Genomic DNA, 112,179 nt, shown 5'->3' with positions numbered 1-112,179 from the left:
TTGCCTGAAGAAATTGATGAGATCGGTCGTGTATATAGTATATATCCCCCACAACCGATTGTTCAGATAAGGAACTTTTCGTAACTACTGCCCTATTTTAAGAGCTAGAGGCTTCAAATTTCAACGAATGCTTACGTATATAGCATATATTGTTGTCTGAAAAAATCATAGAGATCGGTTGTATATATAGTATATATCTCATACAACCGATTGTTCAGATAAGAAACTTTTCGCAATTTCTACCCCATTTTAACAGCTATAAGCTTCAAATTTCACCGATTTCTTACGTATATAGCATATATTGTTGTCTGAAAAAATCATAGAGATCGGTTGTATATATAGTATATATCTCATACAACCGATTGTTCAGATAAGAAACTTTTCGCAATTTCTACCCCATTTTAACAGCTATAAGCTTCAAATTTCACCGATTGCTTACGTATATAGCATATATTGTTGTCTGAAAAAATCAGAGAGATCGGTTGTATATATAGTATATATCTCATACAACCGATTGTTCAGATAAGAAACTTTTCGCAATTTCTACCCCATTTTAACAGCTATAAGCTTCAAATTTCACCGATTGCTTACGTATATAACATATATTGTTGTCTGAAAAAATCATAGAGATCGGTTGTATATAAAGTATATATCTCATACAACCGATTGTTCAGATAAGAAACTTTTCGCAATTTCTACCCCATTTTAACAGCTATAAGCTTCAAATTTCACCGATTGCTTACGTATATAGCATATATTGTTGTCTGAAAAAATCATAGAGATCGGTTGTATATATAGTATATATCTCATACAACCGATTGTTCAGATAAGAAACTTTTCGCAATTTCTACCCCATTTTAACAGCTATAAGCTTCAAATTTCACCGATTGCTTACGTATATAGCATATATTGTTGTCTGAAAAAATCAGAGAGATCGGTTGTATATATAGTATATATCTCATACAACCGATTGTTCAGATAAGAAACTTTTCGCAATTTCTACCCCATTTTAACAGCTATAAGCTTCAAATTTCACCGATTGCTTACGTATATAACATATATTGTTGTCTGAAAAAATCATAGAGATCGGTTGTATATAAAGTATATATCTCATACACCCGATTGTTCAGATAAGAAACTTTTCGCAATTTTAGCCCCATTTTAACAGCTAGAAGCTTCAAATTTCACCGAATACTTACGTATATAGCATATATTGTTGTCTGAAAAAATCATAGAGATCGGTTGTATATAAAGTATATATCTCATACAACCGATTGTTCAGATAAGAAACTTTTCGCAATTTCTACCCCATTTTAACAGCTATAAGCTTCAAATTTCACCGATTGCTTACGTATATAGCATATATTGTTGTCTGAAAAAATCATAGAGATCGGTTGTATATATAGTATATATCTCATACAACCGATTGTTCAGATAAGAAACTTTTCGCAATTTCTACCCCATTTTAACAGCTATAAGCTTCAAATTTCACCGATTGCTTACGTATATAGCATATATTGTTGTCTGAAAAAATCAGAGAGATCGGTTGTATATATAGTATATATCTCATACAACCGATTGTTCAGATAAGAAACTTTTCGCAATTTCTACCCCATTTTAACAGCTATAAGCTTCAAATTTCACCGATTGCTTACGTATATAACATATATTGTTGTCTGAAAAAATCATAGAGATCGGTTGTATATAAAGTATATATCTCATACACCCGATTGTTCAGATAAGAAACTTTTCGCAATTTTAGCCCCATTTTAACAGCTAGAAGCTTCAAATTTCACCGAATACTTACGTATATAGCATATATTGTTGTCTGAAAAAATCATAGAGATCGGTTGTATATAAAGTATATATCTCATACAACCGATTGTTCAGATAAGAAACTTTTCGCAATTTCTACCCCATTTTAACAGCTATAAGCTTCAAATTTCACCGATTGCTTACGTATATAGCATATATTGTTGTCTGAAAAAATCATAGAGATCGGTTGTATATATAGTATATATCTCATACAACCGATTGTTCAGATAAGAAACTTTGCGCAATTTCTGCCCCATTTTAACAGTTAGAAGCTTCAAATTTCACAAAATGCTTATGTATATAGCATATATTGTTGTCTGAAAAAATCATGGAGATCGGTGGTATATATATTATATACTTCATATAAGCTGTCATTTTTGCCCCTTTTTTACGGCTAGAAGCTTCAAAATTCATCAAATTTCATCAAATAGTTACGTTTACGTCATATATTGTTGAAATACGTGATTCGTAGTCATAGTTTTTATACGTAGACCACAAAAAACCGAAACTTTGCATCCTCACACAAAGTACCTACCTATTTTTATACTCAGTTGAGCAGAGCTCACAGAGTATATTAACTTTGATTGGATAACGGTTGGTTGTACAGGTATAAAGGAATCGATATAGATATAGACTTCCATATATTAAAATCATCAGTATCAAAAAAAAATTTCGATTGAGCCATGTCCGTCCGTCCGTCCGTCTCCCCGTTAACACGATAACTTGAGTAAATTTTGAGGTATCTTGATGAAATTTGGTATGTAGGTTCCTGGGCACTCATCTCAGATCGCTTTTTAAAATGAACGATATCGGACAATATCCACGCCCACTTTTTCGATATCGAAAATTTCGAAAAATCGAAAAAGTGCGACAAGTCATTACCAAATACGGATTAAGCGATGAAACTTTGTAGGTGAGTTGAACTTATGACGCATAATAGAAAACTGGTAAAATTTTGGACAATGGGCGTGGCACCGCCCTCTTTTAAAAGATGGTAATTTAGAAGTTTTGCAAGCTGTAATTTGGCAGTCGTTGAAGATATCATGATGAAATTTGGCAGAAGCGTTACTCTTATTACTATATGTCTGCTTAATAAAAATTAGCAAAATCGGAGAACGACCACGCCCCCTTTTTAAAAAATTTTTTTTTTAAATTCAAATTTTAAAAGAAAAGGTAATATCTTTACACTATATAAGTAAATAATGTCAACATTCAACTCCAGTAATGACATGCTGCAACAAAATACAAAAATAAAAGAAATTTTCAAAATGGGCGTGGCTCCGCCCTTTTTCATTTAATTTGTCTAGGATACTTTTAATGCCATAAGTCGAACAAAAATTTACCAATCCTGTGAAATTTTTTTAGAGGCTTAGATTCTAGGACGATAACTGTTTTCTGTGAAAAAGGGCGAAATCAGTTGAAGCCACGCCCAGTTTTTAAACACAGTCGACCGTCTGTCCTTCCGCTCGGCCGTTAACACGATAACTTGAGCAAAAATCGATATATCGTACTTATCTGAACTCACTTTGTATTGGTGTAAAAAATGGCCGAAATCCGACTATACCCACGCCCACTTTTTCGATATCGAAAATTACGAAAAATGAAAAAAATGCCATAATTATATACCAAATACGAAAAAAGGGATGAATCATGGCAATTGTATTGGTCTATTGACGCAAAATATAACTTTAGAAAAAAACTTGTAAAATAGGTGTGACACCTACCATATTAAGTAGAAGAAAATAAAAAAGTTTTGCAGGGCGAAATCAAAAATCACCCTGGTCCACATTTTGGTCGATATCTCGAAAACGCCTTCACATATACAACTAAGGGCCACTCCCTTTTAAAACCCTCATTAATACCTTTAATTTGATACCCATATCGTACAAACACATTCTAGAGTCACCCCTGGTCCACGTTTATGGCGATATCTCGAAAAGGCGTCCACATATAGAACTAAGGCCCACTCCTTTTTAAAATACTCATTAACACCTTTCATTTGATACCCATATCGTACAAAAAAATTCTAGAGTCACCCCTGGCCCACCTTTATGGCGATATCTCGAAAAGGTATCCACCTATAGAACTAAGGCCCACTCTCTTTTAAAATACTCATTAACACCTTTCATTTGATACCCATATCATACAAACAAATTCTAGAGTCACCCCTGGTCCACCTTTATGGCGATATCTTGAAAAGGCGTCCACCTATAGAACTAAGGCCCACGCCCTTTTAAAATACTCATTAACACCTTTAATTTGATACCCATATCGTACAAACAAATTCTAGAGTCACCCCTGGTCCACCTTTATGGATATATCTCGAAAAGGCGTCCACCTATAGAACTAAGGCCCACGCTCTTTTAAAATACTCATTAACACCTTTCATTTGATACCCATATTGTACAAACGCATTCTAGAGTCACCCCTGTTCCACGTTTATGGCGATATCCCGAAAAGGCGTCCACCCATAGAACTAAGGCCCACTCCCTTTTAAAACACTTATTAACACCTTTCGTTTGATACCCATATTGTACAAACGCATTCTAGAGTCAACCCTGGCCCACTTTTATAACGATATTCCGAAAAGGCGTCCACCTATAGAACCAAGGCCCACTCCGTTTTAAAATACTCATTAACACCTTTCATTTGATACCCATATAGTACAAACAAATTCTAGAGTCACCCCTGGTCCACCATTATGGCGATATCTCGAAAAGGCGTCCACATATAGAACTAAGGCCCACTCCTTTTTAAAATACTCATTAACACCTTTCATTTGATACCCATATCGTACAAAAAAATTCTAGAGTCATCCCTGGCCCACCTTTTTGGCGATATCTCGAAAAGGTATCCACCTATAGAACTAAGGCCCACTCCCTTTTAAAATACTCATTAACACCTTTCATTTGATACCCATATCGTACAAACAAATTCTAGAGTCACCCCTGGTCCACCTTTATGGCGATATCTTGAAAAGGCGTCCACCTATAGAACTAAGGCCCACGCCCTCTTAAAATACTCATTAACACCTTTCATTTGATACCCATATCGTACAAAATAAATTCTAGAGTCACCCCTCGTCCACCTTTATGACGATATCTCGAAAAGGCGTCCACCTATAGAACTTAGGCCCCCTCCCTTTTAAAATTATCATTAACAAACACATTCCAGGGTTACCCTAGGTTCTTTTTACAACATGGTGATTTTCCCTTACTTTGTCTCCACAGCTCTCAACTCAGTATGTAATGTTCGGTTACACCCGAACTTAGCCTTCCTTACTTGTTTATTTTATATTTATCTTAAAAATCGTTTAGGTATGTAGATCTGTTCACTAGATATTTCTTATCTTATACATCCGATTATTCGGAGATTACGAACGGGATAAGATTATTGTTCAGCCCCATTCATGAAAGGTATGAAGTCTTCGGCATAGCCGAAGACAGTCCCGTCCTTACTTGTTTTAAATAGCGATCTGAGATGAGTACTCAGGAACCTACATACCAAATTTCATCAAGATACCTCAAAATTTACTCAAGTTATCGTGTTAACGGACGGACGGACGGACATGGCTCAATCGAATTTTTTTTCGATACTGATGATTTTGAGCAGAGCTCACAGAGTGTAATAACTTTGTTCGCATAACGGTGCCCCGTAACGGCATAAACTAATCGAGATAGATATAGACTTCTATATATCAAAATGATCTGGGCGAAAAAATAAATTCATTTAGCCATGTCCGTCCGTCCGTCCGCCTGTCCGTAAACACGATAACTTGAGTGAATTTTGAGGTATCTTAATAAAATGTGGTATGTAAGTTCCTGGGCACTCATCTCAGATCGCTATTTAAAATGAACGAAATCGGCCTATAACCACGCCCACTTTTTCGATTTCGAAAATTTCGAAAAACCGAAAAAGTGCGATAATTCATTACCAAAGACGGATAAAGCGATGGGACTATGTAGGCGCGTTGACCTTATGACGCAGAATAGAAAATTAGTAAAATGTTGAACAATGGGCGTGGCACCGCCCACTTTTAAAAGAAGGTAATTTCAAAGTTTTGCAAGTTGTATTTTGGCAGTCGTTGAAGATTGATGAAATTTGGCTGGAACGTTACTCCTATTACATATGTGTGCTAAATAAAAATTAGCAAAATCGGAATACGAACACGCCCACTTTAAAAAAATTTTTTTTTAAAAGTCAAATTTTAATAAAAAATTTAATATCTTTACAGTATATAAGTAAATTATGTCAACATTCATCTCCAGTAACAAAATACAAAAATAAAAGAAGGGCATAGCTTCTATGACGATAACTGTTTTCTGTGAAAATGGGCGAAATCGGTTGACGCCACGCCCAGTTTTTATACACAGTCGACCGTCTGTCCTTCCGCTCGGCCGTTAGCACGATAACTTGAGCAAAAATCGGTATATCTTTACTAAACGTAGTTCACGTACTTATCTGAACTCACTTTATCTTGGTAATAAAAATGGGCGAAATCCAACAATGACCACGCCCACTTTTTCGATATCGAAAATTGCAAAAAATGAAAAAAATGCCTTAATTCTATACCAAATACGAAAAAAGGGATGAAAAATGGTGGTTGGATTGGTTTTTTGACCCAAAATATAACTTTAGAAAAAACTTTGTAAAATAGATGTTACACCTACCATATTAAGTAGAAGAAAATGAAAAGGTTCTGCAGGGCGAAATCAAAAGCCCTTGGAATCATGACAGGAATACTTATTACATATATAAATAAATTAGCGGTACCCGACAGATGATGTTCTGGGTCAACCTGGTCCACATTTTGGTCGATATCTCGTAACGCCCTCACAAATATAACTTAGGGCTACTCCCTTTTAAAAAACTCATTAACACCTTTCATTTGATACCCATGCCATACCAACACATTCCAGGGTTACCCTAGGTTCATTTTCCTAAATGGTGATTTTCCCTTATTTTGTCTCCAAAGCTCTCAGCTGAGTATGTAATGTTCGGTTACAGCTGAACTTAACCTTTCTTACTTGTTTTTGGTTCTTCTTGTAGTTGTAGCATCCTATAGGCGCGACCGATCACAAATTGTCATCAATATTCTCTAATGAGACTCCAAGGAATGTAGCGGTTTCAACATGGGTAGACCAGAGTGAGAGGGGTGTTAGAGGCGTTGCTTTTCCACATTGCTATTGAAAAGATGTGTTACACGTTACAAGCAAGACATAAATTATGTATGCGGGGTTTGATTTTGGATAGGTAAAAGTTTAACCACTTACATTATCCAGAACGAAGTTGAGCTAGAGCGGCGCGTGTCTCCCTAGGCAGAGTGCATTCCTCTTCTACGAGTTCAGGGTATTTTTCTTTAAGAACTGGGTTCGTCGACCAATTCCTGGCATAGAGGTCCGACGCCTTTTCGTGGACATCACTGAGGACCTGTTTGTGTTTTTTTTCTGCATACGGCTGTGTTCTCAGGTGCTGTATTTCCTCATAACGCATGCGGAGATGTCTTCTCTTAAGCCCCTGGGTGTGTGTGTCCTCTTCAATCAGATGTCTGTTGGAATGCCCGGGATTCCGGGTATTCAACAGAAACTGTTTGTTCAGCATTTCATTTAATTTTCCCTAATGCGGAGTACTCTCACCTCATTGTGCAATCGGTGTTCTGGTGACAAAATAAGACAGCCCGTAGCGGTTCTGAAAGCGGTGTTTTAGCGGACCTGTTTTTTCTTCCAGTGAGTAACCTTAGGCTTGGCGACCATATCAGGGACGCGTAGCATGCAATCGGCCGGCCAATTGCTTTATAAGTGGTAATGTGCGTTTCCTTATCTTTACGCTAAGTGCTGCCGTACGCCCACAAATTGGCTGAATTTGCGAAAGTCTGGGCGTATTCACTAGAAAACATTTTTAACAAATTTCCCCAACCTGAGACCCAAAATGGTTTCAATGGTTTTCAATAAAACTATGTATTTATATATATGTATCATTAACATCAATTACTGTTCCCTTAGAATACCTTAAACATACTTTGATCGGTTAATGTTCTTATGATATGCCACATAATCACATCCAACGAGAAGATGGTAAACTTTCGTAGTAAACTCGGTTTCGGCTAAAAGCGAAACGTGGAATAGGTATAAAGTTAACACTTCTTAATTTAAAATTAAGCAGGCAACTTAACTTACCTCTCATTTCATTTTTCTTTTCAGACCATTTTTCAACGTTCACGCACATTGACACAGTTTAATGACCTATTGCTAGATCACGAAATCAAAAAATACAACAACTGCAATTCAATAAAATGCACTAAATTTTACTAAAATAGAACAAATATATCTGAAAGATTTAAGTAGCTTCAAAAGCTGTAGAATAAGGTAAAAAGTATGAAAAGTACATACAGTTACTCACAAAAGTAAGTACATACTTGGTTTATGCTGAAAAAACTCAAATGCAGCGGCTCACTTGGCTTGATAATTTTCATCTAAAATATCGCAAATTCCCTAACAGAAACCACATTCAAAAAAATGTCAAAGGTTATTCAAACGTAAGGAGGAGAATTAATCAAAATTTACAAATTTTTTTTCAGAATTTCTAGAAAGCAATTTCCCACATACAAAATGCATTTTTGTCCATGCGATGTATGTGGGAAATTGCTCAATACCTTCGCCGAAAAAAATCTGAAAATTCAGGAAAAATTTTGAGCTATTTCTAACATGCACATTATTATACTATAATTTATTGGGCTACAAAATTGCATACTGAAAATTTTTCTAGAAAGTCTGAAAAAAATTCGTAAATTTTGATGGTCATTTTTGAAATTTTGATTAATTCTCCTTACCTTGGAATAACCTTTGACATTTTTTTGAGTGTGTTTTCTGTTAGGGAATTTGCGATATTTTAGATGAAAATTATCAATTAAGCTGTGAGTCACTGCATTTGAGTTTTTTTCAGCATAAACATAGTGTGCACTTACTTTTGTGAGTAACCGTATATGTAGATATATATATCATGTGCAAGATCTGGTGCACTGTCTGCAGAAAATATATCTCCGAAATTAGAAATTAAGTTAATTTGGACGCTAAGTAAGCGTTTAGTTAAAAAGATTTGGATGGGATGGACACTGCCTCAAGGCGAATCCATACAAGGTGATGAATGCAGAAGTGAGGTGCAGAAGAATGTCAAGCCAAAAGAAAATTTTCATTGATTTCGATTAACTGACATATTGGTGTACAAGGCGTTGCACGGTGGCGTATTTGATCAATCTAGCTGGTCACAAGTCGATTTTTCAAAATATTCCAATTTTTTTAAATATACTCCCTGGCGTTCGTAGATGTCCACTGAATATTATAAATAAAATAAATGTAAGGCGCGATAACCTCCGAAGAGATCTAAGGCCGAGCTCCTCTTCCAATTTGCGTCGTGCTCCTCTTGATTTTTCCCTACAAATTGGCCGGACGGGACCTACATGTTTTATGCCGACTCCGAACGGCATCTGCAAGGCAGATGAGTTTTCACTGAGAGCTTTTCATGGCAGAAATACAATCGGAGCGCTTGCCAGACACTGCCGAGGGGCGACCCCGCTTAGAAAAATTTTCTTCTAATTGAAAAATCTTATTTCTAAAATTTTGATGTTGCTTTGCCCGGGAGTTGAACCCAGGGCATACGGTGTGATAGGCGGAGCACGCTACCATCACACCACGGTGGCCGCCACTGAATATTATACATAACCTAAAACCCATCTGCAACGTCAACGAAGCTAACCGCGCACATCTAAAGTTTTATAAAAATTGTCTGCAGTTCGATGTATTTTTGGATTAAAAAGCAATATACACTTCTAACCTAAATAATTTTTCACTTGTTTAGCCTTAATCAAATCTAGTTACATTTTCTTTTATGACAGGTAAATGAGTTTTTAATTCATATGTTAGATATTTTACACCGCATGTTTTAACTGATTTATTCTACTTGTAATACTACTACTTTTCAATATTAAATTTTTTAAAAACCCTGCAAACGAAAAGATATATGAAGGGCTCAGAACCAAAAGGATCTAAGTCACATTTTTTCTAAAATTGAGTTATACCCATATTTGTATATTTAATATAGTGTCTATTTGTTGATAATGCGATCCAAGCCATTTTGGACATTTTAGTGGCATATATTTGCCAAGCCAAAAACGTACTAAATTTTATTGCATTAATGATTGGAGCCAAAAGGATCTAAGTGCGCTCCTCTAAGCAATAAACTTTAATTGCTCGCCCAAAAGAACATGCAGAATTTTTTCAAGTAAGCAGTTTTGTAGCCCGTTTAATTTTAGTATAATAAAGTGCTAAACTTAAGTTCGGAGGAAGTCTCGCTGATTTTTGGCAATTTTTTTCTGGATCCAAGCGCACTTAGACCCTTTTGGCTCCAAAAACTGTTGCAATAAAATTTAGAACGTTGATTGCTCGGCCAAAATAACATTTAAAATTATTCATTTAGACAGGAATCATTTCAAACGCATTTACCAGAATTTACAATAAGTAATTTACATTAACCTTAATTATCTCAATTCAACGTCGATGTTACTTAGATCCTTTTGGTTCTAAGCCCTTTATATCTTTTTTCATGGCATATCATGTCAGTAATTTTTTGGCAATACATAAGCTTGTGTTTGTTTTAAAGTATGATAACAAAAACGTCTGCGCATACGTGCGATTTTTTGAGTGGTGATCAATTTTGTAAGAGATTGATACCCCTATTGGCAAAAGGTGGCAACTTTGTGAAAACATCTGATTCAAATCGGTTAAGCCGTTTCCGAGATGGTAGTGGATATACAAAGAAATATAAAAAAGAAGGTGAGGTGGCAACCCTAAGTGGCAACCCTACTTAAAAGTATCAATAGAAATGCGTAGTAAAATACTTTTCGTTTGATACCCATATTGACATACATATCACATGTAATGCCAAAAAATGACATATATGTATAATTATACCCAGCTGCACTTGTACACAGGGTATTATTATAACTTTGATTGGATAACGGTTGGTTGTACAGGTATAAAGGAATCAAAATCATCAGTATCGAAAAAAATTTGATTAAGCCATGTCCGTTCGTCCGTTGACACGATAAATTGAGCAAATATTGAGATATCTTCACCAAATTCGGTATACGGGTTTATCTGCACCCAGAATAGATTGGTATTGAAAATAACCACGATAACCACGCCCACTTCTTCGATATGGATAATTTAGAAAAATGGAAAAAATGAGATAGTTCAAACCCGAATACCGCTCAGCTAATGAAATTTGATACATAGGTGGGTAAAACATAAATTCAAAAAAAGTTTGGAATATGGGCGTGGCATCACCCAAATTTAGAAGAAGACAATTGGGAAGTTTAACAAGCTGTAAAATAAAAGCCGTTTAAGATATTATATTGAAATTTAGCAACGACAATATATGTTAAAAACCACGCCCTCTTTTCCTAAAGGTCTAACCTAAATAACTATGTATATGGTATTTAATTACGTTTGACTGAGATTGTTGTTGTTGTTATAGCGAAATGGGCACTCCCCGAAGACCCAGGGGAATTTTATCGATGTTGAAGGTCCTTTGCCAGATTCAGAGTCGGTACGTTCCGGTAACAAGCACCATTAAGGTACTAGCCGGACCATCTCGGAAACGATTTGCTATGACCGCATGAAACCCTCTAGACCATAATGCCCCCCCACCCCCTTAACAAGCTGTATAATAAAAGCCGTTTAAGATATTACATTGAAATTTAGCAGCGACAATATATGTTAAAGACACGTCCTCTTTTCCTAAAGGTCTGACCTTAACGAAGTTTTCAATAACTATGTATATGGTATTTAATTACATTTGACTGATATTGTTGTTGTTGTTATAGCGAAATGGACACTCCCCGAAGACCCAGGGGAGTTTTAGCGATGTTGAAGGTCCTTTGCCGGATTCAGATCCGGTACGTTCCGGTAACAACCGCCATTAAGGTACTAGCCCGGCCATCTCGGAAATGATTTGCTTTGACCGCATGAAACCCTCTAGACCATAACGCCCTCCCACCCCCTACATCCATGAGAAACTTGGGGTCGCCAGAGCCTCGACTGTTAAAGAAAGTATTCGCCACGGGTAGAGGGCTTAAAAATTGGGTTGGAGAAGCTATATATTGCGCTGGCAATCCCTTGAAAGGGCCGCGCTACAAAACCCTTTCAATTTGGTCTTTTAATCGCCTCTTTCGACAGGCATACCTGTCGCGGGTATATTCTAAGCCCCCTAACCCGCTAGGGGTATTTAGCTGATATTCTACCTACCACAGTAGTGGTATATACTCAGCTGAGAGCTTTGGAGACAAAATAAGGGAAAATCACCATGTAGGAAAATGAACCTAGGGTAACCCTGGAATCTGTTTGTATGACATGGGTTTTAAAGAGTATTTTAAAAGGGAGTGGGGCATAGTTCTATAGGTGGACGCCATTTCGGGATATCGCCATAAAGGTGGACCAGGGGTGACTCTGTTTTTGTTGTTGTTGTAGCGATAAGGTTGCTCCCCGAAGGCTTTGGGGAGTGTTATCGATGTGATGGTCCTTTCCCGGATACAAATCCGGTACGCTCGGGTACCATAGCACCATTAAGGTGCTAGCCCGACCATCTCGGGAACGATTTATGTGGCCACATTAAACCTTCAGGCCATTCCCTCCCTCCCTACCCCCAAGTTCCATGAGGAGCTTGGGGTCGCCAGAGCCTCGTCTGTTAGTGAAACAGGATTCGCCGCGGATAGGTGAGGTTGACAATTGGGTTTGGAGAAGCTATATATTGTGCTGGCAACCTGAAAGTTTGCGCTACACAGCCCCTTGAATCTGGTATTTTAGTCGCCTCTTACGACAGGCATACCTACCGCGGGTATATTCTGATCCCCTAACCCGCTGGGGTGACTCTAGAATGTGTTTGTGCGATATGGGTATCAAATTAAAGGTGTTAATGATTATTTAAAAGGGAGTGAGCCTTAATTCTATAGGTGGACGCCTTTTGGAGATAACGCCATAAAAGTGAACCAGGGATGACTCTGTAACGTGTTTGTACGATATGGGTATCAAATTAAAGGTATTAATGAGGGTTTTAAAAGCGAGTGGCTCTTAGTTGTATATGTGAAGGTATTTTCGAGATATCGAACAAAATGTGGACCAGGGTGACCCAGAACATCATCTTTTGGCTACCGCTAATTTATTTATATCTGTAATACCACGAACAGTATTCCTGCCAAGATTCCAAGGGCTTTTGATTCCGCCCTGCAGAACTTTTTATTTTGTTCTACTTAATATAGTAGGTGTCACTCCCATTTTACAAAGTTTTTTCTAAAGTTATATTTTGGGGCAAAAAACCAATCCAATCACCATTTTTCATCCCTTTTTTCGCATTTGGTATAGAATTATGGTATTTTTTTTCATTTTTCGTAATTTTCGATATCGAAAAGGTGGGCGTGGTCATAGTAGGATTTCGCCCATTTTTAACACCAAGATAAAGCGAGTGCAGATAAGTACGTGAACTAAGTTTAGTAAAGATATATCGATTTTTGCTCAAGTTATCGTGTTAAGGGCCGATCGGAAGGACATACGGTCGACTGTGTATAAAAACTGGGCGTGGCTTCAACCGATTTCCCCATTTTCACAGAAAATAAAAATAAAAACGTCGTCATAGATTCCACAAGGATTGGTGAATTTTTGTTCGACTTATGGCATTAAAAGTATTCTAGACAAATTAAATAAAAAAGGGCGGAGCCACGCCCATTTTGAAATTTTCTTTTATTTTTGTATTTTGTTGCACCATATCATCACTGGAGTTGAATGTTGATATAATTTGCTTATATACTGTAAAGATATTAAATTTTTTGTTAAAATTTGACTTAAAATCTTTTTTTTTGTAAAAAGTGGGCGTGCTCTTCATCTGATTTTGCTAATTTTTATTTTGCACATATATAGTAATAGTAGTAAGTTCATGCCAAATGTCATCATGATATCTTCAACGACTGCCAAATTACAGCTTGCAAAACTTTTAAATTACCTTCTTTTGAAAGTGGGCGGTGCCACGCCAATTGTCCAAAATTTCACTAATTTTCTATTCTGCGTCATAAGGTCAACCCACCTACCAAGTTTGATCGCTTTATCCGTCTTTGGTAATAAATTATCGCATTTTTTCGGTTTGTCGAAATTTTCGATATAGAAAAAGTGGGCGTGGTTATAGTCCGATATGGTTCATTTTAAATAGCGATCTGATATGAGTGACCAGGAACCAACGTAGCAAATTTCATCAAGATATCTCAAAACTTACTCAAGTTATCGTGTTAACGGGTAGACGGACAGACGAACGGTCATGGTTCAATCAATTTTTTTTTCGACAATGATGATTTTGATATATGGAAGTCTATATCTGTCTAGATTCCTTCATACCTGTACAACCAACCGTTATCCCGTCAAAGTTAATATACTCTGTGTGCAAAGCACGCTGAGTATAAAAAGGGGATTTACCGGAGTATTTGAGCAATAATATTGTATACCAAAAAGATATTCACAATATTAATACTAGAAATAAGAATAGTTTTAGGCGTCCGCTCTTTTCCAAGGAAAGGGGACAGCTCAACTTATTTTACAAAGAATTAAAAAGATTTAACGAACTTCCTTTAGATATAAGAAACTGTGAAGAGCTGAATGTATTTAAAAAGAAATTACTGTCATATTGTGGTACAACTGCAATGAGATAGATAGATAGAAGAGATATCATGTAATATGTGATATGAATTTACTAAGCTAGACTGTAATAAATAAATAAATAAATAAGAATTGTTTTCATAGCTACAACTGTTAAACTGCATTCCTACGCGCTCATGTTCATTGGTGGTAACCTCGGTATCCGTTTTAGCTTCTTTTGAACGAAAATGAGTTCAGAATAGAACCATATACATATGTGTGTATTATTTCGTAGCCTTATAATATTATTAACCACACAAAGCAAACGACAACAGCATTTCAAGTGCACAGCTGGGTATGTAATGTTCGGTTTCACGCGAACTTAGACTTTCTTACTTGTTTTATTTTATCTTGTTTTATATATTTCATTGTAGTGCCAAAAATGTCAATGTACGACGAGCAGCAAACATTAAATCAACAATACAAGAACAGTAACAAAAACCATTAAAAATCAATATTAAAGGGAAATATGGAGAAAAACGAACCGGCTAGTGGACTATTTTTGTTTAAAAATATAACCCAAAATATCGCTAGAGAAGCAAAGCGTACATCTACCCTGCATGTGTTTTTTTTTTTATATAAAACAAAAAAAAAATTTAACAATTTTAAAAATTACGAAATTTTGAGAAACGTGCAAAAAAATCAAATATCCGTTGACGCACACGAGAATTGTATGATATAATAAAAATTACTAAATAAAAGAAATATGAACTGTACTTACTGAATACATATATAAATTTTTAGCTGTAGTGCTTAAATATTTAGTTTTTTTAGTATTGATTAATTTAAAGTTTTATTAAATTATTTGACCAATTGCTACGTATGTACATTTCATATGTATATGATATATGATATATGTATATGATATATACTAAATTTTTTTAAATTACTTAGAATTCTTTGAAACGCCAGATGTTCAATCTATTTTTTGTAATCCATCTAAATCATTGAGATTTAGTTATAGTAAAAAAAAAAATATACAAATTTTCTAGTGATTTCGATTATTTTTGCTAAAATGCATATTCTTATGTACAGTATTGAACAGAAAATTAGCAGTGTCAATTTCTATCAAATTTTTTAAATTAAAACTTTTAATATTTTAACAAAAAAACTTCTAAGAATTTTATAACTGAAACTATGCAAACCAATTTAAAAAATTATTCGAAACTTCGAACTTTTATATGAAGTTCTGTGATTTTTTTACTTCCTTTATATTAGGTCGGTTGAATGTTTGTCCGCTTTTCATACAAATCTTGTAATCGATTTTTAAGTAACTTATCATTGAGCTACAAACGTGAAACTTTACACATAGGTTAGAACACCGTGACAATGCAACAACAGGAAAATCCGTTAGGTGGCGCAAGGATCGTAATAATTAGATAAGAATTTGAAAATTTTCAAACCAGCTTTTAAGTAACTTCTCGATGAGCTAGAGACTTGAAATTTCCAACTCAATTCAGAGGTCGATGACAGCCGATGACAAGATACAAAAAGATTCGCTAGGGGCCGCACGGGATGAGATATTCAGAAAAATCGTACGAAGCGGAGGGAATTTTGGGATTGATATTTATGTAAGTTCTCATTGAGCTACAACTCTAAAACTTCACAGATAGGATAAGACGCCGAGAAAATTTAAGAAAAGGAGAAAAAAATCCGTTAGTTGGCGCACGGATGGAAATATTTAGATAAGAATTTGGAAATTTGGTGTTTTGAGATCGATTTTAAAGTAACTTCTCATCGAGCTACAAACATGAAACCTCAGAGACAGGTTAAGACACCGTGACAAAGGAACAAAAGGAGAAAAAAATTCCGTTAGGTGGCGCACGCATCGAAAAAATTAGATAATAATTTGGTAATTTGAAACTGGGTTTCAAGTAACTTCTCGATGAGCTAGAGGCTAAAAATTTAGAGCTTAATTCAGAGGTCGATGACAGCCGATGACACGATACAAAAAGATTCGCTAGGGGGCGCACGGGATGAGATATTTAGCAAAATCAAACGGAACGGAAGGAATTTTGTGATGGATTTTTATGTAAGTTGTAATTGAGCTGCAAGGGTAAAATTTAACAGATATGTTAAGACACCGAGAAAATTTAAGAAAAGGAGAAAATAAAAATAAAATAAAAAAATTTTAATTTTTTGTATATAAATTGACAAAAATCAGCGAAAAATGTCTCCTGATATAAACACATATTCTTGCTAAACTTTGATTTTTAAATTTTGACATAGAAACCGCAAAAATATTTATGAGAAATAAAAATATAAAGGTGGAGCGCAATTGATTGACTAATAAGATCTCCTTTCCTACCAATTTTCCAATGCAAGTAATGTGCGCTCCACTTTTATATTTTTACTTCTCATAAATATTTTTGCAATTTCTATGTCAAAATTTAAAAATTTGAGTATGTAGTTTTGTAGTATAGGTCTCTCAAAATTCGTTTTGATTTTTGGGAATTCTTTTCTTCCAAAGGTAAAACACTCTCATCGCAACAGCAGCGTATTTTGATGGTTTTCTGAACCCTGATTGATTGGGCTACAAAACAGCATCTCAAAAAAATTTAGAGAACCCCAAACACGTTTTCGAGGTAGGTTTGCATAGCTTTAGTTACAAGGTTTATAGAATTTTTTTTTTTAATATCAAGAATACAAGAAAGAGAATTTAATTGACGAAATTCGAAAAAAAATGCCGCTGCTATTGTTATGTTCGTTGCTGTATGTATGTATGTAAATACATATGTTTATATTTAAAGCTCGCGTTTAATTAATCAACCTCAATTGGCTTCCTATGATGAATTGGCGTCAGTTTGAAGCGTTGGGCTAGTATTTTAGTGCGATATGAATGAAAACGAACGGCCAATGAACTCAGAGGCGAAAATCGTATACAAATATCTACAGGTATGATATACATAGTTATACAGTCTATATACTAAAATTAAGAATGCTTAATTCATTGTTTTGAAAACCGAAAGTAATAAATCTATCAGTCAATAATTATTTTCAATTTAATTTGTTCCGTGTCTTATTTTTCATTCATATACAAAATTTTGCTCGCATGATATATTTACGTTCGTATTACTGTATAGACATATATATATATACTATTTGTGTTAAGTATTAAAATCACTGTTGTTTCAAATGAAAGTAAGCTACAAAGTACAAAGCTTATTATAACAGTAAAATGCAAATAAAAGCTATAATAAATTCGTGCATCCGAATGTACATACATATGTATATTAGGGTGGGAGCATAGGCTGGCAGTCACCTTCACTAACCGCAGGCTACTTATCGGTAAAATCCGCCCATTTTTTAGAATGTATACGAAAACAATCTTTATGCATATTCCTGTATATAACCATATAAACCCATTTTTACCCTCACCACGCTAAAGAACGTCCTCCATTTACCGCCGTAGAGTTACAAGTTGCAGTAAGTTAAACCCCCATGGCCAGGCGTAGTACCAACCGCTTAAGTCATTAAGTAAATTTGCAAAAAAAGCACTTAGAGACCGTGAAGACTTTGCGAATGGCTCTGAAAATTACATACATACATACATTGTAGCAAACAGGAGGACCCTCACCTAGGCAGGATAGCTTTGATTCTGAAAATTGCCATATAGCCACAATCGAAAGTGTTTTTACTTAGCGTAGAAGTAGCACCAAAAGCTAACATCAAATCCAGACGAGTTTGGTACCTTGAAACCTTAAAATCCTGCGAATGTGAGTAGGCATGTTGGACGCCTTAGATCAACGGTTCCAAGTTCTTTGCTATGAATGACGCGTCATCAGAAGCTGTTTTAGGTGCCACGTAAAATATATACCAAAACTCAGCGGGCTCGCGGACCATGAAAGGCACATTCGAAGCAGCACAACGAACAATTATCCACCTAACCCATTCATTCTTGAGAATGTAGAAAAGAGGGTATGACTGCCTCTGCCGGTCTCTAGCCTTATTCATTCTCTGCACAGATACTAAATGCTGGTAGACATAATTATATTGAGTTTAATAATGATATCTTAAATAATTTTTAGAGTTATGACTCCTACAGTTGGCGAAACATAATTCAGTAAGCTCTTAACGATAACACAATAATTCAGTTTCATTTTTCTGCATCTAGAGACCAGGTTATTCCTGAAGCTGTGTATACTTTAGCAATAACTTTTATAAGCTGTGATCTCTGCCACGGAGCGTTCCACCCTAATGTATACGTATAACATATTAAATTTTTACTTTTTATACTAATTGTTTCATTTTATCACTCATTATGTCGATTTAATATTTATCTGTCATGCATATAATAGATATGGACATATAATTGTGTCTGCGCAATCATTTCTCTTACATGTTTAATTGTGTCAGGTGACTCATGTGTACTAAAATATTATTTTTAAGCTCTTCATGTACCCGTGGAATATTTATTTAGACATTAAAAAATTTTTAAAATATTTACATAAAACTTGTATTGATACAAATTTTATTATGTAAACATAAGATATACATACATAGTCGTTAAAAATTCGCAACATAAATATGTACAGAAAAGGAAAATTAGGTTATGTTTAATATGTGTTGTTTTGTAATATAGGTCGAATTTACACATATAAGAATTTGTCTCAACAAAAAGCAAGCGTCTATTGTTGAGTATTGAGTATATTGTTATTAAGATATCTTTCGTGGTAGCTTGTTTGATGTGTTTTGTGATTGAAATTATTTGATATGATATTTTATGATCATCCCTATCTTTTTTTTTTTTTTTGTAAAATTTTACACTGAAATATTATTTGTTGGAATAAATACCCTACGATATGACGGAGTGCAATATGAATCGTCGTGGCTACATATAATTCCTGTTATGATGATAGGAGTACAGTTTTTCGCTCTTTAAGCTCCTCCTTTTTAATATGCTATTATTATTAGAATATAATTTAAAATTAGAATTTGGTATGATGTGATATGTAGTTAACTTATGGTATGGAGCGATTATTTGAATTTGGCATGATGTGATATGCTATGATGCATAATCAAAGAGCATAAATCAACAAGAGACATCACTTAACATGTTTGCTTCGAACCCAAACTACTCGCTGATTTAGATTGGGGTTACTGACATTTCCTTTTATGGCTGTTCGCAAACACAGGTTGCCACTCCGGACTCTGTTTAGTGCGCTGGTACCTTTTTGTAACTTTTGGTGCTTTTTAAGCAAGCAGCCACGATTTAGATATTTTTGTCTATTTCACTACTGCACAGATTCAAAAATCGTTCAATCATTTATTTGTAGCAGAACAAAGGCAATTCCGGCACATAAAGGAGTAATGTCGGATTTTCCAAAAAACAAATATTGTAGATAGTTGATGAAGCAACGGACTTATCAGAACGAGAGGTCTAATTTTGGTGGTTAGATATTTCGATCGATTAACAAACAAATTTCGTCATAGATTTTAGTCACTAGTTGAACCTAATAAAAGTGATACAACACTGAATTAAAAATTTATTTCAAAATCACGTTTGCCTCTTGGTAATTTTATAAAGCTTGCCATTGATGGAGCCAATTAGATGGCCAGCGAAAAAATTAACTGAAAACAAAATTTTACATTTAGTGCATTCAGGCGAATCGACTTGGAACTAGATAACCTGTCACTCTGCGAAATGGCTGAGTTTGTACCCCTTTTCTTATTCAGTACGAAATATTGCCACGATTTGTATGCTGCCACGACTTTGAAGAATAAATATAAGAAATAATCACATTAATTCTCATACATGATGCATAGCACTGTGATATTGAGGCTTATTTATCTATATGGGCAAGTCTGGGTTCCTGACGCAACATTTTCATACATTTTAGCTTGCATAAAATGGAGCATGAGTAGTGGACTGAATTGATATTATATTGTTTAGATAGTACTACCAGAAAGCTTCTTTCCAACGTAATTTTGGCGACCTTGAACTTTTAAGTAATTATAATGGACCACAGAAGTATTTTTATTGCTGGTGAAAGTATGAGAATCTTCGCGAAGCTTAGGCGAAAATTCACATTCCTTAAATGAGAGGCTAAAGCCCGTAGATTAACCGACGCGACAATGTTAACTCAATTAACAACACTATATAACATTGAAAATATATCCTTTTCGAGACATACCTCAAGTTTTAGTTCTAGTCTAGTATACAAAATCTGTATACTTGGATTTTGAAATACGCCCTCAAAATCCGGAGTTGTGCTTCAAAAGCCCCTTTTAATAAACGGAAACATCTACTTTCCATCTGTTTATTCTTCCATGTATTTTCAATTCATTGAAATCAGTAAATTTTTGTGCTTGCAACGATGCACAAATGTAGGTTTAATTGACAGAAATATAGGAGAAACGGTATAAAATAAACCCAATGTTTGAATTTTTGCATTTTGAGTAACCGTAAAATGTTTGAAAAGTCGCCTTTAACTTTTAGCTTTTATTCTTAGCTTAAAAAATTTTGATCATATGTATTTAATTAGCGAGCTTTGCTCATATTGCTTTATACAATGGTTTTTGTAATTGATATTAGAGAAAAATTGTAAGTTTACAAACGGCGATGGTTACTAGGACATGTTTCTGAATTTCACTTCTTCATCAGCTAGCTTTTCGGGAGCTGAGCGTTGAACTCGAGTCTCCAACATTCATATCAGTGCAAGCCTTTTTAGTTGCTACGCCATATGAATGTTCCGTTGTTCGCTGTACAATTGGTCTCTAAGAGTTGCCTTTTTTGTTTATATTCCTTTTGATCACCATGTAGGCACATACACTCTGTATGTAGTTTATTCCTAATGGTGTGGATATGATTTTTAGGCGTGCTTTTGAAAGCTTAGTAACATTTGTTCGGATATTTACAGTATTTGTTTTTAATACTTCCGCTGTTACTATTATATCAATATGATCATATGTATTTAATTAGCGAGCTTTGCTCATATTGCTTTATACAATGGTTTTTGTAATTGATATTAGAGAAAAATTGTAAGTTTACAAACGGCGATGGTTACTAGGACATGTTTCTGAATTTCACTTCTTCATCAGCTAGCTTTTCGGGAGCTGAGCGTTGAACTCGAGTCTCCAACATTCATATCAGTGCAAGCCTTTTTAGCTGCTACGCCATATGAATGTTCCGTTGTTCGCTGTACAATTGGTCTCTAAGAGTTGCCTTTTTTGTTTATATTCCTTTTGATCACCATGTAGGCACATACACTCTGTATGTAGTTTATTCCTAATGGTGTGGATATGATTTTTAGGCGTGCTTTTGAAAGCTTAGTAACATTTGTTCGGATATTTACAGTATTTGTTTTTAATACTTCCGCTGTTACTATTATATCAATATGATCATATGTATTTAATTAGCGAGCTTTGCTCATATTGCTTTATACAATGGTTTTTGTAATTGATATTAGAGAAAAATTGTAAGTTTACAAACGGCGATGGTTACTAGGACATGTTTCTGAATTTCACTTCTTCATCAGCTAGCTTTTCGGGAGCTGAGCGTTGAACTCGAGTCTCCAACATTCATATCAGTGCAAGCCTTTTTAGCTGCTACGCCATATGAATGTTCCGTTGTTCGCTGTACAATTGGTCTCTAAGAGTTGCCTTTTTTGTTTATATTCCTTTTGATCACCATGTAGGCACATACACTCTGTATGTAGTTTATTCCTAATGGTGTGGATATGATTTTTAGGCGTGCTTTTGAAAGCTTAGTAACATTTGTTCGGATATTTACAGTATTTGTTTGTAATACTTCCGCTGTTACTATTATATCAATATGATCATATGTATTTAATTAGCGAGCTTTGCTCATATTGGTTTATACAATGGTTTTTGTAATTGATATTAGAGAAAAATTGTAAGTTTACAAACGGCGATGGTTACTAGGACATGTTTCTGAATTTCACTTCTTCATCAGCTAGCTTTTCGGGAGCTGAGCGTTGAACTCGAGTCTCCAACATTCATATCAGTGCAAGCCTTTTTAGCTGCTACGCCATATGAATGTTCCGTTGTTCGCTGTACAATTGGTCTCTAAGAGTTGCCTTTTTTGTTTATATTCCTTTTGATCACCATGTAGGCACATACACTCTGTATGTAGTTTATTCCTAATGGTGTGGATATGATTTTTAGGCGTGCTTTTGAAAGCTTAGTAACATTTGTTCGGATATTTACAGTATTTGTTTTTAATACTTCCGCTGTTACTATTATATCAATATGTATTTAATTAGCGAGCTTTGCTCATAAATTTTGTTTCTTTTAGCCTTTAATTTTTGTCCATATAGCCTTTTTTCTGTAGAAAATGTGTGGCAACACTGCTCTAGTGTTTTGACATGCCGCGAACATTAAAATGAAAAGTGGGAAGCAACTGTCAGAAACCCCAATCTCTTGTAGCGAGTGTTTGATATCAAACATACGAACTGGCGTTTCTTGTTATGTATGCTCTTGCAAATACTACGAGCCGTTTATATTAATTATTAGCACTGTGATATTACTGACATTTCTTTTTAAGGCTGTCCGCAAAAACACGGCGAAAACCACAGTTGCCACTTCGGACTCTGTTTGGTGCGCTGGTACCTTTTTGTCAATTTTTGTGCTTTTTAAGCAAGTAGCCACGATTTTGATATTTTTGTCTTTTTCACTACTGCACAGATTCAAAAATCGTTCAATCATTTAATTGTAGCAGAACAAAGGCTATTCCGGCACATAAAGACGTAATGTCGGATTTTCCAAAAAACAAATTTTGTATATATGTACATATGTAGCTGATGAAACAACGGACTTATCAGAACGAGAGGTTTAGTTTTGGTGGTTATATGTTTCGAACGATTAACAAACAAATTTCGTTATAGATTTTAGTCACAAGTTGAGCCTAATAAAAGTGATACAACACTGAATTAAAAATTTATTTCAAAATCATGTTTGCTTCTTGGTAATTTTATAAAGCTTGCATTGATGGAGTCAATAAGATGGCCAGCGAAAAAATTTATTGAAAACAAAATTTTATATTTAGTGCATTCAGGCGAATCGACTTGAACTATGTAACCTGGCTGCCACGACTTTGTTATAAGAAATGATCTCATTAATTCTCATACATCAGATGATGAATAGAACTGTGATATTGAAATATTTTGAGACTTATTTATGTATATGGGCAAGTTGCCTTTAACTTTTAGTTTTTATTCTTAGTGGCGGCCACCGTGGTGTGATGGTAGCGTGCTCCGCCTATCACACCGAATATCCTGGGTTCACGCCCCGGACAAAGCAACATCAAAATTCTAGAAATAATGTTTTTCAATTAGAAGAGAATTTTTCTAAGCAGGGTCGCGCCTCGGCAGTGTTTGGCAAGCACTCTGCGTGTATTTCTGTCATGAAAAGCTCTCAGTGAAAACTCGTATGCCTTGCAGATGCCGTTCGGAGTCGGCACAAAACAAGTAGGTCGCGTCCCGCAAATTTGTAAGAAAAATTAAAAAGGAGCACGCCGTAAAATGGAAGAGAAGCTCGGCCTAAAATATCTTCACAGGTTATCGCGCCTTACATTTATTTATATTTATTCTTAGCTTTAAAAATTTTTATTTCGTTTCTTTTAGCCTTTAATTTTTGTCTATATAGCCTTTTTCCTGCAAAGAAGTTCTGGCAACACTGCTTTAGTGTTTTGACATGCGGCGAAAATTAAAATGAAAAGTGGGAAGCAACTGTCAGTAACCCCAATCTTTTGTAGCGACTGTTTTATATCAAACATACGAACTGACGTCTCTTGTTATGTATGCTCTTTGTATTAGGTATGATGTATATTATGAATTTAGCATGCGCTATGATTATTTGAAATTGGTATGATCAGATATGTTATGACGCATAACATGATCTGTTTATTTGAATTCGGCATGATGTGATCTCAATTTTCGGTAGGTATCTGATTTACTAAACTTGTTGATGTGATAGTGAGAAAAAAATGTTTAAACAGTTAATTGATAATATTAGTGATATGAATACACCTTATGTGAAATATTTGGCCCATTCTTGCATGCGGGCTTCTCAGGTTATTTGCCTGTGTGCATATATTTTTTTACCTCTATTACAAAACCAAAATACCCTAAACAAAAATAATTTTTAAACTGATAAGCTGAAAATCAAAGCGCTGTGAATAGATTGATTTAAATAGTTATTAAATGATTTGATATGATAAGATGACGTTTTTACGAGCTGCTTGCCTATATATAAAATTGTGACACTGATTTGATTAGAAAGAGATGTAATAAGGTGTCGTGTAGTAAAAAATGAAGGTGATATATCTTATGAGAGTTGATACAAAATTATGTGATTTGCAGTGTCATGCTCTACGATAATGGCAAATGTGATGTGCCGATATTACACTATGGAAAATGATATGACCTAATTTGCTTCAAAAAAGGGAGACACATTTTTTCTTTCTATTGTTACGCGCAATAACATCATATGATCACTTCAGTCATATGTTCAAAAAACAGAAACCACTGTCATAACATTTGCAATTGAATTAGAAATATGTTTAATTTGTTGTGTGTTATCAATACCGAAACATCCAAATGACCATACTCATACATGATAAGTCCGAAAATCATTCGGAAGTTTTTTTTTCGTCGCCTATATGTGCTACGCATAAAATTACTCACCTTAAAACTTTTCTTGTCATTTTATATCAGTATTTGGGGGGTTAAGATACTTGGCTTGGATATCATACGTGGTTCCAGGCTCTGGATCAGGGACTGGTATCAGTCTTAGACCGGCCATAGTGACGAATTGTCACACGTGATTGGTTGTCACGTCCTGCACGAGGTGCCCCTGCTTCTACTGATAATGGCGGATCTAGAGAGGACAACTCGATAAAACCCGCACCCCTGAGTCATTGTGCCGAGCTCAGGGGAGGGAGGACCCTGTTAAGGGTCAAGATCGGTACTCAACGGTGACGAACCGGATTGTTAGGGACTTGATTTTGACTATGGATAGGAATTGATGACTTTGGGCTGGTAGGTGCAGTATTCTGCCACCTTAGTAGGTCGGGGTGAAACCCTATCGAAATGGCTGGTAGGCTAATGCTGCACCTGCCCACGTCCCGTTAAAACCGTGGCGGGCCTCAAGGTACGTTCCGGCTCCGTCGCCGTTAAGTTGGTGGTGTAGGTGCGGTTGAAGATTTTCCCGCTTTGCGTCCGGTCTGGCTCTGAACGCATTACTCATAAGGTAATGCGTCAACCCTCGCGTGGCCTCCCTGCGCAGCATAGATAACCACGGGACCGTTGAAGGGCGACTACACAATCGGCTCCGGATAGCGGCCTTGAGGGGGGACTTCTTAGAATGGACACGAAGACGAATAAAAAGGAGGGTAGGAGTGACGGCGAAAGTCGTCATGGTGCGAGGGACGCGACAGGTGCGGAGAGTGCTCCGAAGCAGGTCGCCGCCAGCCGGGAAAGCTCCCGGCGGGTCAAAAGGGCTGATCAGACGGATCAGCGCAGGGGTTTGGTTTCAAACCCCGTAGGTACGGGTAGTTCGGGTAGTGGAGGGGTGTCGAAACCGACACCCAATGCAGGCCCATATGGGGCTGTGACAGGGAAAGGCAGAGGTCCGGCGAATGCGACGGACCAGCCCAGTACTAGTAAGGAAGCCCTGTCGCGAGGAGCTTTCCCAAAGGGGGCCCTGGGGTCGAAGCCTGCCGGGAAAGGTAGGCGATCGACGCCGCGTAGGAAAGCTCTGGGTGATCGGCGCCTAGCTGAGAAGATCTTGGAGCGCTACGGCGGAAGGGATGCAGCTCAGATGTCTGAGAAGCATTCCCGGACGCTGGAGTGGGCCAGGAGCGTCGTAGCTTGCGACGACCACACACCGGTGTCGAACGATGCGGGTGAGCAGCAGGGTTTGGGGGCTATGAAGCGGCAAAGGTCGGATGAGCGGAATGCCTCAACGACAAAAAGGGCCCGAGGAGGTGGGGACGCAATTTCGTTTAGCGAAATCGCTAAACGTGCAGGCTCCATCACCCTCGGGGTCCTGGATAGGAGTAGGGAGGATGGTGCCATCTCCCGAGAGGAGTGGCCGTGGGTCGCCAGCGCCATATCAGCGGCCTATATGACCGCTGTTATGGAGATCCCAGGTACGCGGCCATGCTTCGAATACTCGGGGTGGTATCATGGTTTTAGACTGATTACTTGTGCTGACGAGCGGTCGGCCTGTATCTTTAAGAAAATAATTTCTTTGGTAGGGGAGGTCTGGAGGGGGGCCAGACTCGAGGAACGGAGGGATCTCCCCCTTCGACCGAGGGCTCGGGTGTGGTTGCCTGCCGGGCCATCTCAGTCGGAGAAAATACTCGAATTAATGCGTTACTGCAACCCGAACCTTCCGACGCATAACTGGAGGCTCCTCAGAGTAGAGGAGGCTGTTGGGCCACGTCGGCAAGTGCTGATTCTGCTAAACGCAGAGTCCACCGGTCCTCTCTCTGACACGAGGGGGGTTATCTCCTATGGCCTCGAGCGTGTGGTTCTCAAAATCTACCACGCCGATTCCAGGGGAGATGGTTCCTCTCCCACAGAGACTGTTCGGGAGGTGGAGGCGTCCGCAGGGGAGCCAGTACCCATGGTTGTGGATGCTGACTCCGCTAATTTGGACAGCGAAAGCACTGTTGACGTCCCGTCAATAGCGGGATCTGTCATCAGTGCTAGTCGTCTGGCTGATAGGGCCGAGGAGGAGCTCCTGGCCTCCGAGGGCGAATCATCGATGGCGGGATCCGTCATCAGTGTAAGTCGTCTGTTGGGGGAGGAGGAGGATCTCCTAGTCTCCGAGGGCGAAGCCGCCAAGGATGGGGTGCAGAAGAAGAAGAGTGGTGTTGATGGAAATCCGTCAAATCAATCTTCAGCATTCTAAGGCGGCTTCCGCAAACTTGTTGCTCTGTCTTGAGAAAGGCGGAGTGGATATTGTCCTTGTCCAGGAGCCGTGGCTGAGTAGTAACGGCGGAAAAATTTCTGGATTAAGGACGGGAAAATTCAACACCTTGGTACATGGGGAGGCAGGTAGGCCTAGATCCTGTGTGCTTATTAAAAAGGAATTTAAAGCTTTTATTCTCTCTAATTTCAGCAATGCTGACGTAACCACGGTCTGCCTCGAGCGAGGCAGTAACGAATTGTGGGTGGTCTCAGCGTATATGCCCCATGGGGACGTAACGGGACCACCGCCTGTGATACTGGGCGAAATCACCGCTGAAGCAAGGCGGAGAGGTGTTGGCGTAATCATAGGTGCCGATGCTAATGCACACCATAGCATATGGGGGAGCTCGGATACGAACACCAGAGGTGAGTCTTTATTTACTTTTATTGTAGATGAGGGACTTTGTATATGTAATAGGGGGAATGACCCGACTTTTATTACTGCGGTAAGGGAGGAGGTCCTGGACCTCACCCTGGTTAGCAGAGAACTGAAAGATCGGATATCTGGATGGAGGGTTCTCAACGAGCACTCTTTCTCTGATCACCGATATATTCAGTTCTCGGTGAATGAAGAACGTCCCGGTAAAATATCTTTTAGGAACCCTAAAAGTACCAACTGGGACTTGTATTGTAGGAAGTTGGGAGAGCTATTGCCTGAGGCGCCTATCGTTGGTTCGGACCTGTCCGAATCTGAAATAGACGGTCTGGTGGAAAACTTCACCTTGGCAAGCAATAGCGCCTTTCAACAGTCCTGCCCACTGAAAACTTACAGGGGGAGGGCAAGCCGCCCTTGTGGTCTGATTCCTTTGACGACCTAAGAGCGTCCAGTAGGCGGCTCTTTAATAGAGCCAGGAGGAGTAAACTACCCTCGGACTGGGAGCTCTATAAGGTGAGTTTGGGGATTTATAAATATGAAATAAGGTTAGCCAAGCGAGATTCATGGCGAAGCTTCTGCGAAAACGTAGAGGGCTGCAATGAATCCGCGAGGCTTAGAAAAATACTCTCTAGGAATCCCGCCCCTCGGGGGTATCTGAGAGATGATGGTGGGGACTGGTCGATGAGTAGCGAGGAGTCCCTGAGACTTTTACTGGACAATCATTTTCCCGATGTCCCAGTTGCGCAGGGATCTTCGCTTGCGTGGTCGGCGGTTGCTGGCCATGCAGAAATGCCTGCCATCCCACTACGGGAAAGTCAAATATCCTGGGCTATAAATTCGTTCAAGCCCTATAAGTCACCCGGTCCGGATGGCATCATTCCTGCGCAACTTCAAAGGTCTTTAGGGATTTCCTGCCGCTGGTTGGCCATCATCTACACTAACTGCCTCAGACTTAACTATATCCCTAAGTCGTGGCACACGGTTAGGGTCATCTTCATTCCGAAGGCCGGCAGGGGCTCTCATGTGTCACCTAAGGATTTCAGGCCAATCAGTCTCTCGTCGTTTCTTCTTAAGACGTTTGAGCGGCTGATTTACCTGTACCTACGAGAAAGGATACCTGGGGGGTTACTGTCGGCTTCACAGCATGCGTACTGCAAAGGCAGATCGACGGAAACGGCTCTCCATTCGATTGTAAAGCAAATAGAGGGGTCTCTAGAACATAAAGAGTATGCTCTGGGTGCCTTTCTAGACATCGAGGGGGCTTTTAACAATGTTCTACCGGGGGCAATCGAAAGAGCTCTGGTGGGTTTAGGAGTCGAAGCGGCTCTGGTTAAATTTATTAGCAAACTTCTATGCGGCAGAATTGTCGCAGCGGAGTGGGGAGGAGCCATAATAAGGAGGAAGGTGTGCAGGGGCACGCCACAGGGAGGTGTCCTATCTCCTCTGCTCTGGGTTGTGGTAGTCAACGAGCTTCTTGTGGAGCTGGAAGCCAATGGCTCTCGGGTGGTTGCCTATGCAGATGACCTCGCTATCCTAGTCAGGGGCAAATTTCTGGGCACCCTGCGCGATGTTCTGCAGGGATACCTGGATACTGTGGCTAGGTGGGCTGAATCATGTGGAGTGGCGGTCAACCCGGGAAAAACAGAATTGGTTCTTTTTACAAGGAGATATAAGATACCGGACTTCAGAACTCCTTCGATTGGAGGGGTACCGTTGGTACTTACTGACAGGGTTAAATATTTGGGAATTGTTCTGGACAAGAAGCTGTCCTGGAGGCCCAATGTGGAAGATAGGGCCAGGAGGGAAAGGTTGCCTTGTACTGCTGCAGGGGGGCTATCGGAAAGAGATGGGGGCTCTCGCCAGGAGTAGTACACTGGCTTTATGAGATGGTGGTCAAACCGATTCTGCTATATGGGGTGCTGGTCTGGTGGAAAGCACTGGACACGGCGAGCACCTCCAAAATGCTAGTGTCAGTGCAACGGACGGCGCTTATCGGTATCAGTGGCGCTATGAGAACAACACCTACCTTGGCACTGAATGTCATGCTGAATATACATCCAGTAGATATTGCGGGAAAGGCAGCCGCGGCCCGGTCGTTGGTCAGGCTTCGTGATATGGGTTATATGCTTTCTGATTTCGGACACTCTAGCCTTCTTTCTAGTTTCGACTTTATCCCGGACAGGACGGACTATTGCATGCCGGTGGCCGCTCCCTATACAACCTTCACCCCAGTCATTCCCCCGAGGGAGGAGTGGAGGAGAGGAATTATCTGGGGCATGGGACCGGTTAACTTGTTCACGGATGGGTCGAAGTTGGACGGAAAGGTTGGTGGGGGGTCTTTTGTCAAGAGCTAAATGTAAGCCGCAAGTTTAAGTTGGCTGATCACTGCAGTGTATTCCAAGCGGAAGTTGCTGCGATTAAGGATGCGGTGGATGAAATGCTATCCAGCGCTACTACGGTTAGGGAATTTAACATCTACTCTGATAGCCAAGCGGCTATAAAGGCCTTGAGCTCAACTACAGTGCGATCGAGGGTGGTCTGGGAGTGCCTGACCACACTTGCGATTGCATCGAATTATTTTACAATTAAGATTATCTGGGTCCCGGGCCATAGTGATATTCCGGGTAACTGTCAAGCGGATCTCTTAGCCCGAATCGGTACAACTGAACCAGATGAAGATGGCTGTAGGGATTTCGGGATTCCGCTAGCCACCTGTGGATTGCTCTTCCATAGCTGGGCCTCGAGTCAGCTCAGCAAACGTTGGGCGGACACTACGTCTTGTAGGATATCAAGATCTTTCTGGCCGAAAGTGGATGGCAGGAGGTCTGTTGAAATAATTGGGTTCACTAAGGCTCACCTATCAATGGTCATTGGGGTTTGGCAGGGCACTGTCCCATGGGTATCCATGCGGTACGTCTCAATATATTGGAAACTCCATCCTGCTGCAGCTGTATGGAGGATGATGAGGTGGAATCACCAAATCACTTTATGCTTGACTGCCCAGCTTTTGCCAGAACTAGGCGAAAGTATTTCGGTCGTGACTCACTTGGATCTCCCGAGGAGCTATCCAAGGTTGAGATCGGGATCATTCGGAACTTTATCGTTGCTACCCAACGATTCTCTAAGTAGTTATATCTACGTCACCGTTAGTTTAGTTTATTATATGTCGTATCACAACGGACCGTCATGTTGTCCAAGTGAGCTTCCTCTATCAGGGAAGCTACCACCCAACCTAACCTAACATATCAGTATTTCAACCAAAATTCACAAACTTATTCATAAAAATTTGAGTACGCCTAAAAGTATGCAATATATTTGTACAAAATCATATAAAGCCAGTCATTTTGAACACTGCTTTACCCACTTGATCGCCAAATTTCTAACGGGTGATCATTTTATACCCTGCTTTATCGACACTGATCGTTAACTTACAAAAAAATCACAGTCAGTTCACAGAAATTTATTCATTTGCCTTCTTCAATTTCTACGTACATAATACTTAAGTAATATTGGAGTATTAATTTATCGAAATGCTATTTATCACGGTTTTGCTTTTTATAATGCAAAAGTTGCAATATACTTAATGGCACTACTTGATATTCTTATAAATCCAAGGCAGTAATGATGTGACTCTTGTATAAACTCCAGGATATTCGCCTTTGCCACAACCAATACCCCACGAAACAATACCAACTTGAGTGTAGCGTCCATTCTCGTTAACGATCAGAGGACCGCCAGAGTCGCCCTGGAAAGCAGAATGAAAAGAAGCAATTTTGATATGGATAATCAGCTGGACCTAATATAAAAAGCTTGAAGCCAAATTTATTTAATGAGAAAAAGATACCAAGATTCTAGATACTCTACTCAAATTAAAAAAATAAAATAAAAGAAGAAACGAATCTCATTAAAATAATGCGCCAGTTCCGAAACATTGTGAGATATTCGTCTTGAGTACGTTCTGCATTATTATTTCAGATTCGGTTTTAGCGAAGTGTTGACATCGGGTTTAGTTAGTAAATTATTTCGTATCCAGTTCGGTTTGGTTCCGTGCTTCATAGCAGTTGCAACTGTCTTTGTGTTGTTGTTGTTGTAGCAGTACTTCAACTGTCTTTATAATTCAAAGCAGTAGCAAAACTAACGAGGGAATGATAGAGGACTTTCCTGACAAACTTAAAGCGCATTATATTTGACTAACAAATTTGCCACACATTGCTGCAAAGGTTGGATATGCCTAGCGGGTATCATTGGCATACGAGTTATCAAAAAGGTTTATCCTACACTTTATAAATAGATAGTAAAGTCGAATATCGCATATGAAGCAATAACATTCGCAAAGGAATCCGCCCTAGAGCCGTTTCGAAGAACAATAGAGTAAGTGCACATTCACACCTTAATTCATGGGCACCTGGTTCGCTGATATCTACCAGTTTTAGATCGTAGTTGATCTCGCAAGATTAACCCCGTTTTATTACTGCCTTTAAGCGAATTCAACGTGCTCCGAATTGAGTATCCAAAACTCCGGTAACACATTTCAATTCTTGGAATTCTGGCAACCAATGTCAATTCTTGGGTGGATACGCCTCAGGTCAACTAAGCATGCACTGAGCTGATACCAAATCTTGTACTATTTTTGTGACTAACTTGATTTTTTTTAAATATTCACAAAAATGTTAAAAACGGGTTCTTCTATTTTAAAAAACCCGTTTAGGGTTTCAATAGTGATTGTGATTTTGTAAAATGCAACGCTGTTGAACGGTTTTACTGTCGGTTTTTGTAGGAAAACTCTCATGACTACGACTTTCAAGTACGACTTCGGATTTGCAAAATGAATCGGGTTAAAATATTACGGTTACGGTTTTGGTTGTGAAGTGCGAAACGGTCTACGTTTTGTTAAATGAACCTGTTATATATTTGGTGGCTTAGTTCGTTACGATGCGATTTCGTTTTTTTTTTAAGAGCGGGTTTTAACGGGTCTGATTTTAGTTAATCTGTGATGATGCGTTTTATGGCTTTGAAAAACGAATCAGGTTTAAAAGATTCTAATACGGCTCCGACTTTGAAAAGTGGAAAAGTTTTGATTTGGAAAAAGTTACCAGCTTTAGATTATGAAGAAATGGAAACCTAGACTTTGAGAAATGTAATGGTTAAATTGGTTTTAATTCATATAAATTTAATTAATAATAATATTTCATAAACATTTAAACGTCAAAATCGGGTATAATTAGTTTTCGGTTTTGATATAGAAAACGGGTTAAACGTCTACAGTCAGCTAAAGTGCGGCTTCAGCTTTCACAAATGAAACGGTTTAAACGTGTCTAATCGGTTATAATGTGGTTTTAGGTTAAAAAAACGAAATAGTTTGAACGGGTATAATACGGTTTTTATTTGGAGGATTGAAACGGTTAAATCGGTTGTTACTAGTATGCGGTTTTTAAAAAGGAAATGGTTTGAACGGGTTTTAATGTGATTTCTGTTTAAAAAAATGAAACAGTCTGAACGGCTTTAATCGGTTAGTGTTCGACTTCGCTTTTGAAAAATGAAACGGTCAAATCGGTTATAATTAAGTTGCTGTTTTGGGAAAGGAAACAGTTTAAACGCTTTTAACCAATTGTTGTGCTGTTTGGATCTTCAGAATTGAAACGGTTTAAACGGTTTTAATGTTTTTAATCGTGTATAATGCGATTTCGGGTTTGTGAAATTAAACTGTGTAAGAGGGCTTATACGAAATGCAACGATTTGAGCGGTTGTGATTTTAATTATCAAAATTAAGAGGTTTTAACCGGTTACCGGCAAAGCTTCCTGAAAATCCTCAAGAAGGTTCAGAAAAATTTAGAAACGTAAAGCAAAATGCAAAACTAGCTAAAAAAAGATAAAATAGTGGTTTCAGCAAAAGGATAATACAATTCTTTAAGTTTCCTTACACTACACGAATCCTTGGACGCCTGTCCGGCGCATACCATCGACTCGATTATACCACCGGGCGCTGCACGTCCATATTTGCGCGCACAATCATGATTCGCCCAAATAGGGATTTGCACTTTCTGCAAAATAGATGGCTGTGGACCATTCTCGCGTAAACTACCCCAACCCGCTACAACGGCCACTTTGCCGCTGTAACTTCGAGTTTCTTGGCTACTAGCACTGGGCAAGCAAATCGGTTGAATTTCATAACTGAATTTTATAGCTTCGTTTAAAGTCAAGATGGCTATATCGTTGTGCTAAAAAATTAGAAGAGAAAGGTAGAGAGACAATTTTGAAAACTTAAATTAACGACTTCTACACTACAATTTCTTTACTCACTAGTGTGCTAAAGTTGAAACCTTTATGACGCACCAAACGCTTAATACGCCTTGTAACATGCTGCACTTCGTAGTTGGTACGTATGTCGTAGTCGCCGAGATGCGCTGTCATTGCTGCAACATCCCATGATGTCATTCTAAAAAAGGTGATAGACAAATAACGGTTGGTATTAGCGGGTTAATTAAGTCTCAGGGAGTTAAAAAATGTGTCTGTTTTTACTTACCTTGACACACAATGTGCCGCCGTTAAAATATGATTTTTCGTTATCACACTACCACCACAGAATTGTTTGCCCGACTTGAATAGCACAGCGATCCATGGGAACTCATTTGGACTCGCATTCGTGCCGCCAACAATACGCTCCTGATCGGGCGCTGCAGGATTCTTTATACCACATTGTGTAGGCAAGCCATGATTAGAGGAATCGCTTGAAATGGCGGTTATCGGTCGCCGTGTTGTTGTGGTTGCTGCAGTTGGACGATTAGCTGGATAACTTGGATACCCAGGATATGAAGGATACGCTGGATAACTTGTACGTCGTGTAGTAGTTGTTGTAACAGCAGTCGGCTGCTTGGTTGTGTTTATTGTTGCTGATGATGTTGGTTTTGTCGTAGCCGATGGATGTGTGGGGTAGTGATGACTGGGTGGATGCGTGGGTAAAGGTGGTGGCCAGACAGCATTCGATGGCGGATGTGTCGGCAATGGTGGGGGCCATTGACTTATGCCAGGAAATTGCACACCAAACTGGCCCTGCCATTGATAAGCCAACTCATTGTAGGTGGTCGCAGTGCTGTTGGCGCTAATTTTTGTTTTATCTTCTTCATCTTCCTTTATAGGATCGTATATAACATTTTCGTCGGTTTGTGTCTCTGGTTTTGCACTAGATGACAAGGGTGGGTGTAATGGTTCTTCGAAAGGATCAATTTCGGTAGGATGATCTAACTCCATAATATCTTTCTCATCTTTTTCTTCCTCCACTTCTCCTCTATCGTGTTCGTGATATGACTGTGTTGGCACATTCCATTCGTTCGGTGGCTTGGGTATTCGATTCACGCCGCCAGGATATATGAAAGATGTAAATGTGCCAGTTAGTCCTAAATCATTGTCTGCATAAGTGCGCGTACAACAAATTCCACTATTTGGACGCCCAAACTGATCATAAAAATTGCATACTTCTCGTCCCATTCCCTGAGGCATCTTTGGCCACTGCCTAAACGTTAGAAAATGGAATTGCCGACTCGATCGATAAAGCTGTTGACAGCTGGTGAAACGCAAGCAAATGCCAGGCTGGCCGTGTGTTGTAATGCATTTACTGCCCTCGGCGCCAAAATTTGTGAGCAGCAAGACGGAAGGATCATTAAATAATTGGCGTCGATGGCGCGCTTGTTGCGATGACAATGGTGTTGACTGAGCTTTTGCTAGTGTTACCTCTTCAGGGGCTGTAATGAAAATCGTTACATGGTTAAAGCCCAGATTTAAAAAAAAATAAAAACTATTATTAAAAAGCTAAAGTAAAATTATTCAAAACCTAACACATATTTAATGACTTTTTTATGTTTATTGGGGTGCTCCGGCATCACCCGTTCATATGGTAATACCTAAAGTCAAAAAGCCAATATACATTTTTGTCTCTCTTGAAGACGGTTAAATGGTACCTCACTGGCCACTGAAATTTCTTATTCCGCCGCTAGGCAAAGCGATCTGTCAGTTCGGTTTTATCAATGCCCCCAGCTACGTGCTATATTTTATGGGCGCCTAGGTCACAAGCAAAGCGACTGGTCAGGCGGTTTTGGCAGTGCCACCAGCTACGTGCTATATTCTATGGGCGCCTTGGTCTCAAGCAGAGCGACCGGTCAATTCGGTTTTGGCAATGCCCCCAGCTACGTGCTATATTTTATGGGTGCCTAGTCTAAAAGTGACGCTCTGTATTTTGTGGGCGCCTAGTCCAAATGCGAAATCGGACGGTCAGTATGGTTTTTAGCAATGCTCCCAGCGACGCGCTGTATTTTTTGGGCGTCCAGTCCAAAAGCGAAATCGGGCAGTCAGAATGGGTTTTAACAATGCTCCCAGCGACGCGCTGTATTTTGTGGGCGTCCAGTCCAAAAGCGCTATCGGAGGGTAAGTATGGTTTATATAAATGCTCCCAGCGACGCATTGTATTTTATGGCACACTATATTTCATGGGCGGCCACCGTGGTGTGATGGTAGCGTGCTCCGCCTACCACACCGGATGCCCTGGGTTCAAACCCCCGGCAAAGCAACATCAAAATATTTAGAAATAAGGTTTTTCAATTAGAAGAAAATTTTTCTAAGCGGAGTGGCCCCTCGACAGTGTTTGGCAAGCGCTCCGGGTGTATTTCTGTCATGAAAAGCTCTCAGTGAAAATTCATCTACCTTGCAGATGCCTTTCGGAGTCGGCATAAAATCATGTAGGTCCCATCCGGCCAATTTGTAGGGAAAATCAAGAGGAGCACGACGCAAATTGGAAAAGAGGCTCGGCCTTAGATCTCTTCGGAGGTTATCGCGCGTTACATTTATTTTTATTTTTTATATTTCATAGGCACCTAGTCCAAAAGCGCAATCGGAGGGTGAGTATGGTTTTTATAAATGCTCCCAGTGACACGCTATATTTTGTGGGCACCTAGTCCAAAAACGAAATTGGACGGTCAGTATGGTTTTTATAAATGCTCCCAGTGCCGCGCTATATTTCATGGGCGCCTAGTCCAAAAGCGCAATCGGAGGGTGAGTATGGTTTTTATAAATGCTCCCAGTGATGCGCTATATTTCATGGGCGCCTAGTCCAAAAGCGCAATCGGAGGGTGAGTATGGTTTCTATAAATGCTCCCAGTGACGCGCTATATTTTGGGGGCGCCTAGTCCAAAAACGCAATTGGACGGTCAGTATGGTTTTTATAAATGCTCCCAGTGACGCGCCATATTTCACGGGCGCCTAGTACAAAAGCGCAATCGGAGGGTGAGTATGGTTTTTGTAAATGCTCCCAGTGACGCGCTATATTTCATGGGCGCCTAGTCCAAAAGAGCAATCGGAGGGTGAGTATGGTTTTTATAAATGCTCCCAGTGACGCGCTATATTTTGTGGGCACCTAGTCCAAAAACGAAATTGGACGGTCAGTATGGTTTTTATAAATGCTCCCAGTGCCGCGCTATATTTCATGGGCGCCTAGTCCAAAAGCGCAATCGGAGGGTGAGTATGGTTTTTGTAAATGCTCCCAGTGACGCGCTATATTTCATGGGCGCCTAGTCCAAAAGAGCAATCGGAGGGTGAGTTTGGTTTTTATAAATGCTCCCAGTGACGCGCTATATTTTGTGGGCACCTAGTCCAAAAACGAAATTGGACGGTCAGTATGGTTTTTATAAATGCTCCCAGTGCCGCGCTATATTTCATGGGGCCTAGTCCAAAAGCGCAATCGGAGGGTGAGTATGGTTTTTATAAATGCTCCCAGTGACGCGCTATATTTTGTGGGTACCTAGACCAAAAACGCAATCGGAGGGTGAGTATGGCTTTTATAAATGCTCCCAGTGATGCGCTATATTTCATGGGCGCCTAGTCCAAAAGCGCAATCGGAGGGTGAGTATGGTTTCTATAAATGCTCCCAGTGACGCGCTCTATTTTGTGGGCGCCTAGTCCAAAAACGCAATTGGACGGTCAGTTTGGTTTTTATAAATGCTCCCAGTGACGCGCTATATTTCATGGGCGCCTTGTCCGAAAGCTCAATCGGTGGGTGAGTATGGTTTTTAGAAATGCTCTGAGTGACGCGCTCTATTTTGTGGGCGCCTAGTCCAAAAACGCAATTGGACGGTCAGTATGGTTTTTATAAATGCTCCCAGTGACGCGCTATATTTCATGGGCGCCTAGTCCAAAAGCGCAATCGGAGGGTCAGTATGGTTTTTATAAATGCGGTATATTTTATGGGCGCCTAGTCCAAAAGAGCAATCGGAGGGTCAGTATGGTTTTCATAATTGCTCCCAGTGACGCGCTATATTTCATGGGCGCCTAGTCCAAAAGCACAATCGGGGGGTGAGTATGGTTTTTAGAAATGCTCCGAGTGACGCGCTCTATTTTGTGGGCGCCTAGTCCAAAAACGCAATTGGACGGTCAGTATGGTTTTTATAAATGCTCCCAGTGACGCGCTATATTTCATGGGCGCCTAGTCCAAAAGCGCAATCGGAGGGTCAGTATGGTTTTTATAAATGCTCCGAGTGACGCGCTCTATTTTGTGGGCGCCTAGTCCAAAAACGCAATTGGACGGTCCGTATGGTTTTTATAAATGCTCCCAGTAACGCTCTTTATTTCATGTGCGCCTAGTCCAAAGGCGGGATTGAACGGTCAGTATAGTTTTTATAAATGCTCCCAGTGACGAGCTGTATTTTATGGGCGCCTAGTCCAGAAGCGCAATGAGGGTCAGTATATTTTCTATAAATGCTCCCAGTGACGCGCTATATTTTATGGGCGCCTAGTCCAGAAGCGAAATCGGACGGTGAGTGTGGTTTTTATAAATGCCCCCAGTGACGCACTATATTTTATGGGCGCCTTGTCCAAAAGCGGAATTGGACGGTAGTATGGGTTTGAACAATTCTCCCAGCGACGTACTGAATTTTATTGGCGCCTAGTGCCGAAGCGAAATCGGAGGGTGAGTATGGTTTCTATAAATGCTCTCATTGACGCGCTATATTTTATGGGCTCCTAGTCCAAAAGCGCAATCGGAGGGTCAGTATGGTTTTTATAAATGCTCCCAGTGACGCGGTATATTTTATGGGCGCCTAGTCCTAAAGCGCAATCGGAGTATCAGTATGGTTTTCATAAATGCTCCCGGTTACGCACTGTATTTCATGGGCGCCTAGTCCAAAAGCGCAATCGGAGGGTCAGTATGGTTTTTATAAATGCTGCCAATGAGGGGGTGTATTTTATGGGCGCCTAGTCCAGAAGCGCAATGGGGGTCAGTATCGTATTTATAAATCCCCCAGTGACGCGCTATATTTTATGGGCGCCTAGTCCAAAAGCGCAATCGCGTGATCAGTATGGTTTTTATAAATGCTGCCAATGAGGGGCTGTATTTTATGGGCGCCTAGTCCAGAAGCGCAATGGGGGTCAGTATCGTTTTTATAAATCCCCCCATTGACGCGCTATATTTCATGGGCGCCTAGTCCAAAAGCGCAATCGGAGGGTGAGAATTGTTTCTATAAATGCTCCCAGTGACGAGCTGTACTTTATGTGCGCCTAGTCCAAAAGCGCAATGAGGGTCAGTATGGTTTTTATAAATGCTCCCAGCGTAGATTCCGCTGTTGGACTAGACGCCCATTAAATAAAGCGCGCTATATTTTATATGCATCCAGTATAAAAACACAATTGGACGGTCAGTAGGGTTTTATAAATGCCCCCAGTGACGCGCTGTATTTTATGGTCACTTAGTCCAAAAGCGAAATCGGACTGTCAGTATGAGTTTTAGCAACACCCATGCTGACCGTCCGATTTCGCTTTTGGACTAGACGCCCATAAATACAGCGCGTCGCTGGGAGTATTGCTAACACCCATGCTGACCGTCCGATTTCGCTTTTGGACTAGACGCCCATAAATACAGCGCGTCGCTGGGAGTATTGATAAAACCCGTACTGACCGTCCGATTGCGCTTTTGTACTGGACGCCCATAAAATATAGCGCGTCGCTGGCAGTATTGCTAAAACCCATACTGACCATCCGATTTCGCTTTTGGACTAGACACCCATAAAATATAGCGCGTCGCTGGGAGTATTGCTAAAACCAGTACTGACCATCCGATTGCATTTTTGTACTGGACGCCCATAAAATACAGCGCGTCGCTGGGAGTAATGCTAAAACCCATACTGACTGTCCGATTTCCCTTTTGGACTAGGCGCTCATAAAATACAGCGCTTCGCTGGGAGTATTGCTAAAACCCATACCGACCATCCGATTTCGTTTTTGGACTAGGCGTCCATAAAATATAGCGCGTCGCTGGGAGTAATACTAAACCCCATACTGATCGTACGCTTTTGGACTAGGCGCCCATAAAATATAGCGCGTTGCTGGAGCATTGCTAAAACCCCTACTACCGAACAATTCCGCTTTTGGTCTAGGCGCCCATAAAATATAGCGCGTCGCCGGGAGTATTGCTAAAACCCATACTGACCGTCCGATTGCCCTTTTGCCCATAAAATTTAACGCGTCACTGGGGGCATTTATAAAAACCATACTCACCCTCCGATTGGGCTTTTGGACTAGGCGCCAATAAAATATAGCGCGTCTCTCGGAGCATTGCTAAAACCCATACTACCGGACAATTCCGCGTTTGGACTAGGCGCCCATAAAATAGAGCGCGTCGCTGAGAGTATTGCTAAAACCCATACTGACCGTCCGATTGCGCTTTTGTACTGGACGCCCATAAAATATAACGCGTCACTGGGAGCATTTATAAAAACCATACTCACCCTCCTATTACGCTTTTGGACTAGGCACCCGTAAAATATAGCGCGTTGCTGGGAGCATTGCTAAAACCCATACTACTGGACAATTCCGCTTTTGGACTAGGCGCCCATAAAATATAGCGCGTCGCTGGCAGTATTGCTAAAACCCATACTGACCATCCGATTTCGCTTTTGGACTAGGCGGCCATAAAATATAGCCAGTCGCTCGGAGCATTGCTAAACTGAAACTGACCGACCGGAATCATTGCTAAGAACACACTGACCGTCCGGTTTTGCTTGTGGACTAGGCCCCAATAAAATATAGCACTTTGCTGGAAGCATTTCTCTCCTTTTCTGTTTCCCTATGACTTGCCACCTGACCTTCACCCTTTTCTCCGACTTCTAGCGCTTGCCTCTGCATTTGCCCTTTCCTATGGTTTTTTCCCCCTCTACTTTTTCTAACCTTCACCTTTTTTTCGCACATCTCGCTATCTATTGACGTCAGTTAGACCATGGAAGAAGGGACTGACCGAACATGTTGGAAGTCTAATCGATTCCTCATCTAACTTGTTCTCCTGGCATTCTTTTATGCTACGCTACTGCAAAAAAAAACAAGTAAGGACGGGACTGTCTTCGGCTATGCCGAAGACTTCATACCTTTCATGAATGGGGCTGAACAATAATCTTATCCCGTTCGTAATCTCCTAATAATCGCATGTATAAGATAAGAAATATCTAGTGAGCAGATCTACATACCTAAACGATTTTTAAGATAAATATGAAATAAGCAAGTAAGGACGGGACTGTCTTCGGCTATGCCGAAGACTTCATACCTTTCATGAATGGGGCTGAACAATAATCTTATCCCGTTCGTAATCTCCGAATAATCGGATATATAAGATAAGATATATCTAGTGAACAGATCTACATACCTAAACGATTTTTAAGATAAATATAAAATTAAAAATAGGTAGGTACTTTGTGTGAGGATGCACAGTTTCAGGTTTTTTGTGGTCTGCGTGTAAAAACTATGACTACGAATCACATATTTCAACAACATATGACGTAAGCGTAACTATTTAATGAAATGTTATGAATTTTGAAGCTTCTAGCCGTAAAAAAGGGGCAAAAAAATACAGTTTATATGGGGTATATAATATATATACCACCGATCTCTATGATTTTTTCAGACAACAATATATGCTATATACGTAAGCATTTGGTGAAATTTGAAGCTTCTAGCTGTTAAAACGGGGCAGAAATTGCGCAAAGTTTCTTATCTGAACAATTGGTTGTATGAGATATATACTATATATACCACCGATCTCAATGATTTTTTCAGACAAAAATATATACTATACACGTAAGCATTTGGTGAAATTTGAAGCTTCTAGCTGTTAAAATGGGGAAGAAATTGCGCAAAGTTTCTTATCTGAACAATCGGTTGTATGAGATATATACTATATATACCACCGATCTCAATGATTTTTTCAGACAACAATATATACTATACACGTAAGCATTTGGTGAAATTTGAAGCTTCTAGCTGTTAAAATGGGGAAGAAATTGCGCAAAGTTTCTTATCTGAACAATCGGTTGTATGAGATATATACTATATATACCACCGATCTCAATGAGTTTTTCAGACAACAATATATACTATACACGTAAGCATTTGGTGAAATTTGAAGCTTCTAGCTGTTAAAATGGGGAAGAAATTGCGCAAAGTTTCTTATCTGAACAATCGGTTGTATGAGATATATACTATATATACCACCGATCTCAATGATTTTTACAGACACCAATATATACTATACACGTAAGCATTTGGTGAAATTTGAAGCTTCTAGCTGTTAAAATGGGGAAGAAATTGCACAAAGTTTCTTATCTGAACAATCGGTTGTATGAGATATATACTATGTATAACACCGATCTCAATGATTTTTTCAGACAACAATATATGCTATATACGTAAGCATTTGGTGAAATTTGAAGCTTCTAGCTGTTATAATGGAACCGAAATCGCAAAAAAAATATATATTTCTATTAAATCTTATAAAATAAAGTCGCTAAATGCCATGTACGCACATAACTTCACACATAATGCTCCGATTTTAAAACGGTTTTTTGCATTTGAAAGCTTAGCTACGTGAGATGGTACAGTTAATATAATTTGAAGGTATATATTATAGGGGCGCGGCAAATTGCCAAAATGTAGTAAAAAATCATACAATTTTTGTTTACACAGCTATAACTCATAAACGGATGGATGGATTTAAAAAATTCTACTTTTCGGTAAAACTTTGAAATATTTACCTTCGATCTACATGAAAAAAAATACTTGATTCCTTTCTTATATCAGCCAAATTGTTTAAACAAAAGTAACATTTTTATCAAAAAATGCGTATGTGTGTTTGTTCGCTGTGAACTGTCCGCGCTAATTGCTTTTGAGTGAGCATTGATGCGACACATACATACGTACATATATAGCATTCGCTTCGTTATTTAACTTCGGGCGTAGGTTTAAAGGTATGTATGGATGTATATGTATAATGTATATATATGTATATATGTTTATTAAGTCTATGATCGAAAAGAATCTTACAGACTAGATACAAACGAATAGAAAGATATAAAAAGATATAATAGTCAAACTTATATATTAATTACCGTGTAAATAATAAAAAAGAAAAAAGATAACAATGAGATGAATAAATAAGAAAAATAAATTACAGCCACAGATCCAGAGAAGACTTGAACGTACTTCTCGACAAAGAGAAATCAAGAAGGAAACTCCCTGAGAGTCTATTAAATACAGTAAGTGCGCGGAAAATCGGGTCAAACATGCAATAGTTAGCTCTACCGACACGCAAGTAAAAGGGCAAGAAAGTACGAACACACCTATTAGGTACATTAAAATTAACTTTAGCTAGAAGAGCTGAACAATCCAAAGAGCCAGTGATGAGATCATAAACAAACATTAGTAGATGCGCAGCTCTCCGGATTTCAAGAGACTGGAGATTGATAAGCATGCATCGCGAGTAATAGGATGGGGTTGGATCGTCAAAGTTAATAGAAATTAAGCAAAATCTAATGAATTTCTTTGAACCCTCTCTATTCTGGCAGAGTGGCCACTATAGATGGGATTCCAGACAACTGAGGCATATTCTAATTTTGAGCGAACTAAAGAGATAAAAAGTGCCTTCCTGGTATAGGGATCCTTGAAGTGAAAAAGAGGATGTACATCACTACATAGTATAAAACAAAGTCGCTTTTTCTGTCCCTATGTCCCTTTGAATGCTTAAGCCTTTAAAAATGCGCAACGGATTTTGATGCGCTTTTTAAATAGATAAAGAGTGATTGAAGAGGAAGTAACGGATGAACATATTTGGCTGAAAATTGGTGGAGGGGTAGCTTAGAACCAGGAGACAGGCACTGGCTAATTTTTATCCCGTTCTGGATAGGGTCTTGAGATCAAAACGTGGACGTGGGTAATCCTGGGATATGTTTGTACAATATGGGTATCGAATGAGTACTTTGATACGGGGTATTTTTCGTACCCGCGGGTAACTAGGGTCTCGAGATATAAGCGAAAACGTGGACGCGGGTACCCCTAGAATGTGTTTATAGAATATGGATAACAAATGAGACCTGTTGATGAGTGCTTTAGTACAGGGTAGTTTTCATACCTATTGGTGACTAGGGTCTCGAGATTGAGGCCAAAACGTGGACCCGGGTACCCCTAGAAAGTGTTTATACAATATGGATAACAAATGAAAGCTGTTGATGAGTGCTTTAGTACAGGGTAGTTTTCATACCTATTTGTGAAGGGTCTCGAGATATAGGCCAAAACGTGCATCAGGGTAACACTAGGATGTGTTTTTACATTATGGGTATCAAATTGAAGCTGTTGATGAGTGCTTTAGTACAGAGTAATTTTTATACCGCTGGGTGACTGGGGTCTCAAGATATGGGCAAAACCTGGACCCGGATACCCCTAGAATGTGTGTGTAATATGGATATCAAATGAAAGTTGTTGCTGAGAGCTTTAAAGTAATTTTCATTGTGGTATTCGATTTAGTTGCATTAACCTGGCAAAACTGATAAATGTGCATGCGTAGCCGAAATACAGACATGAATTAATAATACCCACATAACTATTTACATACGTCCTATTCGATTTGCCTGGCAATAAGGGATGAACAAGAATGGGAAAAACTTTAGAGAAGAGAAAAGAGAGAAGGAGACTGAGAAAGAGATAGAGTGAGACGAAAATAGAAATAGATGAAGCGAAAATATGGAGGGAGGAGTGAATAAAAGGATTAAGAAAAAGTGAGGAGGGGAGGGAGCGGCAGAGCTAGACGGAAAAAGCTTATTAAAATGTATGGAGATAGACCAAATTTAGGGCATAACAATGTCTGACGGGTCTGCTAGTATACTATATATATATATACTATATATACCATCATATATATATTATATATATCACCGATCTCTATGATTTTTTGACACAACAATATATGCTATATACGTAAGCAATCGGTGAAATTTGAAGCTTCTAGCTGTTAAAATGGGGCTAAAATTGAGAATATATATATATATACTATATATACCACCATATATATACTACATATACAACCGATCTTTATGATTTTTTCAGACAACAATATATGCTATATACGTAAGCATTCGTTGAAATTTGAAGCCTCTAGCTCTTAAAATAGGGCAGTAATTACGAAAAGTTTCTTATCTGAACAATCGGTTGTGGGGGATATATACTATATATACGACCGATCTCATCAATTTTTTCAGGTAACAATATGTGCAATATACGAAAGTATATGGTGAAGTGCGGCCACCGTGGTGTGATGGTAGCGTGCTCCGCCTATCACACCGTATGCCCTGGGTTCAACTCCCGGGCAAAGCAACATCAAAATTTTAGAAATAAGATTTTTCAATTAGAAGAAAATTTTTCTAAGCGGGGTCGCCCCTCGGCAGTGTCTGGCAAGCGCTCCGATTGTATTTCTGCCATGAAAAGCTCTCAGTGAAAACTCATCTGCCTTGCAGATGCCGTTCGGAGTCGGCATAAAACATGTAGGTCCCGTCCGGCCAATTTGTAGGGAAAAATCAAGAGGAGCACGACGCAAATTGGAAGAGAAGCTCGGCCTTAGATCTCTTCGGAGGTTATCGCGCCTTACATTTATTTTTTATTTATTTATATGGTGAAGTTTGAAGCTTCAATCTGTTAAATTGAGTAAGATATTACAAAAATCCTCTTTTTCTGAAAAATCGGTTGTATGGAGGATATATGCTATAGTGGTCCGATCCGGCCGGTTCCGACAAATGTCTATTCGGACACCCAAATACACCAGCTCACCAAATTTTATCAAGATATCTCAAAAATTGAGGAACTAGTTTCCATACAAACAGACAGACGGAGATGGCTAAATCAACTCAGCTCTTCAACCTGATTATTTCGGTATACTTAATGGTGGGGCTATCTATTTTCCTTTAACGACTTACAATTTTGGGTTTCGTGACGAAAATAATATACCATTTCATTTTCATGAAAGGTATAAAAATGAAGCTATTAATATACATTTCGTTGAGTAGTTTTCACCTTATGATACGTATAATTGTGCTAATGTTTTATGTTTTCTCAAAACTATGCTTTTGGGATTAGACCATTTTCGCACTGGTACTTTCATGTATGAAACCAAAAGATTCTTTAAGATACCATGAATTTCACTTTTTTCTAAAACGGGCGTGGCACTGCCCACTTTAACAAACCTGCATAGCATATTTGAGATACATTTATCGAATTTTGACCAAATACTTTAAAAGATTTTCCCTTTCCTTTTCATACTTTTTATTTTGTTGCATTATTTGCTCCCTTCTGCTCTCCTTCTTTTCCGTCGGTTTTAATTTATTTGTCCGTTTACTTCTTCCATTCGTCTCTTAACATCATCGGCTTCAATAAAGGCTGACTGAATTTATTGGAAAAATTAAAAAAAAAACAGCAAGTATAAAATACTGGACCTATAGTTTTTTTCCACCACACAAGAGTTTCACCAACCATTCTTCAAGATCACATTTTGCTGCTACCCCAGCTGGGAAAGGGATTTTTAATATAAACGCGGCAGGTATGCCTGTCGTAAGTGGTGACTTAAATACCCAAATGATTGATGGGGTTGTGTAGCGCAACCCTCTCAAGGTGTTATCAAGGCAATCGATAGCTTCTCCAACCCAATTACCAACGCTCGAGCACGTTTTGTGTTTGTGCCCTGCGCTTGCCAAGCTTAGACTCCTGCTATAAGGATAATACAGCTGTCAGATCTAGAAATAGCAAGTGGCATAAGTCCTAGAAAGCTTCTAGTATTTGCAGAGAGGATGTAGTTATTTTATAACATAGGCCCTGGTTTTTGATAGAGTTTTTCAGTTTGGTCATTAAGCAAACTTTTAGTAACACTACAGACTTATTCAGTCTATGTGAGGTCCTCATGGAACGGCCAGTTCAACCTAAACTATCATCACATTCAAGGAGACATCTTTGCTACTCCAAATTGGACCTTTTATGAATTTCTATTTATGAGAATTTAAAATTGAAAATATGAATAATAAAAATTAGCCACCAAATTATGTATTCAGTGCACGTTTACTTAAAATTCCTTTTACCACAAAAATATCATGAAAATATATAAAACTTATTAACTCCATGCACGTATGCCAAAAATAAATATGAAAGATGATTGAGTTCAACGATCTTATCGTGCTCTAGTACAAAAAAATTGTTATGAACAAGTAAAAACACGTAAGTATTGTTCTTTAAAGTATGGGCAAAAAAACATATCCCGAAAAATGTTTAATATGAAAAGCTCATCAAACGCGAAAGTTATGTATTCATACGAAGTAGTGAAATGACAAAATATGCTCCCAATTACCGCAGTCTACAACTTCCTAATTGTTTAACTGCCAAACATGACAGCAAAACTGAAACTTGAAACTAATAATGACATAAGATGATAAATTATGTAGCTGTCAAATTATTATTTAAATATAATTATCAATGCTTAGTCAACTGAATACAAATTCTCAAGACCTAGCAAAAACTAAAAGCCCTATAAAAAAGGTAATAAAAAAAATAAATAAAAGTGTCGCGTGCTTATTATATGATTAGTTATGATATCAACACCCTGCTTAGCGGCTTCAATAGCTTGAGTGGCAGAGCTGAAACATTTGTATTTTTTTATTTACAATCAACGATTGCCCGCGCTTATTTGATTGTAATCAAATTCATATTTCATATATTTTTATTCAGTCAAATGGCCCGAATGAGTTAAGCCCCCAACACATTCAACTTTTGTATCGTTTTAGCGCTGGAGTCACTTTGGAAGAACGTATGTCAAGGCGAATCTATACCAGGTGGTGGCAAAGCAAAATCAACCAATTCGCCGTGCAGAAGAATGTGAACTCAAAAGAAAATTTTAATTAATTTCGATTAATTGACACATTAAAGTACACGGCGCTGTATGGAAAATAATCAAGAAGAATCAATCAGCTATTGGGATAACAACACCTGTAGTGGAATTCACTAACTTATAACAGTCCGATTTGTCGAGATTTTAATTAACGATTTTGTCGCTTGCCTTATCGATTCTACTATTCACTAAGTTTTAACGACTCGATATAAATGACATTTAAATTTCGTTTTAATAGTAAAAAGGTGGCAGCACAGCTTAACGAAACCTAAAAAAGCACAAAAGGAATGCCAAAAATGAATAAATTCCATATACTAAATGCGGTACTAATTTCTTTTTTCCTCTGTTGATATCGCAGTTATTCTTGTACCCCTTAATTGACCATCAAGTTGAGAAATAATATCATGAGCCAAGTCTGGGGTTAGTCGGCACAGCTTTCGAAACTCCGTTGCATTCAAGTGGAATAGGTTATCTACTTCTCTAAGAATGTGTCTGTCCACTGACGATGGACTTAATAATTCTTCATCGTGTGATAAAACGTACACCAAGTACTCAAATGCGGCCACCGTGGTGTGATGGTAGCGTGCTCCGCCTACCACACCGTATGCTCTGGGTTCGCACCCCGGGTAAAGCAACATCAAAATTTTAGAAATAAGGTTTTTAAATTAGAAGAAAATTTTTCTAAGCGGGGTCGCCCCTCGGCAGTGTTTGGCAAGCGCTCCGGGTGTATTTCTGCCATGAAAAGCTCTCAGTGAAAACTCATCTGCCTTGCAGATGCCATTCGGAGTCGGCATAAAACATGTAGGTCCCGTCCGGCCAATTTGTAGGGAAAATGAAGAGGAGCACGACGCAAATTGGAAGAGAAGCTCGGCCTTAGATCTCTTCGGAGGTTATCGCGCCTTACATTTATTTTATTTTAAGTACTCAAATGCCATTTGATTTATATATAAATAAAGCAAGTTTTCGTGTTTGAAAGTATTTAATTAAAGTTACTATTTTCTTTTTTAACTAAAATTACCAGAAATGTTAATTTCGTGATTTTTAACGCAGCCAATTTAATTGCCGTTTGTATGATTTAATAGGGGATTGCCCGTATTGCTTTTTTTTTTTTTTAAATGTATGAAAACATTTATTTGAGGCAATTTTTAATTTTATAATTCATTTAATAATTTGGGAAACAACACAGCTGTTTAACAACACAGCTGATCGTCGATAGTTACTGAATAACGAAATCATTATAGTTATCGATTCGCAAATAAAGCGATGGCGAATGTCGTTAAAAAGATTAGTGAATTCCACTACTGGTACTGAATTCGCCTTGACTTATGTTGAAATTTTTCCTGCTACAATGAACGCAAAAGGAAAAATCAAATTTTGATGTTGTGTCATTAAAAACATGCAAAAAAATAAATAATTTTTCAATTCAAAAAAGGAAATATTTTTACATATTGAATAAATTTAATTGAAAATACATAAAAATTTTAAAAGCTGCAAAGCGCTGTTTACCATATAGTTTGGCAGCTTAAATGGAGGTTATGATGCGAATAGTGTGGAAGGCAGTAAAAGAAGCAATCGAATGGAGTGGAATGAAGAACAGCAGGAAGAGCAGAGTTGCATTGCATCAAATACCATCAACCTTTGTATCAATATTAGAGAGAAATGTAGAAAAAATAACTAAAAAGATCAAGCCTTCCAAATTAAAAGGCCCGGACGAAGTAGCCATGCCAATGCTAAAACACCATGGCGCTGAGTGAGTAAGCCACCCGAGCAATGAAAAATAGCAATGATAATTCCACTACTAAAGCCTGGGAAACCGGCTAACGAAGGCGAGTCATAACGACCAATATAATTCCTTTCGCCAGTAGAGAAGACATTTTCAGTGCTGCTCCTTCATTTTACTGCGAATCTTCACCTAGCTACCCGTCAATATGGCTTCCGCAAAATTAATGGCACTACCACCGCGCTAATCACCATAAACACCCAGATAAATAACGGACTGTACCAGGAAAACCCCTATCAAAGGACACACTAAACCATGGCACGCTACTCCAAAACATACATGGTTCACCCTTTCCCCTCGCTTCTGTATCCTCAAAATCTGGAAGAATTAAACAGGGGGTACCACAGGGTGGTGTCCTATCCTCACTTCAGTTGAATTTCTACATACCAAGCTCCCTTCCCCACCAGAAGGAATGACTCATTTCCTACGCCGACGACTGCATGATAATGGCAAACGGGACCTGGGGCTCCAATAAACGAATTGTTTTCTAGAATAAACAGCTATCTCTCCAGTCTTTCTAGTTTCTTCACCTCGCGTGACCTGGTACTACAACCGACTAACTCTGTGGCCACTCTGTTTACGGCATAGAAAGTACAGATGATGCAAATATTGGACGTTCACGTCGATGGTGCTACGTTACCATAAGGTTCGATAGCACTCTGACCTTCGAGGCATATGCCACTGATATTGTAACTAAAGTATTGTATCTAGCCACAACAAAATCCTCAAGTCGCTTGCCTGCAGCACTTAGGGAAAAATGGGATTAAAGGTGTTGTGTAGCGCAACCCTCTCAAGGGGTTGCCTGCGCAATATATAGCTTCTCCAACCCAATTGTCAACCTCACCTACCCGCTGCGAATCCTGTTTCATTAAGAGATGAGGCTCTGCAGACCCCAAGCTCCTCATGGAACTAGGGGTAGGGAGAGGGATGGCCTTGAAGGTTTAATGTGGTCATATAAATCGTTCCTGAGATGGTCGGGTTAGTACCTTAATGGTGCTTTGTTACCGGAACGTACCGGATCTATATCCGGCAAAGGATCATCAACATCGATAATACTCCCCAAAGCCTTCGGGGAGTGTCTTTATCGTTAATACAACAACAACAACAACTTAGGCAAAAATTAAGTAACGTTGGTAACTACGAACAAAACAAATGGCAGGCCGATGGTATGCTACGCCTAACCAGTTTGGTCGCCTGGTCTTAAAAACACACACTGTACTCAGAACTGCCACGTGATGTCTTCTTATGACCCTGAACACCATCTACATAGTGAGGCAAAAGACCCAATATTAAAGAGCATAACGAAATGCTGAACAGACAGTTTTTGCTTAATTGTAACAAACCTGTACACCCTAGCAAACAACTGCTTGATCTATCCCAGCCTCCAATAAGGTTAAGGAGACATTTCCGTAAGCACTATGATGAGATCAATCACCTGCCAACACAGCTGTTTGATCTAAATAAGCATAAGGAGATCCTAGGCAAAATCCACACAGAATCGGTAAACGCCTTTGCCAGGATGCGTCCGGTGAACCCTGTTATTAATATGCAATATCCTACCCTTGCAATATCCTACCCTTGCAGACACGTGATACCCTGGGCCAACTTGGGTCTGGATATTGTAACAGGTTAAATTCTTACTTTTCAAGAATCGACCCCGACATACGTAATGTTGCTATATGCTATGAGACACCACACGAAAGAAACCATATTTTCAATTGTAGTGTAGAACCTACGCCTCTAACACCAACTTCCCTATGGTACACCACGGTTGAAACTGCTAATTTCCTTGAACTTCCGTTAGAGGACAGTGATGACAATTTGTGATTAGTTGCACTAAATGAATGGGACAAAGCACTGTTAACATAACAGCACTGAAATATTCTACGGTAGATACGAAAACTGGCCAGAATTAAGGGATATGTTAACGGCACTCTATGGCAATCATCCTCGTTGCAAAATAGTTCACAATAAGAGTGGAAGGGTACCCGGAAAAAGTCAGTCAAACAACTGTATAAGTGGTGAAGTGGCACTTTAAGCTCTTCTTATTGAGAATTCGTAAGCCGCCCTGCAGGGAGTTGTTGTTGTTTTTGTATTAACGATAAGACACTCCCCGAAGATATTGGGGCGTGTTATCCATGTCGATGGTCCTTTGCCGAATACAGATCCGGTACGTTCCGGTAACAAAGCACCATAAAGGTACTATTCCGACCATCTCGGGAACGGTTAAGTATGACCACATTAAACCTTCTAGGCCATTCCGCCCCACCCCCTAGCACCAGAGCCTCACCTGCTAAACATGTTTATGATACATTCATGTTTGTAACAGGATTCCCCTCGCGTAGGTGAGGTTGACAATTGTGTTGCGGAAGCTTTGAAGTTATAAAGCCTTGTATTGCGCTTATCAACCCCTTGAATGCCCCTGCAGTAACCAAAGATGGAAATTTATGATACAGAACTAGACCTAAGCACCAAATATGAACAAATTCAAAAGTAGTTACATTTTCAATAGTTCTTAACTATTGAAAAGGTAATGCATTGGATGATAAGCTCCGCACCATATGACATCGCGGTCTTAACTTCGCCAGTTGAAAGCTTATAAAAGAGATTGCATGCATTTTTTTGAACTAGACATTTTTCCTGTAGGGTATTTTGGAAATATTAGTTTTTCAAATATTTGGAGCCTGCGCCGTAGGTATTAACTTTACGATGTTACTACTCATTATACACTACTACAGCACCAGACAATTTTATTATCTACTCAATATTTAAAGTAGCAGATACTCGCGTCATATTAAATGTTTTATGAACACAACAACTCAATAAGAGTTAACTCAAAGTCGTAAACTTGATCATTAAAATGTTGTCACGCTTCTGTTTTAAACAAAAAAAGGCTACCCACTCACGCTTACTTGAAAGCTTTCTTTTATTTGCTAACTTTTGTGAAGAACATTCGTATGCCCATATGTACATATGTATATAGAGACGAACGCCTTGGAATGTAAGAGCATTTATATTCATTCTTAAGGTTAGCTCTTTAAACTGTTAACTGCCGAGTTTGTTTCCTTTATGACCCAGAAAAGCAGAATTATTACGCATGTACCCGGCTCACGTAGAATACTATGATCGATTTACGATTTGTTGTGATACGGTAGTTTAGCATTACAATATTCATAAATTGCTTATTTTTTGCAAAAGCAGTGCGGGGTAGGAGAAAATAAGTATTCAAGGTAATAAATAATTTACTGTGCCTGATTTTCAGACAAATTTCCGAAGTGTAAACTTGTTTGCTGCCGTTAAGGGTGAACCAAAAAGCGTTATCGATCTGATATCGAAATTCTATCGATTTATTATCGGACATTTCTCGACTTACCATCGCATACTTATTAATTATTTATCAAAAAAATTTTATTAAAAAGTTGTCGATTTGTTATCGACAATTTATCGATTTTTTGTTGAAAAGTTTTCAATCTGCTAACGAACAATTATCAATTTGCCTTCGAGAAGTTGTCGATTAGTAATCGGAGTGTTACATTGTGTTATCGATTACTTATCGAAGTGTGGCAAATTTGTTATAGGCGTGTTATCTACTTGTTTTCGATCACTCACGAGGTTGCTATGCAACAGATACCGATAAAACTTCAATATAAGATCGATCACACAACTGTTACCTGTCGATTGCAAGAAGATAAGAAAGCGATAAAAAGCCGATGACTCGGCGATTATAAGCTAATCACAAACAGTTAACTCTGTGATAAAAACTTTCTCTCAATAATAAGCCGATAATAAAACAATAATATTTCGGTATCGGTTGTTAACTATAAGAAGCCCATGAAGCTCTCCCAAGGAGCCGAAATTATACGTTTCTGGTTAAGATACGCCTATTGTGGTTTCACTCCAACCCCAAATCATACGCCTCGTATGTGTTACGAGTACTTGATATTCACGCATTTTTTTCGAAAGGCGGCCGTCGTGGTGTGACCGAATGCCCTGGGTTCACACCCCGCGCAAAGCAACATCAAGTGTGTATTTCTGCCATGAAAAGCTCTCAGTGAAAACTCATCTGCTTTCACAAAACAAGTAGGTCCCGTTCCGCCAATTTTTAGGCAGAACTAGAAGCAGCACGAGGCAAATTGGAAGAGAAGCAAGGCCATAAATCTCTTCAGAGGTTATTGCGCCTTACGTTTATTTTTTTTTTTAGCTAACCGTTATGGTAAGTCAAATGATATATTCGACTAGTTGTACTTACCACAACTGCCAAACCTCTAATTCGCGTTGATATGCAGACCGTGTTCCATTAAATTATTTTCAAGCCACAGGATAGATTCGGTGGTATTATTTAAACGGACCCTTTCTGTTACCCGTCCAACTCTGGGAGTTACGGAGGCCTAACCACTGCAAAAGGTGTTGCTTTGGCGGACGGTTCTACTTTTCCATATTTATAAGGTGAATGAATAAGTAAAGTATATAACGGGGATAAGGATTCGCATGTTTTTTGCAGATCACCGATCCCGCCTATACCGCCGACGACTACCTCCACAGGAACAACCAGCCGCTGCAAAGGTAAAACCCGTCACCAGTATTCATCCCCTTCCGCCGTCACCCTGGTACGCACTCCGAAGCCCACTGCTGCTGCTGTCACATTACGGCCCATCTGTTGCCGCCACTACTAACACACTGCAGTGCCGCTCTCTCCGCTGCTAAGAGACCGTTGACCGCTCACTACTCTACCGCCGTTCAGTCGCCGTGCTGATCCTTCCGCTGCTACGATGACCGTTGATCGTCCACTATCTTGCCGCCTTGCCTATCCCGCCACTGCTACGACGACCTTTGGCCATCCGCTACTCTACCGCCGTTCAGCAGCCGTGCTGATCCGACCACTGCTACGACAATCGCTGCGCGTCCGCTACCCTTCCACCGTTCAACCGCCCTTCCGATTCCTCCTCTGCTACGATGACCTTTAGCCGCTGCACTCTTTCCTTCCCCACCATCTTATCACGGAAAGCTGCTGTCCTCCTAACATCTCCAGCCGTGTGTGCGTGTGTTCGTAACACATAAATACTATGTTTTTTGGGACCTCTACTTGACTCTGGATTGACTGAGCGTTACTTCAGCCTTAGACAAAACCCACCTCATACTATTAAGCGTCAATTAAGTTACTAAGTAACTTCTTTTGGTGGACTTTTAGACGATTTCCAAACGCAGTTACAATCGTGCGGTATAAAAAAATTAATACAGCTCGCAAATCCACATGCTCACAAATATCGATGTATCCATGTATCCATGTGTGTCGACGTACGATGGCGAATGCACTGCTCCTTCTACTTCATCAGAGCCCTGATATATCACCGTAGAATTAGAATATACTTCGCTTTTTTCTTCAATTTTTCCTTTTTTCTTTTCACATCTTCCTCTTCTCCTTATTTTACAGAACACTTTATCCATCTACTTTTCTTTCTTCATCCCCTCCATTGCCACCTTGGCTTTTCTTTTCCCCTCTTCACCGACTCCTCCGTCCACTATGCCACCTCCCTCTCTCCTTTGCTAAAAAAAATTTGCAACCAGATTATATGGAAAGATATCAATCGAATTCTGTTTCGGGTTTCAAATTTCGGTCCAGTTGAACCTCACTGTAATTGCGAAAAGACTGTGTTCCCTTTTTGATATAAGAATATGAATTAAAAAACAAACAACATGAGCCAGAAATTTGATTTTCAGGTTCAAGGTATTTTATACGCAATCGAGCCCCAGTTAAAGCGATTGCATACCTAAGGCATAAGAATGTTGACATGATTTACGATTATCACACTTTGTCTGTAAAGAGTGGATCTACCACAGTTTGGAGCGTCTTGATTACGTTGCAAGTCGGAGCTTACATCGGCTTCTTACTGCACTGATGTTACTCACACTTCTACTTAGGCTAACAAACGATTTCCGTTAATGCTGTTCCAGTTCAACACGTCGGCGCGTTCCAGACTGGCTTAATTTAAATACTTTTATTTTTTATTTAAATAATAACAGACAATATAAAAAGATTGTCAATAGTTACTTTTTTTTAACTGCATACGATGAGTGCCGCAGCTTGAGTAAGACAAATCAAGTTTTTACTATTCATTCATGAAAGCTTTAATCCGCTCATTTATAAATCATTTAGCCATTTATGGTGCCGTAAACGGTACATTAATGAAGCATTCCACGGGTGGTGTAGTACAAATCGTAGGCAATACAAAACAAGAGCTTATCTTTTACAGTGGGGCTCAAGCAACTCAAACTGAATCATTTGAATCAGTACAGTATTAGTATATCTTGGCGTCCGATTAGACACTTGCCGGAACGGGCCAGATCGGTCCACTATGGAATTTATCTCCCTGTTGTTGTTGTTGTAGTAGTGATAAGGTTACTCCTCGAAGGTTTGGGGAGTGTTATCGATGTGATGGTCCTTTGCCGGATACAGATCCGGTACGCTCCGGTAACACAGCACCATGAAGGTACTGGCCCGACCATCTCGGGAACGATTTATATGGCCACTTTAAACTTTCAGGCCATCCCTCCCTCCCCACCACCAAGTTCCATGAGGAGCCTGGGGTCACCAGAGCCTCGTCCGTTAGTGAAACGGGCTTTGCCGCTCCAAGGGGAGGTTGTCAATTGGGTTGGAGAAGCTATATATTGCGCTACACAACCCCTTGAATCCTAATTTATCGCCCTCACAACCGACTGTTAAAAAAAGAGTTTTATCTTCATAGATATACATATATAACATATTGTAAAGAATTCTGGGAAATTCCTGATAATTTTACACCTTCTGCTAACGTTCGAATCGCTGAACTGTCGAATAAATAACTCCAAAATGCAAAATGGTCTTTATTAGCCTAATTTGGGAGGAGTACTTCACAATATCAATTATACTTCACTACTGGCGTGTTTAAAACAAACTGATTGACTATCGCTTGCATCGCACTGCTTTTATACTCTCACTCAGACTCGTTCACCTATTTCTCCTAAGTTCTAGACTTTTCATGAACATCTGGAATAGTTGTATCTCATATTAAGCTATATGCGTGTGTATGTGTGAGTAACAACTTCTGCTCTAAGCTGCTGACTACACCTGTGTATGTGAGATAATCTCTGTACTTCGAGCTGTTGGTTATGTGTGTGGAATATTCTTCGTTGCGTTGTACATAAGTGTGGCTGCTTGCTTTTTTTGTTGTTATGATTATTTACTAATAGCATAGTGATGATAACATTCGCCACAATATATTATACAGCCGATTCTTTCGATATAATGAATCGTACAATATTATTGCTCAGCTCCATTAGAGAAAGGCATGAGTTCTTCGGCACAACCGAAAACAGCTCCTTGCTTGCTTGCAGATTCTGCAAATAATTTTTTTTATTAACTTTTGCCTAAGTAAAGAAAAATATCACATCAAGCGTAAATCAATTTCTTCAATATTAATATCTTTTTTTTATCAGTATGAAGAACTTATGCCCGGTCTCTATGTCATTCACATTGCCGTCATAGTTATTTTAGTGCTTTTCAAGCAAAAGTCCTTGCTATTTGACTAGCCTGCCTATCATTTGAGGCTCGGAACATAACTGGCAAGGTATGTATCTCTCTGACAACCAAGCAGCTCTAAAAGCCGCCAGTTGCGACATACACTAGCTCAAAGCTAGTAAGACATGCAAGTGACTGAGTTCCGGCTTATAGTGAAAGAGAAGCTAATGATATGACCGATGAGTTGGCATGGAAGAGATCAGCCGCAGGAAATGAGACTTAATTACCCATATATTATTTAAAAGTGGCCGCCATGGTGTGGTGGTACTCCGCCTACCACACCGAAGATACTGAGTTTAAGCCCCGTGGAAACCAACCTAAAATTTAGAAAAAGTCCTTTCAGTCAGAAAAAAGTTTTTCTAAGTGGAGTCGCCGCTCGCCAGTTATTTGAAAAAGAATCCAAGTGTATTTCTGACATGAAAAGCTTCTCAGTGAAAATTTATCTGTTGCTCCTGTCTCGTCAATTTGTAGGAAAAATTTAAAAGCAGCACGACCTAAATTGGGAGAGAAGCTTGGACTAAAATCTCTTCGGAGGTTATCGCACCTTGAAATTATTTTTTTTTGTATTATTTTAATGCATTAGAATAACAGACCTCCTGTGAGGAAATTACTACGTTTTAGTCAACGAAACTGAAAGCTGAATCTTTAGAGTATTACATTGTCCACGGCTAAAGAATAAGGCACATAATGTGGCCGTCAATGAGATAACAGAAGATTTGACATAATATCATGAAGATACGGATGGGATGGCTTTCCGGAAGTTTTGTATTAAGAATATTCGGGATTGGTGATATATGGTCCCAAAACCCAATATTTACATATGTAAACAAAGCGTCAAGAGTTAGGTTAATTAGGAGGCAAATATGTATACGAAAGAAGTAATTCTTTAAAAAAATTAGAGCTTACATATTTATCATAGCAAAAAAGACGTACTTTGGCTATAAGATCTTAATTTTAAATTTCATGATATGCTTACAGCCTTATTATCACCCGTCTATCCTCTGTCTCATAATCTTTTTCTGCTCTTTTCTCTATCTTCTTCCTCTCCCCTCTGCGTCCTTCAAGTTTAGCTTAATTGACAAAATCACATTCCTTATATCTTATATTCATTTATTTTAATGTTATTCTTACTCTTCATTTTAGCCTCTTATTCTTACTTAATCTGGAACCATTACCCTTATTCGCTTGGTTACTCTCCCTCTCCCTCCTGTTCCCCCTTTCCATTACTTTCCAACTTCCTTAGCTTTTCCTTCCCGCTTTTCACTTTCTCTTTTTATCCGATTTCCTATTTTTCAAAGTGAAGATATAGTTTTCCCTCTCTTGTACCTTCGAATTCATGGCTGGATTATGAAAACCTTAAACTTTTTGTTATTGTACTACTGATTTCACCTTTTTTTGCATCGTGCCTATGAGTTAGAAGTCCAATCGAGTTGGATATATAATATGCATCACATAGCAAATGCTTCATTAAAAATGTTATCTCAAAACTCATTGGGAAGCATTTAAATATGCCAGAATGAATCGCACTTTATATTTAAACAGTTCAAAGACCTTTCGCAGTGCGCATATTTGTAAAATCCCTTTGTTTATATAGACAAGGTAGGCACAAACTGCTTGCCCAATCAATCATTCGGTCGGTTCTCCAAAACTCATGAAAGCTTTTAATGCGATTACTTTGACATGGCTGAGTGACAATTTTGCAAAGTTTTGAAGAGATGAATCGAAAAGAACAACTAAGCTGCAGTGAAAACGGGAGACAGTAACGCAAAGCATCAGTTTTGTACTACAGGTTTAATGATTACCTCGGAACTGGTGCTATTCGTATGCGGAGCGTGACAGTTGGTAGCCACACTTGCACCAACAGCGCTTAAGTCTGAACTATATGAGCTTAAATCAAAGGCAGATACTATTTCAGAACCACCTACGACGGATTCAATTGCGAATGCGTTCAAAAGGTCTACAAGTAAGTGAAAAGTATGTAAAAGAGATGTCTAAATTATTCGTTGTTAAATATGTTAATGTTTGTTTTGTTTTATGTTTATATTTTTATGTTAGAATATACAGCCTCCCTGAGGATGATGAAAAATATCCATCGAAACGCGTAAGAGAAAAAGAAAAACTTGTGTTTTCTCTTGAAGTCATCAGCCGAAAAGGTCCAACAACCACAAAGGGACAATTGTCATTTCGTAGGACATCTCAATGTTTAAAGTGAAATTTGAAAGCACTCCGAGGGGATAGAATTTATTTATTTACTTATTTATTTAAGTCAATGGTTTACACATTTGTTTTAATTCATTACGGTTAGCAAATATATCTAAATTTATTTCTCTAGATAGCAAGTTAAATTCAGTTAATAGTCTGATAATAGGTTCATTCTTAGCATACTTTGTTTTGCAAAGGTCAACTGCAAACAAGTCATTATGACGCAGACATCGTGTTGGAACATTAAGTTTTATGCAATGTGATAAATAAGGACAGTCGACTACTAAACCGGAAATCAATCTTTTACTGGCAAGAGTATGCAAACAATTTGTAACGAGAAACATAAGATGGAATAGGTAAATCGAACCTAATACCGGACAAGGCGAATTTTAAAAACTTTTTTTGAACCCTTTCAATTCTATTAGTATGTACTTCATAGAATGGATTCCATATTATAGAAGCATATTCCAATTTAGATCTTACAAAAGTATTATAAAGCAATTTTTTTGTGTATGGATCCTTAAATTTAGAGCTTTTGCGCCGAATAAACCCTAACGAGGAATACGCCTTAGGTATGACATAATTCAAATGTTCAGTAAATGTAAAATTGAATCAAATACAACACCAAGGTCTTTGATTTTATTACTGGATCTAAGGACAGTATCAGAAATAGAATACGAAGACTGAAGTGGTGACCTAATTTTACAGAAGGTAATTGAGCAACATTTATCAATATTAATAGATAGTATATTACGAAGGCACCATTCTTGAAATTTTTTTACTTCAAACTGTAATGTTTCAAAATCAGAGAGTTTTTATCTTTTTTAATATCTTTAAGTCGTCGGCATAAAGTAGATGTTCACAAGCTGTAAAGCACTTTGAGCAATCATTGGTGAAAATAACAAAAAATAGAGGGCCAAGAATACTTCCTTGAGGAACCCCAGAAGTTGCTCTATATGAAAATGATTTTACAATATTAGTTATTTAAATGATCCAAAGACATTCACACTGAGGCTATGACAAGACTGTTAATAGAAATGTACGCCCACTTAAGTAAGCACGTCGCCATATGACAAAAAGAAGTCAATGGACTCTGAAATAAATCGCGCCGTTTTCTGTTGATATTTTATATTTCTATATTCCGTGATATAGGGGTAACATATCAAACTTCCTGCATTGAAGACTTTGAACAAGTAATATGAAGGGACTTAGGCTGTCGGTCATCCCTGCCTCGCCATAACTTACGCTGAAATCGTTCGCACAAGAGGCTAGTGGCGTAGTAAGAGGGACAAGGGGGCATCTTGTCCCGGGCGCTACTCATAGGGGGACCAAATGGTCCGCAAAGCAGAACTCCCTGGATAATTTGTATTTTTATTATAACCGATTTCTGCAAAAAAATTTCTATACCAAAAAATGCATGCATATGTATATCCGGAACACCTTGGAGAGGTTGAGGGATAATTTAAAGCACGTTCACCGTTACAATGGGAATTATTAAAAAATGCTTTAACAAAAACTGTCAAACGTGAATCTGAAACACAATGGAGCGCCAGAATACAAGAGGTTATCGTTATCGTCGATGGTCTAGAGAATGTAGTAGAACACTCAGAACAATTAGCTGAGGACACTAACACCACAAGTAACACCAGAAGCGAATATACGGTTCTGTTGCAAAATATACTCAGTTTTAGCTTCATAACATTAGTTTATGTCTGGTATGAAATCTTAAGGAGGATTGATCGTGTGCAGCTCAGATTACAAGATCCGGGGATGATTTTTAGAGAAGCGTATCATGATCTTAAATCATTAGACTGGACTATCCGAAATTCGAGATAGTACAAACTGTGTAGAAGCAATAGAAAAGCGAAGTCTCTTTATGAAAAATGGTATATTGATATAGTAAAACGTGCAAGAATGCGCCGTAAATTGCCCCGAAAAAAGTTTACCCCGGGTGCAAGAAAACCTCACTACGCCATTTCAGGATGCTAGATAGAAATGATATTGGACAATGAACACTTATTGAGTTGAAGCATGCTCTGCATCAATTTTTCGTCACTGAATTTTATTAGCGCGGTGACTAATCCGTCGTTTCCCGGAATACAGAGTGAGTGTAGTTACTACACTACTCTAAAATCAGAGCGAAAATAAATCTCGCAATGCCAAACGACATTTAGATACGAAAGCGACACAGCATTTAGAAACTATTTCGATAGGATTAGAAGTAACTAAGCGAGTAAGTGGCGAGGAAGATAGAAAGTAAAGAAAGTTCGATAGGATATTTTGGGAAGTTGAAATCGGCAAAAAAAACTGATAATGATGTGAGAAAATCTTTTGACAAAAGTGTGCTGGTTGACATTTCTGAGGCAAAGAGAGAAATCGTCGCCAATGTTTTGCCAAAGCTGGGTTAACAGCAACCACCACTGGGAAGTCAGGTAATCCAAAAATGCGAATGAATTTGTACCCCATAAACAAGACTTCGATGTATGTTCTTGCAAGATAATACATGCGAGAAAACTAATCGGATTTTGTCAACTTTTTAATTTTTATGTTAAAAATTTTTTTATTTGGGCGATGCACCAAAACAAGGTCTTCAGAAAATGAAAAATATTAAATTGAAAAACAAAAATAAATAAATCTTCAGAAATATTGAAATAAAGCGAAATTCAAAACCCACTTCTATTCTGGTTGTCGCCAATTGATATTCACAACACTGCGACATCTGTTGCAGAATGACTGTGAAAATTGAACTTGTTTGATATAACAACAGAAAATGTTAATACATCCCAGAGCACGGGGAAAAAGTGTCAATAAAATATGACACTATGGCAGCATTGCCATCAAACATGTCCAATTTTCACATTCATTCTGCAACAGATGTCGCAGTGTAGTGAATATCAATTGGCAAGAACCAGAATAGAAGTAGGATTAAAGAAGACAAACAAAAAACCGCTGTGATGGCTGAATGGTTGTAGCAGCGGCGCCTAAACGTTGCCGATGAAGGAATTTAGCAGTTCCCGAAATGAATCTATACAACGAGCTTTGGCAGTTGTCTAAATTTTTTCTTTCTTCTATTCTAATTTAATAATTTTTTCAATTAAGAAAAAATTTATCATAACAATAATAATGATAAAATAATTATTGTTAGGCCTTGAGCTCGATTCGAACCCGCGATCTTACAAATCAGTAGGCCGATATAACAACAAAAATTGTTAAAGCGAAACTCAAAACTTTACAGTTATTTATCGTCTTAATATATGCTTCAAGGAAATTCCTATAAAATATTTTTTTGTTTATGTCTGAACTTACATTGCCTTAGTAATCACAAAACGTATCGAAACAAATTTTGAAATAGGGCGTTATTCAAACGTTTTCTGAGATATAGCGTTCTCGAAACAGCAGCCGAGATAGGGTGATATTCCACTCAGCAGTCGATGTATATTCTGAATAGATTATAGTATATTATTATATTTGTGAATCTGGGTACGAGGGTTGCATTTTATATTTTGCGCCTTGACAACACTACATGTGATTAGCTGTAATTAAATATTTTTATCGCAAAGTTCGGCATTTTTTGGCATAAACTTGCATATAACATTTTCACTTACGCGTTTTGTGTTTATTTGTAGGGAGTTTAAAAATTCATATCGCCTAAAAATGGAATTAACCCCTGAACATTTTCATGCGATTATTTACTACGATTTTCGAGGTGGATTATCGAGACAGGAGGGCATCAACCAACTTACTTCTACTTTTGGTGTTGAATCACCATACTTAGCCACTGTGAAACGATAGTACAACAAGGTCCCACGTGGTCGCCAATCTTTGCAGGACGAATTACGTAAAGGTTATCCAAAAATGTTGGTTGTGCCAAAAACAGTCGATGCTGTGCGTCAATTGATAATACAAGATCGTTATGTGACATATCGCGAGATAGAGACATCCTTGACCATTAGTGGGACCAGCATACATTCAATATTGCATGAACATTTGGTCGTAAAGAAGATTTGTTCTCGTTGAATAGCGCATAATTTGACAATTGCCCAAGAAAGGGCTCTTGCCGATTGGTGTAAAGAAATGTTGAAGAAATTTAGCCGTGGTGGATCAAAGCACGTATGTGACAACGTAACAGGTGACGAATCTTCTATCTATGCATATGAGCCGGAAACAAAGCAGCAATCGACTGTATGGGTTTTCCAATACGAGCCTAATCCAACAAAAGTTGTTCGCGTAAGAAGCATTTGTTTGCCAAAAGTTTTTGTAGAATTAAGGAAAACCAACCGCCGAAGAAAAATTATTATTCACCAAGACAATGCGAGCTCTCACGTATCGATTCACACAAGAGAGTTTTTGAGGACTCGAAAGGTCGAATTGATGGGTCATCCGCCTTACAGCCCTGATTTGGCACCTAATGATTTCTTTTTATTACCGCACATCAAAATAATGCGAGGTCAACGTTTTTCAACGCCTGAAGGAGCTGTAGAAGCCTTCAAACAGCTCGTTTTAGGGGTGGTCTCTTCTGAGTGGCAAAAGTGCTTTGAAAATTGGTTCGAGCGAATGCAGAAGTGTATTGACTTGGATTGAGAATATTTTGAAAAACAATAAAACTATTTTCCTTAATGTTTGTTTGTGTTTAATGATGGTTTAATATTTGACCGTTTTTTTCATTATTAAGCGCAAAATATAAAAGGCAACCCTCATATATGTGAATTCCTACACGTCTCCTAGAATCGAAATTATGCTGTAAGTTGCACCAATAGATACTGAAAACACAGTAGCATTATATTAAACTCACCCTCAATGATTTCCGCATCATACTCCTCATTTGCAGCTAAGCTAATTGACTGCGTTAAATTCACATTTCCCTGTGGTTGAACAGCTGCCATATCGGCTGGTAATAATTTAACTTGCGCAATTTTGGTATTAAATTCAATGCAAAAAATCACATGCCACAATGAACAAAATAAAAGTAAAATTTTACACATTTTTCTACAATTACAATAGTTTGCGTACTTTAAAGATTGCCAGAGTAAATGGCATAAAATCAAAGTAAAATCGTATTGAAATCGATGATTGTTAGCAATTTTGCGTATTTTTTTTTTTTTTTTGAAATGGAAAAACTTTTTAAAAATTTTACTTGCACGAGAGTAATCTTTAAATTCAATTTTTCACAAAACTCTTTGTTTTAACTTACAATTCTGCAATCAAGAATGCTTTCACTTACTTTTTCAACTTTACCGATTTCTCGAATTTCGTATTGCTTTTGACAACCGTTTGTGTTGAACGCACTTTTTGGTCTGAACCGAAAATACTGTGCGGTACATTTGTCAACAGTTAAGTGCGCTGCGCGCATACTTAAGAACAACATGAATTCAATGCGAGTGTTAACAACAACAATGCCAGCAGCTATAAGCGCTATAGAACTTGAAAATGCCGGCAATACAAGCTTTGGTAATGCATACACACACGCTTGCTGATATGAAATGCCACACATATTCAACTGATTAGTAACGAACATTTAACAAATTGCCTTAGGAGCATTAGCTTTATATATTGACAGCAGCATTTTATTTCACGCTTAACAAGATAGAAACATTACAGCTCTAAGGGTGACACACAAAATGAATAATGGCAGAATCATGATCACAAGAGAATGAAAGAAGAGTGAAGAAAGCTAAGTTGTGTAGGATTTTCTGCACTTTGTTTGTTTGGTTTGGTTTGTTTTTTTTTTTTTTTGCGATTTGTCGACATTTGACTAGAAAAACTTTCTTCTTTTGTTTGCTTTTTAATTCTTATTTTATTTATTAGTTTAATTTTAGTGGAATGTGGCACACATTTTTTTATAAATCCAAAACTTCAAATTTTAATTAACATTCTTGCATTAAACGAATTTAAATTTTTCACCCCTTCATTTCTAGCGCTTTTTTTTAGCTCTCACATTCATGCGTTTACTCTTCTTCTATTAAAAATAATATTTTCACTTCTAAGTATCACAAAACACTCAATGCCGGTCTTCATTTTGTTTCCATTTGCGCGTGCATTCCGATACGCTTCAACTAGCCAACTGAATTCTTTATTTTGTCATTCTAATCGTACTCCAAAATTTCAACTTAATCGTTCGGCTTCCAACTGGCTAAGTCAAATACTCTTTCTTTTTAACAACATACCATCAAATTTAACAACAACAAAAACAATGGCATAGCACTGTGATCATAACCAGTGACCATCGCGCTTTGGTGAGTGCGTGACTAGTAAACGTCTCCTAATATTTTTCAACGCATGCACTGCCTCGTTCTTTCAATTTCTATTTCAATTAATTTTATTACTACTTTTTTTTTTGTATTCATGAATTTATTTTATTTATTTATGCTCGCTATTAACTATATGCTAAAAAATGCATTAGCTGGCGCCTCTTTTACAATACTTTTACTACTTCAACTTCACTTTTTCTGTAAAATAACTATGTGCGTACACAAGTGTATATGTATGTTTGTGTGTGGGTATATATGTTTACTTAAAAGTATAGTTGATAAAGCCAATTTTTTACTTATTTTTTGTAAAAACTCAATGCCTCTGCTTTGTTTCCGTACCTCCCTTTCGCAGTGTTGCTGAAAAATTCAACTGTACAAAAGACTTAGGAAACGAACTTGATTGCAAGTATTCAGATTATCAGCAACTTCTTTTTCTTAATTTGTGATTAAACATTTAAATGTACATGGCCATTGAACAAACCAAAGCAGTAGCTCAACCATTTAGCTTTTGCAACGATATTCAACCGATAAGAGCACCCTCTGTGCCACGGTGTCCGGAGAAACTCCCACGTAGGGGCTAACCGCTATCGACGCTGGCTTTTCAGTTTCCGAAGTAAGGCAATGTCTTCGTAAAGCTCATACAGCTCAGCTTTTAATATATAATCTCCGTACTCGCCATCGCCGGTGCCCTCTCCGGAACACTCTCAGGCCCATCTGATGCTTTATTTGCCAAATTGCCGCTTAGCCATTTAAACGGCTATGGATGTGCAACAATGCGTGCCAGTCGCTGTGCTATCTGGTTCCAATTGGTAACACCAAGGGAATTTAGATCGTATTCCTACTGGCCCTTTCACTGTAGTGGGGGCCGCCCTCTCTCTCTGCTTCTGTAGGCGGGTTCCAATAAAAAATACTTTTCATGCAACATATCTAGTTCGCTGGTCTTGATATTAAATCTTCTTCGGTACTCGCCGTAGCCAACGCATAGAGGTTCGTAAGTATTTTCTCCTGAACATTCCCAGAGCCGCTTCATCTGATGTCAGGGGCGTGGCGAGGGGGGAAGGGGGGGGGGGGGGGGGGGGGGGGGGTGTTAAACCCCCTTGCCTCAGGATCATTTGATTTTTTAGGTCGTTACAATTCAAATATTTGATGTTTTTATGTCTATGTTAATAAATTTTTTTATAATTCTGCACGTATTTACTTTGTTGGTGATATTATATTTTTAATATGCAAGCATATGTATGCACGAAGTGAACACTTATATATTTTAATCATATTCTGTTTCATAATAATTCTGCAATTTATTAAATATACAAATGTACGTGTTAACTTTTGCTATAATTTCATAAAGAAGTTTCCCTGTAAATTTGCCTAACGACCATCTACATACATATCAGAGAACAGCAAAAATCGAACACAATAACGTTCGATTACATACATGATCTTGTTCAATGATCCAATTTGCTGTAATGACCATAATCGACATTGATTTAAAATCAACCAACTTATTGCATGCATGAATCAATCAATTCAGGCGTTTGCTCGTTTGCCTCAACAGCGATTACATTCATCGGAATGAAAAGGCAAATATGAAAACTCCATGCATCTGAATATTTGCATGATTCTTCTGCCCTTACGTCACGGCGACAAGCTACATATAAAAGAATATGTACCAGATAGTTGAAGCAGTATGCTCTGCTAATGAAATCCCTATTATTTTGCCTAGAAAAAGTGCTCAAACAAACGCGGAGGATCACTACCGTATACAAATTTTTATCCCATTTCTAGACTCAGCAATTCAGAACTTGGAATTATGATTCAATATTTTAAAATGTAAAAAACACATTAGTGTTTTTTCCGTGTAGATATGACTTTTTTAAATAAAATTTTTTTCTATTCGATCAGTTTCTTTCTTTTGAATTTTATATACGTATACTTTAGATCTCATGCAGAATTCTACTTATTCCTGAAGGAGGTACTTCGGTTTTTTTTTTTCAATTTATCTATGATTAATATTGCAGGAACGCGATTCTGTGGATTTTCCTAATGTTCACATGTTGCATGTGAAAATCGATTAAATGGCTGTGCATCACTAAGCCTCCACCGTGATCAAATTGTTACCGTTGATGAAGCTTTAGATGAAATGGTAAAGAAAAGCCTACGCATGCGCTTGAGTTTTTAATGTAACCTTTTTCATATCATATTCTAAATACACGTACTTTAATGTTAAAGCTAAAGACAACATTTTTATTTATTTATTTAACGGAAAAAAAAATTTTTTGTAACCCCCCTCCCCCCACCGAGGCAATTTTCTGACTACGCGCCTGTCTGATGTTATCATGGCCCATGCTTCTGCACTAGATCGCAGGAAGGATAAGTAACTTGTAGATGATTTTCGTTTGCTAAGAGAGGACTTTAATTTCATCATCATCGATTGCGGGGATGAGTTTACAATCAGTTAATAGTTGCCTTCTTGTAGTCAAATCAAAGTCAGTTATTTTCCAGAATCGCGTAAAATAGTCAATTAAAAGCCAGCTTTTTTTAGAATTTAATATTTTTTCTTGTGGGCTACTTATTGCTCCATGTAATAGAAATTTTGAAAATAAATTCAGCAGCATAAATGATTTTACAAATTTTTCAGAAATTCTTGGAAACCCGTAACTTGTCTTGCCCTTTTCTTTATTAAACAATCAATCAATTGAAATTGATAACTCGCAATTGCGCTGCCCTCAATCGCCGCTTAATGTGTAATTGCAAAAATATTTGTGGTATGTTCAACAATGGTCAAATTTTATACCGTTAAAATAAGTAATCCCCAATTCCTTTTTTCACTGTCAATCGAAGAATGGCAACATATTTGTGTTCACAAATAGTAAGTAAGTATGAATATATCATTCTGAGGAAACTTTGATAAAACAATAAGCTTGTGAAAAATATCATTGCATTAAAAATGACATTCAATACTTCACTAATCGTTGACATTTAAAGCTAATTGTCAATTGTTTACTGTGCCAAATTTTCTTGTGCAAAATTTGCTGAATAATATTCTTGTCATATCTTTTATGTATGTACTTTCATGAGCATCATGTCGAATAATAATCATAATTAATGATAAACCAAAGTCAATAAAATTGCACCAGTCACTCAAGGAGATCAAGTTTATTTTGGGTTTCAGTGTATTTTTGAAAATTTTGTTTTTTATTTATCTTATATTGTTCTTCGGACACATTTCTGGGTAATTCAATTGATTTCTTGTTAATACCCTCGTTTAAAGTGCTCTCGTATAACATTTTGTAGAAATAAATAATGTGGCGAATATTAGCATTGCTATGATGCTAGTAAATAATCACAACAACAAAAAGGCGAGCAGCCACACTTATGTACAAGGCAACGAATAATATTCCCACATAACCAGCAGCTCGAAGCAGACAAATTATTTCACATACACATATGTAGTCAGCAGATAAAAGGGAAGAAGAAGGAGAAACAATCACACATCACGTTATCATCAGCTAAGAGCAGAAGTTGTTATACACACGCATATTGCTAAATAACCAAGTATGAGATACAACTGTTCCAGAAGGCATGTTCGTGAAAAGTCTAGACCTTAGGATAAATATGCGAACGAGGCATCAGAGAGTATAAAAGCAGCGCAAGGTGAGGAATAATGAATCAGCTTTAGCAAAGTACGCGAGTATTGTACTACACCCAAAGTAGTCTTAAGAAAGGAAATATTGCCATACTGAATAGCAGAGTTATTTATTCAACAGCTGAGCGATTCAGACGTTAACAGAAGGTGCATAATTATCAGGAATTTCCCAAAATTCGTTACAATAAGTACTTCATTAAGTTTTTTGAACTTATCTGTTTTCATTAGCACTTCTTAGAATAAGGCCCGGGTTTTCAGTAGTTTGTTAAGCTAAGCTTAAACTAAGTTTGCTTAAACTCTAGTCAAATCTAAACTCCAGTTAAACTACTCAGCAGGTTTTCAGTCACAGTTTAAGGCCGCCTTTGGGGTTGACTTTTTTGTGCGGAAACATTGGTTTTTTTATTATCTAGATAATTTGTAGATACGGCAACAACTGGATTTTGTTTACCCAACAAACATGAAAAAAAATCTCCAGCGAAATATATATCTAGTTCCGGAGGTGATATCCAACATCATTATTTATTTTTAAACCAGATAGTTTTCGAGTTGATATCCAACTTCATTCTCGAATCACTACCAACCTTTGAGAAGTTTTGTAAAATTAAGAGTTTTCGAAATGATCTCCAACGTCATTAATATTTTCCAATTATTATCCAATTTTCGAGAGATTTTGAGAAATGTATAATTCTCAAATGAATATTCAACACATTTCTCCAGTTGATATCCTACAGTGGATATCGAGTTGAGGTGGAGTACCACCAAAACCAACAGCTGTTTATTCTGAGAAATAAACAACTAGTTGATAGCAGTAATGAAGCGTAATTAATCAAAAATAAATTATATATATTTTATTTTATTTTCGTGAAAATACTGTAGTTTGGAGTTTTACATTTGAGTCCAGTTAGGGAACCACAAGTTTTTAATTACATTTTTTTCAAATTAAATAATAGCATTTTTCGCTTTATAAAAAATTCCATCTTTTGCTGAGTACGAGTTGAGCTGAGCCACTGTTTCGAAACAACTCTTGAGATCTTAGAAGTATGCCTAGTTATCAACATGCGCTCTAATGGTACTCAAGTCCAAATGCTTGTTGGGTATATTCTACGCCATTTCGAACGAACGCAACTATCTGATGGGTTAACTAGATTAACCCTGCCATATCGGCCGCTTAAGCTCAACTTAAACTTCAGTTAAAGTAGACTGAAAAACTGCAGAATAAGTTTAAGCGTAGCTTAACTGACAAACTGAGTTCAACTTGTACTGAAAAACCGGGCCTAAGTCTTATTCATGCAAATCGGTCAGGTGGTCCTTGACTATATTTATATCATAAGAAGTTAATTTACATCATAGGGGGTAACTTCGGGTATTGTGATATGGGAGGGTAATGTGATATACCCGCTTATTTTCTGAACTATGCATGCTTCAACAAGAACTTGCTGTTTAAAGTATGCATAATGGAAGAAAACTGCTGCAGCAGAATTATATATGCTGACGAATGCTTCGTTTGTTCTCATTGCGAAAAAGTCCATTGAGTGGTGGGGTCGTAATTATTTAAGTGCCTACTTTGCAAATCGATTTCTTTGAATTTAACACACATTTTTTTAAAATAATATTTAGTTTCCATTAACGCGAGCCTATTTAGTTGTAGATCAAGTAAGTTTTCAATAAAGTGAAGTGGAATTTTTAAAAACAAATTAAATTTAAAAAAAGTTAAATTCGGCTAATGTGATATAGCCTTAGTCGTCTAATGTGATATGGTATATCACATTAAACTCCTAACCTGTTAACAACAAACAAGTGTTGTATTTTCTGTATTTCGTTAGATCATGCCCAAGAAAGGTAATATTCGAAAGTGGGATGCCTAGAGTATGAGGAAAGCCATTTTAGCTGTGAGAGGAGAAAATATGGGTATACTCTTGGCTTCAAAACCACTAGGACGCAAACCTGTATTCAACCAAGATTTGGAAATGGAACTGGAACAGTATTGACAACTCATTTTCTTTGATAAAGGAATGTGCGGGTAAGGATTGGTTGTACGTCTTTCTAAAAAGGCACAAGTCCGAAATAAGCCTTCGAAGCACGACAGGAACTTCAATGGCTAGGAATATGGGCTTTAATGAGGAAAGTGTGATTGATCATTTCCTACGGTTCACCAACCCTTCAAAAGAAAACCCAATGCTGCTCATTTTAGACGGTCATTATAGTCATACCAGAAATATTGAGGTTCTTGACAAAGCTCGTCAAAATGGTGTTGTTATTATATTTTTATCACCACATTGCACAAACAAGATGCAACCTCTCGATAAATCGTTTATGGGGCCCCTTAAAACGCATTATAATGACGAGAACAAGGCCAAAAGATAACCCAATTCGACGTTGTTCAGTTGTTCTCAAAAGCATATCTTAAGGTTCAAACAGCTCAGGTCGCAATAAATGGGTTTAAGTGTACTGAAATGTCTCCTTTTGATAAACATATATTTCAAGAAATCGACCCTATCGCTGAAAGACAAGATCATTTTCAAGAAGAAGCTTCTATGCAAGCAAACTTAGAAGAACCAGTCGCCAGCACTAGTTGTGCAACTATTAGCAAATTTGTAACACCTTGGGAGATCTCACCACAACCGAAAATAAAACAGTCTACAAGCTCCAGAAGTAAACGATCAGTCGCGACGGTATTAACAACAGCACCATACAAATCATCTTTGGAGGAGATCATAAGAAATGCCGAGAAGCAAAAGAAGAAGCCACCAAAATCCCGTAGTGGTAAAAAGCCTCGCAAAAAGCCTAATAGGGAAAGTTCTGCCAGCGAATCTGAAGAAAGTTTGCAGATGAAAACCTTTGGATAGAGGCTCCGCCTAGTAACGATACGGTGTGTGCTTTTTGTAATAAGGTATTTGAGATTGACGAAGGCAACCCAACATGGTTATCGTGTTTACAATGCGATTTAATTTGGGCACACAGTAAATGCCTCCCTAAACGGCAAGCTATTTTTGTATGCGAGTATTGTGAGTCATCTTAAGAAATTGAGACTCAAGATCTCTTCAATATCTAATTATCTATCAATGTATTTTATTTGAACTTTTTTTTAAATTTAGTTTAAGAATTTTTAGAGATATACATATGTACCCATGAATAAAATGTTTGGTTTTGTTTGAAGTTCTGAATAATAAATGAAAATATATAAAATTTCCATAAAATAAAAAATAAATGTAAGGCGCGATAACCTACGAAGAGATCTAAGGCAGAGCTTCTCTTCCAATTTGCGTCGTGCTCCTCTTGATTTTCCCTACAAATTGGCCGGGCGGGACCTACATGTTTTATGCCAACTCCGAACGGCATCTGCAAGGCAGATGAATTTTCACTGAGAGCTTTTCATGGCAGAAATACACCCAGAGCGCTTGCCAAACACTGCCGAGGGGCGACCCCGCTGAGAAAAATTTTCTTCTAATTGAAAACATTATTTCTAAAATTTTGATGATGCTTTGCCCGGGGTGCGAACCCAGGGCATACGGTGTGGTAGGCGGAGCACGCTACCATCACACTACGGTGGCCGCCAAATTTCCATGGGTCTTGCTTTTATACATGTTTATCTGGAGCTAAACTCTTCCGGGAGTATGGGCGTATAATGTGATATATATATATCACATTACCCGCCAAATTTTACAAAGCCCTCTTTTCGACTATTTTTGATTTCAGTGGAAAATCTTCCGATTGGCTGAAAATAGAATACTCATAACTCAAAATTAACTACGCAATATATCAATACCCTATATTAAGCAATAATATTTGAATAAAAGTGTGAAATTATGGAGTAATAGAAGAGCAAGGATTACCTATATCACAATACCCGAAGTTACTTTTAAGTACATACATATGTATGTATGTATGTACTTGAAATTTGATCAAGTCCTTAGGTCAACATGTGACATTCCTTCATTGGCCTTCTCGTCATAATAAAAACTGTTAAGAGAGAGCATTTTTGTATCTGCTCTATTGCCGCCTTTAACTTTCGTACGTACGTACATTGTTCGTACGTATGTATGTGTGTATGCAAGCTCCAGTTTCTAACATACGACGACAGCCTGAAAGTATGCTATCCGTTTAAGCGAATACTTGGGTTTGTTTTTTGTACCACAGCGATATCAAAACTATGTGATAATTTCGTTCAAAATAAATACATACTTAAGGTTCATTACACTGTGCGAAAAGGTGTACCTTGTTCATTCGGTAAACCCTACTTGTGTAGTTTTCCCAAAGGCGGTGAGGATCAGTATCAATAATGTGATACATGACTTCAAGCCTTTTAGCTTAACATTATTTATACTCAAAACTTTTCAGAAGCTGATGGATGTGTATATAAAGTTCGTCATGGACGAAAAAATATTCTCTACAGCAAAACATGCGTACACCAAAAGCAAGTCGGTAGACATGGCACTGCATAGTATATATGAAAACATAAAGAAAGCCTTGAAATATAAGGAGTACGCCTTGGAGATCTTCTTAGGCATTGTTGGGCCTAGCAACTGTGTCATCCACACATAACCAGGTCGGGTGCATTCTAAACTGCAGGAAGATTACTGTATGACGTCACAAAATCAATGAACAGGGGTAACCTACAAGGCGGGGTATAATGATATCTGCTGTAGACGCTAGCTATATGCAAACTGTTCAGGGGGCTCAACGAGGGACCCGCCAAACTTACGCCGTACGCAGATGGCTTTGCAGTTGCAACAATTAGCCCTTTAATAGATCGGTCACTTCGGGATATATATAACTGGCAATCAAATTTCGGGTTGAACGTCAACGCGGAGAAGACGAACATGTTATTTTTACTAAGGTTTGTGAGGTTCCGAATTTGGCAAAGAATAAACTAGGGTCGGCGATCCTGTAGGACAAACCTTGTACAAAAAGGAATCATTTTAGACAGTACGTTATCGTGGAAGCTCAACGTGTGAAAGGGAGTGAAATAGGCATCAAAGGGCGTATGGGAATATATAAGAATGAAAAAGCAGATACACTAGCTCAAAAGGGCGCATCCCTTGAAGCTTGCTCCGTAGACGTCCTTATTAGATTGGGCGAGATTGAGAGGAGTCGAGAGGGCCACATATTTGACCAAGCGGGAAAGAGCGGACTGTAGACTTATGATGGGTATTCTGACTGGACACTGCCTTCTAGCGTCACATGCCTTTAAATTAGGCTTGGTCACTGTTAGCAGATTTACTATCGTGCACATTTTGTACGCGTGTCCTGCGCTTGCCAAGCTAAGACTCCAGTTAATATGAGTGATACGGCTGTCAGATCTAGGAGCAGCAAGTGGCGTTAGTCTTACAAAACTTCTAAGAGGACGGAAAAATTTTATAACATAGCTCCTGATTTTTGAAAGGAGTTTTCAGTTTAGTCGTTAAAAAAACTTCTAGTAACACTACTGACTCATTCAGTCTATGTGAGGTCCTCACGCACCGGCCAGTTTAACCTAACCTAGCCTTACATCCATCAGAGCTATTCGTATTGCATTTGTTTGTTTACTTCAGAAAATCATAATTAAAAATGCTCTATTCTATTTTCGAATTTCTCGTTCGTAGTGTTCCTAAGATGACTGAAAAGCAAGATGCTCTGCTGACTCGTGAGGGGCGATTGGCAGCCTACTTGAGTGGACCTGATATGTGTGCTAGCTCATTTACCTGCATGTTCATTATGAATCTCTCGAATTCGTTAGCGTGGGACAAAAATATTGGTTTTACAAAGTCAAGTTTTGGGTATCTTTGAGGTTATATTCGGCTTCACGGCACGCCTTAAGTTGTCTTCAGGCTTCTAATATGTTATGACTCTTGTTCTTTTACCATTTAGCTTTCACAAAATTTATACCATCATCCCAAAAAGTCTTCTTTGTTATGCATTTGATAATGTGATGTAAGTATCTATATAATATTTTTCCAAGCGCGACCAAAGGTCTTGAGTTCAATTCACGAGCAAAGCAACATACAATGTGTTTTTAATAAGAAAAAACTTTTTCCAGGCAGTGATTTGTCAAACATTCCTTGTGTATTTCTACCATCAAAAGCTTCTCATCTTCTCTTTTTAGAATGAAAAACAAAAATAATAAAATAAAATGACAGAAAATAAAATAAAATTAAATTAAATTAAATAAAGTAAAATAAAATTAAATAATATGGAGGCGAAGAAAATAAAATTAAAAAATAAAACTAAAATAAAATAATATAAAATAAAACAAAACAAAATAAAATGTAATGAAATTAAATAAAATAAGATAGAGTAAAATAAAATAAAATAAACAAATATTTTAGTAAAATAAGATAAAATAAAATAAAGTAATATAAAATAAAATAAAGTAAAATAAAATAAAATAAAATTAGAATTATGAGTAGTCTTAAGAAAAAATTAAAAAAGGGGGGAGCAATTACATGAAATAAAATAAAACAAGTAAGGAAGACTAAGTTCGGGTGTAACCGAACATTACATACTCAGCTGAGAGCTTTGGAGACAAAATAAGGGAAAATCACCATTTAGCAAAATGAACCTAGGGTAACCCTGGAATGTGTTTGTATGACATGGGTTTCAAATGGAAGGTATTAAAGAGTATTTTAAAAGGGAGTGGGCCTTAGTTCTATAGGTGGACGCCTTTTCGAGATATCGCCATAAAGGTGGACCAAAGGTGACACTAGAAGGTGTTTGTACGATATGGGTATCAAGTTAAAGGTATTAATGAGGGTTTTAAAAGGGAGTAGCCCTTAGTTGTATATGTGAAGGCGTTTTCGAGATATAGACCAAAATGTGGACCAGGGTGACCCAGAACATAATATGTTGGGTACCGCTAATTTATTTATATATGTAATACCAGGAAAAGTATTCCTGCCAAGATTCCAAGGGCGTTTGACTACGCCCTGCAGAACTTTTGTCATTTTCTTCTACTTAATATCGTAGGTGTCACACCCATTTTACAAAGTTTTTTCTAAAGTTATATTTTGCGTCAATAAACCAATCCAATTACCATGTTTCATCTCTTTTTTCATATTTGGTATAGAATTATGGCATCTTTTTCATTTTTCGTAATTTTCGATATCGAAAAAGTGGGCGTGGTCATAGTCGGATTTCGGCCATTTTTTATACCAAGATAAAGTGAGTTCAGATAAGTACGCGAATTAATTTTAGTAAAGATATATCGATTTTTGTTCAAGTTATCGTGTTAACGGCCGAGCGGAAGGACAGACGGTCGACTGTGTATTAAAACTGGGCGTGGCTTCAACCGATTTCACCCATTTTCACAGAAAATAGTTAACGTTATAAAATCTATGGCCCTACCAAATTTCAAAAGGATTGGTAAATTTTTGTTCGATTTATGGCATTAAAAGTATTCTAGACGAATTAAATGAAAAAGGGCGGAGCCACGCCCATTTTGAAATTTTATTTTAGTTTTGTATTTTGTTGCACCATATCATTATTGGAGTTGAATGTTGACATAATTTACTCAAGTTATCGTGTTTACGGGCGGACGGACGGACGGACATGGCTAAATGAATTTCTTTTTTCGCCCAGATCATTTTGATATATAGAAGTCTATATCTATCTATTTTAGTTTATGCCGTTACGGATTACCGTTATGCGAACAAACTTAACATATTCTGTGAGCTCTGCTCAGCTGGGTATAATAAGATAAAATAAAATAAATTAAAATAAAATAAAATAAAATAAAATAAAACAAAATTAAATTAAATAAAACACAATAAAATAAAATAAAATAAGATAATATAAAATAAAATAAAATAAAACAAAACAAAATAAAATGTAATGAAATTAAATAAAATAAGAAAATAAAATAAAACAAAATGAAATAAATTAAAATCAAATAAGAATCATGAGTAGTCTTAAGTAAAAATTAAAAAAAAAGGTGGAGCAATTACATGAAATAAAATAAAATAAAACAAAATAAAATAAATAAAATAAAATCAAACAAAATAAAATAAAAAATTACTATTAAATAAAATAAGAAAATAAATAAAATTAAATTATAATTATGAGTAGTTTTAAGTAAAAAATTAAAAAAAAAGATGGAGCAACGAAGCAATTACCTTCAATTAAAGTAAAATACAATAAAAAAATTTTATAAAAAAACATATACACTCCTATTCATAAAAAATACAAAAGGTTTAGAGTAATTCTTAAAATCACATTTCCATACTAATTTTTTCTTATAAGAACTTGCGGCCGCCGTGGACCACACCAAAGGTCCTGGGTTCAAGTTCCGGGCAAAGCAACATCAAAAAGTTAGACAAGTTTTTCAATTAGAAAAAAGTTTTTCTAAACGAAGGCGCCCCTCGACAATGATTTGTCAACACTCCGATTGTATTTCTGTCTGCCTTGCCTTCGGAGTCGGCATAAAACATTTAGGTTCCATCCCACCAATTTGTAGGAAAAATTAAAAGGAGCACGACGCAAATTGGAAGAGAATCTCGACCTAAATCTCCTCGGAGATAAACCGCGCGAAGCGTTTTTTTTTTTTTAGTTTATAGTTTTAACGCAATTTTTTATTTAAATTAAATATTAAACATATAAAATTTCAACTTAAGTACTATAGATATTCTAATATACGAAGGTACGTTAGTGCATTATTTGCAACACAAAAATAATTTAATAAATACGAGTATGCATTGATTTAGAAAAATTAGCGCCTTGAGAAGAAAATACTAGCAATTTTGTGTTGTATATTTTTTTTGTTATGAAATGTGTTTACTTTTCTTTTACTATAATACCAGGCTCGTTAAATATTATTTTTTATTCTAGCAAAAGCTTATCAATAGGAACATTCGCGAAGAATTGATTGATATGCGCAACAAAGATGGGCGCCCATTGTTCACGCGTGGCGGGTATGCCCACACGCACGATCTCAGGCAGATTCTCATTTACCAAATTCAAAATCATTGTATCTAAGAGATAAAGAATGAAAGTAGCGTTAAAATTGTGTATTTAAATTTCAAATGTTAAGTTCGACTCACTCAAATTACGATCACTGAAAATGCCATTTGCAAGCACGCGTGCATCACCCACTGCTACATTGGCATTCAAACGGTGCAACTTCAAGCGACGACCCCCTTCAGTGGTTTCCATTACACCATCAGTCAATATGGTAGCGCGTATATTGTCTGAAATAAATTTTCTCTAATATCAATAACAAAAATAATTGTATAAAGCAATATGAGCATGTCTCTTTTAAAAAAGGAAAGTGGGAAGAATATAAATCCTTTACAGACAACCTCTTTGCTGCCCTCCCTATCCCGACTGATGCCCGCCAAGGGGAGCGTGCCTTCCGCAAGGTCATTGAATCCGCCTCGGCACGTTTCATTCCCGCCGGGAGAATTCCCCAAATTCGGCCCCACTTCCCGGCGGAGGCCGCAAACTTAGCGAGAGAACGTGACCTTATAAGGCAGCTTGATCCAGGCGACCCCCAAATAAGGGATATAAACCAACGCATCAGATTGCTTGTGGATGAACACAAGCGGGCGAAATGGGAGGAGCACCTAAGAGGTTGTAACCTCTCTACCGGTGTGGGTAAACTTTGGTCCACCGTAAAGTCCCTATCGAATCCGACTAAGCACAAAGACAAAGTTTCCATCGCCTTTGGCGACAAAGTGCTGTCGGATGCGAAAAAATGCGCGAGCAGAACAGTACTCGTAGCGCTAGACCTATCAAAAGCTTTCGATACGATCAACCATGGCTCGTTACTGCAGGACCTGGAAGGGTCTACCCTTCCCCCATGTCTTAAAAGGTGGACCGCAAATTATCTGGGTGGTCGGCAGGCATCGGTGCTATTTAGAAACGAAACATCAAAGCCAAGGAGAATTAAACAAGGGGTGCCACAGGGTGGTGTCCTATCCCCACTTTTGTTTAATTTCTACATATCTAAGCTACCTTCACCACCGGAAGGAGTCACAATCGTTTCCTACGCCGATGACTGCACAGTAATGGCCACAGGCCCAGGCCCACAGATCGATGAACTATGCAATAAAATAAACGGCTACCTCCCTGATCTCTCCAGTTTTTTCGCCTCGCGAAACCTGGCATTATCACCGACTAAATCTTCCGCGACCTTATTTACAACATGGACGTCCAAATGTCGACCATTTTGAACATCCACGTCGATGGCTCTACGCTACCGACTGTCCTACACCCCAAAATCTTGGGTGTGACGTTTGATCAGGATCTACATTTTGGTGAGCACGCAGCCGCAATTGTTCCGAGTATTCAGAGCCGTAACAAAATCCTCAAATCCCTTGCTGGCAGTACCTGGGGAAAAGATAAAGAAACGCTCATGACTACATACAAAGCAATTAGCCAGCCGATTACGTGCTACGCGTCACCCATATGGTCGCCAAGCCTAAAAATTACCCACTGGAAGAAGCTACAGGCCTGCCAAAATACTGCTCTCAGAATTGCCACGGGCTGTCTTCTTATGTCCCCAGAACACCATCTACATAATGAGGCGAGAATACTCCCCATCAGGGAAAGAAACGAGATGTTGACCAAACAGTTCCTGTTGAATACCCAGAAACCTGGGCATCCCAACAGACATCTGATTGACGAGCCAGCACCGCCTAGGGGCTTAAGGAGTCATCTCCGTAAGCATTTTGAGGAAATACGGCATCTGAGAACACAGCCGTATGAAGCGAAAAAACACAAGCAGGTCCTTGGTGAACTCCACAAACAGGCGTCGGACCGTTATGCCGGGAATTGCCCGGTGAACCCAGTACTCAAAGTAAAGTATCCAAAACTTGCGGAAGAGGAACGCATACTCCCCAGGGAAACGCGTGTCACTCTGGCTCAACTTCGTTCTGGATACTGTAACAGGTTAAACTCTTACCTATCCAGAATCAACCCCGACATACAAAATGTATGCCCCGCTTGCAATGTGTCCCCACATGACACCAACCATCTCTTTAATTGTAATGTGGAACCAACGCCTCTAACACCCCTTTCCCTATGGTCCACCCCTGTTGAAACAGCAAGTTTCCTTGGACTCCCGTTAGAGGATATTGATGACAGTTTGTGATCGGTCGCGTCTGTTAGGTGGGGCGAAGCACTGCTACAACAACAACAGCATGTCTCGCTAACTAAAAACAGATAATAATATTGATCTAATAGTGAACAACGGAAGTACTGTTTATAAAAGCATTGCTATAAACCCAATGTTACTAAGCTCTTGGATCGCGCCTATAATTATACCACACAATTAGGATTAAAAAGCATATCGAATAAGTATGCACCTATATGGTGAATAAAGGAATAGCAACAAGAAGGCAACCATTGCAAAGGACCATTGCAAAGGCATTCATATGGCTGAGTGGATAAAGGCTGCCTTTATACTATTATATAATATGAATTTTGGAGATTTCGAGTTCAATACTCAGCTTCCGTAAAGCTAGCTGATGAAGAAGTGAAATTCAGAAACATGTCCTAGTAACCCTCGCCGTTTGTTAACTTTATAATTTTTCTCTAATATCAGTAATAAAAACAATTGTATAAGGCAATATGAGCATGTCTCGCTAACTAAAAACAGATAATAATATTGATCTAATAGTGAACAACGGAAGTACTGCTTATAAAAGCAATGCTATAAACCCAATGTTACTAAGCTCTTGGAGCGCGCTTATAATTATTCCACACAATTTGGATTAAAAAGCATATTGAATAAGTATGTACCTAAACGGTGAATAAGGGAATAGTAAATTAAATGTGGACAATTCAGGAACCAATAAAAATACATAATTGATTTTAATTTCATTCATGACACTAACCGATTGTAATGTTGAAAGGTCCCTTTGGCACCAAACGTAAGCCACCCAATTTGACATCGGCCTTAAATTGTCCATTCGCTTTTATTCTCGGTATTTCAATGCCCAACTTAACAATCAAAACTTTTTCAGTGAAATTTGACAAGAACGTATTTGCCTTGAGGTCACTTATACCATTTATGAACATATTTTTGATGAGTAGGCCACCTTGAACGCCATCGTTGTTGTAGCGGAAAATGCCACGACGATAGTAATATGGATCAATTGATGGCATGCCATATTGAGGTAAGGCGTTCTGTGAAAAGGAGTATTAGTTTTGGAAATATTAAGAATATTTGTAAAACGCAAAGGAAATGACAATAGCTCAATACTTACCTTGAGTTGTGGAACGATTTGTGTAAATAAATTCCGTATGCATTCATTTTTGTTAGCATCATTTAGGTCACAGGGTGCAACTTCAAACTCAGTGTTTGCAGTGGAGGCAGAACTATCATCGGATGGAGCTGTAAAAATTACAAAAACAAAAAAGATGTTTGAAGTTAGCTTATCGTGTGGAGTAATTGTAAGTGGTAGAATTTTAATTATGCTACTATTACGGAATATCGATTGAGGTGACATAAGGTCAACAGCCCAAAGGTTAATTGACGTTATGACCACTTCAAATGGCCATAAGATTAATCACTTGAAATGGCCATAAGGTCAACTGACTTTATGACCGTTCTCCATTTGACTTTATGGCCTCTAAGGAAATCCATTTGACTTCGGGAAAACCCATAATCATATACAGCAATTTAAGATCACCACGAGAGTAGAAAACTTCCGAAGGATTAGTAAGACGCTTAGTTGATGTTTTTTTTTTTTTTTTTTTTGAAAGAATCCACCTAGGCTCAGCCAGATCAGAGGAGGAAAAGTAGAACCAGTTTTTGATTCAAAATTCAACAGTTGTTAATATATAAAAATGTAGAGGTGCTAATTTACGGTATGGGCACTTCAGAAAAAACAATTGACCTTATGTCCATTTTGGAAAAGCAGTATGGTCTAATGATAATATTGTTGACATTGTAGCCATTCGAAATTTTATGTTGTGCACATATTTGTGGTCTATACAATAGCCACTAGCCATTTTAATTGTCGTAATGGTCGTTGACCTTATGTCTTTCCAAGCATATCGGAGAGAAAATCTCCAAGTGGATATCTCTTAGCTCTTACTCATGCAATTCGGAACCAGCACTAAATTGTGGCCGATTTCTTCAGGAGATGGTCCAGCAAAACGGGACACAGGTATATTGAAGGAAACTCTTTTGTAAACGAGCATGATAGGGAGGGCACGCTAAAGCATATTCTTCCTGACAACAAAGAACGCTTAAGCATGACCTTTGCCAAATGCATGCTAATGCTCAAAATTATATCTACCGTCGAGCAAACGCTAGATGACCACAAACGCCAGGGTCTCGGATATCTATGCAAAACTAGTCATAATGTAATCTGTAGAGATCCCTTCACGTTTACATTCTTAGTAGGAATACAATTACCACACTTGAAGGAGTAATAACTGGATGCTGCATTTTTTGGTATGCATGAGAAAAGGCTGAGAGTTTCCTATCGTCATTGCTGTGGGAGTTATAAAGATGCCTAGACGAGACGAGACTGTAAATCACCTTAAGTGCATCTGCCCGGCGTTAAGTGGTGACAAACAGCGCTGCCTGCAAGCTCAGTCTCTGGCTAATCTACGTCACCTCGTGGAGTACGACATCAGTTGACTTTATCAGGTCCTCGAAATAGTTTGAAGCAGAGGGGAAGTGGTGTCCTTTCGTGGTAGATCCTCCCCGTCTCCTAGAACTTTTTTAAGTATCTCGTTCGGTGTTGCACTTAAATCTGGACAATAACTAAACAGCTGGAGCCCAATGCCAACTAGTGACGTATTTGGTTTCGGTTAGGTCATGATCTGAAGGCCAATTCAGATCTTAAATATGAGTTTAGTAAATATCGCGAGACTAGCGCCACCTAGTTTCTCTATCAAGTTGAAAAAAATGTTGTATATGACGGCACTCCAAAAAATATGTACCCTTATATTTGGGTCTGGAGCTTTCAAAGAATATGGGAAACAAAATTTTAATTCTGTGAACTGAAGTGCAGTGAAGATACACTTAATATTAATGGTTAATTACAATTATAATTTTAAAAGAATTTTGAACCGGTCTAATGTACATGGCATGCTGACTCATCGACGGTGAACTAATACTCATGGCTGCTGCAATTGAAGTACTTCAATTGCAAACAAGCGCTGTGCACTGACAACCGATCAAAAACCCAACCAATCGTTTTAATTGTTGCAAAATACTTTGTTTCGTAATATCTTAAAACTTGAATTATTTTGGTAAACCGACAATTGTACATTAACAAAATTTGAAGTAGTTTTATGAACGAGGAACATGGCGGTTAAAAGAACAAAATAAGTTGGTTGTGAACGGTTGCGAAACTTTCATAAATTGATATTTATTTATATAGTTATCTATTTAACTTTTTTCTTTAATTTTTTTTAAATTATTTTATTTATTTTATTTTTTTCGTTGTAACTTTCGTTTAAAAAAATGTTTCATTTAGGTTAATTCTACTTAATTTTTTAATTTAGTTTGGGTTTGGTGTATATTTTTTTTATTTAGTTCAATTTTGTTGTTTTTATAGTTAATCGCCATTATTCATAACAAACATAGTCTGTGAAAGTCGCGTTCTCCGCCTACCACACCGAAGATCCTGGGTTCACGCCCTGGGTAAAGCAATATCAAAATTTTAGAAACAAGTTTTTATAATTAGAAGAAAATTTTTCTAACGGGGTCGCCCCTCGGCAGTGTTTGGCAAGCACTCCGAGTGTACTTCTGCCATGAAAAGCTCTCAAAGAAAACTCATCTACCTTTCAGATTCCGTTCGGAGTCGGCATAAAACAAGTCCCGCCAATTTGTAAGAAAAATTTAAAAGGAGCACGACGGAAAATTGGAATAGAAGCTCGATCTAGAATATCGCGCCTTACATTTATTTATTTTTAATAATAATAAATACTTGACGCAATAAACCTGCGAGGAGATTTTAAGTCGAGGCTCTCTTCCAACTTGCCTCGTGCTCCTTTTAATTTTTCCTACAAATTTTCGGTGCCATGATGAGTATTGAGAAGCTTTTCATGATAGGAATACACTCGGAGTGTTGAAAAATTACTGTCGGGGGCGACCGCGTTTAGAAAAACTATTTTCTAATTGAAATTTTATAAAATTGTTTTATTTTATTTTACCTTATTTAATTTCATGTAATTGCTTCGTTACTCCCTCTTTTTTTAATGTGTTACTTAAAACTACTGATAATTTGTATTTTATTTTTTATTTTATTTTAATTTATATCATTTTGTTTTAAATTATTTTCATATTTTATTTTGATTGATTTTATTTTATATTCTTCAATTTATTTTGATTTTTTCTGTTTTATTTTACTTTATTTTATTTTATTTTATTTTGTGTTGTTTCATCTTATTTTATTTTATTTCATGTAATTGCTCCATCCTTTTTTTAATTAAAACTACTAAAAATTCTTATTTTATTTTACTTTATTTCGTTTTGTTTTATTTTATTTACTTATTTTATTTTATTTTACTGCAATTTTTTATTTTATTTTATTTTATCTTATTTTACTAAATTTTATTTTATTTTGTTTTATTTTATTTTATTTTATTTTATTTTATCTTATATAATAAATTATATTTTGTTTTATTTTATTTCATTTTATTTTTTATTTATTTTATTATGCCTTATTTAATTTTATTTTATTTCATTTCAGTACTTTTTATTTTGTTTTGTTATATTTTATTTTATTTTATTTTAGTTATTTTTTTATTTTACTTTGTTTGCGTCTATATTGTTTTATTTTATTTTATTTTACTTTATTTCATTTAATTTTATTTTATTTTCTGTAATATTATTTTATATAATTTAATTTAATTTTTTTATTTTTCGTTTTTATTTTTTCTTTTTGTTTAATTTTTTTTATTATTTTTTTCTTTCATTTTATTTTGTTTTGTTTTATTTTATTTTATTTTATTTCATTTTATTGGGAGTGTAGAAAAATTACTGTCGGGGGGACCGCGCTTAGAAAAACTATTTTCTAATTGAAATTTTATAAAATTGTTTTATTTTATTTTACCTTATTTAATTTCATGTAATTGCTTCGTTGCTCCCTCTTTTTTTAATTTGTTACTTAAAACTACTGATAATTTGTATTTTATTTTTTATTTTGTTTTAAATTATTTTCTTGTTTTGTTAAAAGAACAAAATAAGTTGGTTGTGAACGGTTGCGAAACTTTCATAAATTGATATTTATTTATATAGTTATCTATTTAACTTTTTTCTTTAATTTTTGTTAAATTATTTTATTTATTTCATTTTTTTCGTTGTAACTTTCGTTAAAAAAAATGTTTCATTTAGGTTAATTCTACTTAATTTTTTAATTTAGTTTGGGTTTGGTGTATATTTTTTTTATTTAGTTCAATTTTGTTGTTTTTATAGTTAATCGCCATTATTCATAACAAACATAGTCTGTGAAAGTCGCGTTCTCCGCCTACCACACCGAAGATCCTGGGTTCACACCCTGGGTAAAGCAATATCAAAATTTTAGAAACAAGTTTTTATAATTAGAAGAAAATTTTTCTAACGGGGTCGCCCCTCGGCAGTGTTTGGCAAGCACTCCGAATGTACTTCTGCCATGAAAAGCTCTCAAAGAAAACTCATCTACCTTGCAGATTCCGTTCGGAGTCGGCATAAAACAAGTCCCGCCAATTTGTAAAAAAAATTTAAATGGAGCACGACGGAAAATTGGAATAGAAGCTCGATCTAGAATATCGCGCCTTACATTTATTTATTTTTAATAATAATAAATACTTGACGCAATAAACCTGCGAGGAGATTTTAAGTCGAGGCTCTCTTCCAACTTGCCTCGTGCTCCTTTTAATTTTTCCTACAAATTTTCGGTGCCATGCTTTGTGCCGACTCCGAAGGTAAGCCAGATGAATCTTTATTGAGAAGCTTTTCATGATAGGAATACACTCGGAGTGTTGAAAAATTACTGTCGGGGGCGACCGCGTTTAGAAAAACTATTTTCTAATTGAAATTTTATAAAATTGTTTTATTTTATTTTACCTTATTTAATTTCATGTAATTGCTTCGTTGCTCCCTCTTTTTTTAATGTGCTACTTAAAACTACTGATAATTTGTATTTTATTTTTTATTTTATTTTAATTTATATCATTTTGTTTTAAATTATTTTCATATTTTATTTTGTTTGATTTTAATTTATTTTATATTCTTCAATTTATTTTGATTTTTTCTGTTTTATTTTACTTTATTTTATTTTATTTTATTTTATTTTGTGTTGTTTCATCTTATTTTATTTTATTTCATGTAATTGCTCCATCCTTTTTTTAATTAAAACTACTAAAAATTCTTATTTTATTTTACTTTATTTCGTTTTGTTTTATTTTATTTACTTATTTTATTTTATTTTACTGCAATTTTTTATTTTATTTTATTTTATTTTATCTTATTTTACTAAATTTTATATTATTTTGTTTTATTTTATTTTATCTTATTTAATAAATTATATTTTGTTTTATTTTATTTCATTTTATTTTTTTATTTGTTTTATTATGCCTTATTTAATTTTATTTTATTTCATTTCAGTACTTTTTATTTTGTTTTGTTATATTTTATTTTATTTTATTTTATTTTAGTTATTTTTTTATTTTACTTTGTTTGCGTCTATATTTTTTTATTTTATTTTATTTTACTTTATTTCATTTAATTTTATTTTATTTTATTTTATTTTCTGTAATATTATTTTATATAATTTAATTTAATTTTTTTATTTTTCGTTTTTATTTTTTCTTTTGGTTTAATTTTTTTTATAATTTTTTTCTTTCATTTTATTTTGTTTTGTTTTATTTTATTTTATTTTATTTTATTTTATTTTATTTTATTTCATTTTATTCGGAGTGTAGAAAAATCACTGTCGGGGGGACCGCGCTTAGAAAAACTATTTTATAATTGAAATTTTATAAAATTCTTTATTTTATTTTTCTTTATTTAATTTCATGTAATTGCTTCGTTGCTCCCTCTTTTTTTAATTTGTTACTTAAAACTACTGATAATTTGTATTTTATTTTTTATTTTGTTTTAAATTATTTTCTTGTTTTGTTTTGTTTGATTTTATTTTATTTTATATTTTCCAATTTATTGTGCTTTATTCTATTTTTTTATCTTTATTTTATTTTATTTTGTTTTGTTTTAACTTATTTTATTTTATTTCGTTTAAGTGCTCCATCCTTTTTAATTTTTTAATTAAAACTACTCAAAATTCTTATTTTATTTTAATTTATTTCTTTTTGTTTTATTTTATATACTTATTTTATCTTATTTTACTGTAATTTTTTATTTTATTTTATTTTATCTTATTTTACTAAATTTTATTTTATGTTTTATTTTATTTTATTTAATATTATTTTATTTTATTTTATCTTATTTAATAAATTATATTTTGTTTTGTTTTATTTCATTTTATTTTATATTTTTTTTATTATGCCTTATTTAATTATATTTCATTTCATTACTTTTTATTTTGTTTTGTTGGATTTTATTTTATTTTAGTTTTATTTTTAATTTTACTTTGTTTGCCTCTATATTGTTTTATTTTATTTTACTTTATTTCATTTATTTTATCTTATTTTATTTTCTGTAATATTATTTTGTATAATTTAATTTAGTTTTTTATTTTTCGTTTTTATTTTTTCTTTTTGTTTCATTTAAAAAAAAAGATTATAAATTTTATTTTCTTTCATTTTATTTTGTTTTATTTTATTTTATTTCATTTTATTTTATTTTATATTATTTTATTTTGTTCGGTACTATATTATTTCAATTTATTTTACTTTATTTCATTTAACTTAAGATTTTTTAAGAATTAATGAGCTTAACACCGATAAATGATCATTGTTATTCAATTATTATTTCTGGTTTAAGGAAGCATTTACTGGCATATTGCGATGGTACCATTTCGAAAACTGCCACATCGTCATCGTCAGGCAACTTCGTAATGTTTATTTATTTCAACAGGTTTTACCGGGAATCGAACCGCGGTCAAACTGCTGAAATCCCAATCGCCTAACCATTGGGCTAGTAACACTACGGACTCATTCAGTCTATGTAACGTCCTCATGAACCGGACAGTTCAACCCTTAACCTAACCATTGGACTATTGTGTGGCAAAATTGAACACACCATTAAACATACAAACATATAATTATTTCATTTAATTTTATTTTGTATTATTTTATTTGTTTCGCCTCTATATTATTATTTCATTTTATTTTACTTTATTTCATTTAATTTTATCTTCGTTGATTTTATTTTATTTTCTGCCATTTATTTTAATTCATATTATTTTATTATTATTATTATTTTTTTTATATTATTTTTTTAATACTTTTACTTTCTGGGATTTAAATTGTTTTATTTTATTTTATCTTATTTTATTTTGTTTTATTTTATTCAGTTTTTTATTATTTTATTTTATTAATGTATTACATTGTATTTAATTTGTGTTTTTTCGTTTTATTTTTTCATTTATTTCATTACGTTTAATTGTATTTTATATTATTTTATTTCTGTGTATTTTTTTATATTATTTTGTCTTTTTTATTTTATGTTACTTTATTTTATTATTTTATTAAAAATGTTTTATTAGTATATCCAAATTTTATATATTATATATATATATATTATTTTAGTATATCCAAATTCGATAAAGTTTTTGTTTATTTTATACTTCACCAAACACACGTGCCTTAATTTTTTCTTATTGTTTCTTAGGGTTAAGCGCTTCAGTTTTTTAAAATCAAAAATGCGGTTTAGTTGGTCACAACATTACTAAATATATGTACATATGTATGTAGGTATGTATCCACTTGTGTAATTACAAAGGTTATATGTATGCACAGGAAACCGAAAGCATGTGAACACGTTGTATTTATTCCGTTTTCTCCTATTAAGTGCGCAATGAAGTTTTTTTTTTCTTTTTGTAACTGAACTTGACCTACAAAGATCGCCTTAAATAGCAGCATAAAAAGCGAGCAGAGTCGCACTGTAAAGGTCAAAAATAATAACAATTTCCCATGTGCATAGAGTCTGATTACATCAAAATTTTGATTAAGTGCATATGTAGATAGATGGATGTGAAACTAAGTCACAGTTTCACTCATACATTGACCTTTTGTGCGTTGATTTTTGGGGCATGTCTGGATTCATCAAAAAGGTGGGCAGTGTAATTTGAGTCAAACATAGCTGCAGTGTATGACCCTGAAAATCTATAACTGTGAGTGCAAGACATAAATGAACACCATTTTGTGTAGAAAATACTCTACAAATTAACTTGGAAATAAAACAAAAGACTTAAGCGAGCAACTTGTTCTCATATCATATGCCATTACATATTTCTTTCATTTTTTTTTTGTTCTTACGTATTCACCTATGCGCTATTCACACCTATTTTTCATGCAATAAATCCCACCACAAGCGGTTCAGATTCATAACAACAAATAAAGCGCATAGCTATTGATCCAATATAATTGACTACAAGCTCTCATACATATGTATATGCATATTTATGTGTGTTTACCACCAAACAGTCCATAACGGTATCTATTCCTAAATGCCGTAAATAAACGAAATGTAAACAAATGCTGCCGGTATTGCAGACATTTTCAATTAACAAATGCATTGGTTAAGCGTAGACGCTAAATAAAACCAAGTAAACAACAAATATCGTTTGTTGTCTCTATTGATTAATAAGTAAATAAAAATATTTCACGCATAGATGTTAGGTATTGCAAACGAGAGTGAAATTATTAGAGCTACTACCGTGTTACGACTATGTTTATACACATACGTATGTATGTTTGTATGTATTAAGGTGTCCAAAATTTATCATGTTTATAAAATTTAAAATTTAAATTAAGCATAGCTGAATTATCAGCCAATAAACGCTTCTTTGGACTAGGTTGGCAATTGAAAAGTAAAATCCTCTCTTGGCAAACAAATATCATGCTCTAGAAGTCGCCTTGTTCCGCGATGGTCGGACTAGTTCCTTAATGGTGATTTGTTACCGGAAAGTACCGGATCTATATCCGCCAAAGTATCATCAACATCACTAACACTCCCCAAAAGCTTAATACAACAACATTGACAAATCGCCTATCGTACCCATCCTGCTATATGATGCAGAGTCATGGACCATGACAACATCAGATGAGGCGGCTCTGAGAGTGTTCTAGAGAAAAGTTTTCCGAACGATTTACGCACCTCTACGCGTTGGCGACGACGAATACCGAAAAAGATTTAATGCTGAGCTTTACGAGAATCTCGGCCTAAAATCTCCTCGCAGGTTATCGCGTCTTACATTACGATCTTTATGCAGACATCAACATTGTCCAGCGAATTAAAGCACAGTGGCTACGCAGGCTTAGCTATGTTATGCGAATAAAAGATGATGCTCTCCGACTAAGAAAGTATTGTAACGAATTTTGGGAAATTTCGCTATGTGAAACCTTCGACTAACGTTCGTATCGCTAAACTGTTGAATAAATCACTCCAATATTCAGTATTGCAACAGGTCTTTTTTTAGATTACTTTGGGAGTAGTACTTCAAAATTATACTTCACAACCAATAGCGTGCTTAAATCAAAACTAATTCATTATTACTCTGCTTGCGCAGCTTTTATACTCTCGCTTTCCTCGTTCACCCATTTCTCCTAAAATCTAGTAATTTCCCGAACAGTTGTAACTCATGATTGGTTAGTTACCAGCTATATACATGTGTATCTGTAGTCCACGGCTCTCCCATAGCCATATGCGTGTGTATGTGTGAGTAACTACTTCGGCTGATGACTATATCTCTGTATTCCTTCGTTGCCTTTTACATAAGAGCGGCTGCGTCATGTTTTTGTTGTTGCGTGATTATTAACTAACAGTTAGTGATGCTGATATTCGTCACAGTATTTTAATCGGAACCCGCCTATAGAAGCAGAGGAACAAGGCGGTCCCCACTCCGCTGGACGGACCAGGTAGAAAACGATATCATTTCCCTTGGTGTGACCAATCGCGCCAGTTATCCCATGGAAGAAGCTACTGGTGAGCCTTTTTGCACAGTCATAATCGTTTAAACGTTGATTAGTTAAGTAAGTGAGGTTTATTTGTCGGAAGTGAAACCAGTATTTCTTATTGCTGTTGTTGTTGTTGTATCAGTGCTTCGCCTTATCTAATGGGTGCGACCAATCACGGATTGTGGGAGGGACGCAACAAATTAAATGGGGTTGCAGTGAAATGACAGCCCTTGGGCGGGAAAAATCCCGAGTCGCTACTGTACATAGAACCGGATGCCTTGGGAAGCAATTTCTTATTGTTATCAGCCGCTTATGCCAGTTTTTGCTGGGTTCATAAATACCTTACCATCACTAAAACGTTAAAGAAACTTTTTAAGAAAACGTGGGTTGGGCCGTCATCGAAATTTTGCTCAAATCCATATATGCAATTCCAAGAACCAAAATTCTGATTAACGACTTGCAAAACTTCAAAATTTTCTTCTACGCAATGTGGGCGGCGGCACACCCATTTTCCTAAATTTTAACTAAGCTTTTTATACCTTTCATGAACACGAAATGGTATATTAACTTTGGTCCGATGTTTGTAACGTTGAGAAATATAGAAGACAGACTCACCATTAAGTATACCGAATTGATCAGGGCGACGAACTGAGTTGATATAGCCATGTCCGTCTGTCCGTCCGTCTGTCTGTTTGAACGCAAAATAGTCCCTCAAATTTTGAGATATCTCAATGAAATTTGGCACAAGGATGTATTTTTGTATTATATTATACATTTGTCGGATCCGGTAGGATCGGACCACTATAACATATATCTCCCATACAACCAATCGTTCAGATAAGGCGATTTTGGCCATTCCTGCCGCAATTTAGAAAGTATAAACGTGAAACTCGGTGATATATATTTTAATATATCATAGAAGGTTTTCTGTAAAAATCACTTCGATTGGAGCTATATATAGTATATATCCCATACAACCATTTTTTATTTTATATTTATCTTAAAAATCGTACATCTGTTTACTATATATTTCTTATCTTATACATCCGATTATTTGGAGATTACGAACGGGATAAGATTATTGTTCAGCCTCATTCATGAAAGGTTTGAAGTCTTCGGCATAGCCGAAGACAGTCCCGTCCTTACTTGTTTTTTTTTTTAAACAAACCCTATATCAAATTTCATTGGTCAATTTTTACCCGATTTATGGGTTGAATTATTAATAGTATTATAGAGAGACGAGCCGAACCTGTGCGCATCTTGCGCAACCAATATAAAAATTTCTTGTTAAATATCAACAGAAATCAGCTGTTCTATCAATCATTTTAAAACTTACAGTTGCGCTGCCATCTAACGGATGGTAGCAAATACCGGCAATGCAGTGCAAATATTCGCAATAGTGTCATTATACAAATAGATTTCTTTGTGTGCTCACGATCGTTTATCTTTAACAAATTATTTTAATAAAATATAGCTGAACAAAAGCTCGCAAAGCTCGCTAAGAGTCCGAATATCCATCTTTACAGCACAAGCTTTATTTATAGATTTGGATTGCAAATAAGAGCGAAAAGGGACCCGTACATAAAAACAGCAATAAGAAATAATATATATGATTGCCTAAGCGAGGGGTGGGTCCACGCCCCTTTTCCAAAACTTTTAAATTGTCGTTAGTTAAATTACCGGGTATAAAAAATAAAAGAAATGGGCATAACATACAAAAAATACTATATCGAATTTTAAACCCATTTTATTTTAAATATACAAATTGAAAAGAGAGAGCCAGTAGCATAGTAAATATTACTCAAAATTTCAAATGAATTAGTTAATAATTTTTGATTATTTAACATTTGTTTTGTTTTTGTGGTTTTTTATTTTTTCTAGTCTTTAATTTGAAATTTTAGCTTTCTGTTTGTTTTTATCATTTAGACTTGCTGTGCTTAATTTGCAGTTGACAAACTAGATTCTGCATAGCTGTTTATTTATGCTCTTCGGCAATATATTTATGCATGGGAGCGGTCTAACGAGCTTAAGAGACAGCCCTCAAATTCTCTCAGATGTTATGCTACCCTGCAAAAAAACCGTGCGACTAATCTGTAAAGGGAGTGGTCTGTGATTGATCACTTTTCTCTACAGTGGGTTATAAATGATGATCTCTAGTCCCTTTTGCGATTTAGGAGGAAACATTAACTCAAAACTAAGTGGAGCCCTAACGCGAATAATGTCCAGCATCGGCATCCCAGATGAAGATACCCACATCAGCTATTATCCAACCAGCTTGAATGGCTGACCCAAAAAATATACTTGCATCCCACTGTCTTACTGCTATGCGAATAGCTTGTGCCTTCCGATAACGGTGTCCGATGACGCAATCCATGTTTTATCCCGGAAAGTCCCAGTAGACCTACTGTCAAGTGAAATGGTCGATATGTATCGCATTGGAATCGGTCAACTACCTTAAGATGCCAAAAAAAGCGCAAGGCCACGAACAACAGTTAAGTGGCAACAACGCTGGGAAGAATCGAGGAAAGAGCGCTGGATCTTCATGTGAGTTCGAAATATAGCAGAGGGGTACGAGCGGAAGCGTGGCGAACTAAACTACCTCCTAACTAAGTTATTGAGTGTGCACGGCGGTTTGAAGGAGTATCTATAAAGCGTAGGGTGGAGGATGATTCTTTCTGTCTACACTGTCCCACCGAATTGGAAAACGCAGATCACTTAATGTTTCATTGCCCTTGTTTTCAAGGCAAAAGACTCTCTGTATACAGTATTGGAAATTTAGTTCTCCCAACGCGCACATTAATAGGTTGTTGGACTGCTGTGAGCAAGACTAAATCGAGAGGAAGAGTTGAAAAATGACTTGTCGGCCAGTACCCGTAGTGTTATAAAGACGGCCAGTCCGTCACTATCCGTTTAGCAAATACAGGTACAATTGGTCTCTCCGTAAGACATGCTCAAACCAAAGCGAACATAAGGGCTACAGTCGCCTATTCCTTTGCACCGCATCCTGGTTTCATTCTTGACTAATCGCATTTTTTGGAGGGTAGTTGTACTATTTGCATACATTTGCATATATACACCGTCATTCACGTTGTGCAAAAATTATGATATTGCAAATTGTATATTTTGGTTTTGTAGGCAGCTGCTACTTAGCATTTCGAATTGATGTAAGTCAGCATCGTTTTGCATTGGCGTCTTTAACATAATTCTCTGATTTTGTTTGTTTTTACATAATTACAAATCTTTTATGAGCATACCACATTTTTTAAATTTAAGTATATAGCAACTATAATCATATGTATTTAATTAGCGAGCTTTGCTCATATTGCTTTATACAATGTTTTTTGTAATTGATATTAGAGAAAAATTGTAAGTTTACAAACTGCGATGGTTACTAGGACATGTTTCTGAATTTTACTTCTTTATCAGCTAGCTTTTCGGGAGCTGAGCGTTGAACTCGAATCTCCAACATTCATATCAGTGCAAGCCTTTAGCTGCTAAGCCATATGAATGTTCCGTTGTTCGCTGTACAATTGGTCTCCAAGAGTTGCCTTTTTTGTTTATATTCCTTTTGATCACCATGTAGGCACATACACTCTGTATGTAGTTTATTCCTAATGGTGTGGATATGATTTTTAGGCGCGCTTTTGAAAGCTTAGTAACATTTGTTCGGATTTTTACAGTATTTGTTTTTAATACTTTCGCTGTTACTATTATATCAATCTGATCATATGTATTTAATTAGCGAGCTTTGCTCATATTGCTTTATACAATGGTTTTTATAATTGATATTAGAGAAAATATATTTTTAAGATTTCTACTCTGCTTACAATTCAACTCAATTAACTGGACAGCACGAGTATCGATTTTTAGAATATTTCTGATATTTTTGATTGTTTGTAAGTACCTCTACGTAAAGCCCAATAATTAAAAAAAACTTCTTATATGTAATCAAATAAATAAATAAAAAAATTATGAATACTGTAAAAGTCTTACGAAATTATTGAAAATAAATATATAGCCTCCGTACAAAAAATATGTAGCGTAATTACAAATTTACTTAGTCGGACTGTAACATTTACTGCACATGCCAAATGTCAGGTACTTTTTTAAACATTCTTATGTTCATAAATATACATTACGTATGATTTCTTTTATTTACATATCAGTGGGAAAATTATATAAATAAATGCCTTGGGTTAGGTTAGGCTGAACTGGCCAGTCTGTGAGGACCTCACATAGACTGAATGAGTCCATAATGTTACCAAAAGTTTGTCTTACGATCAAACAGAAAAGACTTATCAAAAACCAATACATAACTATGTTATAAAATAACTCCGTCCTCTTTGCAAATACTACAAGCTTTCTAAGACATATGCCTCTTGCTGCTTCTAGATCTGATCACTGCTTTTTGCTGGAATCTTAGCCTGGCAAGCGCAGGGTATGAGCATAAAATATGTCCGATTGTTTCCTATTTCAACCCGCACATCCCTCCTACCACTGCTATCACTGACCAAGCCTTATTCAAAGGCCTTCTCTTAATCTCGCCAAATATTTTTGGGACGTCTACGGATCAAGCTTCTGTAAGCTTTTCTTAGGTGGTAAAATTCGACTTTTCAAAAGCTAGTAATTAATATTATTTGATACCATTCCTTACTGCTATCACAAACATATAATAAAATTAAACAAAACAGAACACACAAAAAATTAAATTAAATCAAATAAAGGAAAAAAGAAATAAAATAAAATAAGGTGAAATAAAGTAAAATAATGATTTTTGATTTATCCGTCATTTAATAATAATAAGAAACACAGTAATTTACCAAGAGAAGTTATTGTGAAAACGACTCAAACTCATTACATTTTTAATGTTATATAAAATGAAATAAAATAAAATAACATAAAATAAAATTAGGTGAAATAAAATAAAATGAAATAAAGTTAAATAAAATTAAAAATAAAAATAAAGAAAAAAATAAAATTAAAAAAAAAAAACAAAAAAGTAAGATGAAATGCAATCAAATTAAATTAAATTAAATAAATAAGATAAAATAAAATAAAACCAATAAAATAAATTAACATAAAAAATAAAATAAAAATAAAGAAAAAATTAAATGAAATTATATAATGAAATGAAATAATAAAATGAAATGAAATAAAGTGAAATAAAATAAAATAATGATCTTTGATTTAATCGTCATTTAATCATAATAAAAACACAATAATTTAATAAGATAACTTATTGTCAATACGTCTCAAACTCATTAAATTTACGAATTTTAACTAAAATAAAATAAAATGAAATAAAATAAAGTAAAATGAACATAAAATAAAAATTTAGAAAAAAATTAAGTAAAGTAAAATTTAATCAAATTAAATTAAATTAAATAAATAAGATAAAATAAAATAAGACAAATAAAATAAAAAATTAAATAAAAATGAAGAAAAAAATATAATAAAATTAAATTAAATCAAATTACATAAAAATAAAATTAAAATAAAGAAAAAATAAAATTAAATAAAATAAAATAAGGTAAGTAAAATAAAAGAAAATAAAAGAAAACAAAATAAAATGAAATAAAATAAAATAAATTAAAATAAAATAAATTAAAATAAAGTAAACCAAAACGAACAAAAATCATTGAATTTCTAAAATAAATTGATCGTAAAACTTTAAAATTAAAAAACTCTTAAATTAAATTATAAATTAAATCCTATTATTTTTAAATTTATTTTCTGAATGCCCCAAAAAGTAGGAGTTCATTCTAGGCAAAACCCCATAACTAAATTCAATCACTGTTACTCATGGTTTTTAACCGACCTTATTTTTACAGGGTCGTTGCTCAAGAAATAATTAGACACATTTTTTTGATGAAACCAGGGTAGCGAAAGCGTATGAGTTTTCTTGAGTTACTACTTGACCACCAAAATTTTTCTTGAGCGTATTTTTATATGGAATTTTCGCCTTTCTTTTAATGTGGATACTAAGCTTAACAAAAATGCCTTCAACTATCATTGAAAAAAGTAATAATTTAGAAATATTCAAATACTACTTAAATTTATTTAAATCAGAAACCTTTTTATTTTACCACCTGTCAAAATAAACGATCTGGCAAGTCTCTAGTTTTTTATTGGAATGCTCAGTGCATGAAAGATTTAGTGCACTATGCTCAACTATAACTAATATGGCGTGGTGGGAAGCATAACCATATCCGCAAAGATTTCCGTATAAAATGAGAGACACATTTCAGTTGCAATGCATAACGAAATTTAGCAGTATTAATTTTTTGCGCAACAATGTCATAAGTGAAGATAAAATTATGCATCCAACATCCCAGATAATGTTTAAGTGCATATGTATATACATGTAAAAAAAACACAGCTTATGAATTATATTCAAGGTTCTGATAGTATTGTGATCATTAACTGTCTATAACCCATAATCTAATCATATAAAGCCCCGTCACATTAGCAAGTTTTCATATAGATACGTTTAACGCAATCTTATGCATTATGAGTACATTGCACGTAGTTTTATGGAGAATGGTAGATAAGGCGACACTGGCGCCATCTGACATCAAAAAGTCGCCAACTTGCAACTTTTGTTGCAAGCAAAGCATAAGAAGAAGAATTTGACATTAGTTTTGGCTAAGGGTGCTTTCACACTTTGCAAGTGAAATTTTTTTCCCACACTGTGGTAATTTTTCTAACATTTTTTACAGCTAAAACTGTAATTTAACAGATGAATAGGACACCAAATAAGCTAGAAAGTACTTTTCTTGTATAGTGAGAATTTTTATAAGAGTGATGCGCAAAATTTTGTATGAAGTCTGAAGTTCCTTCATATTTACAAACGCAAAATCTTGCATGATTGTGGCGATGTTATTGGAATGCATAGGATTGCGTTGAACGCATCTATATGAAAACCATCATTGTGCCTCGGCCATTAATTAAAGGCATTTTTGTCATCTCTAGCCCTAAATTTCAGTGTTTGAGTGTATATTAATGCGAATTCAATACTAGATGGTGTTGTCTCATCATCTGATTGCCACTTCTTGATAGTTTTCATGCAACGCTTTAGTACAGCAGAATGTAAAACGAAATCCACGCAAATTACCTTTGGAATTTACATTTTGTTGTAAAGCGGGAGTCATTGGTGCCGTATGTCGTATCGCTGTAGTCGTATCCCTAACGTAATCAGCTGTTTATCGTTACGACGATAAACCAAAAACCAATTGGTTGGATACGATACGGTTACGATCTTAGCGGCACCAATATCGATTTCATGGATTCCCATAAGATTGGTCGAATAAGCTGTTATAAGGTTACCGATACGGTTACCGATAATGCACCAATGTCTCCAGCTTAAAGCGAATTGCGTTTAATTCGCTTTGCTATCACCTTGTTTAGATTCGCATTGCAGGTATATTAAGAGGAGTCTGTAACTGCACTCTGTTTACATAATTGTTTAGTTATTTTAGCTAAGTACCATATTCTTCAATTTATTTTAACTACCGATAATCGTTATCCTTTTAAGGCAAAGCTATGTATGTATACATGCGAAACTGCCTGCTAGAGAAAAACATAAAAACTACCTGGCCACTATATGTACCACTCACCAACATTTGCTCTCTTTTGATTGGCCGTTTAGCATAAGCCATTTGAAGAACAGTAGCTTGATCCTTGATTTTGAAAAATTGTTGACATGACTGTGTTTAATTTCTACGCATAGAATAAAAGTGCACAGTAGCAAAATATAAAGCAACGAATGCGTTTCGTGCATCAGAACATATTTTTGTTTAAAAATTTTAAAACTCGATCATAAAAAGATTCGCATCGATTAAAAAATGATTCCAGAACAAATTGAAGCGCCATCAACTGCCGCAGTTCTTAACATTACAAATGTAAATGATTACGAAGTCACCAATGCATATCAGCATCAAAAAAACGATAAATCAAGGCGGAATTCAGCAACAAATTTATATGAAAACCTTCATCAACTGACGAAGATCATGAAATGAAAGCCAAGTTCAATCCGAAAACAGTTGTAGCAGAAAAAATGGTATCAAGGCAACGGGGAAAAGCTGTAGATCGTTTCGATAAAATGATGAGAGCTTTAAAATCTGATATAGACCTCTGAGGATTTCACACTTGATATATTAAGCCATGCGATTCTAGTCTAAAATATGCTACAAATTAACTTGAATGTATTTATGTTCAAATCTCAGTAGCTTTTAAACAAAAGATAATAAGTCCGGATATACATAGAACTCTTGCCGCGCTACTTCGCTTTGACGTTTTAACAGCGCCATTATTTAAGATACTTAACTTTTCGCCTCGTTTCACTTTCCACAAACTTTGTGTGGCAAGACATACGTGCAGCCATACTGTGAATTCATCTGTCAGACTAATAGCCGCGGCACAATGAAAATTTTTTATGTAGATGCGTTAAACTCAAGCTTATGCATTCCATGAACAATGCCACAATCAACCAAGATTTTGCGTTTATAAATATGAAGGAACTTCAGACTTGGCAATTGAAGTTCATTTCGCCTTGCCCATTCACATAAAAAATTTCGCTAAGCACTGTTTTAAACACTCTCCTTATACAAGAAAAATACTTGCTAACATATTTTGTGTCGTATTCATTTGTTAAATAGCAGTTTTCAAAAATATTAGAAAATAACCAAGGAGTTGGAAAAATAATTTCGCCAAAGCAAATGTCAAATTCTTCTTGTTCTTTGCTTGCAACAAAATTTCGCAAGTTAGCCATTTTTTCATGTCAGATGGCGCCTGTGTCGCTCAATCTACCGTTCCACTATGGCGCCTTTTGAGTATTTTCTTTGCAAAAATCATAACTTTTGAACTAATGAAGATATTTTAAGGATTTATACTGCACCTGAAAGCTTTGGACACTTTAAAATACAGGGTGCCAGAGTAACAGCGTGCTTCACAATAATTCGTCAAAATTGAAAAATTGTAGAAAAATACAAAAAAAAATAAAAATTTTGTTAAAAGCCGAAGGATAAAGTTTGAAATTTTTTTTATGAGGATGTATTTGAACATGAAATCAGATAAACTTATGATTTGTATGAAGGAGTGTGGCTCTACCCACTTATGATTAAAACTTTTGTCTTGGTAGCAGGGTTATCAATCTCCACAAAACTTGATGGACGCATTACTTTTTTAAGATGTTATACTCTTATAAAAGTGAAATGTGTACGTTAATGCTTGAAACTTCATTGTAAAAATTTACTTACATATTTTTGAAAAATTCAAAAACCATATATTTTATTAATACTTAACAAAGAAAAATTATTAAAAGTTGTTCAATATTATTGTATTTGAGTCAAAGATGAACAACTAATAAATTTTTGAGCACTGCCCACTTAAGATAAACAGTTTTATCTTAATAACCGCTTTACCAATTTTATTGATTTCTCTAAAAATGTATTACTTTCCTAATAGCCAAAGCCTAAGCTTTAAAATAAATATACATAAAGGGTGCTTAAAACTCATGTTAAAATTTTATAGATTTTAAAAAGATGTAAAAACGAAAATTATATGATTATAATTACTTAATTAAATAACTGTATAATTTATAATAAATAATAAACTTGTATTTATTGATTTCTTTTTTTTTTTCAATAAAATAACAAAACTAAGTACTAAATAATTTTTTTTTTTTTTTTTGTGATAGAAAAAGGTGGATCATTCATTTAATCTTAACGTAGTCCTCGTCACTTGAAAATATATCTAGCAAGGAAACCATTTCTGAGCTATAGGTGGCTGTAAGATCTTTTTGTGATCATACATGCCTCATGGATGATATGACTGGATCCGAAGAAATGGCCAACATATTGAAAAGGTCCTCGTTTTGTCTAACTCGTGACATTTTGCAAGCGTTAGTACTTCTATATCTTTTGTAGTCGTAGTTTTTAGATTCTTGTGCTTCTTCAGACAATTCTCCTAATGGTAAGCACTGGTACTCTATTAAATCTTTTCCATGGGCCAACATTTTATGTGCCGTTGGTGTGAGCTTTTTCTCAGGATACTTTTGGAGCAGCAGCTCTGCAGTTTTCGATGCATATTCTCCAAATTTAGGTCCATTAACTTTTTCGTGGCAATTTAAAATATTTAAAAGTACTCCCAATCGATTAAAAATATATCGATCGAATCCAGTAATGCAGTAATTTCATCGTGTTCAAAAAATCTTCTTGAGGAGTTTCCATCACTTGTGTTGCCGTATCCATACTTTGGGCAGTCAACTCTCAGGCCATGCTCTTTATACAATGCATCTTGAATTATTTTTTTTCTAATGTTTTGTTTTTCCTTAGATGTTGCATTTACGTCGAAAACTCCTCCTTGTTGTGGTAGTGTATAAGCCAGTTTCAAAACGAATTCCATGCACCTTATCCTCGCATGCAAAGGTGATATTCCATACACATAATTTAGTTCGTCAATAATTGAATCATCAAGATTTTCAAAGTCTTTTTGACTCTTCTTACAGATTGGACATTTCAAAGTAGATGATGTGATTGTTAGTAAGTTTAAAACTTTTTCATCGACCATTGTTAGAAGAAAATCATGATTCCTGGTAATAACATTCCCGTTTTCGATTTCAGTTATTATTGGTTCTAATTTTGCGATTAGATTTTTTGTATGCTTTTATGAGTTCCGAAGACTCCTTCTCATATTTAAATAATATCGGCCGATATAATTTAACGGATGACAGCCGTGGATTTTTCCAATATTCTGAAGCTTCATTTGTTAAGCGGAGTGGAACAATAGAAGCCATAAAGATAATACCATCTGTAATTGTTCCATCGTCTACATTTATTCGTTGTTTATATGCGCTTTGTCCTGATGATCCATCACAGCCCCATTTATTTATCAATGCTAGGCTTTTTGGCAGTGATTTCAACTTTTCTTCAGAAAAACTTTTCAAGAGTCGCATAGACGTATGATCGATTAAGTTTTGGAGCTCAACTTCGTATCGGTTATTTTGGGTCTGGGAGGATCTGCTTCTTTCTTGGCGAGTGATTCGTTTGTATCCAGGGAAAATATCGGCATTATGTTGCAATAATGACTCACGCAATATACTATATTTATCCTTCAATAACCCGAGATCTATAAACAGGGGGTGTGGGAATGCTGTTTTTGATCCTTGTCAGTCGCACTGGACTTGCTAACGCAACTGCTCCTATGATATGGGACTTGGTGTTTTCTTCGTCCTTTTTATATTTAATAGCCAATGCTTCTGGAAGATGAGTCGTGCCGATAGTTCTAGTATAATCTGACAGCTTCCTTTTCTTCGTGTAGGTCGAACATCCTTCTATGGGTTTTGTTGGTCTTCCCCTTGTTCGATTGGTTGATGTGCTAGGCATATATTCATCCAAAAAACGTTTATGAATTCAGGTAACTGAATATTTAGCAAATACCTACTGTAAATTTCACGGAGACCTTTTATGTCTTTTTTTTATTTTCCATGAAATTTCGGAAAAGGTCCTAAAAATAGGCTTTTCGAAAAACAGGTAGATCTGACAACTTAAAAAAAAAAAACAAATTTTATGTTTTGCTTCAACCCAGAGTTAAATATCCTTTCGTTATAATACAAGAAAGCAGTAGCAGGCCGTTTTACTTACAAAAAATTTTTAATACAACAAAAAAGAACAAAAACCACAGATTTTTCTAAGTGTTAAAAATTAATCAATTTGAGCGGCTCTACCTCCTAAAATATCATTTTATGTTTAATAAGAGTTATATATTCGTAATCCCTGGAAAATTCTCTATTAAATTCATGTATTAGGTTTATCGAACGCTTTCATGAAATTTTTGATTTTTTCCAGGATTTCGGGCAGATGCGCCATAGTGCGTTCCCCATAAATATAAGAGCAGTCTACTCATAATGCATAAGATTGAGTTAAACGCATCTATATGAAAAACTGCTTATTTGACAGGGCTTTAAGCAATGCAACAAAGCTTTCTATGTAAATCCAGCATACTTTTTTTACGATGCATATTTTTTTATCGAATCTTTATTATAATGCAATAAACTCGTATTAGAAATTTTATGTTGCACTTTATTCTTTTTTAACTTATTTTATTTTATTTTATTTTATTTTATTTATTTTTTTTTGTTGCCTTTTATTCTTCTTTCTATTATTTTATTTTATTTTATTCCATTTTATTTTTTATTTTATTTCATTCTATTTTATTTTTTTGTTTTGTTTTATTCTTCAAATTTTATTTTATTTTTTTGTTTTATTTAATTTTACTGCACTTTATATTATTTAATTTGATTTTATTTTGCTTTATTTGATTTTATTTCTATTTTGTATTTTTTTTTTATTTCATTCATTTTGTTTAGTTTAAATTTGTTCAATTTAATTTAAATTCTTCATTTTATTTTAATTTATGTTTATTTTATTTTACTTTGCTTAATTTTATTTTTACTTTATTTAGTTTTTTATTTTATTTCCTTTTATTTTATTGAGTTTAATTTAATTTTATTTTATTCCTTTTTATTTTATTTTATTTTATTTTATTTTTTTTAGGTGTTCTAATTTTACTTTATTTAATTTAGTTAAATTTTTTTTTATTTAATCTTATTTTATTTATTGTTATAATTTAAGTTTTCTCTTTTTGTTTTATTTCCCTTATTTCGTTTTATTTATTTTATTTTCTTTTTTGTTATTTGCTATAGTTTGTTGTATTTAATTCTGTTTTATTAGGTTCAATTTTGTTTATTTTAATTTTATTTTAAGTTTTATGCTTTCATTTAATTTTATTCGTCTCTATTTTAATTTATTTATCTTATTCCATTTTATATATTTTTTTACTTTATTTTTTAACATATTATTATTTTATTTCTTTATATTATTCTCTATTTTAACTTATTTTATTCCATTTATTTTGATTTTATTATCGTTTTACTCTTTTTAGTTTTTCTATTTTTTTCCTTGCTTCAATTTTATTTATTTATTTTTTATTTATTTCTTTGTTTAGATTATTTTTATGCATTTTGATTTATTTCATTATTTTATTGCTACGCATTCGCTTTTTATTTCCTTTTATTAGTTTTTAATTTCCTCCTTTTTAATAATCAACTAAATACTTCCTGCAACAAAACAAAAGCAATAACTCCCAAAAAATCAAATTAACTTAATTAATTAACACATTTTTTATAAACAATTAGTTACACCTTTCGCGCGTAAATTTCTGATACGCATCAATGCACCGCAAAAAAAGACAAACGACTTAAAAAACGAACGCGCTTGACAGCTTTTGCTTACAAAGTCGCTTTTACGCTAGCATTCATTTACATACATACATACCCATGTTACAAGCAAAGATTTTTTTAATTTCTGTTTTCAAGTTCTTTCGCCTAAATATAAATTGCATAATAACATAATAAATTACCGCCAACTAAAATTACAGCACAAAAATTGCAAATACGAGTACGCCACAAAAAAAAACCATCCTTTGCACATTGAATAGCACACACGTATGCGCAATGCGCATGACGTTTACTAATTTTATTATATGTACAAATACTTTTCGGTATGCATTTTTGAGAAGAAAAAAAACCAAAAAACAACAAAAGCACACATAAATATTTAATCACTTACTTGGACTAAATTCCAAGCCATCGCTAATGCCCACTTTATCGTAGGCCAACACGCCAATATTTGGTAGTTGTTGTTGTTGTTTTGGGGCTGCAGTTTGTGGAACTGGTTGTATGTGAAGTGGTGTTGGTGCGGCGGGTGCTGCAGCTAAAGTGGCTGCTATGGCCGATGGTAGCACGGCCATGGTTGTATACTCCTCCAAATTATCCGATACCGCCGCAGCTGCATTGGCTGTGGTGGCAGCTTTTGCACTTCCGAGTATTGCCGCAATGGCAGTTAAGTGGAAAATGTTGAAATAATGCATTTTAATAGGGTAACTTTGGTTTTTTCTTCTATATATTTGACACTCTATTTTGAGCTTGGTTTTCGATTTGTATTATTTTTTATAAAATTTTTTAATTAATAAATTTTTTTTTTTGCTTTTTTAAAAGGTTCTCATTTCTGATTCTTTTTTTAAATATGTGCAATTTTTACACCACATTCAAAGACTTAAAATTTTTAAATTTTATTTTTGTTGTCGTTTTGTATATACTAAATATATTTATTCTAAACTCACAATATCTTATTCTTAAATCCAAAACTTTTTGTTTACATAATATTAGCAACTGTTACACCACAACTTGTTCCAATCAAATCACAAAAAAACTATTTTTGGCTTTACTTAGATTTGCACCATAAATTAAAAACTAGTTTTCAACCAAAAAAAAAATATTTTTATTCCGTTTTTTCAATTTCCCTACGATTTTCGTCCCAGTTGCTAATGCGCCGCTTGCAAATCTCAAAATGCGCTGCAAGCACGTTTATTTATAGTTTTATATCAAAATCAAAAATAAAATGGCAAGCACTTTTATTTTTTTTTTATTTTTTTGCTCAACTGCAGCAAGCGCACATAAATAGCAAGAACAACAAAACAGTCATAGTATATTAAAACAATATTAGCGCAAAATTCGGCTAATTCAACAATAAACGTAGGAAGCCAAAGTTGAATCAAAAAAAAAAAAAACATCAACCAACAAAAACTTAACAAAAGCTCAAAATTCATGCATTTGAAATACTCAAAACAAGCAGCAGCTACTTTGTTATTGGGCAATCTGACAAGCATACTGCGCACAACGCTCGTCAAAGAGCAGCAGCTGAGCGCACTAAATTATTCACCTAGTGATTGAAGCTTTTTTGTTTGCCAAAAGTCAAAAGCTTTTTATCTGATTGCATTGCACTTGCTGTGTTTGTTGTTCGCACTTGTTTATGCGCTGTTTTGTTTTTGTAATTTTTAGTGCTTTACTGATCCAATTGCGTTTGTTGGTACATATAGTGGTTGCTTGTATTGCTCTCCCAGTAAGCTTTGTTTATATTTTTTTTTTCTTTTTTCAGAGCTTTTTCTTTGCTCGGCTGCAAAACTACATGCTAAGTTCCAAATGTTGGTTCTCAATTACTAGAATTTCTCGTGAAGTACATATGAGCAGCTCATCGAAAAGATCAAGATAATTCATAGTTGGTGATTTGACTACCTTTTTAAATCGCACCAGATTTGAATCCCAGTATTTGAAGTTAATATTTTGTAGAAAGTCTTCAAGTGAAAAAAAAAATTTAATTGATAATAAAGTATAGGTCTTACTAAAAAGTAATAGTAGGTGAGAGTCTTTGTCCGAGTACAGCAAGTTCAGCCATAGCAAACAAACAAACTGTGGATACAGTAGAAGAAGAGGAAGAAAAATAACAGTATTATAACCATGTCGATAATGATGTGTATGACAATAAAGATGCAAGGAAAGGAAAGGACCGAAAGGAAAGGAAGGGAAAGACAACAAGTGAGAGGAAAGGAAAGTTTAAAATTAAAAGCCGAACCCAAAACCGAACTTGTGATATGCATACTTGGTACAGAATTTTTATCGATTAGTGAACAGTTTGTTATCGACGTAATATAATCGTGTCATCCATTTCTTTTCGACGAGGTATAGACGAGTTATTGTTATGTTATCGAAGTGTTTAGAATGTGCTATCGATAAAACGGTTATTGATAAGCTACAAATTTTTTAACGAAAATGAATCGATTTGTTTTCGAAAAGTTGTCGATTTGTTATTTAGCATGTATCAATTTGCTATCAAAATGTTATCGATATGTTATCGAAAATTTATTTACTTTTTATTGTGTGTAACCAATTTCTTATCGGAATGTTATCGATTACTTATCGAAATCCTAACGCTACTCGTATATAAACAAAAACTTAGCGTTTTAAAGAATTATCGATTGGCTATCGAAAATTTATCGGTTGATCTTCGAAAGGTTGTTGATTTTTATTTGGGAACCAGCATCAACACTAGCAACAACATCAGCACTGAAATCCAGCGAAGAATCAATCTTGCCAATAAATGCTACTTTGGACTAAGTAGGCAATTGAAAAGTAAAGTCCTCTCTCGGCGAACGAAAATCATACTCTACAAGTCACTTATCGTACCCGTCCTGCTATATGGGGCAGAAGCATGGACCATGACAACAGCAGATTAAGCGGCTTTGGGAGTGTTCGAGAGAAAAGTTCTTCGAAAGATTTATGGACATCTACGCGTTGGCGATGGCGAGTACCGAAGAAGATTTAATGATAAGATGTACGAGCTATACGCAGACATCAACATAGTCCAGCGAATTAAAACGCGCCGGCTGTGCTGGCTAGGCGTTGTTATGCGAATGAAAGATGATGCTCCGGCCAAGAAAGTGTTTCTATCGGAACCCGCCTATGGAAGCAGAGGTAGAGGGCGGCCCCCACTCCGTTGGAAGGACCAGGTAGAAAACGATTTAAGCTCCCTTGGTGTGACCAATTGGCGCCGATTGGCGGAGCGAAGGAACGACTGGCGCGCCTTGTTGGACGGCCATAACCGTTTAGACGGTTAAGCGCCAATTAAGTAAGTAAGTAAGTGTTGATTTTTTTCAGAAAATTTCTAGATTTGTTTTCGAATGATTGTCGATTTAGTATCGAAAAACTATCGATTTGTTATCGAAAAGTTATTGATTTTTTCGGAAAAGTTCTCAATTTTTCTTCCAGTTTGTTATCAACGTGTTATAGATTAGTTATTGACGACTTATCGCTTTGTTATGAAAATATATCGGTAAGAGGTCAATATAAAATTATTGACACGTCTGAATACCGTTGATCACAAGCTCATAAGAATGTAATAAGAATCCGATGGCTCATTGATAATAATTCGTTCTAGATAATAAAATCCAATAAAAAATAAATACTTGGCACGATACGCCTCCGAGAAAATTTAGGCCGACTTTCTCTTCCAATTTGCTTCGTGCTCCCTTTAATTTTCCCTAAAAACGGACGGAACGGTACCTATATATTTTACTCCGACTCCAAACGGCAACTGCAAGACAGATGAATTTTCACTGAGAAGCTTTTCATGGCAGAAGTATACTCAGAGTGTTTGGCAAATCACTTTCGATAGGAAGCCGATAATAAAACAATAACTTTTCGGTATCGGTTGTTACCGATAAGAAACCGTTTTCAACTAGCCCGAAATTACTTGTTTCTGTTCAATTTACCTCCGTGGTGGTTTAGGTTCAACCTCTGTGCGAGGTCTACTTAATTTAAAAAACACTAGTTTTCTAGGCATACACACATTGAACTTGACGCGTACTTGGAACTCATGCCTTTTTTAATAACGGCAACAACAATCCTCGATGGTTTTATAAAGTGCTTTCGGCATGATAATCCTTACCGGGATATAAATACAGTACGTTCTGTCGCGGGAGATAAAAGAGAATCTAACTTTTTGACAAATGCTGAAGAGTTTTTCAATTTGATTGACAAATGCTTGTGTATAAAAAAAACAAAGAATAGTCATGTAATAGTATTTGCTGTTCGAGATTCCAATTGTGGCCTCTGATGTGACTTCGAAACCGAGTCAAAGATGGTCAATAATGCCCTCATCATCATTATTTGGCGCTTATTGAGTAACCGATTTTGGCCGATGAACTTTATTGACTCAAACCACGATTTCATTGAAGACCAAAAACAAAGTTTGCCGTAGAAAATTTTCTCGAGAAGATTATTTCTCATTAGTTTTCTACTAGAGAGCCTAGAGAGTATCTGATCCCTGAGAACATTCGTGCAGTTGGATTAGAAATCTCAATGTATAGACTCTATGCATCTTATTTTGCGAAAAATTGCTACGGTCTTCAATCAACGAACTGATTTTATATTTATTGTGCTTTTTCAGATTTAAGAAGTCTTTTATCTACAAAATCGTTACAAAATGAAAAGCTAACGAAAACTCGCATGATAAAGTAACTGAATTAGGTCCCGATATATAGCTCATAATCATGGGTGTTGACTCTTGAAGTCATGGAGAGAAGTTATGAAGGAAAATAATAATAATACCCAGCGGATTAATATCCTCCAAAGGCCACCCAACCGACGCAGGGGGCGCTTCCGTATGATGCACTTAAAGATTAGGGGGTGAAAAGGTGGCTTTGGTACAAGTTGTAAAAAATCTGAAAGAGTTACAAATTTGGTCTTCAAGGAAATATTTACCGCTGTAACATTTCATGCTTATACTTCAACCCCACATGTTTAGTTCTTCCATAATTTTATTTAACCCAGAAGTGAGAATGCAACGTAAATATTTAGGAACATGTTGCATCAACGTGTAGCATATTTGTGATGGCTTCAGGAAAAAATGTATAAAAGTGGTAGAGGAAGAAATGGTGGAGTTTTCAAGTATTAGTATAAAATTTTACCCATTTTATAAGGACCAATATTTCTTATGAACGAAAGCTTCAACTGCTTATGATTCTGCGAACATGACTGAAGAAAAATAAGCTGGGCAAGCTGTCTTCTAAAAAATGTATCTGTGTGAAAGATAGCATGGTTGCGTTGTTGCAAAATTACTGTTGCACAATGTAATGATTCAAATCAGTGCAATATAAATTTTCTTTAATAAGCCATGTTTATAAAAATATCACAAAAAAGAAATTTAACAGAAAAAAACTATTTTTTTTCTTTTTCGAGAAAAATGGCTGTCCTCATCGTCGTCAAGATGATGCCGATTGGGATGAAAGTGATGATGAGCTACTTGCATGCTTTGCCTAACGTAAAAGGGTTGATGTAGATAATTTCGGTAAACCAGTTTGGACACGAACTTCACGTAATTGTATCGAAATCGAACATCACTCCACTGATATGGTCCAAAAATAATGCTCGGAAGCTACACGTATTACTATTCAAAGTTTACAATACATCCCCCCTCCCCCCCGTGGATGAATTTTCCTCTTAATAACTTACAATGGAAGGGTAAGGAGGGATAACTAATATATCATACTCATAATCATCGTCCTCGTTTTCCATTATCTAATTAACAGCCTCCTATAGCTATAAAAAGTCATTTTGGCCCTTAGGTTAGGTTAGGTTGAACTGACCGGTCCATGAGGATCTCACATATACTGAATAAGTCCGTAGTGTTACCAGAAGCTTGTTTTAACGACCAAACTGAAAAACCCTATCAAAAACCAGGACCTATGTTATAAAATAACCCCGTCCTCTTGGCAAATACTAGAAGCTTCCTAGGATTTAAGCCACTTGCTGCTTCTAGATCTGACAGCTGTATCACTTGTAATAGCTGGAGCCTGGCAAGCGCAGGGCAAGAGCACAGCACGTGCTCGATCGTTTCGTTCTCCAGCCCGCTTTTCCTACATCTGCTGTCACTGGCCAAGCCTAATGTAAAGGCATGTGACGCCAGAAGGCAGCGACCAGTCAGAATACCCGTCATAAGTCTACAGTCCTCTCTTTTTAATGATAGAAGCAACTTTGTTAATATAAGGTTGTAAGACCTACACATAATCTTCGACACTTTACAGCCCCGTGCTTGAACCCACGCCTTTCTGGCTTGGTCGATCATGTGCATCTCTCGCATTCGCTTAATTTCGCCCAGTCTAATTGGGACGTCTATGGAGCAAGCTTCAAGGGATGCGCCCTTTTTAGCCAATTCATCCGCTTTTTCATTCCCATCTATGCCCATATGCCCTGGGACCCAATATAGATGTATGCTTCTCCCTGTCCCGATTCTCTCCAGGGACTACTTACACTCTAACACGCATTTAGATGCTGTGGTATGCGAGATTATTGCCTTAATTGCTGCTTTACTGTCAATATAAAAGTTAACACGATTGCAGCTTGGGCTATTTTCTTCCAGGGTTTCTACTGCTTTGGTTACGGCTACCATTTCCGCTTGGAAGACGCTACAGTAATCCGGTAGCCTGTAGGATCTGTTTATTTTCGGATCAGCACAGTATACTGCAGACCCTACTCCTTCCACTACTTTGGAACCATCTGTGTACAAATGTATCGCCTCGTCCGTCATTTGAGCACCCTTGCGCCAACTGTCCACCTCTATTGTGGCCTTAAGATCGCCCTCGAAGCGCAGATAGGGAATCAGGTAGTCTGTTCATTTTGGCCCTTAAACAACTTACGATGTGCCATAGTAATGCTTTCAAAAACACCTGTTGAACGTTAAAAAGTGAATGGTTATTCCCATTGTCACCAAATGCGAACATCAATATAAAACTATACCCTTTTAATCCCTTTTTGGATTTTTCAACACTATACGTTTTAAAAATACTTTTGCATTCTTCACTAATTATTTTTCTGAAAATCGTTAACTTTAGTTTCACAATATTCGAAAAATATAAATAAATACTCCACAAAAATAAACTCGACCAAATGCCTAACTTTGTAGCGCTTAAGCTTACACTTTATTTACACAACCAAGATATGTTTATTTTTACATATACTTTTGGCGCTATCTATATGTCATTATTGCAGTTACATTATAAAATTTCGCCTTTTAAGAACAGATTTCACTATTTGAAGAGGTGTCATCGTACGGGGACGGTGGGCGATAATAGGTTAAGCAATTAAATAATGTAGACATACACACTTATGGTATTATAAATGATTCTGCATGCATGATTACATACAAATGAATTCAGAAAGCTATTTCCTAATCAAACAACGTGCAGTTGTTCAGGCATTAAACGCGCCTAAGTGTTGTAATTG

General features: G+C 36.4%; 2 protein-coding genes across 4 annotated transcripts; both read right to left on the bottom strand.

The window, feature by feature from the left end:
* Positions 1-31,327: 31,327 nt before the first annotated feature.
* l(2)k05911 (lethal (2) k05911) lies at positions 31,328-65,625 on the bottom strand. 3 transcript variants are annotated; one of them, XM_067765238.1, is made up of 6 exons: positions 64,807-65,625; positions 64,408-64,601; positions 34,384-35,599; positions 34,161-34,296; positions 33,782-34,078; positions 31,328-31,605 (listed from the first exon to the last, which is right to left on the bottom strand). In XM_067765238.1, exons 2-6 carry the CDS (start codon positions 64,595-64,597, stop codon positions 31,450-31,452), a joined length of 1,995 nt encoding a protein of 664 aa, XP_067621339.1. In that variant the 5' UTR covers positions 64,598-64,601; positions 64,807-65,625; the 3' UTR covers positions 31,328-31,449. The 3 variants fall into 3 exon arrangements, with proteins under 3 accessions (XP_067621339.1, XP_067621338.1, XP_067621340.1); XM_067765237.1 differs by having other exon boundaries at positions 64,408-65,625; XM_067765239.1 differs by lacking the exon at positions 64,408-64,601.
* Positions 65,626-78,027: 12,402 nt separating this feature from the next.
* LOC137242099 (uncharacterized) lies at positions 78,028-107,433 on the bottom strand. The gene is made up of 5 exons (XM_067769469.1): positions 105,131-107,433; positions 81,689-81,816; positions 81,317-81,608; positions 78,521-78,667; positions 78,028-78,451 (listed from the first exon to the last, which is right to left on the bottom strand). The coding sequence occupies exons 1-5, from the start codon at positions 105,429-105,431 to the stop codon at positions 78,300-78,302; spliced, it is 1,020 nt and encodes a 339-aa protein (XP_067625570.1). The 5' UTR covers positions 105,432-107,433; the 3' UTR covers positions 78,028-78,299.
* Positions 107,434-112,179: the final 4,746 nt, after the last annotated feature.

This window comes from Eurosta solidaginis, chromosome 2 (assembly GCF_040869045.1).
Source record: "Eurosta solidaginis isolate ZX-2024a chromosome 2, ASM4086904v1, whole genome shotgun sequence".
NCBI lineage: Eukaryota > Metazoa > Arthropoda > Insecta > Diptera > Tephritidae > Eurosta > Eurosta solidaginis.
Note: the sequence above shows the minus strand (reverse complement) of the source record. Positions and strands in the feature narration are given on the sequence as shown.

Bases quoted from the DNA above. Each gene is read 5' to 3' on its own strand.
- LOC137242099 (XM_067769469.1), bottom strand. From the start codon at position 105,431: ATGCATTATTTCAACATTTTCCACTTAACTGCCATTGCGGCAATACTC. The intron at 81,609-81,688 runs GTAAGTATTGAG...TCCTTTTCACAG, and splicing joins AAATCGTTCCACAACTCAAG to AACGCCTTACCTCAATATGG. The intron at 78,668-81,316 runs GTTAGTGTCATG...AATTTATTTCAG, and splicing joins ACCTTTCAACATTACAATCG to ACAATATACGCGCTACCATA.